The sequence below is a fragment of the Coregonus lavaretus genome (genome assembly GCF_964263955.1).
Source record: "Coregonus lavaretus genome assembly, chromosome: 26".
NCBI lineage: Eukaryota > Metazoa > Chordata > Actinopteri > Salmoniformes > Salmonidae > Coregonus > Coregonus lavaretus.
This window is the reverse complement of record NC_140013.1, coordinates 3027371-3171549: the sequence shown is the minus strand read 5'-3', so window position 1 is coordinate 3171549 and position 144179 is coordinate 3027371. Positions and strand designations below refer to the sequence as shown.

Genomic DNA, 144179 nt, shown 5'->3' with positions numbered 1-144179 from the left:
TGGCCTGGTCCGTGAGTTTTGGTGGGCGGCCCTCTTTTGGTAGGTTTGTTGTGGTGCCATATTCTTTCCATTTTTTAATAATGGATTTAATGGTGCTCCGTGGGATATTCAAAATGTCTGATATGGAGCACCATTAAATCTATTATTAAAAAATGGAAAGAATATGGCACCACAACAAACCTGCCAAGAGAGGGCCGCACACCAAAACTCACGGACCAGGCAAGGAGGGCATTAATCAGAGAGGCAACAAAGAGACCAAAGATAACACTGAAGGAGCTGCAAAGCTCCACAGCGGAGATTGGAGTATCTGTCCATAGGACCCCTTTAAGCCATACACTCCACAGAGCTTGGCTTTACGGAAGAGTGGCCAGAAAAAAACCATTGCTTTAAGAAAAACATTAGCCAAAACGCATGTGGGAGACTCCCCAAACATATGGAAGAAGGTACTCCGTTCAGATGAGACTAAAATTGCGCTTTTTGGCCAACAAGGAAAATGCTATGTCTGGCGCAAACCCAACACCTCTCATCACCCCGAGAACACCATCCCCACAATGAAGCATGGTGGTGGCAGCATCATGCTGTGGGGATGTTTTTCATCGGCAGGGACTGGGAAACTGGTCAGAATTGAAGGAATGATGATGGCACTAAATACAGGGAAATTCTTGAGGGAAACCTGTTTCAGTCTTCCAGAGATTTGATACTGGGACGGAGGTTCACCTTCCAGCACGACAATGACCCTAAGCATACTGCTAAAGCAACACTCGAGTGGTTTAAGGGGAAACATTAGTTATGCACGCTTATTTCTTGTTTGTTTCACAATAAAAACTATTTTGCATCTTCAAAGTGGTAGGCATGTTGTGTAAATGAAATTATACAAACCCCCCAAAAATCCATTTGAATTTCAGGTTGTAAGGCAGCAAAATAGGAAAAATGCCAAGGGTGGTAAATACTTACTTGAAGCTTGATGATGAGTTGATCATTTGAATCAGCTGTGTAGTGCTTAGTCAATAACAAAACTGTGCACCCCTTTGAGTCCCCAGGACTAGGACTGAGAACCACTGCTCTTCATTGGGACCTCTTCATCTGCAGACAGGCTTTCCCAGCCCACTGTATCTGAGGACAGAAAACATCACAAGAAACAGACTTCATTATACTCAAATTAGACAGCACTGAATATTATGTTACTATTATCTCTGTCCTCACTTCTAGGGACTGGAACTACACAAAAGTACCTGCCGTATCCAGAATAGCCTACTCTCTCACTTTGACAGTTGGGGCTGCTATCCTTCACCCTCCTCAATGGTTGTTAGCTAGCTACCTACAAATGCAAGATAGCTAGCTAATATGAAGTTAGATAGCTGGTGATATTTAATTCACTTAGCTAGCTATACAGTAAGTACTGTTTTTTAGCTAGCTAGCTAGCTACGTTACCAGCTCATTTGAGTTAGCCTGCACTGTAGATAGTTAGCTAATAATACATCGTTTTTTTTACATTTTTGAAATGTATTTACTTACTTGAATAGGTTCTCACAGCCATGTGGGCAATTGGAAACAGGGCAGCAAAGGTTGTTTGTCACCAGAGCAGTTTAGAGCATATTACTATTTACCTGTGAATACATTCATGAAATGGAGAATGGATTAAACTATTTACCCATTTAATAACCAGACCTTCATACAAATTGCTATGCTGAATTCTTGACGCACAATCGAACGTGCTGCTATATGATGCCAGCACAACCACAAGCGAGCCACTCTGGGCGGCCGGAGTGGCACGCAGCAATTTAACGTGTACTAATTACACGTACCGTAGTTCTGGATGGCCAGATTGCTAGCAAGAATGACAAGAAACTGCGATGTGGGGAATTGTAGGTAGGTCGTTTCATCTTGTTATTGATACCACGTCTTGCCACAAAATGTTGCCAGAAGTTTGCAAACGTGGTCCTCTGTAGCTCAGCTGGTAGAGCACGGCGCTTGTAACGCCAAGGTAGTGGGTTTAATAATGGATTTAATGGTGCTCCGTGGGATATTCAAAATGTCTGATATTTTTTTTATAACCCAACCCTGATCTGTACTTCTCCACAACTTTGTCCCTGACCTGTTTGGAGAGCTCCTTGGTCTTCATGGTGACGCTTGCTTGGTGGTGCCTCTTGCTTAGTGGTGTTGCAGACTCTGGGGCCTTTCAGAACAGGTGTATATATACTGAGATCATGTGACAGATCATGTGACACTTAGATTGCAAACAGGTGGACTTTATTTAACTAATAATGTGATTCTGAAGGTAATTGGTTGCACCAGATCTTATTTAGGGGCTTCATAGCAAAGGGGGTGAATACATATGCACTTACCACTTTTCCGTTTGGACTATTTTGTGTATGTCCATTACATGAAATCCAAATAAAAATCAATTGAAATGACAGGTTGTAATGCAACAAAATAGGAAAAACTCAAAGGGGGATGAATACTTTTGCAAGGCACTGTAAATGGAAGAATACTCTTAATGCAATGTGGATGGCTCTTAAGAGCCTTTGGTTGTGTATAGTGTAGTCTATGGTGTTGCCAGGGAACAGCACCCTCTTCGAAGAAGTAGGAGGTGAAGATCTCCCGTACACGGATTGCCTCCAATGCTGTGTTGTTGGACCCCATCCTTGAAACATCCTGCAGAGCAGCAGACCTCTCCTCTGGCACACGGCGGTGAGCTGCAGATCCCCTCCTGGTCCTCGTGTCCATCCTCATGAAGTTATGCAGGACACAGGTAGCCTTCACACGCCTGAATTCCCCTAGGAGGCAGCCCCAGATGGCCCTGGTCACCCAACCTTGCAGTGCCCTACACTGTAAATGTAGGCAATCGTTTTGAAGGAATCTCCAGTTGTAACGTATCCGTAGGAATATGGAAGATAATGTTGTCGTGGAAATCCTACACAGGGACACTCGAAGTCAATCTTAAATTAATCATTCTTTATTATCAGCACGCTGGAGAGGTTCCAACCAACTCAATGCACCAAGTACACATGTCGATCAGGAGCTCTATCGGGGCAGTCCCATTAGTTCTCTTATATACTGCAGACAAGGTATATAAGCATGATTTAGCTCATTCATCATTCATAATTAATTAAGCATTAACGTTTGCTTCATGCATGTGACAGACCAATACCTCACAAGGCTTCTTTTCTCTAATCTGAGATCTTGAAACTGAGATATCTTTTGTTCTCAAAACAAGGGTCTGGGTGTACTGCCAAATTGCAGATACTGATAGTGAGGATTCATTCAATCAGTCACATGCATGAACACAGAAATTGGTTATTAGAAAAGCACAAACATAGAACACAGAAAATGGTTATTAGAAAAGCACAAACATAAAATGTTCCATCACATTCCCTCCTCTTATCACTCAATCTGTGATAATTATCATTACATTTTAAGGTAAGCATTAGATTATAGCTTCTATCAAAAGGTTCTATACTTCTATTAAAGTAAGGGAAATCAACACATAAAACCAGATACTTCATCATTTCAAACCCTTCATTTTGGGTTATACAATCTAATTAGTATGTTAATACTATCATCATAATAAAGGTTATACTTCTATTAACGGGAGTGAATTTATCAAAAATACACACACATACACAGCATGTTAAATAATACAACTAGGCAAACTAAGAAAAAAAACACACGCTGCAGCCCATTGGGCAATTTGGGATCCCCAACTTCCAAACAGGGATTCCAACCAAGTTGCAGGCGTCCACTCTGGCTGTGGGGAATTATTCTTAGCGACAGTGGCAACGTATTCGGCAACATCAGTCATATTAGAAGAGTGATCTAGGACAAAAGTACAACATTCATCGCCAATGATTGCACAAGTGCCCCCTTGACCTGTCAAAAGATAGTCAAGAGCCTCTCTGTTTTGCAGAGCCAATTTACGCAATTCTTTTAGCATTGCCAATTTTCTCTACGTCTCTAGAGATCTCCCGAATTTGGTCTAGGGCACATGCATATTGACTTTCACAGGGAAGAGAGAGAACACACGTGGCATTTTTCCTATTTTGTTGCCTTACAACCTGGAATTAAAATGGATTTTTTTGGGGGGTTGTATCATTTGATTTACACAACATGCCTACCATTTTGAAGATGCAAAATATTTTATATTGTGAAATAAACAAGAAATAAGACAAAAAAACAAAAACCTTGAGCGTGCATAACTATTCACCCCCCCAAAGTCAATACTTTGTAGAGCCACCTTTTGCAGCAATTACAGCTGCAAGTATCTTGGGGTATGTCTCTATAAGCTTGGCACATCTAGCCACTGGCATTTTTGCCCATTCTTCAAGGCAAAACTGCTCCAGCTCCTTCAAGTTGGATGGGTTCCGCTGGTGTACAGCAATCTTTAAGTCATACCACAGATTCTCAATTGGATTGAGGTCTGGGCTTTGACTAGGCCATTCCAAGGCATTTAAATGTTTCCCCTTAAACCACTCAAGTGTTGCTTTAGCAGTATGCTTAGAGTCATTGTCCTGCTGGAATGTGAACCTCCGTCCCAGTATCAAATCTCTGGAAGACTGAAACAGGTTTCCCTCAAGAATTTCTCTGTATTTAGCGCCATCCATCATTCCTTCAATTCTGACCAGTTTCCCAGTCCCTGCCGATGGAAAAACATCCACACAGCATGATGCTGTCACGACCATGCTTCACTGTGGGGATGGTGTTCTCGGGGTGATGAGAGATGTTGGGTTTGCACCAGACATAGCGTTTTCCTTGATGGCAAAAAAGCTCAATTTTAGTCTCATTTGACGAGAGTACCTTCTTCTTCCATATGTTTGGGGAGTCTCCCACATGACTTTTGGCGAACACCAAACGTTTTTTCTTTAAGCAATGGCTTTTTTCTGGCCACTCTTCCGTAAAGCCCAACTCTGTGGAGTGTACGGCTTAAAGTGGTCCTATGGACAGATACTCCAATCTCCACTGTGAAGCTTTGCAGCTCCTTCAAGGTTATCTTTGGTCTCTTTGTTGCCTCTCTGATTAATGCCCTCCTGGCCTGGTCCGTGAGTTTTGGTGGGCGGCCCTCTTTTGGTAGGTTTGTTGTGGTGCCATATTCTTTCCATTTTTTAATAATGGATTTAATGGTGCTCCGTGGGATATTCAAAATGTCTGATATGGAGCACCATTAAATCTATTATTAAAAAATGGAAAGAATATGGCACCACAACAAACCTGCCAAGAGAGGGCCGCACACCAAAACTCACGGACCAGGCAAGGAGGGCATTAATCAGAGAGGCAACAAAGAGACCAAAGATAACACTGAAGGAGCTGCAAAGCTCCACAGCGGAGATTGGAGTATCTGTCCATAGGACCCCTTTAAGCCATACACTCCACAGAGCTTGGCTTTACGGAAGAGTGGCCAGAAAAAAACCATTGCTTTAAGAAAAACATTAGCCAAAACGCATGTGGGAGACTCCCCAAACATATGGAAGAAGGTACTCCGTTCAGATGAGACTAAAATTGCGCTTTTTGGCCAACAAGGAAAATGCTATGTCTGGCGCAAACCCAACACCTCTCATCACCCCGAGAACACCATCCCCACAATGAAGCATGGTGGTGGCAGCATCATGCTGTGGGGATGTTTTTCATCGGCAGGGACTGGGAAACTGGTCAGAATTGAAGGAATGATGATGGCACTAAATACAGGGAAATTCTTGAGGGAAACCTGTTTCAGTCTTCCAGAGATTTGATACTGGGACGGAGGTTCACCTTCCAGCACGACAATGACCCTAAGCATACTGCTAAAGCAACACTCGAGTGGTTTAAGGGGAAACATTAGTTATGCACGCTTATTTCTTGTTTGTTTCACAATAAAAACTATTTTGCATCTTCAAAGTGGTAGGCATGTTGTGTAAATGAAATTATACAAACCCCCCAAAAATCCATTTGAATTTCAGGTTGTAAGGCAGCAAAATAGGAAAAATGCCAAGGGTGGTAAATACTTACTTGAAGCTTGATGATGAGTTGATCATTTGAATCAGCTGTGTAGTGCTTAGTCAATAACAAAACTGTGCACCCCTTTGAGTCCCCATTACTAGGACTGAGAACCACTGCTCTTCATTGGGACCTCTTCATCTGCAGACAGGCTTTCCCAGCCCACTGTATCTGAGGACAGAAAACATCACAAGAAACAGACTTCATTATACTCAAATTAGACAGCACTGAATATTATGTTACTATTATCTCTGTCCTCACTTCTAGGGACTGGAACTACACAAAAGTACCTGCCGTATCCAGAATAGCCTACTCTCTCACTTTGACAGTTGGGGCTGCTATCCTTCACCCTCCTCAATGGTTGTTAGCTAGCTACCTACAAATGCAAGATAGCTAGCTAATATGAAGTTAGATAGCTGGTGATATTTAATTCACTTAGCTAGCTATACAGTAAGTACTGTTTTTTAGCTAGCTAGCTAGCTACGTTACCAGCTCATTTGAGTTAGCCTGCACTGTAGATAGTTAGCTAATAATACATCGTTTTTTTTACATTTTTGAAATGTATTTACTTACTTGAATAGGTTCTCACAGCCATGTGGGCAATTGGAAACAGGGCAGCAAAGGTTGTTTGTCACCAGAGCAGTTTAGAGCATATTACTATTTACCTGTGAATACATTCATGAAATGGAGAATGGATTAAACTATTTACCCATTTAATAACCAGACCTTCATACAAATTGCTATGCTGAATTCTTGACGCACAATCGAACGTGCTGCTATATGATGCCAGCACAACCACAAGCGAGCCACTCTGGGCGGCCGGAGTGGCACGCAGCAATTTAACGTGTACTAATTACACGTACCGTAGTTCTGGATGGCCAGATTGCTAGCAAGAATGACAAGAAACTGCGATGTGGGGAATTGTAGGTAGGTCGTTTCATCTTGTTATTGATACCACGTCTTGCCACAAAATGTTGCCAGAAGTTTGCAAACGTGGTCCTCTGTAGCTCAGCTGGTAGAGCACGGCGCTTGTAACGCCAAGGTAGTGGGTTTAATAATGGATTTAATGGTGCTCCGTGGGATATTCAAAATGTCTGATATTTTTTTTATAACCCAACCCTGATCTGTACTTCTCCACAACTTTGTCCCTGACCTGTTTGGAGAGCTCCTTGGTCTTCATGGTGACGCTTGCTTGGTGGTGCCTCTTGCTTAGTGGTGTTGCAGACTCTGGGGCCTTTCAGAACAGGTGTATATATACTGAGATCATGTGACAGATCATGTGACACTTAGATTGCAAACAGGTGGACTTTATTTAACTAATAATGTGATTCTGAAGGTAATTGGTTGCACCAGATCTTATTTAGGGGCTTCATAGCAAAGGGGGTGAATACATATGCACTTACCACTTTTCCGTTTGGACTATTTTGTGTATGTCCATTACATGAAATCCAAATAAAAATCAATTGAAATGACAGGTTGTAATGCAACAAAATAGGAAAAACTCAAAGGGGGATGAATACTTTTGCAAGGCACTGTAAATGGAAGAATACTCTTAATGCAATGTGGATGGCTCTTAAGAGCCTTTGGTTGTGTATAGTGTAGTCTATGGTGTTGCCAGGGAACAGCACCCTCTTCGAAGAAGTAGGAGGTGAAGATCTCCCGTACACGGATTGCCTCCAATGCTGTGTTGTTGGACCCCATCCTTGAAACATCCTGCAGAGCAGCAGACCTCTCCTCTGGCACACGGCGGTGAGCTGCAGATCCCCTCCTGGTCCTCGTGTCCATCCTCATGAAGTTATGCAGGACACAGGTAGCCTTCACACGCCTGAATTCCCCTAGGAGGCAGCCCCAGATGGCCCTGGTCACCCAACCTTGCAGTGCCCTACACTGTAAATGTAGGCAATCGTTTTGAAGGAATCTCCAGTTGTAACGTATCCGTAGGAATATGGAAGATAATGTTGTCGTGGAAATCCTACACAGGGACACTCGAAGTCAATCTTAAATTAATCATTCTTTATTATCAGCACGCTGGAGAGGTTCCAACCAACTCAATGCACCAAGTACACATGTCGATCAGGAGCTCTATCGGGGCAGTCCCATTAGTTCTCTTATATACTGCAGACAAGGTATATAAGCATGATTTAGCTCATTCATCATTCATAATTAATTAATCATTAACGTTTGCTTCATGCATGTGACAGACCAATACCTCACAAGGCTTCTTTTCTCTAATCTGAGATCTTGAAACTGAGATATCTTTTGTTCTCAAAACAAGGGTCTGGGTGTACTGCCAAATTGCAGATACTGATAGTGAGGATTCATTCAATCAGTCACATGCATGAACACAGAAATTGGTTATTAGAAAAGCACAAACATAGAACACAGAAAATGGTTATTAGAAAAGCACAAACATAAAATGTTCCATCACATTCCCTCCTCTTATCACTCAATCTGTGATAATTATCATTACATTTTAAGGTAAGCATTAGATTATAGCTTCTATCAAAAGGTTCTATACTTCTATTAAAGTAAGGGAAATCAACACATAAAACCAGATACTTCATCATTTCAAACCCTTCATTTTGGGTTATACAATCTAATTAGTATGTTAATACTATCATCATAATAAAGGTTATACTTCTATTAACGGGAGTGAATTTATCAAAAATACACACACATACACAGCATGTTAAATAATACAACTAGGCAAACTAAGAAAAAAAACACACGCTGCAGCCCATTGGGCAATTTGGGATCCCCAACTTCCAAACAGGGATTCCAACCAAGTTGCAGGCGTCCACTCTGGCTGTGGGGAATTATTCTTAGCGACAGTGGCAACGTATTCGGCAACATCAGTCATATTAGAAGAGTGATCTAGGACAAAAGTACAACATTCATCGCCAATGATTGCACAAGTGCCCCCTTGACCTGTCAAAAGATAGTCAAGAGCCTCTCTGTTTTGCAGAGCCAATTTACGCAATTCTTTTAGCATTGCCAATTTTCTCTACGTCTCTAGAGATCTCCCGAATTTGGTCTAGGGCACATGCATATTGACTTTCACAGGGAAGAGAGAGAACACACGTTATAACAGTTTCACACCAGCCTTGATAAGAATGAGATTGGGGTAAGGTTAGCCCAAGCTACAATCTAGTGGCTCTCCTCCCATTTTAGGGGCATAGCTCTGTCTCTAGAAGCCTCGCCTTTCACAATCATAATTAGAACTATTGATAAATTATCCAACCCAAATTTAGAATGACATTCCTTAGTGCTTCACGTTGGTTCTCTCACTAACATTTTAAAACCCTTAGCACACACCGATACTGGCAGAATGTACATTTATATTGACATACAGTATATTCACCTTATATTTCTAGCATTCATTTTTCTCATCACGGCCCCTATTTGTGATAATGACAGATTGGTATCTCAATGCATTTCTAGTCTAAAGTACTATACATTTCGCAGTGTGCAGACCTCCACAATCAACCTGATACCCCAAATAAACAATTTTGGATAAGCCTAAATTGATTACGGGCACGGTTGACCACCCCCCTCCCTCCCGGCACGTATTCTTCTGGCGTTTCAGTTCGTCCTCCCAATGGCACGTGTTCAAAGTGGATAGACCTTGATAATGTCCCGATATCTCTCACCTGAGCCGCCACTGTCCGTTACGGTCCATTATGCCTTGTCTATTTTCCTACCAGTACACCAGCAGCATGAGAGAAGTTTGGACGGGATCTCTCTCCACGCTCACTCCACATAGACTCATATCGCACTCCTGGGGGAAAGGGCATGAGAGAAAAGGCAGTTGATAGGTTTCAGGTGGTGAAGGACCATAGTGAACGCCATTGTCGTCATTACTTCAGTCGGTTAGAGGGGGTGAGGTTCACACTGTTCTCGGCCAAATTATCCCTTCCATGCAGCTAGATACCATCTGTGGTCACATTCACCATAACCTCGAGAGAGGACAGACCAGAACAACAGTTTAGTTTAGGGCATTTCTGATTCAGGAAATCCAGACAAATTATTCACTGTATGACAAATGATTACTACTACCAGTATTCTTAATACAAATGTCTGAGACAAATGTCGAAGAGAATAACAACACAGAATTGAAACAAATTTTTTTCACCAATTGGCTAATACTCCCCTATCATTTTGGTGATCTCACCGCAGAGTTACAGGGTCAGGGAGTCAAAGGGCTAATCCTTAGGGAGAAATCTCGACCATCCAGCAGACCCAATCTGGTGAGATTTGTATTGAGGCAAGACAAAAACAAACAAACAACACAACAACAACAATACACTTCTTCATATAAAACTATAGGTGGGGAAAACTTCAATCCATTTGGAGTAACTGTCTACCATTACCAACATTTATGTTTTCCTTTTACAGGCAGGCATGTGAAGAAAATAAATGTGCATATTTAGGGGCCCAGGGGACTGGTAATTCTCCCTTTGGACACATGACTCACATCATGATTCATGCGTCCTAAAAAAAAAAAAACACTGCCTATTATATCAAAATAACAAATACATTTACAATTAGAATTACAACCCTTGATGATGCCATCTTAACTTAATTGTATCCCATAAGGTACAGTGCCTTGCAAAAGTATTCATCCCCCTTGGCGTTTTTCCTATTTTGTTGCATTACAACCTGTAACTTAAATTGATTTTTATTTGGATTTCATGTAATGGACATACACAAAATAGTCCAAATTGGTGAAGTGAAATGAAAAAAATAACTTGTTTCGAATAATTCAAAAAAATAAATGAAGGAAAAGTGGTGCGTGCATATGTATTCACCCCCTTTGCTATGAAGCCCCTAAATAAGATCTGGTGCAACCAATTACCTTCAGAAGTCACATAATTAGTTAAATAAAGTCCACCTGTGTGCAATCTAAGTGTCAAATGATCTCAGTATATATACACCTGTTCTGAAAGGTCTGCAACACCACTAAGCAAGGGGCACCACCAAGCAAGCGGCACCATGAAGACCAAGGAGCTCTCCAAACAAGTCAGGAACAAAGTTGTGGAGAAGTACAGATCAGGGTTGGGTTATAAAAAAATATCCTAAACTTTGAACATCCCATGGAGCACCATTAAATCTATTATTAAAAAATGGAAAGAATATGGCACCACAACAAACCTGCCAAGAGAGGGCCGCACACCAAAACTCACGGACCAGGCAAGGAGGGCATTAATCAGAGAGGCAACAAAGAGACCAAAGATAACACTGAAGGAGCTGCAAAGCTCCACAGCGGAGATTGGAGTATCTGTCCATAGGACCCCTTTAAGCCATACACTCCACAGAGCTTGGCTTTACGGAAGAGTGTCCAGAAAAAAACCATTGCTTTAAGAAAAACATTAGCCAAAACGCATGTGGGAGACTCCCCAAACATATGGAAGAAGGTACTCCGTTCAGATGAGACTAAAATTGAGCTTTTTGGCCAACAAGGAAAATGCTATGTCTGGCGCAAACCCAACACCTCTCATCACCCCGAGAACACCATCCCCACAATGAAGCATGGTGGTGGCAGCATCATGCTGTGGGGATGTTTTTCATCGGCAGGGACTGGGAAACTGGTCAGAATTGAAGGAATGATGATGGCACTAAATACAGGGAAATTCTTGAGGGAAACCTGTTTCAGTCTTCCAGAGATTTGATACTGGGACGGAGGTTCACCTTCCAGCACGACAATGACCCTAAGCATACTGCTAAAGCAACACTCGAGTGGTTTAAGGGGAAACATTAGTTATGCACGCTTATTTCTTGTTTGTTTCACAATAAAAACTATTTTGCATCTTCAAAGTGGTAGGCATGTTGTGTAAATGAAATTATACAAACCCCCCAAAAATCCATTTGAATTTCAGGTTGTAAGGCAGCAAAATAGGAAAAATGCCAAGGGTGGTAAATACTTACTTGAAGCTTGATGATGAGTTGATCATTTGAATCAGCTGTGTAGTGCTTAGTCAATAACAAAACTGTGCACCCCTTTGAGTCCCCATTACTAGGACTGAGAACCACTGCTCTTCATTGGGACCTCTTCATCTGCAGACAGGCTTTCCCAGCCCACTGTATCTGAGGACAGAAAACATCACAAGAAACAGACTTCATTATACTCAAATTAGACAGCACTGAATATTATGTTACTATTATCTCTGTCCTCACTTCTAGGGACTGGAACTACACAAAAGTACCTGCCGTATCCAGAATAGCCTACTCTCTCACTTTGACAGTTGGGGCTGCTATCCTTCACCCTCCTCAATGGTTGTTAGCTAGCTACCTACAAATGCAAGATAGCTAGCTAATATGAAGTTAGATAGCTGGTGATATTTAATTCACTTAGCTAGCTATACAGTAAGTACTGTTTTTTAGCTAGCTAGCTAGCTACGTTACCAGCTCATTTGAGTTAGCCTGCACTGTAGATAGTTAGCTAATAATACATCGTTTTTTTTACATTTTTGAAATGTATTTACTTACTTGAATAGGTTCTCACAGCCATGTGGGCAATTGGAAACAGGGCAGCAAAGGTTGTTTGTCACCAGAGCAGTTTAGAGCATATTACTATTTACCTGTGAATACATTCATGAAATGGAGAATGGATTAAACTATTTACCCATTTAATAACCAGACCTTCATACAAATTGCTATGCTGAATTCTTGACGCACAATCGAACGTGCTGCTATATGATGCCAGCACAACCACAAGCGAGCCACTCTGGGCGGCCGGAGTGGCACGCAGCAATTTAACGTGTACTAATTACACGTACCGTAGTTCTGGATGGCCAGATTGCTAGCAAGAATGACAAGAAACTGCGATGTGGGGAATTGTAGGTAGGTCGTTTCATCTTGTTATTGATACCACGTCTTGCCACAAAATGTTGCCAGAAGTTTGCAAACGTGGTCCTCTGTAGCTCAGCTGGTAGAGCACGGCGCTTGTAACGCCAAGGTAGTGGGTTCGATCCCCGGGACCACCCATACACAAAAAAAATGTATGCACGCATGCCTGTAAGTCGCTTTGGATAAAAACGTCTGCTAAATGGTATATTATATTATATTATTATTATAATAATAGTTATTGCCACTAGTGGCAAACAGTTTACCAGAAGCCATTTCTGGTGAACACATGAGTTCCAAGATCAGTAACCGTTGATGACCAATCATGGGGATTAGAAACATCTGTTGAAGTGTCAGGGAGGAAATGGCGACTGTGCTTGAATCTGAAAGTGTGTGATAATTAATGGAAAATAGTGAAATCAAAGAATGGAACGGTCCAATAATTCATTTCTTATTGGACTGCGTTCTTTGGACAAGGAGATTCATTTGGGAAATCCATTTTGTAATATCGAGGACTGTGAAGAAAGCAATGGGAAAGGTGGATTCAATCAAGGTGACTAGAAGCGGCCTTGTTTTGGTTAATTGTGTTGATGAAGAACAGAAGAAGCGTGCACTGGATCGCAAAATTGTCCATGTCAGAAGTAACATGTATTAATCTTCGGAGCAGGGTGCCTGCCAAAGGAGTTATAGATGGTCTCGTTGGCTATAGATGATGAGTACCTTAGTCAGAAAATCCCAGAACTGGTCACTGCACGTCGCCTGACCCGTATGGTAAATGGAAGGAAGAAGAAAAGCCTGTCTATATTATTGTTGTTTGAGGAGACTACCTGAATATGTTAAGATTGGATATGTGAGGTATGCGTTGAGAGCATTTGTGTCCAAACCATTACAGTGTGGGAATTGTAAAGGATATGGTCATGTGTCAAATGTTTGCAAATGGGAGAAGTATGATATTGAAGAATCTGGGAATGGAAAATGTTGCAACTGGACTATTGCACTACAAGGACTATTGTCACTAGGAAATGTCCCACCCTCACAGGAGGCTTCTGAGCCTGTGTTGGGACCTGATTACAATTTGTTTTTTAGAGAAAAGCAGGTTGATTTAGTTTAGTTAATTTATTTCTTGATAGTTTGTATGATATTTTATTTATTTTTACCCAAATCTTTTCCTTTTTGGGATCCTTATTATCCACCGTACAGTAGGTGGCGATATGCACATCTAATGCCATTATACCAATGAAGAAGAAGAAACAACATCTGTTCGATAATGGAAACCAAACTACCTAGCTAGCTACAGTACCTACCAAAGTTGTCTGGTGAGTGTCTAACTTATTAATTAAACTTCATAATAAACTTTAACATTTTATTAGCTAAATTATGCCTAGTTAGCAATATCATGTTTTATGGGATAGAGTGAAACACATTTTGTTGATACCAGTTTCATTCTGTCAGCGCCACCTTCTCCACTGTGGTCCCGTCGATGTGGATAGGGGCGTGCTACTAGCAGCTACTAGTTTAAAGCAATGCAATAACTATTTGTTACAAAGAATGAATGTATGGGCTACTTACAGAAAACAACCCCACTATTGACCCAATGCCTGCAACCCAGCAATTGGGTCATCCAAACAACCAAAACATTTTTAGAGTGTAACTTACATCTCAAAGCAGTGCATGCAAGAAGCCTTGACCTGTCTGGTGCACACATATTTCTCTGTCCTCAGTTTGATTGAAGGCCTCAATCTGTGTTTTTTTCTTGTAACTGATTGCTTCTAGAAAGAGAGAAGGAACAACATGAACAAGATGGGCGAGCTAATCAAATCAAATTGTATTGGTCACATACACATATTTAGCAGAGGTTATTGCGGGTGTAGAGAAATGCTTGTGTTCCTAGCTCCAACAGTGGAGTAGTAGTGAACAATTAACAGGTGCTTTGATGCACCTGTACTAACCTAGCCTTCTGGATGGTAGCGGGGTAGCGGGACAGTCTACAATCCAGGGTTTCTCCAAGCAGTTTAGTCACCTCAACTTGCTCAATTTCCACATTATTCATTAAGAGATGTAGTTGAGGTTTAGGGTTTAGTGAATGATTTGACCCAAATACAATGCTTTAGTTTTGGAAATATTCAGGACTAACTTATTCCTTGCCACCCATTCCGAAACTAACTGCAACTCTTTGTTAAGTGTTGCAGTTATTTCAGTTGCTGTAGTAGCTGACGTGCATAGTGTTGAGTCATCCGCATACATAGACACACTGGCTTTACTCAAAACCAGTGGCGTATCATTAGTAAAGATTGAAAAAAGTAAGGGGCCTAGAGAGCTGCCCTGGGGAATTCCTGATTCTACCTGGATTATGTTGGATAAGCTTCCATTAAAGAACACCCTCTGTGTTCTGTTAGACAGGTAACTCTTTATCCACAATATAGCAAGGGGTGTAAAGCCATAACACATACGTTTTTCCAGCAGCAGACTATGATCAATAATGTCAAAAGCCGCACTGAAGTCTAACAAAACAGCTCCCGGAATCTTTTTTACATCAATTTCTCTCATACAATCATCAGTAATTTGTGTAAGTGCCGTGCTTGTTGAATGCCCTTCTCTATAAGCGCAATAAAATGCAAAATATTTACTTAAAAATCATACAATGTGATTTTCTGGATTTTTGTTTTAGATTCCGTCTCTCACAATGATAAAAATTACAGTAGGAAAACCTGCAAAATCAGCAGTGTATCAAATACTTGTTCTCCCCACTGTATATCCATCTAGAACACGATTATCTGTTTTGGATGTAATTTGAATGGAGTTGATGGAGAGAAAGACTGCGAGAGCGCTCGCGTTTGCACTGATTTAAAGCAATATTCATGTGATAGGCTGTTTTAGAAAAATTGTTTTTATCTTTACAATTAAAAAATAAGGTGACCCCCGAAAGCCAGATGGCGATGGGTAAATTACACGCGCATTCAGTCTTTACATTACTGCACTGCCCTACCAAGCAAAAAGGCAGTAACTGCTAATTTGGTCAAAAATGAGTTAGTCATTTTTGCTACATTAAAACATGCTTAATCATGTGGACAATTATCGTGCCTCTATTGTATTGTGTTTTGGAGAAAATGAGGGTCATGTTAGCAGTAACTGGGGTATTGTACTGTAGATTGATGAGGGGAAAAAACAATTTAATCAATTTTAGAATAAGGCTGTAACGTAACAAAATGTGGAAAAAGTCAATGGGTCTGAATACTTTCCGAATGCGCTGTAAATAACGAATGGAGGGCATGGATTTTTTAGGGGGCATTACAGCCACACAAGGGGGATGCCACCTGGAAATTTGAGGCCTGGTGAGAATATTATCAAGTGCTTGTCAAATTGTGAATGAGAGACTGATGAAGTGTGTGCATCGTGCAACTTTTTTCAAATCATCATTAGAGTCCCATCATGCAACCTTAGAATGTATTAAACATAAAAATATATAGCCCAAAGTTTGTATCACAACTAAAGTTACATAACTCTAAATTAAGCATATAGGAGGACCAGTTTCTTTGTTAACCGCTGAACACAGAATAGCCGCATGTGCGCACTTCCTTTGAAATCGTTTGGAGAAAATATCCTTTCTATTTTATTAAGCTATGTTCAATTCATACTATAAAATAAGAAAAAATAATGCCACAGAATTCTAAGCAAATCTTGTCTGCTAAATGAACTAGTGTAGCCCACAGCCATATGGCATATCCAGATCAGGGTCTAACATAAGGACAACTCAGAGTATGCTATTCTGTTCTTCCTGAATATATTATATTTTCATCATATCATGTTTCTTTAGGCCTGTCTAAAATAAATAATGGATTTATTGTGATTGTGTAGGCTATATTACATGGATTTATTAGATTTGTAAAAAGGTAGATGTTCCAAAGGTCTGCATCAGTGGATGGTAGGCTATGCGTGGAAGCCAGGAGATTCTAAATGTGTTTATGTTAATTGACGGTCAATTACCGTGAGACCGGCAGTTATTTGCTTGACAATCACCGGCTGATGAAATTTCATGACTGCCACAGCCCTAATTGTGTTTGGTTGTAAATCCAACCAAATATCAACATTTGAAGGAGATGTATATTCTGCTTGGATAGTTCCATCTGTCCCACTGACATAGTCTGGCTTTAATTCCAGTTTGTCAAAAAAAGTATTTATTCATATGTTGGATTCACGTCTCCATATCAACCAAACATCAAAGTTAAAGAATAGGACTAAATGAAATCAAACTTTATTTAAAGTGCATTCTAACGTTTTTTGGTTGAGATTGAGATGTGAATCCAACATAGCCTATCAATGTTTTATTTGTTGACAAAGTTGAATTAAAGCCAGACTAAGTCAGTGGCACAGATATCCAAGCAGTAGATACAGTGGGGAAAAAAAGTATTTAGTCAGCCACCAATTGTGCAAGTTCTCCCACTTAAAAAGATGAGAGAGGCCTGTAATTTTCATCATAGGTACACGTCAACTATGACAGACAAATTGAGAAGAAAAAAATCCAGAAAATCACATTGTAGGATTTTTAATGAATTTATTTGCAAATTATGGTGGAAAATAAGTATTTGGTCACCTACAAACAAGCAAGATTTCTGGCTCTCACAGACCTGTAACTTCTTCTTTAAGAGGCTCCTCTGTCCTCCACTCGTTACCTGTATTAATGGCACCTGTTTGAACTTGTTATCAGTATAAAAGACACCTGTCCACAACCTCAAACAGTCACACTCCAAAACTCCACTATGGCCAAGACCAAAGAGCTGTCAAAGGACACCAGAAACAAAATTATAGACCTGCACCAGGCTGGGAAGACTGAATCTGCAATAGGTAAGCAGCTTGGTTTGAAGAAATCAACTGTGGGAGCAATTATTAGGAAATGGAAGACATACAAGACCACTGATAATCTCCCTCGATCTGGGGCTCCACGCAAGATCTCACCCCGTGGGGTCAAAATGATCACAAGAACGGTGAGCAAAAATCCCAGAACCACACGGGGGGACCTAGTGAATGACCTGCAGAGAGCTGGGACCAAAGTAACAAAGCCTACCATCAGTAACACACTACGCCGCCAGGGACTCAAATCCTGCAGTGCTAGACGTGTACCCCTGCTTAAGCCAGTACATGTCCAGGCCCGTCTGAAGTTTGCCAGAGTGCATTTGGATGATCCAGAAGAGGATTGGGAGAATGTCATATGGTCAGATGAAACCAAAATATAACTTTTTGGTAAAAACTCAACTCGTCGTGTTTGGAGGACAAAGAATGCTGAGTTGCATCCAAAGAACACCATACCTACTGTGAAGCATGGGGGTGGAAACATCATGCTTTGGGGCTGTTTTTCTGCAAAGGGACCAGGACGACTGATCCGTGTAAAGGAAAGAATGAATGGGGCCATGTATCGTGAGATTTTGAGTGAAAACCTCCTTCCATCAGCAAGGGCATTGAAGATGAAACGTGGCTGGGTCTTTCAGCATGACAATGATCCCAAACACACCGCCCGGGCAACGAAGGAGTGGCTTCGTAAGAAGCATTTCAAGGTCCTGGAGTGGCCTAGCCAGTCTCCAGATCTCAACCCCATAGAAAATCTTTGGAGGGAGTTGAAAGTCCGTGTTGCCCAGCGACAGCCCCAAAACATCACTGCTCTAGAGGAGATCTGCATGGAGGAATGGGCCAAAATACCAGCAACAGTGTGTGAAAACCTTGTGAAGACTTACAGAAAACGTTTGACCTGTGTCATTGCCAACAAAGGGTATATAACAAAGTATTGAGAAACTTTTGTTATTGACCAAATACTTATTTTCCACCATTTATGCAAATAAATTCATTAAAAATTCTACAATGTGATTTTCTGGATTTTTTTCTTCTCAATTTGTCTGTCATAGTTGACGTGTACCTATGATGAAAATTACAGGCCTCTCTCATCTTTTTAAGTGGGAGAACTTGCACAATTGGTGGCTGACTAAATACTTTTTTTCCCCAATGTACATCTCCTTTAAATATTGATATTTGGTTGCATTGTCAACCAAACACAATTCAATATTACTTTAGTAATACAGTAAATAGCTTAAAGTTATCTTACAAACTAATCACATTCTACCTTAAAATTAGTAACACATCCATGGCCACATTTTGAGGTTAGTGTAACTATAAATGTCTTATGTAATCGTGTAAAGCGTGCATGTTCAAGATAGTATATGCATATGTCGTTGCAGGTCTATGGAGATCTTCACAATTGCTGTAATAATCTGGACAGAATCTCGAACGGCATTGATCACTTGCACCATGTACTTCTAATGTAATCTCAACTACAATTCAGGTCATTTGGTTCTGCTATTAGATGAAGCACAGTGATAACATAATCTGTTGTATAAATAAACAAAATATCTGACATTGTATTCCCATTTGAACTTTTCCGTGCTTTTAAATGATTGAAAGCATAGTGAACACACATTGGAAATTCAACTAACTTTTGGCTGTCTTTTTGAGTGGGTGAATATACAGTGTACAAAACATTAGGAACACCATCCTAATATTGAGTTGCACCCCCTTTTGCCCTCAGAACAGCCTCAATTCGTCAGGGCATGGACTCCACAAGGTGTCAAAAGCATTCCACAGGGATGCTGGTCAATGTTGACTCCAATGCTTTCCACAGTTGTGTCAAGTTGGTTGGATGTCCTTTGGGTGGTGGACCATTCTTGATACACACAGGAAACTGTTGAGTGTGAAAAACTCAGCAGCGTTGCAGTTCTTGACACACTCAAACCGGTGCGCCTTGTACCTACTACCATACCCCGTTCAAAGTGACTTCAATCTTTTGTCTTGCCCATTCATCCTCTGAATGGCACGTCTACACTGATTTGAAGTGGATTTAACAAGTGACATCACCTGGATTCACCTGGTCAGTGTAGCCCTATTCGCATGGGACTAGTATTGCTATAGAACATCGGTGGCGCAGCGGTCTAAGGCACTGCATCTCAATGCTTGAGACGTCACTACAGACCCCCTGGTTCGATTCCAGGCTGTATCATAACCGGCCGTGATTGGGAGTCCCATAGGGCGGCGCACAATTGGCCCAGCGTCGTCCGGGTTTGGCCGGTGTAGGCCGTCATTGTAAATAAGAATTTGTTCTTAACTGGCTTGCCTAGTTAAATAAAGGTAAAATGTAATTGTTACACCAGCATGTCAGTTTTTCCAGTGGATGATTCGGACGGGATTAGTTTTTACCAATCTGCCCCTGTAATTCATTTTTTTCCTCATTCAAAATTGACCGTTATGATGGAAGCCTGGAGGCTCTTCTAGTCGTGAAGATATTTCACGTCTAGGGATAACCTTATATTGGCCTAATGGCCTTCAGTTCGGTAAAAGTCTAAATAATGCATATCAATAAGAACCATGAACTGTAACCTATGCAGACATTTAACTAACTGACGTAATTTAATGACCAATGTTTTGACAGCCAAGCTGTCAGGGTATAAAATAAAAATTACTGACATGGCAGATTCGGACAGGAATAAAATCACAGATGTGGCGATTTGTGCTTGCGCACATAATTACATTACCTGAGCTCCCCAGTAAAACGTATCCCGTCCGAATAGGGCATATGTCATGGAAAGAGCAGGTGTTCCTAATGTTTTGTACACTCAGTGCAGGTTATAATGTCATTGATCAACGTCTCAACCAATTATCCACGTTGAAATGAAGTAGTATGCCCAGTGGGTAACAATAGGGCTCGAAATGGAATTCAGAATACTGGTCACCAATCATGCCTCTCTATGCGGCAAATACCTGGATTGTTACCAGTGCTTGTAGTGGAATGGACAAGGTGCCGGTACTACTCACTATAATTTAACTGTGCCAGTGTTCGTATTTTATAGCCAGTATTGTATAAGAGGTGCCGGTACTCAAGCAGTATATCATAAGCAGTAGAGCATGAAAAGTGCCAGTTCTCAGAAGAGACCCACTTTAAACACTGGGGGTTCATGCCAAATGGCTCAGGTCAAAGTAGTGCACTATATAGGGAATGGACTGCCATTTGGGACACAGCCTGAATGTTAACCACAAAATATGAAACACCAGCAGCGTAGTAACATTACCTCCAGAAATGACAAACCACACAACATGTTCTTGTTTAGGCAATAAAACTATGTTTATAAATAAAAATAAAAATGTTTTTCGCATGAGAAATTAAAGGTTTACAAGGTAGGAGACGTTAATACAGTAAATTATACAGAATGTTGATGTTAATGATGAAAAAGACTAACATATTGTAATGTACTGAGAGATATGGAGAAAGAGATGGGGGCAACATAAGGCTTCTCAACTTTCCTTTACTAAAATGCTGGATGTCACAAAATGTCCCTGTGTCATGCAGTGTTGGGGTGATGGGGTCAATTCAGGAAGTAAATTGAAATTCCAATTCCCATTTCTTCCTCATAGAGGAGATTTGATTTCAGTTTACTTGCTGAATTGAAATGGAATTGACTCCAACCCTGGTGTCGTGTAATATATTGGTGCAAGGTTCAGCTTGTATACTCTTCATCTTCCAGTATTGATTGCACTGATTAGTTAGAGCGTTATCTGAGATTATGATCATACAGTTGAAGTCGGAAGTTTACATACACATAGGTTGGAGTCATTAAAACTCGTTGTTCAACCACTCCACAAATTTCTTGTTAACAAACTATCGTTTTGGCAAGTCGGTTAGGACATCTACTTTGTGCATGACACAAGTAATTTTTCCAACAATTGTTTACAGACAGATTATTTCACTTATAATTCACTGTATCACAATTCTAGTGGGTCAGAAGTTTACATGCACTAAGTTGACTGTGCCTTTAAACAGCTTGGAAAATTCCAGAAAATGATGTCATGGCTTTAGAAGCTTCTGATAGGCTAATTGACATCATTTGAGTCAATTGGAGGTGTACCTGTGGATGTATTTCAAGGCCTACCTTCAAACTCAGTGCCTCTTTGCTTGACATCATGGGAAAATCAAAAGAAATCAGCCAAGACCTCAGAAAGAATATTGTAGACCTCCACAAGTCTGGTTCATCCTTGGGAGCAATTTCCAAATGCCTCAAGGTATCACGTTCATCTGTACAAACAATAGTACGCAAGTATAAACACCATGGGACCACGCAGCCGTCATAACGCTCAGGAAGGAGACGCGTTCTGTCTCCTAGAGATTAACGTACTTTGGTGCGAAAGGTGAAAATCAATCCCAGAACAACAGCAAAGGACCTTGTGAAGATGCTGGAGGAAACAGGTACAAAAGTATCTATATCCACAGTAAAACGAGTCCTATATCGACATAACCTGAAAGGCCGCTCAGCAAGGAAGAAGCCACTGCTCCAAAACCGCCATAAAAAAGCCAGACTACGGTTTGCAACTGCACATGGGGACAAAGATTGTACTTTTTGGAGAAATACAGTGAAGGAAAAAAGTATTTGATCCCCTGCTGATTTTGTACGTTTGCCCACTGACAAAGAAATTATCAGTCTATAATTTTAATGGTAGGTTTATTTGAACAGTGAGAGACAGAATAACAACAACAAAATCCAGAAAAACGCATGTCAAAAATGTTATAAATTGATTTGCATTTTAATGAGGGAAATAAGTATTTGACCCCCTCTCAATCAGAAAGATTTCTGGCTCCCAGGTGTCTTTTATACAGGTAACGAGCTGAGATTAGGAGCACACTCTTAAAGGGAGTGCTCCTAATCTCAGCTTGTTACCTGTATAAAAGACACCTGTCCACAGAAGCAATCAATCAATCAGATTCCAAACTCTCCACCACGGCCAAGACCAAAGAGCTCTCCAAGGATGGCAGGGACAAGATTGTAGACCTACACAAGGCTGGAATGGGCTACAAGACCATCGCCAAGCAGCTTGGTGAGAAGGTGACAACAGTTGGTGCGATTATTCGCAAATGGAAAAAACACAAAAGAACTGTCAATCTCCCTCGGCCTGGGGCTCCATGCAAGATCTCACCTCATAGAGTTGCAATGATCATGAGAACGGTGAGGAATCAGCCCAGAACTACACGGGAGGATCTTGTCAATGATCTCAAGGCACCTGGGACCATAGTCACCAAGAAAACAATTGGTAACACACTACGCCGTGAAGGACTGAAATCCTGCAGCGCCCACAAGGTCCCCCTGCTCAAGAAAGCACATATACAGGGCTGTCTGACGTTTGCCAATTAACATCTGAATGATTCAGAGGAGAACTGGGTGAAAGTGTTGTGGTCAGATGAGACCAAAATCGAGCTCTTTGGCATCAACTCAACTCGCCGTGTTTGGAGGAGGAGGAATGCTGCCTTTGACCCCAAGAACACCATCCCCACCGTCAAACATGGAGGTGGAAACGTTATGCTTTGGGGGTGTTTTTCTGCTAAGGGGACAGGACAACTTCACAGCATCAAAGGGACGATGACACACGGCCAAGGCACAAAGGAGTGGCTCAAGAAGAAGCACATTAAGGTCCTGGAGTGGCCTAGCCAGTCTCCAGACCTTAATCCCATAGAAAATATGTGGAGGGAGCTCAAGGTTCGAGTTGCCAAACGTCAGCCTCGAATCCTTAATGACTTGGAGAAGATCTGCAAAGAGGAGTGGAACAAAATCCCTCCTGAGATGTGTGCAAACCTGGTGGCCAACTACAAGAAACGTCTGACCTCTGTGTTTGCCAACAAGGGTTTTGCCACCAAGTACTAAGTCATGTTTTGCAGAGGGGTCAAATACGTATTTCCCTCATTAAAATGCAAATCAATTTATAACATTTTTGACATGCGTTTTTCTGGATTTTGCTATTCTGTCTCCCACTGTTCAAATAAACCTACCATTAAAATTATAGACTGATCATGTCTTTGTCAGTGGGCAAACGTACAAAATCTCTGGTCTGATGAAACAAAAATAGAACTGTTTGGCCATAATGACCATTGTTAAGTTTGGAGGAAAAAGGGGGTTGCTTGCAAGCCAAAGAATACCATCCCAACCGTGAAGCATGGGAGTGGCAGCATCATGCTGTGGGGGTGCTTTGCTGCAGGAGGGACTGGTGCACTTCACAAAATAGATGGCATCATGAGGAAGGAAAATTATGTGGATATATTGAAGCAACATCTCAAGACATCAGTCAGGAAGTTAAAGCTTGGTCGCAAATGGGTCTTCCAAATGGACAATGACCCCAAGCATACTTCCAAAGTTGTGGCAAAATGTCTTAAGGACAACAAAGTCAAGGTATTGGAGTGGCCATCACAAAGCCCTGACCTCAATCCTATAGAAAATTTGTGGGCAGAACTGAAAAAGTGTGTGCGAGCAAGGAGGCCTACAAACCTGACTCAGTTACACCAGCTACGTCAGGAGGAATGGGCCAAAATTCACCCAACTTATTGTGGAAAGCTTGTGGAAGGCTACCCGAAACGTTTGACCCAAGTTAAACAATTTAAAGGCAATGCTACCAAATACTAATTGAGTGTATGTAAACTTCTGACCCACCGGGAATGTGATGAAAGAAATAAAAGCTGAAATAAATCATTCTCTCTACTATTATTCTGACATTTCACATTCTTAAAATAAAGTGGTGATCCTAACTGACCTAAGACAGGGAATCTTTACTAGGATTAAATGTCAGGAATTGTAAACAACTGAGTTTAAATGTATTTGGCTAAGGTGTATGTAAACTTCCGACTTCAACTGTAATTAACATGGCTGCTACTGAGTGTACAGCAATGATAATAATAAGCCATTTAGCAGACGCTTTTATCCAAAGCGACTTAGTCATGTGTGCATACATTTATTACTTTTTTTGGTGTATGGGTGGGCCCGGGGATCGAACCCACTACCTTGGCGTTACAAGCGCCGTGCTCTACCAGCTGAGCTACAGAGGACCACGAGAAGTACCATTACATCTGTCAGATATGATAGACCTAACAAATGTATATCTATATGCATGGGCTTGTAGCCGACTAGTTCGCGACCTGCAGTACATATTCGCTTTGATTGGAATTTGGACAGAAACGTGATCAGTTCTCAAAATAATGTTGAAACATGTCTATCCCTCTTAATTCCTTTTCATCTATGCTCGCTACCCTTCTCCATCTCTCTCCCTGTCTACAGATAGCTTTTGAGGAGAAACTCAATATGGAAAGATACAAAAAGAACAGACAGTTTTATTTTCTATGTTTTCTTTCAGACGTTCATTTGAGTGAACATTCCGTTTCGCCCCACTGCAGCGCAGAGAAGACTCACAGAGAGAAACACCAACATCCTTAACACAGTCCTGGGACCTGGGTCATGTTCATTAGGCACCAAACTGAATAAAATAGACAAACGGAGGGACTACTTGAACATATTTCTCCAATAAGAAATGCTCATTTTCGTTTCCAGTTGCTAAACGTTTTAAAACCATTACACGACCCTGTCCACAGTATAGAATAAGAAATATATTTATATATATTTTTTTCGAATAGTAATTTAATAGGATCTCTATGGTCCACAGTCTCTCTCTCTCTCTGAGCCTCCTCCCATCTAGAATGGACTGTGTTGACTTTTAAAGAGGGGTTCCAATGGAGGGTCCACAGAGATTCAATCACAGTTGAGTGGGGATACAGGCCATGTAGAGGAAAAGGGAGAAAATGACAAAAAGAAAACATTCAATTCCAACCACATATTGACTGACTCATATACACACAAACTGATGTGGAAAATAACATATTAACAAAATAGTATATTTAATTGGGATCAAGGAGAGAGAGCTGCATAACAAATCTACTCCGATGTTCTTCACTGAAGAAAGTACAGGTGCCATAGGACTGGGGACAGACAGACAGAAGGAGAGCTATGCAGTTACACCCACGTTCCTCTCAGCACCACCTGTCTTTCTCTTAGCCTCTATCTCCTTTCCTCCTCCTCCACCACCACCTTATTTCTCTCCGTAACAGTAAGTTCTGAACAGCTGCAGTGAGGATCCGCCCTCTGGATCACCTAACGCACACATCACATGACATCGACAAAGAACTCGCTGGGGTTGCCCATGGCCATGTGGAACGATTGGCGTGAGGCGGTGAGTTCGGGGGGCACGGAGGCTAGGTCTCGGCCCGGGGTCGACCCAGGGGGGGCCGTGGTGGGGAGGGAGGGCGGGGGCTGGGCCGGCAGGCCGGGGGGTCCGTACACCAGGCTACCTCTGTGGGAGTGGGTGCTGTTGACACTTTGGGCCATGCTGTACGTGCTGTGCATGCTGTGCTCACTAGGGGGCGCCGCCACTAAGCGCTCACTGGGGGCCTTCTCCCTCCTCAGCTCCGATTCGCTGCCGCTTCCTGTCGACTTGGACTCGCCACCGCCTGCCCCCCCAGCAGCCACTTCCTTCTTACTGCCACTGCGGTTGGACCCGCTGCTACGACTCCCTGCAAAGGAGAGAGAGAGAAAGGGAGAGAGGTTGAGAGTTACAGGTTTATAGTCTCCACAGGGTATTAATGTGTGTATGTCAGTCCAGTCATTCGGTTTGCCTTTCAGTTCTGCGTGTGTCTCTCCGTTAGTTCGCGCTTATGTTTATGTGTACCGGAGCATCTTACCTTCGCTGTGCTGGCTGCCCGCACTGTCCCCCCCTCCAGGTTGGCTTCGGGGGGGCTCGTGCAGAGGGTGTGGGTTGTAGGGGTGTGGGATAGGGTACTGGTAGGGGAAGGCCAGGGGCCAGGGGGCAGCCCCAGGGTGGGGCAGGTGAGCAAGGGTGTCCTGGTCGGACGCCCCACTCGACCCTTCGTGGTCTCCCAGGGAGAGGTTAGCCATATCTGAGAGAGATGGCAGGGGAGAAAATGGGAGGAGGGGAAGGGAGAGAGTGGAGAAGACGAGAGAAAGTAGGAGATATGGCTTTAACAAATATGTTGTTAAAGAAGAAAGAGTAAAGGAGAAGTGAAGAGTCATGCGCATAAAGAAACCTATCTTGTTGAAGAGAAAGAGATAATAGGACTCACTGCCACAGAGGTCTCCGAAGATGTAGTAGCACTGCTCGGAGAAGGTGATCTTGTTGACGGTGTGCCGGATACAGCCGGCCTTCAGCAGGTTGCTGGCGTACTTCCTGGCCTCACGGCGGTCAGTGAAGCCCTCTACGTGATGGTAGAGCCAGTCCACCACGTCCGAGCCTGAGACAGAGACAGACAGACAGCCAGTTGGAGAGGGTGAGAGAGACCTTAACAATAGTCCCTATGAAAGCGAGACAATACAGACAGAAGAGAGTAAAGAGAGAAAGAATACCTATGAAGGCGGAGGGGATTGTGATCTTGAGCCACATCCTGTCTCGCACTTCCAGGCCAGACTCTGGATTGGCCATTGCTTTGGCAATTGTTGCCATGTCGCTGTGAGTGGATAGATGAAAGTAATCGAACCCTGGATGGGAAAGAAGGAAAGAGACCAACAGTCAGATAGCTGCAGTAGTGAAACAACCCAGCAGGCAAAACAGGGCAAAACTGGTTGAAATGACATCATAACAAGTTATACTGACTAAAATAGGACACGTTTTTCTACATGTCTTTTTAGAGAACAGAAAAATACATCTTTGCCTGATGGTAATCTTGACGTTGCTTCGACCAGAAAACAACCAAAATGTGGTTTTTTTCCATCAGGTATCGATGTCGTTGTGAAAATTACTTTTTCACCTGGTTGTAATCTGGTTATCTGACGTCACAACCACATTTCGACCACAAACTTTAGGTTGTCCCATGACAACTTTTGCCCGCTGGGGAGGGTGGAGAGGGAATGGGAGGGGTGACTTACGCTCAGTCTCAGGGATGGAGCTTGTGATGGAAGAGCTGGTGGAGGTGATTGTGCTCATAGAAGGGCTCATACCGTACACTGGGTACACCCCCGTCATTGCTGCAGTGTAGGACACCCAGGCAGCAGGGTCTATGGGACGGATCGGCTCACCTACACAGAGAAAGGGGTGTATCGTCTCTGTGGAACATGATCTAGCTTGAAGACTGTAAGTAATGCTAAAACACATTTACATTGATTTCTCCCCCATGAAAGCAAATGAAAGAATGTCAAATCTTAGAGGTGACAATTGATCTTCCCAAGAGGAAAAGATATCCATCTGAGGAAGTGTTTACCAAGTCATTAAGTCTAATTACATGATGTTGTGTGTGAGTACTCACTTCTCGGTAGTGTGAAGCATCCTCGAGGGTTAGGATCCCAGCACTTAGCCACAGTCAGAGTAATAGGGCTGTCAACAATTACACACAGCAGACACTCAGTTAACTCACTGTTTATAACACATACACACAAACACACCAGAAGCAATTTGTGATCCTCAGCACGTATCAGCGTGTAGGTTTCAGTGTGTGTGTGTGTGAGAGACTGCTCCTTACCCTGGCTTATGCACAATCTCCCTCAGTACTCTTACTGCATCATCGTTGCTCATGTTCTCAAAGTTGATGTCGTTCACCTGGAAAAGAGAGGGAATGAGAGATGGGGGGGGTGTAGAAAAGGGCGAGAAAGAAAGCAGGAAATCCTACCAACCAAGTCCAATTAAAGACCTCAAACCATCCTTCTTATTCTCACTTTCTTGCCACTTAAACGCCAGTGGAATAAAGTACTTAAGTAAAAATACTTTAAAGTACTACTTAAGTAGTTTTTTGGGGTATCTGTACTTTACTATTTTTTTTTGTTGTTACTTTTACTTTTACTTCACTCCTAAAGAAAACAATGTACTTTTTACTCCATACATTTTCCCTGACACCCAAAAGTACTTGTTACATTTTGAATGCTTAGCAGGACAGGAAAATGGTCCAATTCACACACTTATCAAGAGATTTTAGATTTTTTAAAAGATTTTAGTCATTTAGCAGACGCTCTTATCCAGAGCGACTTACAGTTAGTGAGTGCATACATTTTCATACTGGGACCCCGTGGGAATCGAACCCACAACCCTGGCGTTGCAAGCGCCATGCTCTACCAACTGAGCTACAAGGGGCCCCACAGAGAACATCACTCGTCATCCCTACTGCCTCTGATCTGGCGGACTCACTAAACACAAATGCTTTGTTTGTAAATTATGTCTGAGTGCTGGAGTGTACCCCTGGCTATCTATAATTTAAAAAACAAGAACATTGTGCCATCTGGTTTGCTTAATATAAGGAATTTGAAATGATTTATACTTTACTTTTGATACTTCAATATATTTTAGCAATTACATTTACTTGTGATACTTAAGTAGTATTTTACTGGGTGACTTTCAATTTTTCAATTTTACATTTTCTATTAAGGTATCTTTACTTTTACTCAAGTATGACAATTGGGTACTTTTTCCACCACTGTTAAACATACACACTCTTAACAAACACCTGCAGGAGCATGTCTCCAGGCTCGATGCGTCCGTCAGCGGCCACCGCCCCTCCCTTCATGATAGAGCCGATATAGATTCCTCCATCTCCTTTCTCATTACTCTGACCCACAATACTGATGCCCAGGAAGTTATACTTCTCTGCATGGAAGGAGGGAGGAGGAGAGGAGGAAGGAAGAGTAATGACGAGAAAGAAAGAGTGTTGAACAAAAAAAGGATACCTTCCCTACATAGTGAAGGAGAAGTCTGGCCTCTGGTCTCGTATTCACAAAACGTCTCGAAGGACTTCTGATCTACTGGTTGAATCAACATTGTTTCCACGTCATTTCAACCCCCAAAAACAATGTGATGACGTTGAAACAACGTGGAAAACTAATTGGATTTGAAAAAAGTCATCAACGTAAGGGCATTTAATCAATTTTTCACCCAACTTTTAACCTAAATCCAATGACATGGTGAAATGTTTTGTTGATTTTAGGTTGAATTCATGGAGTTGACAACTCAACCAAACGTAAATCAAAATTAGATGTTGAATTGACGTCTGTGCCCAGTGGGTGGTCTTTGAATCTTTTAAATCAATCCATAAGTCACCAAAGATGTATAAAATAACATCATATAGACATAAACGTATATACATTACACATATATAGTCAAACTGTGCTACTCACCCATATTTAAAGTGACAGTGATGATGTTCAGTGACATGGTGGAATCTGTGACGCTGCTGAAAGAGGACGACTGGACAGAAAGAGAGGGCGGAGTAGAGGAATGATTGACAGAGACAGAGGTGAGGACATGCACAAGGACCACTGAACACAAAGCAAAATGTACATCTGTGAAGTGTGTGAGCGTGTTTCTTTCTATGTGTGTGTGTGTGTGTGTGTCTTACCCTCTCCATCTGTGGCACTTTGGGTTTCCGCCGTCGCCGACGATGTCGTCTCACGAGCCTCGACAACGTGCTCTGCTCCGTGGAGTCACTGAACCTGTGGGTGATGACATCACAGCGGTGACACAACTCATTCCGGTGTCATGACACACAATGCACACTCATCTGCCAGTGGTTAAATGGCCACATGTGACTGCATCCATTTGAGCCAATCATAGATGTGGCCATTGAGCTGAAAGAGAAAAGCAACAGTCTTTTGTGGGGTTTTTCTAGAGCATATGATTTGTGGGAGCTTTAATAAGACTAGATAGCGATCACGTAGAGTGTATATGTCAAGTGGATGTGCAAGGTGGTCAAGTGTTTTATGTAATGCTGTCATTTGAGAGGACACATCTTAAGTGTCTTGGGTACATGCATGTGAGTGGTGAGTGTAAATGAATGAGTAGTCAATTCCCTCCCCACCGCTTCCCCTTGGCTCTAACCCTTCAGGGCCTATTGCAACCAACATTGGCAGCAATGAACAACCTTGAGGTGATCTCTTCGTGTTAAAGGGATGTTCCACTCAAAATACAACCCAACATTTTTCATTTATTGTGGCGGTAATTGATTTGCCACGTTTGGGGATATTTAGTCCCCTTTTGAGATAATTAAAAGCCATATTTTGTTGATTCATCAGTGTTTGTGTGTGGTGCTCACCGACTGGATGCGTCATCGTCTTCAGAGTCGAAGAAGCTTGTCATCTCCAGCTCAGAACTCATCAGCGTTGACGAGCTCTCGTAGCCCGCCAGCAACGGTCGCCGCGGCTCCCGCTCTGGACGCGTGTGACCATTCAATCTGCCACCTGAGGAGAGCAAGCGGAAGAGAGGTCAACCTGGTATTATTCAGTAGGCACCAAATGGAAGAAAACTGAATGAAATAGGAAGGGAGTACCTGGACTTGTCCAATAAGAAACGCACAAATAATTTTTTTTGGTAAGCTAAATGTTTTGCTATGGTGTGCCCTAATAAGAATATGAATAATAATCAATTAATAAAATCAATGATGTCATACAGTACATAATTACCTTTTTCACACTATGTGCCAACCCGAACCAAACTGCTGGTTCCGATATTTTCTTTTCAGCACGGTTCAACTATGGTGGTTGTGTAACCAGGCCAGCTCAGTATAGCTTGGCTTGGCTCTGCTCTAGGTTCAGAATAATTTTAATTTTATTTCTCACATCCTCTCTCTTCGCCTCCTTCTCAGTGTCAGAGTGAAGTGTACAGAGCATTGGAGGAGAAGACCTCGCCCCCCTCTGACATTTTGATAAGGAGGCGAGGAGAGAGGATGCAAGGAATCAAGGAAAAACTTTTGAGGTTCACCCATTGACCATTTTGCCTGCTGTTATTGCAGCCATAACAATCCGCCTCTCTTGATTAGATAACGAAATGCTAGGGCTACAACCCAAAAGGAGGAGGGATGGGCAAACAGGTAGGCTCCTGCCAAGAATAACATTTAAAATATTAACAACATGAACCCAAAGAGACTTCACCAATACAGAGCTCCAAAACATATGCATATAATTGCCCACCCGAACTTTGCTCCGTGGTAAAATTTAAAATGAATAAGTTGATGGGCGAGGCTCTTAGAAGAGGCAAAAATATTGCCGCATACTGTGGTCAATTCTTATTCAAACCCAGCACTTTGTATGTCATTCTCCCTGACCTCCATAAACTGTCAATTTTTTATATTATGAGTCACTAACCTATCATATAGTAAGGACACCATTCCGGCTTTCCCTGGACATGAAAACTATTTAAATAAAGAGTGGGAGCCTGGTGTGGTGTCCTATGGTACCCCGTAAGTTTTCAACACTGTACGGAGTCCGAGATGGAAAAAAAAAACCAGGAAGAACCAGGGAGAAAATATGATTTTCAGATCTTGAAAGGAACGAAGCCCTTGCAGGTTGAAGATATCCTTAAAAATAGAAAAAGGAGGGAATATAAAGGGAAGATGAAAAAATAAATGTTATTCCAAATAGGAGATAACTCATGAAAATTACAAGTTGTGCCCAGATAATTATTGACTTGGTAACAGTCAATTAATATTTTTCCCCCAATTTTTTTTTGTTTGCTTTATCCCAGAAGGAAGGTCCTGAATTCTAATTGGGGGGGACTTGGCCTCCTCTATTATTTCCCAGTATGACCAATTTCCCTAAAACAAATATGTAGTTCTGCTATTTGTAACATTGTTGTTTCAATGATGAGTCAGTCTAGTTAAATCTTTAGATGTGATAGCAAAAATGTACCATATCCCATGGTTTTAAAGATGAGATCCACCCAAAAGAATGTTCCATTGTTGTTTGATACAGTCATTTTCAATGAGCATGTGAACATTCCAACTTGTCTCGACTTTATTTTATCAGCCAGCGAACTTTCTATTGCATCGACTCAGGAATGAGGAATGAAGGCAGATGGACAGACACCAAGTCTTACCATGGTCATGAATATCTTTATCTTTCCTTCGCGGCCTCTCTCTCTCCCTGCCCCGGTCTCTCTCCCACACCCTCTCTCTCCGTAGCGACACGACCGACTCCGTCTCTGTCTCGTTGTCCAGGTTGTCCTGACTGCCAGCAGCATTAGCACTGACGGACAGGTGGGAAAAAAAGTCAAAGGAGGAGTAAAAGAGAAAATGAATTCAAAGAGAAGGGATTATATTTCACAAAGATTTGTCTCTTTTCCCTTCTTCTACACACAACTGTTTGACAGGACACACCAGCAAGTTCCAGACGGGCCTTTAAGTGTCAAGTGCTGCTATCAGAATGTCAGTGTGTTTTAATGTCAGCCTCACCAGAGCATGCCGGGAGCTAGCTACAAAGAGAACGTGAGCGCCTGTCTGTGTGTTTGTGTTTGTGCGATAAAGACCTGCCCAGCTGGCTGGTTTAATATTGACGCCGAGTTCCCATGGGGTAGGCAGAGAGAGACACAGACAGACAGATACTAGATTTGATTTGGATAAAATACAAAATGAATACAAAGAAATCACACACATACATACATACACACACACACAGTAAGTATTTAATTATACACCTCACCATAGCTAAGCCAAGGCCACTTCCACACCATAATGATCAATATAAGCACTGAGAAACATTGATTGTCTGATTAGATGGCTGGGAAGGTCGATTAGGTTTAAAGTCAATGGAGCCTGGTCACTAGCTATTAGTGTGTGTGTGTGTGTGTGTGTGTGTGTGTGGTGTGACTGTGTTTTTGTTTAACCATCCTTGTGGGTACCAGAAGTCCTCACAAGGATAGTAAAACAATGACAATTCTGACAAGTGGGGAGATTTTGCAGATCCTCAAGAGGACAAATGCTATTTTAGGCTTAGGGGTCAGGTTTAGGGTTACAATTAGGGTTAGGGTTAGGTATAGATTAGGGTTAGGGTTTGGGGTTAAGGTTAGGCTTAGATTTAGATTTAGATTTAGGGTTAGAGGTTAGGGAAAATAGGATTTTGGATGGGAATCAATTATTTGGGGGGGGGGGGGGGCAAAGACTATTTTAAGCTTAGGGGTTAGGGTTACAATTAGGGTTAGGGTAAGGGGTAAGGGGTTAGTGGTTAGGGTTAGGTTTAGGGGCTAGGGAAAATAGGATTTTCAATTTTGTATTTTACATCCAAATGAGGATAGAAGAACAACGTGTGTGAGAAAGAAAGAGCAACAGTGTAAATGGGAGAAAGACAGTGGGGTGTCACATCACCAGTCGCACAGTCTTCACAAATAGGTATATACTTCCCAGCTGTCTCTGTGGTAGGACTAAAGACCGGGATGCATCCCAAATGGCACCCTATTCCATATATAGTGCAATACTTTTGACCAGTGCCCATATAACAGTGGCCTGGCAAGAGGACAGTGGTCTCTACCTCTGGTACAGAAAATACAGGGAGAGCAGGAGTTTAGCGACCCCTGACAGTCAAAGGCATAGACTTTGGACTGTCACTAGTATATACCCATCTCTATGCCAGATGGATCAACTTGAGTCACACACGCACTCACACACACGCATGCACACACCACTTTGCAGATACTGACTGGAAAGAGGGGGGTCTTGAGTTTCCGATGCCGCCGGTCCTCTCCAAAGGGAGTGGCAGCTCTGCCTGGCTGTCTGCACACATAGAGCCCCCATCGGAACCCCCGTGAGAACCATCTGCTGACACCAACTAGGGAGAGAGAGTGTGTTATTATTACTTGTGTTTACTATGACAATGTAAGTGCTTTAACTTTCCATGTCCAAAATGTATATTGAATTGAGAGAGAGAGAAAGTGAGTGAGTGAGATAACGATAGAGAGAGAGAGGTGAAGGGGGGGGAAGACAAACCTCAAATAACACCCTATTCCTCATTATATTGCACTGCCTTTGACCAGCGTCCTATGTTTGTCATTATACTACTAACATGATCCTCTGTCTAGGGCTCTATTCAAAAGTAGATAGTTAGTAACATACAGATCGTCAATAACAAAGTCATGATTTTGGACATTAGTCTGTATGCGTAACAGTCTGTCGGAATTGTAAATGTGCTTATTGACTAGGTGGACACATGACAGACACACATACAGTCCCTCATTGACACAGACACACACACACACACACACTCCCTTGCTCTTGGCGGTGATACATATGACAGAAGAAGGCTAGAGCTAGTCTTAGAGACAAGACTAGAGCGAGGGCAAGTAACGAGGTGCTATTCTATATGTATAGAAATATACATATGGTGCATAGGAAGTAAAGATAGAGAATCGTTAAAGATGCACATGGGGTAATAAGGGAGATTACAGGGTGTGTTTGGGAATAGTATACGAAGTGAATGTGGATGTGAGAGTTGTGTGATTGTGGAAAGGACGTATTAAGATGATTGAAATGTGGATATTAAGCTGATTTTTGGATAATATTTACATTTACATTTAACGTCATTTAGCAGACACTCTTATCCAGAGCGACTTACAGTTAGTGAGTGCATACATTCTTTTTTTTATACCCCCCGTGGGAATCGAACCCACAACCCTGGCGTTGCAAACGTCATGCTCTACCAACTGAGCTACATCCCTGCCGGCCATTCCCTCCCCTACCCTGGACGACGCTGGGCCAATTGTGCGCCGCCCCATGGGTCTCCCGGTCGCGGCCGGCTACGACAGAGCCTGGATAATAATAATAACAAGAAGTCATTTAGAATAAATCAGATCAAATCAAACGTTATTTGTCACATGCGCCGAATAAAACAGGTGTATTAAAAATAATACAAAAAATACAGAGAAAACATTAAATAAAAAATAAAAATAAATAGAAGTAACACAGGCACAGGCAGTGGGGGGTACCCACCGAACCTAGCCACCCTCTCTTTTTGAGTAGCCTCCCGACAGAGCGCACAGGAGCCGGGTTAGGCGCAGGCATCCACCGCATACCCCATGCCCAGGCAGACAAGACATTTGCACCGACCACCCAATCCATCTCTGCTTCCTGCACCTCGGTCCCAGCCGATGTACGGGTAATTCCAAGCTCCTTCAAGAATGCTACACGTCTTTCCAGGGAGTTTATACGTAGTACGTGGCAATGCGCACACGGACTGAGAGACGTCTTGGCGCGACAAACTACACATACATCATGAGTATCTTTCAGAGAAGTGCTATAACCGCATTACTGGGGGCATGATCTCGACCTTAAATAAAATAAAATCTAATGTTATTTGTCACATGCGCCGAATACAACAGGTGTAGACCTTACAGTGAAATGCTTACTTACAAGCCCTTAACCAACAATGCAGTTTTAAGAAAGAATACCAAAAGAAATCACAAAAAAATACAATATAAAATAATACGAAATAAAAGTAACAAATAATTAAAGAGCAGCAGTAAAATAACAATAGCGAGGCTATATACAGGGGGTACCGGTACTGAGTCAATGTGCGGGGGCACCGGCTAGTCGAGGTAATTGGGGTAATATGTACATGTAGGTAGAGTTATTAAAGTGACTATGCATAGATAGTAAACAGAGAGTAGCAGCAGCGTAAAAGAGGGGTGGCAATGCAAATAGTCTGGGTAGCCATTTGATTAGACGTTCAGGAGTCTTATGGCTTGGGGGTAGAAACTGTTTAGAAGCCTCTTGGACCTAGACTTGGCGCTCCGGAACTGCTTGCCGTGCGGTAGCAGCGAGAACAGTCTATTACTAGGGTGGCTAGAGTCTTTGACCATTTTTAGGGGCTTCCTCTGACACCGCCTGGTATAGAGGTCCTGGATGGCAGGAAGCTTGGCCCCAGTGATGTACTGGGCCGTACGCACTACCCTCTGTAGTGCCTTGCGGTCGGAGGCCGAGCAGTTGCCATACCAGGCGGTGATGCAACCAGTCAGGATTCTCTCGATGGTGCAGCTGTAGAACCTTTTGAGAATCTGAGGACCCATGCCAAATTTTCAGGAATAGGTTTTGTCGTGCTCTCTTCACAACTGTCTTGGTGTGCTTGGACCATGTTAGTTTGTTGATGATGTGGACACCAAGGAACTTGAAGCTCTCAACCTGCTCCACTACAGCCCTGTCGATGAGAATGAGGGCGTGCTCAGTCCTCTTCTTTTTCCTGTAGTCCACAATCATCTCCTTTGTCTTGATCACGTTGAGGGAGAGGTTGTTGTCCTGGCACCACACGGCCAGGTCTCTGACCTCCTCCCTATAGGCTGTCTCATCATTGTCGGTGATCAGGCCTACCACTGTTGTGTCATCGGCAAACTTAATGATGGTGTTGGAGTCGTGCCTGGCCATGCAGTCCCAGGTTGATTGTGGAGGTCTGCACACTGCGAAATTTATAGTAATTTAAAGTAGAAATGCATTGAGATACCGATCTGTCATTAACATGCCACTCGCGACAAAAGCTCCAGCTGAAATGTCATGGCCAGAATCCATAAATGAAATTGTGTAATGAAGCATATGTGTAACTGTATGAAGCGAAGGTCTTAAGCCATGGTTTTACAAGTTGGATTGTACAACCCAGAACGAAGGGTTTGAAAGTGTCTATGGTTTTATGCATGGATTTTGTTTACTTACTACTTTGATTGTAGATTTTAGCTTTAATATGATGACTATGAATGAAAATTAGATTCACTCCCGTTAATAGAAGTATAACCTTTATTATGATTTATTATAATTATGTATTTTGATATAGAAGCTCAAATCTACTGCTTACCTTAAAATGTAATGATTATTATCACACAAGTGATAAGAGGATGGAATGTGGTGGAACATTTTATGTTTGTGCTTTTCCAATAACCAATTTCTGTGTTCATTGTTTGTGCTTTTCTAATAACCAATTTCTGTTCATGCATGTGACTGATTGAACGAATCCCCACTATCAATATCTGCAATTTGACAGTACGCCCAGACCCTTGTTTTGAGAACAAAAGATATCTCAGTTTCAAGGTCTCAGCTTAGAGAGAAGAAGCCTCGTGAGGTATTGGTCTGTCACATGCATGAACCAGTATTGGTCGGTCACATGAATGAAGCAAACATTAATGATGAATAAACTAAATCATGCAAATATAACTTGTCTGCAGTTTATAAGAGAACTAATGGGACTGCCACGGGAGAGCTCCTGATCGACATGTGTTCTTGGTGCATTGAGTTGGTTGGAACCTCTCCAGTGCGCTGATAATAAAGAATGATTCATTTAAGATTTACTTTGAGTGTCCCTGTGTAGAATTTCCACGACGCTCTTTTGGAATGTCCTTTTTTTCTCCGATTCAATCAGTTAGGCCCAGGATATTTCAGGAGTGTGGTGGAGCATCCTGTGATTCCAGTTAGCTAATCTAATCAGCTGGGGAAGTAAGGAGAACTATTCTGGTCTCTACTGCTTTGCTCTGGTCTGCTTTGGTCTGGTCTTCCTACTAAGCCTCCGCCAACATGGTGCAGGAATAAAGCACTGGGGAGCAGCTATATACTATGTGCAGGCCTTTCTTTCCTTTTTAAATATATTTTTTTCTATATATTTTATTGATGATATCAAACAAAAGCAGTTGTTCAAGTGGTAAATCCATATATAATTTTTTTCATCAACAAAGTCATAAATAATTATAACAATTAGAAACAATGTATATAGTGTAATAGAAATAAGTACAATAATCGTAATAAAAACATAAAAAGGAAGAACAAAATATATATAAACAGTTTCCACAATATAGTGCCTTCAGAAAGTATTCACACCCCTTGATTTTTTTCCACATTTTGTTGTGTTACAGCCTGAATATAAAATGGATTAAATAGAGATTTGTTTTGCCACTGGCCTACACACAATACCCATGTCAAAGTGGAATTATGTTTTTCAAAATGTCTTTGACAAGGATGGATAAACAACATTGTAGTTACTCCACAATAATAACCTAACTGACAGAGTGAAAATAAGGAAGCCTGTACAGAATAAAAATATTCCAAAACATGCATCATGTTTGCAACAAGGCACTAAAGTAATACTGCAAAAAATGTGGCAAAGAAATTAACTTTTTTTCCATATTTTCAAGCATAGTGGTGGCTGCATCATGTTATGGGTATGCTTGTAATCGTTAAGGACTGGGGAGTTTTTCAGGATAAAAGAGAAACGGAATGGAGCTAAATCCCAGAGGAAAACCTGGTTCAGTCTGCTCCTATCACCAGACACTGGGAGTTGAATTCACCTTTCAGCAGGACAATAACCTAACACACAAGGCCAAATATACACTGGAGTTGCTTACCAAGAAGACAGTGAATGTTCCTGAGTGGCCAAGTTACAGTTTTGACTTAAATCTGCTTGAAGATCTATGACAATACCTGAAAATGGTTGTCTACCAATGATCAACAACCAATTTGACAGAGCTTGAAGAATTCTGAAAATAATAAATGGGAAAATGTTGCACAATCCAGGTGTGGAAAGCTCCTAGAAACTTACCCAGAAAGACTCACAGCTGTAATCGCTGCCAAGGATGATTCCAACATGTATTGACTCAGGGGGTTGAATACTTATCTAATCAAGATATATTAGTGTTTTATTTTTCATGAATTTTATACAAATGTTAGAATTTTTCTTCCATGGCGGATTGGCCAACTGGCAAGTCTGGCAAATGCCAGATGGGCTGGACCATTTTTTAGTTGGGTGGGCTGGTCAAAATTGACACACAATTTTTTTTAAATACAGCGGGGAGAACAAGTATTTGATACACTGCCGATTTTGCAGGTTTTCCTACTTACAAAGCATGTAGAGGTCTGTCATTTTTATCATAGGTACACTTCAACTGTGAGAGGCGGAATCTAAAACAAAAATCCAGAAAATCACATTGTATGATTTTTAAGTAATTAGTTTGCATTTTATTGCATGACATAAGTATTTGATCACCTACCAACCAGTAAGAATTCCGGCTCTCACAGACCTGTTAGTTTTTCTTTAAGAAGCCCTCCTGTTCTCCACTCATTACCTGTATTAACTGCACCTGTTTGAACTCGTTACCTGTATAAAAGACACCTGTCCACACACTCAATCAAACAGACTCCAACCTCTCCACAATAGCCAAGACCAGAGAGCTGTGTAAGGTCATCAGGGATAAAATTGTAGACCTGCACAAGGCTGGGATGGGCTACAGGACAATAGGCAAGCAGCTTGGTGAGAAGGCAACAACTGTTGGCATAATTATTAGAAAATGGAAGAAGTTCAAGATGACGGTCAATCACCCTCGGTCTGGGGCTCCATGCAAGATCTCACCTCGTGGGGCATCAATGATCATGAGGAAGGTGAGGGATCAGCCCAGAACTACACGGCAGGACCTGGTCAATGACCTGAAGAGAGCTGGGACCACAGTCTCAAAGAAAACCATTAGTAACACACTACGCCGTCATGGATTAAAATCCTGCAGCGCACGCAAGGTCCCCCTGCTCAAGCCAGCGCATGTCCAGGCCCGTCTGAAGTTTGCCAATGACCATCTGGATGATCCAGAGGAGGAATGGGAGAAGGTCATGTGGTCTGATGAGACAAAAATATAGCTTTTTGGTCTAAACTCCACTCGCTGTGTTTGGAGGAAGAAGGATGAGTACAACCCCAAGAACACCATCCCAACCGTGAAGCATGGAGGTGGAAACATCATTCTTTGGGGATGCTTTTCTGCAAAGGGGACAGGACGACTGCACCGTATTGAGGGGAGGATGGATGGGGTCATGTATCGTGAGATCTTGGCCAACAACCTCCTTCCCTCAGTAAGAGCATTGAAGATGGGTCGTGGCTGGGTCTTCCAGCATGACAACGACCCAAAACACACAGCCAGGGCAACTAAGGAGTGGCTCCGTAAGAAGCATCTCAAGGTCCTGGAGTGGCCTAACCAGTCTCCAGACCTGAACCCAATAGAAAATCTTTGGAGGGAGCTGAAAGTCCGTATTGCCCAGCGACAGCCCCGAAACCTGAAGGATCTGGAGAAGGTCTGTATGGAGGAGTGGGCCAAAATCCCTGCTGCAGTGTGTGCAAACCTGGTCAAGACCTACACGAAACGTATGATCTCTGTAATTGCAAACAAAGGTTTCTGTACCAAATATTAAGTTCTGCTTTTCTGATGTATCAAACACTTACAGTGAGGGAAAAAAGTATTTGATCCCCTGCTGAATTTGTACGTTTGCCCTTTGACAAAGACATGATCAGTCTATAATTTTAATGGTAGGTTTATTTGAACAGTGAGAGACAGAATAACAACAAAGAAATCCAGAAAAACGCATGTCCAAAATTTTATACATTGATTTGCATTTTAATGAGGGAAATAAGTATTTGACCCCCTCTCAATCAGAAAGATTTCTGGCTCCCAGGTGTCTTTTATACAGGTAACGAGCTAAGATTAGGAGCACACTCTTAAAGGGAGTTCTCCTATTCTCAGTTTGTTACCTGTATAAAAGACACCTGTCCACAGAAGCAATCAATCAATCAGATTCCAAACTCTCCACCATGGCCAAGACCAAAGAGCTCTCCGAGGATGTCAGGGACAAGATTGTAGACCTACACAAGGCTGGAATGGGCTACAAGACCATCGCTAAGCAGCTTGGTGAGAAGGTGACAACAGTTGGTGGGACTATTCGCAAATGGAAGAAACACAAAAGAACTGTCAATCTCCCTCCGCCTGGGGCTCCATGCAAGATCTCACCTCGTGGAGTTGCAATGATCATGAGAACGGTGAGGAATCAGCCTAGAACTACACGGGAGGATCTTGTCAATGATCTCAAGGCAGCTGGGACCATAGTCACCAAGAAAACAATTGGTAACACACTACGCCGTGAAGGACTGAAATCCTGCAGCGCCCGCAAGGTCCCCCTGCTCAAGAAAGCACATTACAGGGCCGTCTGAAGTTTGCCAATGAACATCTGAATGATTCAGAGGAGAACTGGGTGAAAGTGTCAGATGAGACCAAAATCGAGCTCTTTGGCATCAACTCAACTCGCCGTGTTTGGAGGAGGAGAAATGCTGCCTATGACCCCAAGAACATCATCCCCACCGTCAAACATGGAGGTGGAAACATTATGCTTTGGGGGTGTTTTTCTGCTAAGGGGACAGGACAACTTCACCGCATCAAAGGGACGATGGACTCACCCAAATTTTGGGTGAGAACCTCCTTCCCTCAGCCAGGGCATTGAAAATGGGCCGTGGATGGGTATTCCAGCATGACAATAACCCAAAACACATGGCCAAGGCAACAAAGGAGTGGCTCAAGAAGAAGCACATTAAGATCCTGGAGTGGCCTAGCCAGTCTCCAGACCTTAATCCCATAGAAAATCTGTGGAGGGAGCTGAAGGTTCGAGTTGCCAAACGTCAGCCTCGAAACCTTAATGACTTGGAGAAGATCTGCAAAGAGGAGTGGAACAAAATCCCTCCTGAGATGTGTGCAAACCTGGTGGCCAACTACAAGAAACGTCTGACCTCTGTGATTGCCAACAAGGGTTTTGCCACCAAGTACTAAGTCATGTTATGCAGAGGGGTCAAATACTTATTTCCCTCATTAAAATGCAAATCAATTTATACAATTTTTGACATGCGTTTTTCTGGATTGTTTTGTTGTTATTCTGTCTCTCACTGTTCAAATAAACCTACCATAAAAATTATAGACTGATCATGTCTTTGTCAGTGGGCAAACGTACAAAATCAGCAGGGGATCAAATACTTTTTTCCCTCACTGTATATCTATAATGAGCCTTTGGTTGATCAGTGGGCAACAGCCGACCCCCCTACCAAGATGGGCTGGCCAAGTTTTTCTGATAGGCAGAGCTGAGGTCATGCAAACTCACATTCAAAGTCAAACGCGCCATCAGCAAAGAGACCTGCTCCGATTCTGTCATCAGTTAGACAGCCAGGATCATGGATCTTCAAAAAGGGAAAAGGTGTCTATAAATTTTCTACATTGTCACCTCACTCAGTACTTCCTATTTTTTGGGTGGCTAAAACCATGATTTGATCAAACAGTAAAGTGCATTATCCTCATGATTCCTGTAATGAAAGTGTCAGCCCTGCCACTGTGTCCTCGCTGGGGCATACTGCTGTGATGAGCGAGCCACTCTCCTCTCCCCCCATGCGCTGGAGAGAAAAATGTCTGATCGCATAACATTTCAAAATGCAGTTGCAGGGAATTCTGGGGTCCTATTTTGACAATATACTATAGCAACTATAGCCTAATTGTCAACCCAAAATTCATGACAATCACTGGATTAGGTTGCACATCAAAACATCTTGAATCATGCATTGCTGCTTGGACGTATTAGATTAAACAACGTATTTATTGAAAACCTCAGGAGTCTATTTATTATATTTCTTAATAAAGCACTACGAATGACTTTACAGTATAAGATGATTCCAAATCATGATTTTGGTCCGACCATACAGTGGGGAAAAAAAGTATTTAGTCAGCCACCAATTGTGCAAGTTCTCCCACTTAAAAAGATGAGAGAGGCCTGTAATTTTCATCATAGGTACACGTCAACTATGACAGACAAAATGAGAAGAAAGAAATCCAGAAAATCACATTGTAGGATTTTTAATGAATTGATTTGCAAATTATGGTGGAAAATAAGTATTTGGTCAATAACAAAAGTTTCTCAATACTTTGTTATATACCCTTTGTTGGCAATGACACAGGTCAAACGTTTTCTGTAAGTCTTCACAAGATTTTCACACACTGTTGCTGGTATTTTGGCCCATTCCTCCATGCAGATCTCCTCTAGAGCAGTGATGTTTTGGGGCTGTCGCTGGGCAACACGGACTTTCAACTCCCTCCAAAGATTTTCTATGGGGTTGAGATCTGGAGACTGGCTAGGCCACTCCAGGACCTTGAAATGCTTCTTACGAAGCCACTCCTTCGTTGCCCGGGCGGTGTGTTTGGGATCATTGTCATGCTGAAAGACCCAGCCACGTTTCATCTTCAATGCCCTTGCTGATGGAAGGAGGTTTTCACTCAAAATCTCACGATACATGGCCCCATTCATTCTTTCCTTTACACGGATCAGTCGTCCTGGTCCCTTTGCAGAAAAACAGCCCCAAAGCATGATGTTTCCACCCCCATGCTTCACAGTAGGTATGGTGTTCTTTGGATGCAACTCAGCATTCTTTGTCCTCCAAACACGACGAGTTGAGTTTTTACCAAAAAGTTCTATTTTGGTTTCATCTGACCATATGACATTCTCCCAATCCTCTTCTGGATCATCCAAATGCACTCTAGCAAACTTCAGACGGGCCTGGACATGTACTGGCTTAAGCAGGGGGACACGTCTGGCACTGCAGGATTTGAGTCCCTGGCGGCGTAGTGTGTTACTGATGGTAGGCTTTGTTACTTTGGTCCCAGCTCTCTGCAGGTCATTCACTAGGTCCCCCCGTGTGGTTCTGGGATTTTTGCTCACCGTTCTTGTGATCATTTTGACCCCACGGGGTGAGATCTTGCGTGGAGCCCCAGATCGAGGGAGATTATCAGTGGTCTTGTATGTCTTCCATTTCCTAATAATTGCTCCCACAGTTGATTTCTTCAAACCAAGCTGCTTACCTATTGCAGATTCAGTCTTCCCAGCCTGGTGCAGGTCTACAATTTTGATTCTGGTGTCCTTTGACAGCTCTTTGGTCTTGGCCATAGTGGAGTTTGGAGTGTGACTGTTTGAGGTTGTGGACAGGTGTCTTTTATACTGATAACAAGTTCAAACAGGTGCCATTAATACAGGTAACAAGTGGAGGACAGAGGAGCCTCTTAAAGAAGAAGTTACAGGTCTGTGAGAGCCAGAAATCTTGCTTGTTTGTAGGTGACCAAATACTTATTTTCCACCATAATTTGCAAATAAATTCATTAAAAATCCTACAATGTGATTTTCTGGAAAAAAATTCTCAATTTGTCTGTCATAGTTGACGTGTACCTATGATGAAAATTACAGGCCTCTCTCATCTTTTTAAGTGGGAGAACTTGCACAATTGGTGGCTGACTAAATAATGTTTTCCCCCACTGTATAATGGGCTGGTACTACCAACTGTAAAAGTTAGTGGCACCAGTGACACCAGGGGAAAATGTTAGCCTGGAGACCTGTAATAGTAATTAACACATAGAGTCAATTCATATTATTTTGTATGTACAGTTGAAGTCTGAAGTTTACATACACCTTAGCCAAATACATTTAATCTCAGTTTTTCACAATTCCTGACATTTAATCCTATGAAGAATTTCCTGTCTTAGGTCAGTTAGGATCACCACTTTATTTCAAGAATGTGAAATGTCAGAATAATAGTAGAGAGAATGATTTATTTCAGCTTTTATTTATTTCAACACATTCCCAGTGGGTCAGAAGTTTACATACACTCAATTAGTATTTGGTAGCATTGCCTTTAAATTGTTTAACTTGGGTCAAACGTTTAGGGTAGCCTTCCACAAGCTTCCCACAATAAGTTGGGTGAATTTTGGGCCATTCCTCCTGACAGAGCTGGTGTAACTGAATCAGGTTTGTAGGCCTCCTTGCTCGCACACGCTTTTTCAGCTCTGCCCACCCATTTTCTATAGGATTGAGGTCAGGGCTTTGTGATGGGCACTCCAATACCTTGACTTTGTTGTCCTTAAGCCATTTTGCCACAACTTTGGAAGTATGCTTGGGGTCATTGTCCATTTGGAAGACCCATTTGCGACCAAGCTTCAACTTCCTGACTGATGTCTTGAGATGTTGCTTCAATATATCCACATAATTTTCCTTCCTCATGATGCCATCTATTTTGTGAAGTGCACCAGTCCCTCCTGCAGCAAAGCACCCAACAGCATGATGCTGCCACCCCCGCGCTTCACGGTTGGGATGGTGTTCTTCGGCTTGCAAGGTACCCCCTTTTTCCTCCAAACATAACGATGGTCATTATGGCCAAACAGTTCTATTTTTATTTAATCAGACCAGAGGATATTTCTCCAAACAGTACAATCTTTGTCCCCATGTGCAGTTGCAAACCGTAATCTGTTTTTTTTATGGCGGTTTTGGAGCAGTGGCTTCTTCTTTGCTGAGCGGCCTCGTTTTATTGTGGATATAGATACTTTTGTACCTGTTTCCTCCAGCATCTTCACAAGGTCCTTTGCTGTTGTTCTGGGATTGATTTGCACTTTTCGCACCAAAGTACGTTCATCTCTAGGAGACAGAACGCGTCTCCTTCCTGAGCGGTATGGCGGCTGCGTGGTCCCATGGTGTTTATACTTGCGTACTATTGTTTGTACAGATGAACGTGGTACCTTCAGGTGTTTGGAAATTGCTCCCAAGGAAGAACCAGACTTGTGGAGGTCTACAATATTCTTTCTGAGGTCTTGGCTGATTTCTTTTGATTTTCCCATGATGTCAAGCAAAGAGGCACTGAGTTTGAAGGTAGGCCTTGAAATACATCCACAGGTACACCTCCAATTGACTCAAATGATGTCAATTAGCCTATCAGAAGCTTCTAAAGCCATGACATCATTTTCTGGGATTTTCCAAGCTGTTTAAAGGCACAGTCAACTTAGTGTATGTACTTCTGACCCACTGGAATTGTGATACAGTGAATTATAAGTGAAATAATCTGTCTGTAAACAATTGTTCGAAAAATTACTTGTATCATCCTAACCGACTTGCCAAAACTATAGTTTGTTAATTTGTGGAGGGTTGAAAAACAAGTTTTAATGACTCCATCCTAAGTGTATGTAATCTTCCGACTTCAACTGTATATCTGTGACAGTACGTAAGATCCACTTGCGGCCAAGTGTCAGCCTCCTGGCAGAGGCAACCAGGTTTTTGCAAAGAATATCCTGGTACTTGGCAGAGATCTCCCACTCAGATTTTTTTTTTAGGCCTATAGTGCTCTTGATTTGCTCTCCGGGCCTGCCAGGAAGGAAGAGTTTGTACCTTCAGACGCATGAAATGGTTCAAAATGGGAACACTTTGCCTACCCGGCACGCAGGGCAGCTGAATCAGGTGCACCTACCGCCAACAGCGCGAGACGAATAAAATAAATAAATTAACGCAAGGCTTTATCGTTGGGTTTTTTACAGAAATGTTTGGTGATCGACTGGGCGATCTCCAAGGCATTCCTAGTTGATCACCAAACATTTCTGTAAAAAAAAAAACAATAAAGCCTTGAGTTCCTATTTTAATTTTTTTGTTTCATGCTGTAGGTGCACCTGATTCAGTCCAGTATATGGTCGGACCCAAATCTTGATTTGGAATCGACCGGTTGGTGACCACTGCCGTTGACCTTAACAAGGGCCCCAGGACTTGTGGAAGCAAAATAGCCCCATAGTTGTCATGGGCCTCTCACTCCACCGGGTTACCACCTTAATTTTCTTCCACTCTGCTCACCACTCTCTCTACTCAGCCTAACTAGCTCCACCTGTCCCTGCTCTGCTCTGCTCTAATTACTCTGCCAGCTGCGCTGCATTACCCACTACCTCTCCCAGTATTTAAGGCCCTGTCTTTCAGCTCTCCGGTGTCAGATCGTCTGCAAAGCTCACACCCGGAACCTGTTTGCTCGCGCTTCTGGCTCACCCTGGTTTTGTGACCCCGGACCTGCCTGTTTTTTTGGATACTCTTCTGCCTCAGGAGATCCAGACCTGCTTCTGCCATTACGACTCCTGACTACTCTTCAATCCCGGTAACTCTGACCAGCCTTCTGCCTTGCTACTACGTATTTTGGATTTCCCTTGAACTGTACTGCTGCCTGGTTTCATTCCGCCCTGTTGTGTCTGTGTCTCCCCCCCCCAGGACTTCTGGACCACCCACCACCGGCTTCATAGGACGCATCGCTGCCACTGGGGGGGGCACAGACCCAGCGCATTGGACGGGATCCCTGTTACCCCTGGAGCCTTCATTCACTCCCTACTTCCCTTTTCCCTTAAGTTTAATAAACTTTCTGGTGTGACGCAATTGTGGTCCTCTGGTCGTCTGTCTGAATCGTGACAGTACGATCTGACCATTATGGACTCAGCGCACACTTTCCCCGACATGGAAACCGATGAGCATGAGCAGCAGTTCCAGCAGCAGCAACAACAACTCGCCATGATCATTCAACTCCTCACCAACCTTACCCCAGCCAGTCTGCCCACCAGCCCAGCCCCCGAGTTACCTGCCCCGGTCATTGCAGCCGCTGCTCCGGAACCCAAGATTGGAGACCCCGAGCGGTTCAACGGCGATTCAACCCAGGTCCGGCCATTCCTGACTAGCTGCCGACTTCAGTTCTCCTTGCAGCCAAGGACCTTCGCCACGGAGGGGGCTAAAGTTGGGTATGCCATCACTCACCTGACGGGCCGAGCTCGACTCTGGGGAACAGCAGAGTTCGAACGTCAAACCCCCGCATGTGCAACCTTCGACCTGTTTGCTGAGGAGATGCTGAAGGTGTTTGACCTGGATTCACCCACCGCAGAGGCGTCTCGTGAACTGTTCAGTATTCGACAAGGCAGACGTACAGTCGCAGACCATTCCATCGACTTCCGAACCCTGGCTAGACGAAGTTCTTGGAACACACCATCGTTGGTGGACGCGTTCTTCCATAGTTTGGCTGACTATATCAAGGACGAGTTGGTCTCCCATGAACTGCCTTCCACTCTTGATGAAGCCATCGCACTGACTGTCAGGATCGACAGAAGGATACAGACCCGTCGTCGTGAGAGGGGGCGCCAAGGTCCACCTACTACCGGCATTCGGAGAGATCCGACTGGGCTCCTGTCATCTACTGCCACTCACCCAGGTCAGCTTGATCAGTCTGAGCCTATGGAGATTGGGCGAGCCTCCCTCACTCCTGCAGAGCGCCAGCGCCGCTTCACCTCAAACCTCTGCCTCTATTGTGGAGGTGATGGACATCGTGTGGTAACCTGCCCTTTAAAGGGCCGAAGCTCACCGGGCATAGGGGGAGTCCGGTTGAGTTCAATGACCATCCAGTCCTCCGACCGCAAACCCCTGCTGCAAGTTCACCTCCGCCTCTCTGACTCAACTCACACCCTGGCTGCTCTGGTGGATTCTGGCGCCGAAGCCAACATAATGGACATCAAGCTGGCACGCCAACTGGGACTGGAGAACCTCCGTTTGACACCTCCTATTCCTGCCCGGGCACTGGACGGACACTTACTCGGATCGGTCACTCATGTCACGGCCCCGGTCTCGATGGGTCTGTCCGGAAACCATCAAGAAACTATCCAGTTTCACCTGCTCTCCTCTCCAGGCCAACCCCTCATCCTGGGTTACCCATGGCTCCGCCGGCACAACCCTCAGCTCGACTGGGTGACCGGGGTGATCAGGGAGTGGGGAGAGGACTGCCACCGAACCTGCCTGCTTGCTGCCGCACTACCCCCTCGGCCAGTACCTACTAACTCCGCTCCTGACCTCTCCAATGTCCCAGAATGCTACCATGGTCTCAGAGAGGTGTTTAACAAAGCAAGAGCCACATCTCTGCCCCCTCACCGACCGTACGACTGTGCCATCGACCTCCTCCCTGGAACAGCTCCTCCAAAGGGTCGTCTTTATTCGTTGTCTGCTCCTGAAAGAAAGTCCATGGAGGACTACATCAATGGCTCTCTGTCCGCAGGATTAATCCGTTCATCTTCATCTCCTGCTGGTGCTGGCTTCTTCTTTGTGGGGAAGAAGGACGGATCTCTTCGCCCCTGCATCGACTACAGGGGACTCAACGACATCACAGTGAAGAACCGTTACCCTCTGCCTCTGCTCACCTCTGCTTTTGAGTTGCTCCAGGGAGCCACTATTTTTACCAAGTTGGATCTCAGAAACGCTTACCACCTAGTGCGGATCCGGGAGGGAGATGAATGGAAGACCGCATTCAATACACCAACAGGCCACTACGAGTATCTGGTTATGCCTTTTGGCCTCACCAATGCTCCTGCTGTGTTCCAGGCTCTAGTGAATGATGTACTGCGGGACATGTTAAACAAGTTTGTCTTCGTTTACCTGGATGACATCTTAATCTACTCCAGAAACCTGTCTGAACACACCCGCCATGTCCAGCAAGTCCTTCATCGTCTTCTGGAGAATTCCCTCTACGCCAAGGCAGAGAAATGTGAGTTTCACGTCAAGACAGTGGCCTTCCTGGGGTACATAGTGGCAGAGGGAAGTATCCAAATGGATCCTGCCAAGGTATCAGCAGTCACTTCATGGCCAGTTCCGGAGAACAGAAAGAAGCTGCAACAGTTTCTGGGGTTTGCTAACTTCTATAGGAAGTTTATCCGGAACTACAGTACCGTTGCTGCCCCTCTCACTGCTCTAACCAGCACCAAGCAACCCTTCACCTGGACCCCAGCAGCCGACAAGGCCTTCAGTACCCTCAAGGTGAGGTTCACCTCCGCTCCCATCCTCCAGATGCCTGATGTGGACCGGCAATTCATTGTGGAGGTGGACGCCTCGGATGTGGGAGTTGGTGCTGTGATTTCTCAGTGGGCTGCGGAGGATAGGAAGCTCCATCCCTGTGCCTTTTTCTCACGTCGGTTGTCCCCCTCTGAGTGCAATTACGACATAGGGAACCGTGAGCTGCTGGCTGTGAAGCTTGCCTTGGAGGAGTGGCGTCACTGGCTGGAGGGGTCCACCATTCCATTTCTCGTTTGGACCGATCATAAGAACTTGGAGTACATCCGCACGGCCAAACGGTTGAACTCCAGGCAGTCCCGCTGGGCCCTGTTCTTCACCAGGTTTAGTTTCACTCTGTCATACCGGCCTGGATCACGCAACACCAAGCCAGACGCCCTCTCCCGTCAATTCCAGAAGGATGACACCCCCTCCAAGGACCCTGTGTCGATTCTGCCAAGTCCCTGCATCGTTGCAGCTCTGACCTGGGCTGTTGAGGAACAGGTGCTGGAGGCTCTCCGTAACCAGCCAGGTCCCAGCACTTGCCCAGCTGACCGCCTTTTTGTCCCCGAAGACCTGAGGTCCCAGGTCGTTCAGTGGGGACATGACTCCCGCCTAGTTTGTCACCCTGGCTCCACCCGCACTTACAACCTGCTCGCCCAGAGGTTCTGGTGGCCCTCTCTGAGGAAGGATGTACGGGAATTCGTCCAAGCCTGCCCCATCTGCAACCAACACAAGTCGTCCTGCCAGCCCCCAGCCGGATTGCTGCAGCCCCTGCCTGTGCCCAGACGTCCCTGGTCTCACATCGCCCTTGACTTTGTCACGGGGCTGCCCCCTTCAAGTGGCATGACCGTCATTCTCACCATCGTTGACCGTTTCAGCAAGATGGCACACTTCATTCCCCTCCCCAAGCTCCCAACCGCCAAGGAGACCGCCCAGGTGGTCCTGGAACACGTCTTCCGGATCCACGGACTGCCAAAGGATGTAGTTTCTGACCGTGGTCCACAATTCTCCTCCGCTTTTTGGAAGGAGTTCTGTCACCTGCTGGGAGCCACAGTCAGTCTGACTTCCGGATTCCATCCCCAATCCAATGGGCAGTCAGAGCGGGCTAATCAGGAGCTCGAGAAGGCACTGCGATGCATGACTTCACGCAACCCCCACTCCTGGTCGCAGCAATTGACATGGGTGGAGTACGCACACAATTCTCTGACCTGCTCTGCCATCGGTATGTCCCCTTTCCAATGTGTTTATGGATACCAGCCTCCTCTATTTGCCAGCCAGGAAGAGGAGGTTACTTGCCCATCTGCACTTGCTTTTGCCCGTCGATGTCGCCGCACCTGGTCACAAGCCCGAGCCACACTCCTCAGATCCGTTGCCAGCTACACTACCGGGGCCAACCGTCGGAGAATTCCTGCTCCCACCTACCATGTTGGTCAGAGGGTGTGGTTGTCATCGAAGAACCTGCCACTCAGGGTGGAGTCGCAGAAGCTGGCACCTCGGTTCATTGGCCCATTCCCTATCATAAGAGTGATTAGCCCAACTGCTGTCCGGCTCCAACTGCCTAATTCCCTGAGGGTGCACCCCACTTTCCATGTGTCTAAGATTAAGCCCATCCATGAGAGTCCGCTGGTCCCTGCTGCGCCTGGTCCTCCTCCTCCACGGCTCGTCGATGGTGGTCTGGTTTACACCGTCCGCCGCCTGCTTCGGTCCAGACGGAGGGGTAGGGGTCTCCAGTACCTCATTGACTGGGAGGGCTATGGACCTGAGGAAAGGACCTGGGTGCCAGCTAGTCGGATTGTGGATAGGACTCTCATCACCGCTTTCCACCAACGGCATCCTGATCAACCTGCAATCCGTAGGGGCCGCCCCAGAGGGGTCCCTAACCGTCCGGCCCGCTCGGCTTCCTGTCCTGTGCCTGATCCTGTCTCGGGACCTGTCCCATCTCCCGACCACGGCCCTCCGGCTTCCTCCGAGGATGAGGACGTTCACTCGGACCGTTCGGAGGAGTTCTAGCCCTCCTCCGGCTCCCCTCCTCCCGCCCGGCGTGGTGTTGCTCTTGGGACTTCTGGGGCCGTCCCTTGGGGGGGGGGTTCTGTCATGGGCCTCTCACTCCACCGGGTTACCACCTTAATTTTCTTCCACTCTGCTCACCACTCTCTCTACTCAGCCTAACTAGCTCCACCTGTCCCTGCTCTGCTCTGCTCTAATTACTCTGCCAGCTGCGCTGCATTACCCACTACCTCTCCCAGTATTTAAGGCCCTGTCTTTCAGCTCTCCGGTGTCAGATCGTCTGCAAAGCTCACACCCGGAACCTGTTTGCTCGCGCTTCTGGCTCACCCTGGTTTTGTGACCCCGGACCTGCCTGTTTTTTTGGATACTCTTCTGCCTCAGGAGATCCAGACCTGCTTCTGCCATTACGACTCCTGACTACTCTTCAATCCCGGTAACTCTGACCAGCCTTCTGCCTTGCTACTACGTATTTTGGATTTCCCTTGAACTGTACTGCTGCCTGGTTTCATTCCGCCCTGTTGTGTCTGTGTCTCCCCCCCCCAGGACTTCTGGACCACCCACCACCGGCTTCATAGGACGCATCGCTGCCACTGGGGGGGGCACAGACCCAGCGCATTGGACGGGATCCCTGTTACCCCTGGAGCCTTCATTCACTCCCTACTTCCCTTTTCCCTTAAGTTTAATAAACTTTCTGGTGTGACGCAATTGTGGTCCTCTGGTCGTCTGTCTGAATCGTGACAATAGTACCAGGTCATTTCAGCCAAAAACCTGCTTGCCACTGCCAGGAGGCTGACACTTGGCCGCAAGTGGATCTTCCAGCAAGACAATAACCCCAAGCACACATCAAAATCCATAAATAAATGGTTAATTGACCACAAAATCAACATTTTGCAATGGCAATCTCAGTCTCCGGACTTCAACCCCATTGAAAACCTGTGGTTGGAATTGAAGAGGGCAGTCCATAATCACAGATTATTATGTATGGAGGAATGGTCTAAAATCCCCCCCAATATGTTCTCCAATCTCATAAAACATTTTAGAGTTGGCGGCGTGCACAGTGATGTGGGCTGGTGTGGATAAAATGCCAGGGCAAATTTCTTGACATTGACTTTGACTGACTTTGACATTAGAGTAACACAACAAAATGTGGAAAAGGTTAAGGGGTGTGAATACTTTCTGAAAGCACTGTAGTTGCCCAACTTTCTGTTCAGATACACACCTCACATTTCACCATGCAATAAGCTTACATATCGGCATAAACAGTACTCCCTTTACACTGAGTTAAGGTGGCCCATTCAAGCCCCAAACTACAGCTTATCTGCCTCTCTAACAGCAAATGGTCCAGCATAGGCTGCCACACTTTAGTACAGATGTATAAATGTTTTCCTTTCCTCCTAGCGCCAAGTTCTTCCATAGACAAAACCTTAAAAATCTCCCGATACCACTGTGTAATCCTTTTCTTTATCTAGAGCAGTGTTTCCCAACCCTGGTCCTTGAGTACCCCCAACAGTACATATTTCTATTGTAACCCTGGACAAGCACACCTGATTCAACTAGTCAACTAATCATCAAACCCTCAATGAGCTGAATGAAGTGTGTTTGTCCAGGGCTACAATGACAATGTGTACTGTTGGGGGTACTCGAGGACCAGTGTATCTGAACAGAAAGTTGGGCAACTACAGTGCCTTCAGAAAGTATTCACAGCACTGTACTTTTTCCACATTTTGTTGTGGGGGAAACACTGATCTAGAGTACATTTCAGACCAGCTCCAGTGTTCTAAAGTTTGGGAAATGCATATCTCCCTCATATGCTTCACTGCTTCCTCTGCTTGCCTTATACAGGAAAGAGGAGAAGGGAAAAGAGAGGAGAAGGGAAGGGAGGAGAGGAAGTAGAGCGATGGGAGTGGCATCTGCACCTCTCCCTTATGGCCACCAAAAGGAGCTATTGAGGTCTAACCACACACCCAAAATACAGTGTTCAATCGTGTCCAGGGAGTTCTAGCCAGCTCAGTGGTAGTCATGACCAGAGCTCAACCAAAACCTCAGCCTGAGAGCGCTGAGTTCACCTCAGTGTCCAGGCCCTCCTAGACGCTGATCTTGCGTCAGTTTTGCATTTTTCCGACTAATGGTTAAGGTTATGATTGGTGGAGGGGAAACTGATGCTAGATCTGTATCTAGGGGAAACTTCACCCCGGGGCAGGGGAAAGGCAGAGTGAAGAAAAGAGGGAAAGAGTCAGTAGACCAGGCAAGATATACTACATAACCAAAAGTATGTGGACACCTGCTCGTCGAACATCTCTTTCCAAAATCATGGGCAGTAATATGGAGTTGGTCCACCTTTGCTGCTATAACAGCCTCCACTCTTCTGGGAAGGCTTTCCACTAGATGTTGGAACACTGCTGCGGGGACTTGCTTCCATTCAGCCACAAGAGCATTAGTGAGGTCGGGCACTGATGTTGGGCGATTAGGCCTGGCTTGCAGTCGATGTTCCAATTCATCCCAAAGGTGTTCGATGGGGTTGAGGTCAGGGCTCTGTGCAGGCCAGTCAAGTTCTTCCATACCGATCTCGACAAACCATTTCTGTACGGACCTGGCTTTGTGCACGGGGGCATTGTCATGATGAAACAGGAAAGGGCCTTCCCCAAACTGTTGCCACAAAGTTGGAAGCACAGAATCGTCTAGAATTTCATTGTATGCTGTAGCGTTAAGATTTCCCTTCACTGGAACTAAGGGGCCTAGCCTGAACCATGAAAAACAGCCCCAGACCATTATTCCTCCTCCAGCAAACAGTTGGCACTATGCAATGGGGCAGGTAGCGTTCTCCTGGCATCCACCAAACCAAGATTCGTCCATCGGACTGCCAGATGGTGAAGCGTGATTTATCACTCCAGAGAATGCGTTTACACTGCTATAGAGTCCAATGGCAGCGAGCTTTACACCACTCCAGCCGACGCTTGGCATTGCGCATGGTGATCTTAGGCTTGTGTGCGGCTGCTCGGCCATGGAAAGCCATTTCATGAAGTTCCCGACGAACAGTTCTTGTGCTGACGTTGCTTCCAGAGGCAGTTTGGAACTCGGTAGTGAGTGTTGCAACCGAGGACAGACGATTTCTACACGCTATGCGTTTCAGCACTCGGCGGTCCTGTTCTGTTGGCTTGTGTGGCCTACCATTTTGCGGCTAAGCCGTTGTTGCTCCTAGACGTTTCCACTTCACAATAACAGCACTTACAGTTGACCGGGGAAGCTCTAGCAGGGCAGAAATTTGATGAACTAACTTGTTGGAAAGGTGGCATCCTATGACTGTGCCACGTTGAAAGTCACTGAGCTCTTCAGTAAGGCCATTCTACTTCTGTTTGTCTATGGAGATTGCATGGCTGTGTGCTCGATTTTATACACCTGTCAGCAACGGGTGGGCTGAAATAGCCAAATCCACTCATTTGAAGGGGTGTCCATACTTTTGTATATATAATGTATGTTAACCAAGGTCTTTCTGCCTCTCTGGGAGAGAGAGGCACACAGACAGGCAAACGGACAGACAGACAGAGAATGAGAGATGTAGAGAAAGAGGCAGGGAGAGGGGCAGAGAGAAAATAAAAGCCTCCTGTTTCTCTCCTTAGGATTAGATGGACTTTCCACACAAGAGGCTGCTGTGCATGACTATGAATGGATTTGGATGTAGAAGTGTGCATGTGTTGGACAGAGATGAACTTGTGGAACACAGAGAATGTGTGTGTGTGAGAGTGTGAGAGTGAGTGAGTGAGTGAGTCAGACACACAACTCACAAATGAGCGAACCATCTGAAGCCAAAACAGATCCCACCAAAACCCAATTAAACAAGTCTGTTGGCTGTTGCCTAGCTAGCAAACAGTCACACACACGCACTCTGCTCCTCTCAATCAATGGTGACACACTGCTGTGAAGTGAACACATACACAGGCCTCTTCTCTACCTACTGATGACGGATGTCTGCATACAGTGGGGTCATGCAGATATACAGAGAGAGCGAGAAAGAGAGAGGGAGACAGACAGACAGACAGACAGACAGACAGAAAGATGGAGAGAGAACAAAAAACTGGACAGTGGCAGAAATGAGAGAGAGAAAGAAAGAGAGAAAGAGAAACACTGGACTGCGCTGGAATTGAGATAGGGGATAGGTGATGACGGTGATAAACATGAAGAACAGTTGCTCACCCATGACACGACTCGGCCGTTGAAACAGGGCAGTTTGGCATACTCGTCTGAGATCTCCTCTTTCACCACCCTGAGGGGAGAAAGGATAGAGTCAAAATCCACCGGGTTACACACATCACAACATTAAAGGCAACCTCAGCAACATGTGTATGTATACACTCAGTGGCCAGTTTATTAGGTACACCACCCCGTTCACGAAAATGGTTCGCTCCTACAGACTGTCACTGCTGTGGCTAGCTATATCATGCAGGCAGACAGGCATCGAGGCATTCAGTTACTGTTCGAGTGAACGATAGAATGGGAAAACGAGTGACCTAAGCAACTTTGAGCGTGGTATGATCCTCGGTGCCAGGCGCGCCGGCATCTCAGAAATGGCCGGCATCCTGGGCTTTTCACGCACGTCAGTGTATAGGGTTTACCGAGAATGGTGCGACAAACAGAAAGCTTCTAGTCAACGGCAGTCTGTGGGTGAAAACAGCTCGTTGATGTTAGAGGTCGAAGGAGAATGGTAAGAATCGTGCAAGCTAACAGGCGGTGCTGTACAATAGTACAACAGTGGTGTGCAGAACGGCATCTCGGAACGCACAACTCGTTGATCCTTGTCACGGATGGGCTATTGCCACAGATGACGCCACCGGGTTCCACCCCTATCAGCTACAATCAAGAAGAAGCGGCTCCAGTGGGCACGGAATCACCAACACTGGACAATTGAGGACTGGAAAAACATTGCCTGGTACATGACAGCGAGTTCAATTTTCTGTGCAGTCCCCAGACTACCCAGTAGAGCATCTTTGTAATGAGATGGAATGGGCTATTCGTAGCATGAATGTACCGTCGTCCAATCTGCAGCAACTGTATGATGCCATCACGTCAGCATGGTCCAACATCCCTATGCTAAGAATGCCCCGAATAATTCAGTTATGGAGGCAAAGGGAGGTCCGACCTGGTACTAGTTGGGTGTACTTAATAAACTGGCGGGTGAATGTATACAGTGGGTTCTGAAATTATTGACACCCTTGATAAAGATGAGCAAAAATGACTATAAAATTCATTATTCAAATACTGAGCTATATTGTATTCTCCAAAAATTTGGAAATTCTATAATTTTTTACTAACACAATTGCTCAGAGAAAGAGGATTTGTTTAACAAGTACTACAAATATTTTTCCTATCAAAAAGGTAGGAGTCAAAATTATCGACACCCCTATTTTCAATACCTCATCTTGTGAGGAAAATGGCACTGAGCCTTTTTCAGTACCGTTATCCTCACAAGGTGAGGTATTGAAAGGTATTGAAAACAGAACTTCCAGTTCCGGTGGCATGCATTGAAACGCGTGGCTTTCTTTTGCAAAATAACTATGAGTTAACTGATTTATTTTCAAATAATTGTCAACATATAACGCCATATTAAGGTGTGGGACGTTCACTGTATTACAAGGAACAACTAGCAGGTCTATTTCGCTTCAGCAGCTGGCATAATCTGTCCATTCACAATTCACCTGTGGGAACATGGCGGCTCTCAACACCCGACAACAGAAAAAGTTGGCCGCTACTATCAGGAAATGACCTCTGCCCTAGACTTGCAATTAAAACCGGCAAATGAATATCTTGCACTGCTCACTTCTGAAGTGGATAACTACTCAACTAAAGCGGAAAGTTTGGAGACAGTGGCCAATGTGACAGAGGAACGACTTCATGACCTGCAAACAATGCAAACTAACCCTTTACAGCCTGAGCGAAATGTTCAATTTCTTGCTGGATCATGACCAATGTTCCCTCTAATTTCTTTCGACACTGAGCAAATTTCAGGTCTGCTGAGCACAAACTTGAACATTGTGAAAATTCTGTGCAGCTTCCAGCATGCGTTTACTGTGAACACTGAGGCTGTACCCACTTTAAGTTACAGTTTTAACAGTGGCCAAGTAGGCTAGTGTGGCTATTTGATCATAATGTAGGCCTACCAGAGTGGCCTACCATCAAAAACAATGGAGAAAATGCATCCCATAACATTTTAACATGGAAATAGCTGTTCTATCATTCAACCTACAGTAGCAGCCAATGTGTGGTGTTCAATGTAGGCCTACATTCCATGAGACTTTTGAAAAAAACATGTAGGGATTGACATTAACCTGTTTATCCACTTGTCCTTCAGACAAGGAGGTGACTGAAAATGTTATGTTGTTTGACGCAAGAAACCACTTTACAAAATAAAAAGCATTATTATTCCCATACCATTATTACAGAAAATCAGACAAATGACGCTGCCCTCTGCCTATTGGATACTTAGCTTATTCAAGCCTGTCTCAAAATACAACACTGCCCCTTTAAGACAAAATAAAGCTCTTTACCTGACTGACTTTTCAAAGATGTCAAAAAATTTACACACTTTATGCTCTTGTAGGAAGCAATCACTCTCCTAAAAATGTACACATTTTATGCTCTTGTAGGAAGCAATCACTCCCCTATTGCTGACTACAAATGATCTACAGTACCAGTCAAAAGTTTGGACACACCTACTCATTCAAGGGTTTTCTTTATTTTTACTGTTTTCTACATTGTAGAATAATAGTGAAGACATCAAAACTATGAAATAACACATACGGAATCATGTAGTAAACAAAAAAAGTGTTAAACAAATCAAAAAATATTTTAAGTGGCTACTTTGAATATTTTTGGATTTGTTTAACAGTTTTTTGTTTACTACATGATTCCATATGTGTTATTTCATAGTTTGGATGTCTGGGCTACTGCACGCCCGCGCACACACACAGTGAGAAACAGCCCTTTGAAATGATATGACATACAATAGCACCCCATCAATAACATTGTAATCAGTCAAGAAATAACACCTGTGAAAATGTGTCATACAAAAATCAATGCTTTTTTTTTTTTTAAACAACTGCCATTTACACAACTTTCTAATGAAGATAAAAACCTAGAGCATATTGAGTCTTCCTTGTTTTGTAATGATTGAACATCTGAAATCATAATAGAAATACCTTTTACTGGGCCTCCCGAGTGGCTACAGACCTGGGTTCGATCCCAGGCTGTGTCACAACCGGGAGTCCCATAGGGCGGCGCACAATTGGCACAGCGTTGTCCGGGTTAGGGAAGGGTTTGGCCGCGGGGGCTTTACTTGGCTCATTGAGCTCTAGCGACTCCTTGTGGCGGGCTGGGTGCCTGCAGGCTGACTTTGGCCGTCAGTTGAACGGTTTCCTCCTCCTCCTGGCTTCCAGGTTAAGCGGGCGGGTGTTAAGGAGCGCGGTTTGATGGGTCATGTTTCGGAGGACGCGTGACTCGACATTCGCCTCTCCCGAGCCCGTTGGGGAGTTGCAGCGATGAGACAAGATCGCAAAATTGGGGAGAAAAATGGGGTAAAAAAAACTACTACTTTTTTTGTGAACAAGTTACAGCTGTTTTAGTGACCGATGGTATTTGTCTATGGAATGTTCCTTGATCAGACACTTTCTTATCTGGATAGTAGTATATTAAACAATCTGCACCAAAACTAATAACAAATAGCATTTAGTCTTACATTTGATCAGGAAAGACACACAAGTAATATAATATTAATAAAACAAGAACTTTATTGAAAGAATTAGGGGAGGGGAATACATTGTCTCATTCAAACCTGTAACCATCATAGCCATAACATTATATACAACATCCATCTCAGGGATATTGTCATCAAAATTGATCTGGCCGGGGAGCAATGCTGGGCAGCATCTTAGACCTGGAGGGGTGGGGAGGGGGACAGGCATCAGTTGGCATGGCATCAAGCATAATGTATTTCTATAACCTCCCTAAACCAGCCTGATCTTGCAAGCTCACATTCTGTTTCACTACAAGTGAAGTGAAACCAGTCTGAGCACAGTGATCAATCTATTTTATTCAACATCAATATGGAGTATAATCTTTAATATTTGTATCATGTGTTTGGACATACTGACCCATCTGCTCGTGGGATGCCTTCCTTGGGATCTCAGTCTGTTTGACAGCCAGACCTCTGATACGACCCAGCTCCTGTAGTAGAGATAGATTTATTCCTAAGGCAACACAGAGGAAATTCTTGCATAAAGTTGATAAGAGTAACTTCGGGGGCTGCCCTACACTCCTCTGTCAACTCAGTGTAGGCCACGCCAGGTTCACCCTGCACAGAAGGAACAATAGTTTATTATCTTTCAATGGGCTGCGTTCCAAATGGCACCCTATTCCCTAGAGAGGGCATCAGTGTAGGCATATTTGACAGTTACCTTTACTGGTGCCTATGTCCAAAATGAATCACACTACCTGGAGTGCCTCAACCTACAACAATGTTGGTCCCCTACTACGCATAACCGCTTGCCCTCGCATTCAGGTGCTACTCAAACAAACCACATCCTATTCTCCTTTCTATCTTTCCTGTATCAAAACCTAAGATTTCTACAGTAGTCCTCCAGTACATTTAAGTTTCACTCTTTCTGCTCGGACTATCAGCCAAATGTTAGTGTGGTCTTCCAACAGATTGTGCCATACAGTGGGGAAAAAAAGTATTTAGTCAGCCACCAATTGTGCAAGTTCTCCCACTTAAAAAGATGAGAGAGGCCTGTAATTTTCATCATAGGTACACGTCAACTATGACAGACAAAATGAGAAAAATAAATCCAGAAAATCACATTGTAGGATTTTTTATGAATTTATTTGCAAATTATGGTGGAAAATAAGTATTTGGTCAATAACAAAAGTTTCTCAATACTTTGTTATATACCCTTTGTTGGCAATGACACAGGTCAAACGTTTTCTGTAAGTCTTCACAAGGTTTTCACACACTGTTGCTGGTATTTTGGCCCATTCCTCCATGCAGATCTCCTCTAGAGCAGTGATGTTTTGGGGCTGTCGCTGGGCAACACAGACTTTCAACTCCCTCCAAAGATTTTCTATGGGGTTGAGATCTGGAGACTGGCTAGGCCACTCCAGGACCTTGAAATGCTTCTTACGAAGCCACTCCTTCGTTGCCCGGGCGGTGTGTTTGGGATCATTGTCATGCTGAAAGACCCAGCCACGTTTCATCTTCAATGCCCTTGCTGATGGAAGGAGGTTTTCACTCAAAATCTCACGATACATGGCCCCATTCATTCTTTCCTTTGCACGGATCAGTCGTCCTGGTCCCTTTGCAGAAAAACAGTCCCAAAGCATGATGTTTCCACCCCCATGCTTCACAGTAGGTATGGTGTTCTTTGGATGCAACACAGCATTCTTTGTCCTCCAAACACGACGAGTTGAGTTTTTACCAAAAAGTTATATTTTGGTTTCATCTGACATTCTCCCAATCCTCTTCTGGATCATCCAAATGCACTCTAGCAAACTTCAGACGGGCCTGGACATGTACTGGCTTAAGCAGGGGGACACGTCTGGCACTGCAGGATTTGAGTCCCTGGCGGCGTAGTGTGTTACTGATGGTAGGCTTTGTTACTTTGGTCCCAGCTCTCTGCAGGTCATTCACTAGGTCCCCCCGTGTGGTTCTGGGATTTTTGCTCACCGTTCTTGTGATCATTTTGACCCCACGGGGTGAGATCTTGCGTGGAGCCCCAGATCGAGGGAGATTATCAGTGGTCTTGTATGTCTTCCATTTCCTAATAATTGCTCCCACAGTTGATTTCTTCAAACCAAGCTGCTTACCTATTGCAGATTCAGTCTTCCCAGCCTGGTGCAGGTCTACAATTTTGTTTCTGGTGTCCTTTGACAGCTCTTTGGTCTTGGCCATAGTGGAGTTTGGAGTGTGACTGTTTGAGGTTGTGGATAGGTGTCTTTTATACTGATAACAAGTTCAAACAGGTGCCATTAATACAGGTAACGAGTGGAGGACAGAGGAGCCTCTTAAAGAAGAAGTTACAGGTCTGTGAGAGCCAGAAATCTTGCTTGTTTGTAGATGACCAAATACTTACTTTCCACCATAATTTGCAAATAAATTCATTAAAAATCCTACAATGTGATTTTCTGGATTTTTTTCCCTCCATTTGTCTGTCATAGTTGACGTGTACCTATGATGAAAATTACAGGCCTCTCTCATCTTTTTAAGTGGGAGAACTTGCACAATTGGTGGCTGACTAAATACTTTTTTCCCCACTGTATAGCCAACTCCTATGTATAGCCAACTTTTATGGTAACATGGCATGACAACTATCATACAATAGGATAAACAGATCTAGGACCAGGCTAGCCAAATGTTGATTCTTTGCCAGTCAATGTTCACCTTCCTGTGTGTGTCTGTGTGTGTTCTGTTACCCTGGCTTATCATATCGTGCTCACCTGGGCTGTGAGGGTGTGTCTTGTGAGGGTGTAATTGTCCCTCAGCCCTTTCTTCAGCCTCAGTAGCATGTTGTCCAGTCCCTGCCGGTCCTTGTCACCGTGGGGACAGCTTCTACAGTGTCCTCCTCACGAAGGTCTGTGAGCCGACAGTCCACCACACTGTCCTACAGAAAGAGAGAGCGAGAGAGAGAGAAAGAGTATTTAAAAATCATAGACCTAAAGTAATAATAATAAATACATATAGTACTAGTAAAAAGTTTGGACACACCTACTCATTCAAGGGTTTTTCTTTATTTTTTTACTATTTTCTACATTGTAGAATAATAGGAAAGACATCAAAACTATTAAATAACACACATGGAATCATGTAGTAACCAAGAAAGTGTTAAACAAATCAAAATATAGTTCATATTTGAGATTCTTCAAATAGCCACCCTTTGCCTTGATGACAGCTTTGCACACTCTTGGCATTCTCTCAACCAGCTTCATGAGGTAGTCACCTGGAATGCATTTCAATTAACAGCTGTGCCTTCTTAACAGTTAATTTATGGAATTTATTTCCTTCTTAATGCGTTTGAGCCAATCAGTTGTGTTGTGACAAGGTGGGGGGGGGGGAGGGGGGGGGTATACAGAAGATAGCCCTATTTGGTAAAAGACCAAGAACGGCTCAAATAAGCAAAGAGAAACGACAGTCCATCATTACTTTAAGACATGAAGGTCAGTCAATACGGAACATTTCAAGAACTTTGAAAGTTTCTTCAAGTGCAGTCGCAAAAACCATCAAGCGCTATGATGAAACTGGCTCTCATGAGGACCGCCACAGGAAGTGGAAGACCCAGAGTTACCTCTGCTGCAGAGGATAAGTTCATTAGTGTTACCAGCCTCAGAAATTGCAGCCCAAATAAATGCTTCACAGAGTTCAAGTCACAGACACATCTCAACATCAACTGTTCAGAGGAGACTGTGTGAATCAGTCCTTCATGGTTGAATTGCTGCAAAGAAACCACTACTAAAAGAACACGAATAAGAAGAAGAGACCTGCTTGGGCCAAGAAACACGAGCAATGGACATTAGACCGGTGGAAATGTGTCCTTTGGTCTGGAGTCCAAATTTGAGATTTTTGGTTCCAACCGCCGTGTCTTTGTGAGACGCGGTGTGGGTGAACGGATGATCTCTGCATGTGTATTTCCCACCGTAAAGCATGGAGGAGGTGGTGTTATGGTGTGGGGGTGCTTTGCTGGTGACGCTGTCTGTGATTTATTTAGAATTCAAGGCACACTTAACCAGCATGGCTACTACAGCATTCTGCAGCGATACGCCATCCCATCTGGTTTGGGCTTAGTGGGACTATCATTTGTTTTTCAACAGGACAATGACCCAACACACCTCCAGGCTGTGTAAGGGGTATTTTACCAAGAAGGAGAGTGATGGAGTATATTTTCATTTGTTTAACACTTTTATGTTTACTACATGATTCTATATGTGTTTTTTCATAGTTTTGATGTCTTCACTATTATTCTACAATGTAGAAAATAGTAAAAATAAAGAAAAACCCTTGAATGAGTAGTTGTCCTAAAACTCTTGACCGGTAATGTATATACAGTGCATTCGGAAAGTATTCATACTCCTTGACTTTTTCCACATTTTGTTACGTTACAGCCTTATTCTAAAATTGATTAAATTGTTTTTTTCCTCTCATCAATCTACACAAAATACCCCATAATGACAAAGCAAAAACTTAAATATGACATTTACATAAGTATTCAGACCCTTTACTCAGTACTTTGTTGAATGATGGATGCCACTGTGTTCTTGAGGATCTTCAATGCTGCAGAAATGTTTTGGTACCCTTCCTCAGATCTGTACCTCGACACAATCCTGTCTCGGAGCTCTACGGACAATTCCTTCGACCTCATGGCTTGGTTTTTGCTTTGACATGCACTGTCAATTATGGGACCTTATATAGACAGGTGTGTGCCTTTCCAAATCATGTCCAATTAATTGAATTTACCACAGGTGGACTCCAATCAAGTTGTAGAAACAGCTCAAGGATGATCAGTGAAAACAGGATGCACCTGAGCTCAATTTCGAGTCTCATAGCAAAGGGTCTGAATACTTATATAAATAAGGTATTTCTGTTGTTTATTTTTTATAAATTTGCAAAAATGTCAATAAACCTGTTTACGCTTTGTCATTATGATAGACTGAAGTTTGAGCATTGCTATCCATCTTTTACATGGTACCTATATTCAAAAATGATTTTTCTACAATATTCAAAGCATATTGACAGAATTACAGTCTTTATAGAATAAACATCTAATTTCACCAATTACATGTGGGAAAAACATATTTGAGTGAACATTAGCAAGCCAGCAGCAGATCAAACAGAAAGTGAATTATCTAGGGCGTTCACTCACTGCTCTAGAATGTTGAGAAAAACAGGGCAATTCAAGAGGGTGCTACAAAATGTAGTGTCAAAACGTAGTTCTTTGCCCTATGTCATTATAAATCACATAGAATTAATCATTAAATAGTTCTCTACAATATTATAACTTTAATATACTTGTACTTGACAGTGTTGATGAAATAACAACGTTCATTTGCTGTGACCGTTGCTAATTTAGAATGCTCCACTCTCTCTCTATTTTGGCGTTGGGAGGTGGTACCATTTGGAGGTGTTTCTACGGATTGGACCAATCAAAATTACATTTAACGTAACATTTTAGTTATTTAGCAGACGCTCTTATCCAGAGCGACTTAGAGTATATTTTCGTACTGGTCCCCCGTGGGAATCGAACCCACAACCCTGGCGTTGCAAGCGCCATGCTCTACCAACTGAGCCACACGGGACTTGATACCACTGTCATTTTAATCTCCAGATCCTTGCAGATTGGCTATATTGGCGACCAATCTACTTTGAGCTGCCATTTCTATTGGGATATAAAGGGAAATAATCAGAAATACACCATGGAAACAGGAACAGGTTATCTTCGGGGTCGGTGGATATTGAAAATCAGTCTGTCAGCTTTGTAAATAAATATATATTTAGTCCCTATTTTGTTTTGCATTCCAGGGATTTCATTTAGAAAAAGCCCATGTTTTCACTCACGAACTTGCAGCCACTAAGAGTTCTATTCAGTGACCACTTTTTGATCATGCCTGTTCCATTCACTCTAAACATGCTAAATTCTCAGAGTAACCTTTGAATCAAAAATGGTAGAGACACTGTTTTTCTGACGCAATTCTCTATTGAATGGACATATTTCTATAAACCTTGAATTAATTAATCCTTTTATGGGTGAACACCCTAAATTCTCTCCTCTCCTTCCCTCACCCCGGTTTTAGCTTGCAGCTATCACTGTCTAGGTTTAGGATATTTACTAGCCCATACCAGCGACAAACTAAGCTATGTTATCGACATATGGCAGTACACAAAGAAAATCTAGCTCACTTATTTTGCCAGTGTTGTATCTAAATAATATGATGCTAATTATGCTGTGAGACCAAGGAGTCCGCTTACACTGTACTTTGATTATAAAGGTTTATTTATATCACAAGATTTCAGCGTAAGTTTACAGACATCTGCAGGCATCTGGAGAACAACGACCCAAAATAATATGTTGTTCTGTCCTCCTTTGTTTTAACCGTGGTATTTATATCCTATGCCCTATGTAACATAATATGGGTGTTTTCCCATAAACCAATCCCAGGACTCCACATAACAGACTTCCTCGGCTTTAGGGTGCCCCTATAGAACTACTCCCCAGATGCTCCCTTAAGCTGAGTCAACATCCTCTAAAACCATTTGAAACCATTAGCAAAGTCATAAACTGTTTAAACACTACACCAGCTAGAAAAGAATAGCCACAAATTAATTCAGAAAGCTAGCTAGTTATAGCATTAGCTATCGCTACCTGCTGCTTCTTCAAGCAGCATTACAACCAACATTATTCAGCGCTGCAAATAGACATTTTAAACAAAATAATTTAGTCTTTCAGGTCACATTATTAATAAAACATTGTCATATCCAATTTAACAACTTTCTTACCTCAACTGATCCACCTGGTTTCCACTTTGAAGCTGTGAAAATAGCACTCGAGATCCACTCTCGTTCTAGTCATCAATTGGGGCACTGAGGCAAAGGGTGGATTTGCTCCATGACATTTCATTGAAGAAAAAAAAAAATCCCACCCATAAAGCGGGAAAAAAATATATTTGTAGCTCATGTTGTCATGTGTAAATGTCCGTTTTCAGATATAGAATTGGTGATTTGATGGCAGTGTTATTAAGGCTTTAAAGCTGCATGATGTACCTTTTTGGGTGACCCAACCAAATTCACATAGAAATGTTACTTATAGATCTGTCACTTATTGAAAGCAAGTCTAAGACGTGGTAGATCTGTTCTATGTGCGCTATTTCTATGCTTCCCGTTTTTAAGTTTTGTCTGCGTCTTTTACCTTCAGTTTTGTACAACAGCTTCAAACAGCTGAAAATACAATATTTTTTGTAACTGAAAATATATTTCACAGAGGTTTAGATGGTACATTGATTCTCTACACTACATTGCTAGTTTTTTCACAAACTGAAATTAGGCGAACTATTAGAATTTTAGCAATCAGGAAATGGCAGATCGATTTCTGCATATTGCACCTTTAAACCATCATAACTATTATTCCTAAATTTGAATGCTCTGGCTGGAAAGGGCTAAGCTAGAAGGGGAAATCAATCTCATAAAAAATAAAACAGAATCTCTTGAAAATCGTTCCCGTAAATTCATTGTGCGGGTCACAGGACTTGAAACTGGTGTACAAGCAGGCAACCCAACATCCTTCATGAGCAATATTTTCTGTGAACTGTTTGGGCAGGGTTCCATGCCGCTGATAAACATTGCGCACCGCATGGGTCCTCACCGCAAAGGATCTCTGTGTTTGATTGTACAAATCCACAGTTTTGAAGTCAAGTGGGAGGACCCTGTCCCAGCCGTAAGCACACTGTGGGCTACACTGGGAGCAGTGACATCCAAGCCAGTGCTGGACTTGGACTGAAATAAATTCCGGTACTCATTTTGGGTGCCGGTACAGTTTATATTTATATTTGCATTCACCCTATTGCTTACACCCGTCACGTTGTTCTACATCTACATAAGTGCCTAGGTAGGAGGGGTTAGGGTTTCTCCTAGACAGGGCCTAACTATACTGACCCAATAATCACATGCCCTAGAGATATCCCTTATTGCAACAGTGGTTAGGGTACTCGTCATTGGTGCTGATGGCCTGGGTTTGAGACCCGGTAGGAGTGTCACCCTACTTTCACATCCTTAACAATATATGTGTGTGTCATCATTGCTGTTTTGAATTGCATTTATCAGACATTGACTGTTTATAGGGGAATTTGTTAGAACACTTGGAAATATTATTTATGCATCTTTGTCCAGAAGAAACCCTAAACCCTCCTCCCTAGGCACTTGTGTCGATCTGAAACAATTTGATAGGTGTAAGCAATAGGGTGAATGCACTTTGAAGTAAATCTCAACTCTTGATTCAGGGGTATCATTAAAACAGGTTAATATGCCCCACCAACATACAGAAAGCCCCCTTCAATTGCTGAAATAAGTAAATAAAATCAATGATGAGAATAGTCAGATTAATTGATACCTGACAAGGACATAGTGATCCCAGGTGAGAACATGTTGAATAATAATTACTATATAAATGAACATGCACAATGTAATCATGTATGCCAAATATGTAAGTTGAAAACACTGTACGTTAAAAGCACTGTGCGTGTGAGTATCCCTAACCTTGCCAACAGACAAGGAGCTATGAATGGATCAGAGGTTCACCAATCAGGTCCTTGATTGGCTCGGCAACAGTAACAAGACATGATGTGTAAATAATTTATCTTTGGACACATACATTTTCTTGCAATGTTCCCAAGAAACGTGTCTAGAACATTAATATGTTATGTTCTGAGAACATGTTAACCACGTTCTGGGTAATTTCTATTTGGCATTAAGGGAATGGTCTCTTGGAAACATTCCTTGCACATCACAGGAACATTCCTATGAAAACGTTAGTTAATGACCTAATGAGATTCTTAAAGGAATGTTCTCTAAAGTTGCGAGAACATTTGTTGTTAGCTGGGATGTTACTTAAGATCATAGCTCCTTTAATCTCTCAATCAATCAGAGACGATTACTGCTGGCAGGTAGCACTGTCGTACATTCATTTATTTATTTTCTTCTGAGTGGCAGCCCAAAGGCACAATGTCTGAAATAATGAATTGAAAATATATGAACGGAATATTAATTTATATTAATTAAAAATATTGTACCTGTAACCCATCCCCCCACCCCCAACAAAAAAATGACAAAAAAAATAAAATGTTGGTCACAAAACTATAAAAAGGTTCAGTGCCGTTATCCTCGCAAAAGTTAGTTAAAAATTAAAGATATTGAAAACAGGGGTGACAACAATTTGACCCTAGCTTTTTGAGAAAAAAATAAACATTACTTGTTAAACAAAATCTGTTTCTCTGAGCAATTGTATTAGTATAAAGTAATTTCCCAATTTTTGGAGCATACAGTATAGCTCAGTATTTGAATTATTCATTTTATACAGTCATTTTTGCTCATCTTTATCAAGGGTGTCAATAATTTCGGACCCCACTGTACCATCAGAGTGCACCATGAGCGAAAATGTAAACAATGGAGCAAGTGCATAAATGACATTCTTACAAATTACAAGTAATTCTTGAAAAATCAATGAATACAGTATATTACATTAGTTGAAAGGACTGGAAATCTTACAGATTGTGGCTTTTAGATAACCTACTCCCTTCATGGAGGCCAGGGTAGTGTTCATTAGGGCATACAACGGCAGCTGTTTTAAAAAGATGAACAGAAAACTAAATTAAGCTGCTCTTACTGGACAATCCAACTTCCTGTTTCAGTCGTTTCCTTCTGTTCTGTGCATAATGAACATGACCCTGCTGATGAGACACAGGAATTAATCTCTTACAGGCCCAGTGCAGTCAAAAATGTGATTTTCCTGTGTTTTATATACACCGAGTGTATAAAACATTAGGATATTGAGTTGCACCCCCTTTTGCCCTCAGAACAGCCTCAATATGTCGGGGCATGGACTGTACAAGGTGCCAAAAGTATTGCACAGGGATGCTGGCCCATGTTGACTCCAATGCTTCCCACAGTTGTGTCAAGTTGGCTGGATGTCCTTTGGGTGGTGGACCATTCTTGATGCAAACGGGAAACTGTTAAGTGTGAAAAACCCAGGAGCATTGCATTTCTTGACACACTCAAACCGGTGCGCCTGGAACCTACTACCATACCCCGTTCAAAGGCACTTAAATATTTTGTCTTGCCCATTCATCCTCTGAATGGCATACATACACAATCCATGTCTCAATTGTCTCAAGGCTTAAAAATCCTTCTTTAAACCTGTCTCATCCCCTTCATCTACACTGATTGAAGTGTATTTAACAAGTGACATCAATTAGGGATCATAGCTTTCACCTGGATTCACCTGGAAAGAGCAGGTGTTCCTAATGTTTTGTACACTCAGTGAATATTTCCACACTAGAAGGTTGGAATAATGCTGCGAAATTGTGAAAATGATGATAGTGCCCTTTTAGTGTAAGAGCTTTTTGAAAAGACCGCCTGAAATTTCAGCCTGTTTTGGTGGGGTGGAGTTTTGGCCTGCCTGGTGACATTAGTTAATAGATAATAAAAGAGAGTTCCAAACTTTCCTACCAATAACAGTTTATTTTCAGTTTCCCCCTCCCCACTCAGACCACTTCCAGACAGCCCTAGCAAAATCATTGCTTGAAAAATTGCTCTTTGCTAATAAGCTATTTTTGTTTCCTTCTGACCATTTTAATTTCAAACGATCAATCACAGTAAGGTAAAGACTGTTACCCAGAAATGATTTGATATTGATATAAAAACAGCTGCATTGGACTTTAAATACCAACAATTCTGTCTGTATAATAATAGAATTATAAATACGTAGTAGAGGGAAATTGAGTATACGTGGTTGTGCAGGGCAAATAAACAAATGAAATGATAACAGCCAGATGGCAACAATACACTACCAGACTCTACAATATCACACATTTGTCTCAGCGTGTCTCTCTCTCAAACATTAACACACACCTACAAAAAGTTGCCCACGCCCCTAGCCCCTCCCCTATTGCTCCCTGAAAAGGTACTGACCCCATTATGTTGAACAGGGTTCCGTTCTAGGACCACTATTGTTTTCACCATATATTCTACCTCTTGGTGATGTCATTCGGAAACACAATGTCAACTTTCACTGCTATGTGGACGACAAACAGCTGTACACTTCGATGAAACATGGTGAAGCCCCAAAATGGACTACCCTGGAAGCCTGCGTTTCAGACATCATGAAGTGGATGGCGGCACTTTTTTTTACTTTTAAACTTAGACAAAACAGAGATGCTAGTTCTAGGTCCAAGGAAACAAAGAGATCTGCTGTTGGATCTGACAATTAATCTCGATGGTTGTACAGTCGTCTCAAATGAAACTGAAGGACTTCGGAATTACTCTGGACCCTGATCTCTCCTTTAATGAACATATCAATAATATTTCTAGGGCAGCTTTTTTCCATCTTCATAACATTGCAAAAATGTTTTTGTCCAAAAAATGAGGCAGAAAAGCTTGCTTTTGTCACTTCTAGATTAGACTACTGCAATGCTCTACTCTCCGGCTACACGGATAAAACACTAAATAAACTTAAGTTAGTGATAAACACGGCTGCTAGAATGTTGACTAGAAACCAAACATTTTATCATATTGCTCCAGTGCTGGCCTGGCTTCTTGTTAAGGCTAGAGCTGATTTCAAGGTTTTACTGCTAACCTACAAAGCATTATATGGACTTGCTCCTACCTATCTCTCCAACTTGGGGCTTTCTCCTATAGAGCTCCATTTTTATGGAATGGTCTGGCTATCCATGTGAGAGACGCAGACTCGGTCTCGACCTTTAAGTCTTTACTGAAGACTCATCTCTTCAGTAGGTCCTATGATTGAGTGTTGTCTGGCCCAGGGGTGCGAAGGTGAACGGCAAGGCACTGGAGCGACAAACCGTGCTTGCTGTCTCTGCCTGGCCGACTCCCCTCTCTCCACTGGGATTCTCTGCCTCTGACCCTATTACAGGGGCTGAGTCACTGGCTTACTAGTGCTCTACCATCCCGTTCCTAGGAGGGGTGCATCACTTGAGTGGGATGAGTCACTATACGTGATCTTCCTGGGGGGCAATGCAAATAGTCTGGGTAGCCATTTGATTAGATGTCCAGGAGTCTGATGGCTTCGGGGTAGAAGCTGTTTAGAAGCCTCTTGGACCTAGACTTGGCGCTCCGGTACCGCTTGCCGTGCGGTAGCAGAGAGAACAGTCTATGACTAGGGTGGCTGGAGTCTCTGACAATGTTTAGGTTCTTCCTCTGACACTGCCTGGTATAGAGGTCCTGGATGGCAGGAAGCTTGGCCCCAGTGATGTACTGGGCCGTACGCACTACCCTCTGTAGAGCCTTGCAGTCGGAGGCAGAGCATTTGCCATACCAGGCAGTGATGCAACCATTCAGGATCCTCTTGATGGTGCAGCTGTAGAACCTTTTGAGGATCTGAGGACCCATGCCAAATCTTTTCAGTCTCATTTACATTACATTTACGTCATTTAGCAGACGCTCTTATCCAGAGCGACTTACAAATTGGTGCATTCACCCTATAGCCAGTGGGATAACCACTTGACAATTTTTTTTTTTTTTTTTTTTTTTTTTTTTTTTTTTTGGGGGGGGGGGTAGAAGGATTACTTTATCCTATCCCAGGTATTCCTTAAAGAGGTGGGGTTTCAAATGTCTCCGGAAGGTGGTGAGTGACTCCGCTGTCCTGGCGTCGTGAGGGAGCTTGTTCCACCATTGGGGTGCCAGAGCAGCGAACAGTTTTGACTGGGCTGAGCGGGAACTATGCTTCCGCAGAGGAAGGGGAGCCAGCAGGCCAGAGGTGGATGAACGCAATGCCCTCGTTTGGGTGTAGGGACTGATCAGAGCCTGAAGGTACGGAGGTGCCGTTCCCCTCACTGCTCCATAGGCAAGCACCATGGTCTTGTAACGGATGCGAGCTTCAACTGGAAGCCAGTGGAGTGTGCGGAGGAGGGGGGTGACGTGAGAGAACTTGGGAAGGTTGAACACCAGACGGGCTGCGGCATTCTGGATGAGTTGTAGGGGTTTAATGGCACAGGCAGGGAGCCCAGCCAACAGCGAGTTGCAGTAATCCAGACGGGAGATGACAAGTGCCTGGATTAGGACCTGTGCCGCTTCCTGTGTAAGGCAGGGTCGTACTCTCCGAATGTTGTAGAGCATGAACCTGCAGGATCGGGTCACCGCCTTGATGTTAGCGGAGAACGACAGGGTGTTGTCCAGGGTCACGCCAAGGCTCTTCGCACTCTGGGAGGAGGACACAACGGAATTGTCAACCGTGATGGCGAGATCATGGAACGGGCAGTCCTTCCCCGGGAGGAAGAGCAGCTCCGTCTTGCCAGGGTTCAGCTTGAGGTGGTGATCCGTCATCCATACTGATATGTCTGCCAGACATGCAGAGATGCGATTCGCCACCTGGTTATCAGAAGGGGGAAAGGAGAAGATTAGTTGTGTATCGTCAGCGTAGCAATGATAGGAGAGGCCATGTGAGGATATGACAGAGCCAAGTGACTTGGTGTATAGGGAGAAAAGGAGAGGGCCTAGAACTGAGCCCTGGGGGACACCAGTGGTGAGAGCACGTGGTGCGGAGACAGCTTCTCGCCACGCCACTTGGTAGGAGCGACCGGTCAGGTAGGACGCAATCCAGGAGTGAGCCGCGCCGGAGATGCCCAGCTCGGAGAGGGTGGAGAGGAGGATCTGATGGTTCACAGTATCAAAGGCAGCAGACAGGTCTAGAAGGACAAGAGCAGAGGAGAGAGAGTTAGCTTTAGCAGTGCGGAGAGCCTCCGTGACACAGAGAAGAGCAGTCTCAGTTGAATGACCAGTCTCCTCAGGGGGAATATGTTTTGTCGTGCCCTCTTCACGACTGTCTTGGTGTGCTTGGACCATGTTAGTTTGTTGGTGATGTGGACACCAAGCAACTTGAAGCTCTCAACCTGCTCCACTACAGCCCCGTCGATGAGAATGGGGGTGTGCTCAGTCCTCTTCTTTTCCCTGTAGTCCACAATCATCTCCTTTGTCTTGATCACGTTGAGGGAGAGGTTGTTGTCCTGGCAACCCACGGCCAGGTCTCTGACCTCCTCCCTATAGGCTGTCTCGTCGTTGTCGGTGATCAGGCCTACCACTGTTGTGTCATCGGCAAACTTAATGATGGTGTTGGAGTCGTGCCTGGCCATGCAGGCACTATGGTGTTGAACGCTGAGCTGTAGTCAATGAACAGCATTCTCACACAGGTGTTCCTCTTGTCCAGGTGTGAAAAGGGCAGTGTGGAGCGCAATAGAGATTGCATCATCTGTGGATCTGTTGGGGCGGTATGCAAATTGGAGTGGGTCTTGGGTTTCTGGGATAAGGGTGTTGATGTGAGCTATTTGGACGTACTGCCAAATTCTCTAAAATGACGTTGAAGGCGGCTTATGGTAGAGAAGTTAATATTGAATTCTCTGGCAACAGCTCTGATGGACATTCCTGCAGTCAGCATGTTAATTGCATGCTCCCTCAGAACTTGAGACATTTGTGGCATTGTGTTGTGTGACAAAACTGCACATTTTAGAGTGTTTTTTTATTGTCCCCAGCACCAGATGCAGCTGTGTAATGATTATGCTGTTTAATCAGCTTCTTGATATGCCACACCTGTCAAGTGGATGCATTATCTTGCCAAAGGAGAAATGCTCACTAACAGGGATGTAAACACATTTGTGTGAGAGAAATAAGCTTTTTGTGCGTATGGAAACTTTCTGGGATCTTATATTTCACAATGAGTAAGAGTAAGATAAGTCACACACATTCACACCAGTAATCTGACAGGAACTCTACTGTATCACATACACACCTGGAGATGCATTCAGACACAAAGACGCTTTGAATAATGAGTTTACCATTTGTCCTAGCGGACGAAGAGATGAAGAGGCAGAGAGAAGGAAATGGAGAGAGAACAGTCTCCTGTTCCCTGTCACTGAACACAGTGTGTGTGTGTGTGTGTGTGTATACTGCAGAAACCCTGGGACTAAGTCCTTACATAGTGCACTACTTTTGAGGGCTCTAGTCAAATGTAGTGCACTATGAAAGGAATAGAGTGCGATTTGGGACGCAGCCTGTGGCAGTCCCAAGCAGTGGTGGCCGAGCCCTGCGGCTGATTTTATTAAGCACTGGAATAACAATAATAATAATAATCATCTCTCTCTGCATTTTTATCAATCTCTCCCTCTGCCTCTCACTACCATTCTCTCCCTCTGCCCGACTCTCCATCTCTCTGCCTCTATCTCTCACCGTCTCTACTTCTGTCTCCCTTTCTCTCTCTCTCTCTCTGCTTCTCTATCACTCTCTCACTATCCCTCATCTCATGCAAAGCCATGATTCAAACACGACATTTGCATATTGACCTCTGTAATAGGTAGAAAACGATGCGACTGAGTGAGGTCACACAATGACATGAAACATTGTGTTTTAATTAACTCCAAAGTGCCTCAGCAGGGTTTTCGATATGCACATGGATGCACACACAGACTGCTCCTGCTGCCTAAGTCACGCGAGGCAGGCAGATGAAATGAAATGCTTAAGAATGGATTATCCCCCCATTCATATTTTTTCTCTCACTACCCTGAGACCCCCGGGCCTGAGCAAGCTGTGATCTCATTCTCCCTCCCTCAGTTTCTCCCCCTCTATCGCTCATCTAGATTCTCCTCTCTTTCCCTCTATCTCATGCTCCCTTTATTTGACACACACTCGCTCCCTTTCTCCTATTTCCAGAATAAGAACAGCAGAACAGCAAACTGTGCCTGAGCTGTGTGTGTGTGCTCGTAAAATCGGTGTGTGCGTTAATGTGTGTGTCCATGGGATTACATGTGACTCCAAATTAACAGCAGCAGAGGTGAGGAATTGTAACTCTTCATAGTGTGGTGGTGATTGACATTGACTCGGCCTCTGAACCCACTGCCAAGCTGGGAGGTTTAGGGCCTCCATGTAGTTGTAAAAGAGGTCAGGAGCACCAGCAGCACAGGATCTACCATTGTTCTAGCACTGAGTGAGCACTAAATTAGTCCTAAATATTTCTAAAACTAAAAGCATTGTATTTGGGACAAATCATTCACTAAACCCTAAACCTCAACTAAATCTTGTAATAAATAATGTGGAAATTGAGCAAGTTGAGGTGACTAAACTGCTTGGAGTAACCCTGGATTGTAAACTGTCATGGTCAAAACATATTGATGCAACAGTAGCTAAGATGGGGAGAAGTATGTCCATAATAAAGCGTTGCTCTACCTTCTAAACAGCACTATCAAAAAGCAGGTCCTACAGGCCCTAGTTTTGTCACACCTGGACTACTGTTCAGTCATGCGGTCAGGTGCCACAAAAAAGGACTTAGGAAAATTGCAATTGGCACAGAACAGGGCAGCACGGCTGGCCCTTGGATGTACACAGAGAGCTAATATTAATATCGATCTCTCCTGGCTCAAAGTGGAGGAGAGATTGACTTCATCACTACTTGTGTTTATGAGAGGTGTTGACATGTTGGGTGCACCAAGCAGTCTGTTTGAGCTACTGGCGCACAGCTCGGTCACCCATGCATACCCTACAAGACATGCCACCAGAGGTCTCTTCACAGTCCCCAAGTCCAGAACAGACTATGGGAGGCGCACAGTACTACATAGAGCCATGACTACATGGAACTCTACTCCACATCAAGTAACTGATGCAAGTAGTAAAATTAGATTTAAAAAAACAGATTAAAAAACACCTTATGGAACAGCTGGGACTGTGAAGCAACACAAACATATGCGCAGACACATGCATACACACGATAACATACGCACTATACACACACGTACACATGGATTTTTGTACTGTAGATATGTGGTAGAGTAGTGACCTGAGGGCACACAGTGTGTTGTGAAATCTGTGAATGTATTGTAATGTTTTTTAAATTGTATGAACTGCCTTAATTTTGCTGGACCCCAAGAAGAGTTGCTGCTACCTTGGCTGCCTTGGCAAAAAAATCCAACAGCAGCACAGGCCATAGCCATCAAAACACAGACTATATTACATAAACTCTCCATGATCTTACATCAATTTTTACCTTGACTCTGCTGGGTCATTCTGTGAATGGATGTCAATGGATGACACATCAACAACCCATGGGTGATCAATATGAACACTAGCGTACTACTTAGAATTAAGTAACGTATTGGGCATGCATTCTAAGTAGTACGCTAGTATGGATATTGGATCGTAGTCCATGTTTCTCAGCCTAACCTCAACCTATTCTGCAATAAATAAAATACAATAAATAGGAAATAGATTCCTATGTCAAATTATTTTAGATTCCAAAAATATAACATTTTCACTCTTCTAACGGCAAATGGCTGCATCTTGTTATTAGGTTTTTATGAATAAGCGTGTCATCATATCCCCCATTTGCACAAAATACTTACGCCTACTTGCAATACAATACTTCAACCACTAGAAGATGTGCGTACGCATGGTCTAAAGTTTGCTTGGAGGAAAGGACATTCTCACGTCATGTTCAATTTTGCGGGAAAACTGGCGCATGCACATTTTGGGGTATATTTTGTACGTACGCGTGGTTTATAAATGACGCCCCAGGCCTTCATATTTAGATTTCCCTATGCACCCCTAGTTTTTCCCTTTAGTTAGAATGCCCGACAGTCAGTCACCCCTAACTTTCTATCCAATCAGAGACATTCTCTTTAGCCTGCTCATTGTAAGTCCAGCCTCCAGTCAGTGAATTGCGGTGAAGAGAGAGAACGTAGAGTTTGTGATTCTCCACAGAATTAATAAGAAGACAATTTGCAGCATGTTTAAGTATGTATGAGCGCTCTCGCTCTGTCTGCTATGTTCATGGTCAGTTCAACGTTTATTACGCCTTGCGGTGGTCACGTGTCCCTGCGGGCCACTTTATAGTTTACTGTCAATGTTAGCATGCTAGAACTCTATTGTGTAGCGGTGTGTAGACTGCTATTGTAATTCATGTTCTCCTTTCCTGAATTATCCTTCTGGTTAGATGTAATAGTAGCCAATTACATATACCCTTTACAGACCGACTTCATGGTATGTTGCCTGTAAAAAAAATGTATACAGTTCCATTTTTTCCACATTCTTGCCGGATAGTTCTAAGCCTTTTATATCTCCCGTGCACATGCCGTCAAGTTTAGGAGTGGGAGTAGACACGGGCCAATGTTGGTGGACGTTTATTTTAATTAATCCATTGAATATACACCATCACAAAGAAATCCCTTAATAAGTTGTTTTAGGCAGGACCTAAAAAACGTTATAAGACTAATAAAATGTATTTTCAAAAGAATAGAATGGCATATTTTGAGTATAATTATGTTACTGGTCTGTGCAGCCTATAGGCGACATGGTTGCGCCATGCACATTAAATCAATAGTTATTTTGTTCATTCAAACAGACAAGACACACTTGAACACAGTCAACACACATATTTTATAGTAAGTTAGGAATATAATGAAATATATAGTATAAAATACAAATAATATTTTTCCCACACAACTTGCGTCACGGCAACGTGCGGAACCACTGTCATATAAAAAAATATATATTTTGAAACAGAGCCCAAGGCAAGCCCATGCTTTTTAATCCACATTTAATCTCTTTCCTACCCTCACTTTTCTTTGTACGGGAGCATGCGTAGGGTCTTACATTGAGAGTATCTTCATCATGATACCATTAGAAAATAATAGCAATCTATATTTTCAAAAGCATGCGAGTCTTGTGTTCATAATTCACAACATCACAGGTTTTGGAGTTGCCTATACGCAATCGAGAAAAATAATATGCCTACACTTGATTCAGGCTACATTATAGCAGGCTAAATGTTTCTGATCAGTGATAAATGAGCAAACTAGACAAGATGATCATGAGCAGCACTCACTTAAACTTAGCTAACATTTCCACAGCCAATATCCAAAACGGAGATTCAGTGAAAGGACAAATCTGACATTGATTGATTTATCAAGAGTCCCCATGCTTGTCTCAAAGCAGCACGAAACAGTGCTGAAATAGTTGACCACACGCGGGTAGGCTAATGCTTCAAATGTATTATAACAATAGGATGATTTTGGGCATTTCAGTAAGTAACAATTTGTTGCCTTCAATTGCAATAGCCTAATTTATTCCAATATTTTTGTCCTTCAGTGATATTTATCCCACAGTAATTCTATATGGACTCCCGAGTGGTGCAGCGGTCTAAGGCACTGCATCTCAGTGCTTGAGGCTTCACTACAGACCCCCTGGTTCAATTCCAGGCTGTATCACAACCGGCCGTGATTGGGAGTCCCATAGGGCGGCGCACAATTGGCCCAGCGTCGTCCGGATTTGGCCGGTGTAGGCCGTCATTGTAAATAAGAATTTGTTCTTAACTGACTTGCCTAGTTAAATAAAATATGGATCCATCTAGTAGTGGTTAAGAAAACAGTGCATGTGGTGGGCTATGTGAAGAGGGTGAGGTGACTTGCCTCACAAAGTTTAGAACTGCCAGGAGGATAGTGGTAACGGGTGCTGCTTAGCAACGGCGGCAGGTAGCTTAGTGGTTAAGAGCGTTGTGCCAGTAACTGAAAGGTCGCTGGTTCTAATCCCCGAGCCGACTAGGTGAAAAATCTGTCGATGTTCCCTTGAGCAAGGCACTTAACCCTAATTGCTCATGTAAGTCCCAGAGCGTCTGCTAAATGACAAAAAAAAGAGCTTAAAGGCGCTACACCTAGAATTTCTCCACTATGTGAAAGCTAGGTGAATTGCAACAGACTCGTGCTTGAGCCTTTTACTTTCAGTTTTGGTCCACTAGCTTCAAACAGTTGTAAAGACGATATATTTTGTTATTGAAAATATATTTCACAGCAGTTTAGATGGTACAATGATTCCCTACACTATTCAATGCCTGTTTTCTCACATAATCTGAAATTGTGCGAACCTGAGGACTTGTGTTGTCGAGGCTTTAGCTCAGAAGGCTAACACAGTCTTCTGGCACATAGACGACTCATGGTTGACACCTGGCGGTTGATCACATCAGAAGTAACTAGAAATTAGAGCAAGGAAAATATGGGGGCATTGGGCTGTGTCACGATTCCCCACACTTCTCCTATTTTCCCTTCACCAGCTAAACTCTCCCTCTCCTCCTTGCTTTTCCTTCTCTCCATCTAACTCTCCTTCTGTGTTCCGAATCGACCCCACTCCCTAGGCACTCCTGTAGATCTGAAACAAATGGATAGGTGTCAGCAATTTTGGGGGAGATTCCACCCAAGGTGGAGCAATTACCATATTGCTTCCTAATATCCAATCCTTTCAGGGGCCTTACATATCAAGCATCTCAGAGTAGGAGTGCTGATTTAGGATCAGTTCCCCCCTGTCCTTCTAGTCGTACTCATTTTGATCTAAAAAGCTAAATTGATCCTAAATCAGCACTCCTACTTTGAGTAGCTTGATACAGACCCTGATCTACAGAAGTACAAAGGGGGTAAGGGGCATAGGGGTCGATTTGGAATTCAGACTCGCTCTGTTCCCTGCTCCTCATCTCTTCCACCAGTTCCCAATCACCCTGTTCCACCCTCCAGTCCTATCCGCCCTGCTCCAAACAGAGGGCCACAGGTTCTGGCCAGCTGCTGCTGGCCCCCGTCTTCAGCCCAGTAGGCAGGGTCGTGTTCATTACAGGATGAAATAGAAACGTTTTGCAACTGAAAGCAAAATCTCTATTTCAAGTCCCTCACATGTACATGCCTCTCCGATGGCCTCACGGGTACTATCCCACTGTTGACACCAATGTAGGGAAATTGGGGAGTAGCCCCGGCCGAGACGCAAAGCCGGGTCCAGAGACTGTCAACCCAAAACCTTAACTGTTACACCAAGAGTTCTGAACCTCTTAAGGTCACTACGGTATTATTCCCAATTTAAACAAACATCAACTTTAAAGGCTCAATGAAGCATTCATAAATCCTTTATAAAGCCTACATTGATGCTTCACAACAAAATAAAACAATAAAGTGAAGTTTGATGCTTGCTGTGATGTGTCATAATTTTTCCACCCTCTATATAGCATGACAAAGCCTTATAACAGCTTCATAAAGCCTTTAACTTCATTGCTTGTTGAAAGTGGGACCATAATTTTCAACATAAGCTATTGTTTACTAAGACTCACATGTCAACAAAAGCATAAACAATACAACCTTAGATTTCAGGTTGGATAGCATAAGGTAAAGCTTATACAGTATTTATATCATGTTATATTTCAAGAATTAACGGTTACAACATTCATTGAAATGTTCATTGAACACCAGATTGTGCCTTTTACCAATAACGTATGGCTTGGACCAGCCTAGACAAGGCTGAGATGTGTTTGCAGGCAGAACAGGGCCCATATTCATAAAGCATCTCAAAGTAGGAGTACTGATCTAGGATCAGTTTAGCCTTTTAGATCATAATGAATAAGACATGAGGGATCTGAGCCTAGATCAGCACTCCTACTCTTAGACGCTTTATGAATACAGGCCCAGACACCTAGAAAAGGGCTGGTCTACTTTAATGTTATTCTGTCTGTTATCTTTGCATGCAAATTCTCCTGACACGATTAATGTGATGTGATAAAATGCATGAGAGTGTTTAAATAGGTATCTGTGTATGTCTGTGACCCAGGCCGTTCTGGTGTGTGTGATTGAGTAAGCTAGCGTGCAGGTCGCAGGGCCGGGTAGGAGGGTAAAGGTTTAGTGCCGCTGTAATGTGATCATAAATTATACCTCACAGTGAAACACGAGGTAAGAGAAAACCAACCAGTGTCTGTAGGAATGCTGATCTAGGATCAGTTGTTTGCCTTTTAGATCATAATGAATAAGAGGGTGGACCGGATCCTAGATCAGCACATTTATTTCTGTTATCAATCAAGGTGAGACTGAACATAGACAAGGCGCAGGAAAAACAGAAAAGAGAGCTACTGGAGGAGAATCAAGAAGGGGACCAAGTGCTACGACATCCGGGAGAATGACTTGGTTTGGAAGAAGGACGAAAGGAAGGCGAGACCTGGGAAACCTCGCTGCTCTTTGGCTCTTAGCTGGGGTCACCATCCGTTAAGGTGAATGTAAAAATCTCATATAATAACTATTTGCGTTTGCACACAAAATAACCTGAAGATACCACTTTTTTGTTTTGTTTCCCTAACACTGATATTTTTGTCTTTGTCTTCCTAGGGTTACCTCGGTGGAAGCCAACAATCTTCTCCAGTTGGAGCAGTTGGACGGTCGACCACTGAAAGCCCTGACGCTCTACACTTCGGTGAAGCCTATGAGACAAAGTATGTTAAGATTTGGTTGACATTTGAGAAAGCAAGAAATTGTAGTTATGCTGAGCTTATAAAAATGTACCTCTTGAATTTACCTCTCCAAATGACTTTAGGACCATCGACTGTCTGAGCCACCCAGGAGGTATCCCATCCAACAGAGCCAGTGAGTTCAGATCAGTCTGATTCTCTGTGCTCGGAGTCGGAGGGGGACCAGCTTGAGGTAGGCTATACCTTCAAAAACGGTTGAAAAGTACATACACTACCGTTCAAAAGTTTGGGGTCACTTAGAAATATCCTTGTTTTCGAAAGAAAAGCAATTTATTTGTCCATTTAAAATAACATCAAACAGTTGACGTACCAAGCGATGATGCAGCCAGTCAAGATGTTCTCAATGGTGCAGCTGTTTAACCTTTTCAGGTTCTGAGGGCCTGTCATGCCAAATAATGTCCCCCAGCCAAAAAGTGTCCCCCAACCCCCCCCCCCCGTGTCACAATGGAATTCGATAAAATAATAAAATATTAACGTCCGTTGCTACAGTGCATTCGGAAAGTATTCAGACCCCATTGAAGGTCCCCAAGAACACAGTGGCCTCCATCATTCTTAAATGGAAGAAGTTTGGAACCACCAAGACTCTTCCTATAGCTGGCCGCCCGGACCAAACTGAGCAATCGGGGGAGAAAGGCCTTGGTCATGGAGGTGACCAAGTACCTGATGATCACGCTGAAAGAGCTCTAGAGTTCCTCTGTGGAGATGGGAGAACCTTCCAGAAGGACAACCATCTCTGCAGCACTCCACCAATCAGGCATTTATGGTGGAGTGGCCAGACGGAAGCCACTCCTCAGTAAAAGGCACATGACAGCCCGCTTGGAGTTTGCCAAAAGGCACCTAAAGACTCTCAGACAATGAGAAACAAGTTGCTCTGGTCTGATGAAACCAAGATTGAACTCTTTGGCCTGAATGCCAAGCGTCATGTCTGGAGGAAACCTAGCACCATCCTTAAGGTGAAGCATGGGGGTGGCAGCATCATGCTGTGGGAATTTCTTTCAGCGGCAGTTACTGGGAGACTAGTCAGGATCGAGGGAAAGATGAACAGAGAGATCTTTGATGAAAACCTGCTTTTATTTATGGAATATCTACATAGGCTTACAGAGGCCCATAACTCCACCTATACAAAAACATAGGCCTAGGAGGACTATACATCCTATAAGCAGGGTTCATACAGACATAGGCAAGTCAAATTCAAGGACTTTCAGGGACATCTTTCTTTTGGTGTTTTTCAGTCAGTAGAAAGGCCTCTTTAGTGTCCTACGTTTTCATAACTGTGACCTTAATTGCCTACCGTCTGTAAGCTGTTAGTGTCTTAATGACCGTTCCAAAGGTGCATGTTCATTAATTGTTTATGGTTCATTGAACAAGCATGGGAAACAGTGTTTAAAGCCTTTACAATGAAGATCTGTGAAGTTATTTGGATTTATACAAATTATATTTGAAAGACAGGCTCCTGAAAAAGGGACGTTTCTTTTTTTGCTGAGTTTATATGATATAACGACAACTTACACTGCCAAAAATGCAAGAACAGAAAAGTTGTTTTATGTCACACGAATTTGGACAGATTCGTCAAGACACCAACCATGAGAAAGGGTTAAACATAGGTTTTAAATCAACTCGTGAATTTTATTGAATATAGCTACACTATATGGCCAACAGAGTATGTGGACACCTGCTCGTCAAAGATATAATTTAAAATCATAGGCATTAATATGGAGTTGGTCCCCCCTTTTCTGCTATAACAGCCTCCACTCTTCTGGGAAGGCTTTCCACTAAATGCCGGAACATTGCTGTGGGGACTTGCTTCCATTCAGCCACAACAACATCAGTGAGGTCGGCACTGATGTTGGGTGATTAGGCCTGGCTCGTAGTCGGTGTTCCAATTCATCCCAAAGGTGTTCGATGGGGTTGAGTTCAGGGCTCTGTGCAGGCCAGTCAAGTTATTCCACACCGATCTCGACAAACCATTTCTGTATGGACCTGGCTTTGTGCACGGAGGCATTGTCATAATGAAACAAGAAAGGGCATTCCCCAAACTGTTGCCACAAAGTTGGAAGCACAGAATCATCTAGAATCTCATTGTATGCTGTAGCGTTAAGATTTCCCTTCACTGGAACTAAGGGGCCATGAAAAACAGCCCCAGACCATTATTCCTCCTCTACCAAACTTTACAGTTGGCACTATGCATTCGGGCAGGTAGCGTTCTCCTCGCATCCGCCAAACCCAGATTTGTCCGTCGGACTGCCAGATAGTGAAGCGTGATTCATCGCTCCAGAGAACACGTTTCCACTGCTCCAGAGAAAAATGGCGGCGAGCTTTACACCACTCCAGCCGACGCTTGGCATTGCGCATGGTGATCTTAAGCTTGTGTGTGGCTGCTCGGCCATGGAAACCCATTTCATGAAGCTCCCGATGAACAGTGATTGTGCTGATGTTGCTTCCAAAGGCAGTTTGGAACTCTGTAGTGAGTGTTGCAACCGAGGACATACTATTTTTACGCACAGCGCGCTTCATCACTTGGCGGTCCCATTCTGTGAGCTTGTGTGGCCTACCTCGCGGCTGAGCCGTTGTTGCTCCTAGACGTTTACACTTCACAATAAATGCACTTACAGTTGACCGGGGCAGCTCTAGCAGGGCAGAAATTTGACGAACTGACTTGTTGGAAAGGTGGCATCCTATGACGGTGCCACGTTGAAAGTCACTGAGCTCTTCAGTACGGGCTATTCTACTGCCATTGTTTGTCTATGGAGATTGCATGTCGATATGCTCGATTTTATACACCTGTCAGCAATGGGTGTGGCTGAAATAGCCGAATCCACTAATTTGAAGGGGTGTCCACATACTTTTGTAGTGTATGTTCCCCCCTTATATCTTAATGTAATGACATGAAACAAAATTGGCAGATTATTATCAATGACTTATTAACAGCTGTAACAAGTTGTCCAGCGTAGGAAATCCTCACTGGTACCCTAGTTTATAGAAAGACCCACATACACACACACTTCATGCACCCACATAACACGCACACACATGCATACTGACGCCACACACACACGCTGCTTCTAACATAACAAAATGTGGAAAAAGTCAAGGGGTCTGAATACTTTCCGAATGCACGGTCTATGTACATAACTACCTTAATTACCTCTACCCCTGCACATCGACTCGGTACTGGTACTCCCTGTATATATAGCCATGTTATCTTTTACTCGTTATTCAATGTGTATTTATTCCTCGTCACTATTATCTTTAACTCTGCATTGTTGGAAAAGGACCCGTAAGTAAGCATTTCAATGTTAGTCTATACCTGTTGTTTACGAAGCATGTAACAAATAACATTTGATTTGTATTTATTGAACTTTGCATTTCTGCTACAATTGTGTTATATGCAAAAAGCGATAGGTAGTCAGAAGAACAGCTGAAGAGTGATCCTTTTGCTTTCTCTCACCGGAAATAGTCCAAGGCCGCATAGTAACATCACATGCACACATCTGTAAGTCCTAATGAACACGCTGTACAATAATGACGTTGCTGTCAGCACAGATCACAAATGTATTTTATCGCTCTCCAACACATTCAAGCTAAACTATCTCTCACACACACACTGTAATGACGGTTGCATTTATGAGGGCAAGGAGATTTAAACCTCATTTTCTGTTGATCACAAAAAAGCCTGGCACGTCAACCTTCTCCATGGTCCCTTCCAGCCTCCATTTTCAAGAAAAAACTAAGGCAGTGGGAATGGACAATATCAAGTTCATACTCTGCCAAGCATTTTATTAGACTACTGTTAAATCAGCCTCTACAGAACACCGAACAAGAAAATCCACCAGCTCAGACACAGACAATAGCCTCAGTAAATTAAGAGTATGGGGAGAAATAGGGTTTCCACTAGATAACACAGCCACAAAGTCGAAATTCGTTAACATTAATGTAAACAAACATTTGCTTTTTGGTGTTAATTTAAGGTTAGGCATACGGTTAGCAGTGTGGTTAAGGTTAGGTTTACAATCATATTTTAAGAAAATAAATTATAGAAATGGGACGGAGTTTATGACTTTGTGGCTGTGGTAACTAGTGACGACCGAGGACTACTGTCTCGTGCGCATGTTGGAGTTGCCTTGCAAACTATTGAATCAAGGAAAATTCCAAGCACAAAGTTTCGTTATTACTTCGAAAACTTTTTACGCTCGAAAATTATTAGAACGGCCGGCCGCTCTTCTGAGAAAACGCAAAGCCGTGTGCTTTAGTAACTCACTACTAAAAGCCGTCGACTGACCCGTTGTTCCCCTCTTGCCTCACCAAAGCATAGTTAGTGTTTTTTATGGGGGGGGGGGTTACCTTGGAGACCCTCAACCCCTCCTATGTGACATAAACTGAAAAGCACCCATTTGGAACAACTCTGTGCTTCCTTAAATAATCTCAGACTTCCAACCGTACCACTGCCCCCCACCCCTCTCCTCAGTGCTGCCAATAACCGGAGTCCTCCATTTCCAAAATGGACGCTCTTGATATATGAAAGAAACTACAATTTATCACATTTGATCAGATCAGATAACATTTCTAGCATATTTAAAACACTGGTGGGAAAGCTATTTTGAGCAATGCGTAAAGGCGCCCTAAAAGTCCTAGGCTATCAAGTGACATTGACAAGAGCGAGGCAGGGCGCAGAGAATCAGTACGGGAATGTAAAATCCTATTATCTATGCAACTGTATCAATAACATGAAAGATAAACACACCACTTCTACGCCCCATATGCATATGGCAGAGCAGCAAAATAAGTTCCTTTGCACAATGGTCTTACCCGAAATCATCGTCCATAGATTTGAAGAAAAATGTATAGTTGGGTTTATTGAGGACATTTTTGAAGTCGGCAAGAGTAACCCTGTCGGCAGCGATGGGCAACTTGACCAGGTACGGAGTTTCCTGATCATCCAAATGATAGATAATTTTGGTCTCCCCCATGGCGAGCCGCTGGGGAGGGTAAGGCTGGGTACATCCAGCCCCGGGTCCGCTCTCTGCCTCCCTGGCGCTGGGGCTTCCACAGTGTCTCTTGCCTGTATCCCGGCTGTTGTCAACTCTTCGCTTTGCTGCGCTTGAGGCGGACCCCGCACGACGCCAACTGCGGACTGATGTGTCCAAATAAAATACGTTTAAAATAAAATGACATCTACAGTTACAACTTGGTTTTATTTTTGTTCTTTGCAGTCTCTCATCCCAAAATAAGGGAAGTGGGTTAATTTGCGCCTGTTAGAAGCCTAGGATTGCGCTTTATATGTCGTTGGACAGCGCTTTTCCTGCTCGTTGTAACAGCTGTCCGACGACGTGTAAGAATAGCCCCTCCTATATACTTTCCAATGAAACTCCCTCCAGAGCAGGGTTTCCCAAACTCGGTCCAAACTTTTATTTCAGCTCATGAAACCAACACTTTACATGTTGCGTTTATATTTTTGTTCAGTATATAATGTAGGCTATAAGGAAAAACGTTTTAGCCTACAAGTAATGGCCATTTGTCTGTCTGTTGTTAGATATTGTGCAATGTGTTTGGTGTCAAGGTTAGGTTGGCATTCTTCCTATCATTATAGGCCTTCAGATAGACCAGGGCCCTTTCCCGATAGCGATGGAACTTGCTTATGAGGGTTTTAAAGACACATCGTTCCAACAACGGCACAAAGATGTAACATAACATGTGTTTCCCAAAACACCACGCAGATAACGTTTGTTAAGTGTGTCATTGGAGCATGTGTCGATACTGAAAAGGATCGAAAGAAAGCCAGCGCTGCTCTCGGATCAGTTTTCTATATTAAAATCTCACCTTAACATTATAATGATTTCACAATGCTGACGACGGATCAGTTACTAGAGAGCAGTAACGGTGCGTGGGTAATATCATTGGGGAAGCCAAGCAACAAAAAAAAGCCATATTACAACATATGTGTTGTGATAATTGTGTTGTCTGCTCTATAACCCGTTAGTTCATATGCCTTGTGACCGTGATAAGGCCTAAGGCCGAGACAATAAGAAGACACAGTGGCAGAATAAATTCAACCACACCTTTGTTTCATCACAAATCCAGAGGGCAACCTCTGTCTGGTAATGTCCACAAAGCATATTGCATTTAACAAACAGTTACATTACCTACAGCATGGTCAAGCAAGTTAATGTTTCAGACATTTTCAGACTACTAAACAACTATTGATTTAGAACCACAGAGAGTTACCGCAAGTCGCAAACAAAACAGGAGCTGCCTCCACTATTCCAGTACCATTTCAACTTCAACATTTCAACATCATCAAATAACCTATGCTTAGTCTAATACAGTGTCTAAAATATACCCAAAACAATTTAGTCCAATCAATGTAAGCTAAATATGATGTGGCTGTCCATGGTTCTGATTTCTCTGTGTGTGTGTGTGTGCATGCATTCCTGCAAGTAGAGAAAACATGTTGGCTCACCCTACTTGTAGAAAAACGACAATGCCATCCTCCTCTCTTTCATGTTGACGAAACAGTCTATGACTCTGTTATACAGTACACGCTTTTATTTTTTGTTGTTCTAGGCTACCTGGCTAAAATGCTTGCTCGCTAGCCTAACTTCCTTTCATGGGCAATGTCATCTAGTTAACATTAGCCTTCTACTTCTAACTACATATTGAACTTCCATCCTCTCAGGCCAGGAGCACAATGTATGAATTTATGGTTAGATAAGAATCACCGTTAAAATCATTGGCCAGTACGGAGAATTAAGTAAAACCTCAAGTCCAAATCCCTATCTCCATCCCATGGCTAATTTAGGAAAGGGCCAAATTTAGCTAGCTAGCCACCGGAGGACAACAAATCTAGATGCAACAATTCAAGTTGTGTCTGTCAATGACGGATGCTCTCGATGCCATGTGATAGGAGTGAAGCCATATCCAAACTGGCTTCCCTTGACACTCTTTTTTGGTATGCCAGGACCATTCACAGTTGAGCTCACTCAGTTTAGCTCAACACTGATTGTCTATTATTTGATACTTTTTTAAAAGTGAGGCCAAATGCTTGCTGGCTTCGCTTGCATTCAATGCTACTGGCGGCAACAATGTCATACTCTTTTTGACCAGAAGAGCATTAGAGACAGAGGAGCTCTGTTTCGCTCGCTCGGATGCTTTCTCTGGTACGAAACATTCAGCCTCTTGCAAATCGAAGGACAGTTATGAAACACAGAGAGACGAAAGATACATTATTTTTGTAGTATCAGTGATCTGTCTATATTAGTTACTATGCTGTTACTAAGCAGTAACGTATTATGGCAGTGTTATGTTACGACACATAATAGGAAGTGCACATGGGCACTATGGGGCACGAGATGTTTTTACTAAACCACGCTAAACTGTACTCCCATCTCCTGCCTGGTAATTTTCTCCAGAACACAAATATTACAGTGGCGACGAGGTGATTAAGCTTCTTAAACGGACATTGCTTGAAGGGAAGATTGTTGCGTGAGTAATGAAACTCAATATAATTATGTAAATCGTCAGTAATTTTTTCCCGCCAGTAGAATATTGCTTATTCAAAGCACTGCTAGCAGGCACGGTGTTCGGGGGCTGCCAAGTAGCAAGCCTATTGGAGTCCAGAATAGCGACACTGCCCTCTGGTGGTTAAAGTAAGAACTGTCATTGAACACATTGAAAATAGGCGATCTCAGTGGAGAAATATTGTTACAAAAATAACATAGAAAGAAGACAAAGAAGAAACGTAACACAATGTGTACATTATTACAAATGAGTGCAGAGAATGAAGAAATTGCAGAGTTTTGCATGCACGTCTGATGAAGAAGCAGCCCCCCGAGCACTTGGCTGAGGTACCCCCTGGAGCGAGGGGCCTTGGCACGGGTCTAAATGACCCGTGCGCCCCTCTGCAAAAACATTACTGTGACAACAGTGGCCCCACGTTTGGCAAAAGGGATACTACGTCAGCCATTGCCAGAGTCCCCTGTGCCCGTAAAGGGGCCAGGCTTCATGCAGGCTATACAGTCTCACGGAAGCACAACGTATGTTGGAAGCTTGTCCATGTTTAATGCTGCCCCCTCTGTTACCCCGAATTGTTCACAGGGTTCAAGGGGTATATCACTCTCCCCAAGGTGAGAGTGATAAGTTGGGTCACTGTCCACAAGGGGGCTCATTACTGGGATTCATTGCTGATTCCTGCCTGTAGCTCACTAGTCCCTAAGAGGTGTCTAGTGATACAGCTTATTGGCTCTATAGGCGATTAAGAATGAGTCGAGGGAATGAGCAGGGTTTGACACGACCATGCTATTATCCCACATGCAGTTTCTGTGGTTCATATGAGCCCCCAAATCTTTCATTCCTGGGAATTAGATTCAATTACGAATTGCCCCTGTCTGTTACCACATAAGGGGTCAGTTTTTCAGAGCTGTCTGTCCCATTCCCAGCTAGGTTACAAGGCGCTTTGTCGCCTGTACCTATGACTGGTCAGTAGGGCAACCTCGATTATATATTTTTTCCTGTGTCTATTTTTTATGCATGCAGTCCAGGGCTGGGTGCCAGCCGATTACCGGAACGCATCTTACCACCTAAACCGAGTTAGTCTCTTGGGGGTACTGTTGTGACAACATTACCCCCAAGTGTCATGGACAATCGGGTACATCACTGGTTTGCCGGAGCCCGTGTACCCAGAGTGGGCCGGGCTTTAGGCAAACCTTGGAACACCAGGTTCCACAGTGTTGACGGGTGTTAAAAGTGTTGTCTCCCGCATTCGAGTTCAATGAAAATAGTCCCTTCTCCATGTTCGGACACACAGTTGTCAAGAGTGGTGGAAATGGAAGAAGAACCAATCTCTCCCAGTCCACAAGGTGGCATCCCGCCCCTTCAGATCGCACTTCACGGGAGTCTCGCTGTCTGCTCCGACCAATGAGGCGCATTCGCAGTATCGCCCTGGATCATGTGAACAGTGACGTAAGGGTACAAGCTACAATTCGTTGTGTGTCTGTCCCCCATGCTTCTGTAGCGTCATCACGTCGACTGTTCCCAAGGCCTCAGCGCCTGTTTTGAGGGAGGAAATATCCTCCCAGAAGCAGGCAATCCGAGTGATTCCTATGTCGAAGATTCGGGACGCCTGCTGCAGCCAGTATTCCTGGTTACGAAAAGGGACGGGGCTTTTCTATTCTAGACCTACGTGCCCTCAGCAAGCACCTCAGAGTTTACTAACTCAAAATGCTCACGAGCCGCCGGCTATTACAGCGATTGGCCGGTGGCGGCGGAGTCGAGGGGGCAAGCAGTGTTACACACATCCATGCTACTGTCCCGTATTCAGTCTCTAGGCTTCATAGGAAACCAGAAAAAAAGACTCCATCTCAGCGTATTCCATTTCTGAGTTTCGAGCTAGACTCACTCGCGTATCGTGCTTTTTCTATCCCCACGGAGGGTTCCGGCACTGCTTAGCCAAATTTTGTCTGGGTCACGCAGTGTGTTTTCGCCAGTGTCTATGCCTACTGGGGATTATGGCTTCTGTGATGGAAGTTGTTCCCATGGGGCTATTGCTGTTGTGGCCCTTCCAGTGCTGACTGCTATCCACTCACCTGGACGCATCTCGCACCCTAAGCTGGTCGCTTCGGGTGTCCCTGTCAGGCCTACGGGCCATGGTCCAGTGGTGGGACCCTCTGCTATTTTCAGGGGGATCCCATGGGCTGAGTTGTATCCCACAATTTTTTTTGGGGGGGTATAGACACTGGTGTGGAGCGTACTGCATGTCAATTACCCGAAGTATCTGGCGCTCAGAAGTTTCCCCCTGTTTTTGTTGGGCTTGTGCTGGTCAGAACCGACAATATGTAAGTGGTAGCGTGCATCAACAGATGGAGAGAGACTGTCTCTTTCCCTCCTAAACTTGGCTCGCTCCCTATTGCTGGGGAGCAGTGCACACATGCTTTCGCTTGGGCGATGTATGTCCCGGTTGCCTCAACTAGGGTGAAGATCTTCTATCTCTCAGGAGTGGAGGCTCTCCCAGGTATGGGAATTTTTCGGCGGGGCCAACATAGATCTTTACACATCGTGAGAAAACGAGTTGTGTCATCTATTTTTCTCGATGAGGTATATGAACGGACGCTCTGGCGCACCAATGGTTTGGACCCTCCTTTATGCTAGCGGTTCTGATTCAGCCCACGTTGGAAAGAGTGCATCACGAGGGTTTACCATTGATTCTTGTGGCTCCCAGTTAGTCCTGGCAGCCTTGGTTCGCGGAGATCATTAGTATTTTAGGCGGGGACCCGTGACAACTATCGTTGCGCAGGGACCAGTTATCCCAGGCGCAAGGGCATGTTTGGCAAGCGATGCCATGGATTTGGTTCCTATGGGTCTGGCCCCTAAGATGGCAAATAAGATGGCTAGCAGTTTACCTCAGAATGTTATTTCTACCATTCAGTCTGCAAGGGCGCCCTCCACGAGAGGGCTGTATGCGTATAAGTGGCAAACGTTTGAGCTCTGGTGCCAAGATAAAGACCTTGTTCCTTTTCAGTGCTCTGTGAGGGAAAGGTGTACTTCATCTCAGACCGGTCTCTAAACATATTGTGCCCACATGGGACTTGGCGCTAGTTTTGAGCCTCTGGAGTCGGTGGATCTGAAGATCCTCTCCTACAAAACCTCCATGCTCACGTTATCAATGCACCCTTCCTGTACTCAGTTCACCCCGGGCAACTCTAAGGGGACGTTGCGTCCAAATGCGGCCTTCGCCCCAGAAGTCATGGCTATGTCCTACAGGCCCTTAGCTTTTGAGCTATTTCCCTTTTCGCCTCCTCCCTTTGCTTCTGAAGAGCAACAGAGGTTACATGCCCTATGTCCGGTGCGAGCTTTACACACGTACATTGAACGGACCCGGGATGTCCGGTTATGTGACCAACTTATTGTCTGTTTTGCTAATCTAGCTCGAGGCAGGGCGCTCTCTAAGCAGCGTCTCTCCCACTGGATTGTGAAGACTGGCCTATACAGTGGCTTGCGAAAGTATTCACCCCCCTTGCCATTTTTCCTATTTTGTTGCCTTACAACCTGGAATAAAAAAAATAAAAAAAAGATTTTTGAGGGGGTTTGTATCATTTGATTTACACAACATGCCTACCACTTTGAAGATGCAAAATATTTTTTGGTGTGAAACAAACAACAAAGAAGACAAAAAAACAGAAAACTTGAGCGTGCATAACTATTCAGCCACATTTTGCAGCAATTACAGCTGCAAGTCTCTTGGGGTATGTCTCTATAAGCTTGGCACATCTAGCCACTGGGATTTTTGCCCATTCTTCAAGGCAAAACTGCTCCAACTCCTTCAAGTTGGATGGGTTCCGCTGGTGTACAGCGATCTTTAAGTCATACCACAGATTCTCAATTGGATTGAGGTGTGGGCTTTGACTAGGCCATTCCAAGACATTTAAATGTTTCCCCTTAAACCACTTGAGTGTTGCTTTAGCAGTATGCTTAGGGTCATTGTCCTGCTGGAAGGTGAACCTCCGTCCCAGTCTCAAATCTCTGCAAGACTGAAACAGGTTTCCCTCAAGAATTTCCCTGTATTTAGCGCCATCCATCATTCCTTCAATTCTGACCAGTTTCCCAGTCCCTGCCGATGAAAAACATCCCCACAGCATGATGCTGCCACCACCATGCTTCACTGTGGGGATGGGTGTTCTCGGGGTGATGAGAGGTGTTGGGTTTGCGCCAAACATAGCGTTTTCCTTGATGGCCAAAAAGCTCCATTTTAGTCTCATCTGACCAGAGTACCTTCTTCCATATGTTTGGGGAGTCACCCACATGCCTTTTGGCGAACACCAAACGTGTTTGCTTATTATTTTCTTTAAGCAATGGCTTTTTTCTGGCCACTCTTCCATAAAGCACAGTTATGTGGAGTGTACAGCTTAAAGTGGTCCTATGGACAGATACTCCAATCTCCGCTGTGGAGCTCTGCAGCTCCTTCAGGGTTATCTTTGGTCTCTTGGTTGCCTCTCTGATTAATGCCCTCCTTGCCTGGTCTGTGAGTTTTGGTGGGCGGCCCTCTCTTGGTTGGTTTGTTGTGGTGCCATATTCTTTCCATTTTTTAAATAATGGATTTAATGGTGCTACGTGGGATGTTCAAAGTTTCAGATATTTTTTTATAACCCATCTGTACTTCTCCACAACTTTGTCCCTGACCTGTTTGGAGAGCTCCTTGGACTTCATGGTGCCGCTTGCTTGGTGGTGCCCCTTACTTAGTGGTGTTGCAGACTCTGGGGCCTTTCAGAACAGGTGTATATATACTGAGATCATGTGACAGATCATGTGACACTTAAATAAAGTCCACCTGTGTGCAATCTAACTAATTATGTGACTTCTGAAGGTAATTGGTTGCACCAGATCTTATTTAGGGGCTTCATAGCAAAGGGGGTGAATACATATGCACGCACAACATTTCCATTATTTATTCTTTAGATAAATTCTTGTTTTCATTTCACTTCACCAATTTGGACTATTTTGTGTATGTCCATTACATGAAATCCAAATAAAATTCCATTTAAATGACAGGTTGTAATGCAACAAAACAGGAAAAATGCCAAGGGGGATGAATACTTTTGCAAGGCACTGTAGCAGCATATATCAGCAAGGAGCAAGGGTTACCTAGCGGCGTACACGCCCACTCCACCAGGGTTCTGGTAGTGTCTTGGTCGTTGTTTAAAGGATTGACAATAGGATATATTTGTGCTGCGGCGAGTTGGGTATCACCACAAACCTTTTTGAGGTTTTATCGCTTGGATGTCACTGCTTCCAGTATAACACAGTGTGCTTACAGCTGGGACAGGGGAAAGTTACTAGGCAGCGCACCGTGTGCACAATACCCTTACTGCCGCATCTGGCGGGGTCAGGTATGAGTGGTCTGCCATGGGCCGTTTCATTTAGTTACCGTTGGGGTCGGCTTGGGGCGATTATATTTCCCCATAGTATGTTGTACCGAAGTTGACTGACTGAAAGGGAATATAATGACAACAACTACTGTTCCCTGAAGGAGGGAAATGAGGTAAAACACCCATTTGGCCCAGCTTTGCCCGTTCTTGGGCTTGGTATATCAGGCGTGATTGTAAATTCTTCAACCGAAGTCGCAAGAGTGCGACTCCCTATAGTATGTTGTACCTCATTTCCCTCCTTCAAGGAGTGTAGTTATAGTCATAACATTCAGAATATATAATTTTCATAGTCATGGCACACTTTGTTTAAGAGCTATTGAAGATTCAGTGGGTTTTGTCCAACATCTCTCCGGACCTACTCATTGCCACAGTCATACCGTGGATCTAGTTTTGTCCCATGGAATAAATATTGTGGATCTAAATGTTTTTCCTCATAATCCTGGACTATCGGACCACCATTTTATTACGTTTGCAATTGCAACAAATAATCTGCTCAGACCCCAACCAAGGATCATCAAAAGCCGTGCTATACATTTTCGGACAACCCAAAGATTCCTAGATGCCCTTCCAGACTCCCTCCACCTACCCAAGGACATCGGAGTACAGTTAACCACCTAACTGACGATCTTAATTTAAACTTGCATAATACCCTAGATGCAGTCACACCCCTAAAAACAAAAAATATTTGTCACAAGGTATACAGAAAATACCCGAGCCCTGAAGCAAGCTTCCAAAAAATTGGAACAGAAATGGCGCTCCACAAAACTGGAAGTCTTCCGACCAGCTTGGAAAGACAGTACCGTGCAATATCGAAGAGCCCTCACTGCTGCTCGATCATCCTATTTTTCCAACCTAATTGAAGAAAATAAGAACAATCCCTACCAAAAAATTTATACTGTTGCAAAGCTAACTAAAAAGCAGCATTCATCAAGAGAGGATAGCTTTCACTTCAGCAGTGATAAATTCATGAACTTCTTCGATGAAAAGATCATGATCATTAGAAAGCAAATTACAGACTGCACTTTGAATCTGCGTATTTCTCCAAAGGTCAGTTGTCCTGAGTCTGCACAGAACTGCCAGGACCTAGGATCAATGGAGACACTCAAGTTATTAATCCTATATCTCTTGACACATTCATTAAAATAGTCATGGCCTCTAAACCGTCAAGCTGCATACTGGACCCAATTCCAACTAAACTACTGAAAAAGCAACTTCCTGTGCTTGGCCCTCCTATGTTGAACATAATAAATGGCTCCCTATCCACCGGATGTGTACCAAACTCACTAAAAGTGGCAGTAATAAAGCCTCTCTTGAAAAAGCCAAACCTTGACCCAGAAAATGTTTAAAAAAACTATCGGCCTATATCAAATCTCTCATTCCTCTCACATTTTTTTGAAAAAGCTGTTGCGCAGCAACTCACTGCCCTCCGGAAGACAAATCATGTATACGAAATGCTTCAGTCTGGTTTTAGATCCCATCATAGCACTGAGACTGTAAATGACCTTTTAATGGCATCAGACCAAGGCTCTGCATCTGGTTAAGTGCTCCTAGACCTTAGTGCTGCTTTTGACACCATCGATCACCACATTCTTTTGGAGAGATTAGAAACCCTAATTGGTCTACACAGACAAGTTCTTGCCTGGTTTAGATCGTATCTGTTGGAAAGATATCAGTTCGTCTCTGTGGATGGTTTGTCCTCTGACAAATCAATTGTAAGTTTCAGTGTTCCTCAAGGTTCCGTTTTAGGACCACTATTGTTTTCACTATATATTCTACCTCTTGGTGATGTCATTCGGAAACACAATGTCAACTTTCACCACTATGCGGACGACACACAGCTGTACATTTCGATGAAACATGGTGAAGCTCAAAAATTGCCTACCCTGGAAGCCTGCGTTTCAGACATAAGGAAGTGGATGGCGGCACATTTCTTACTTTTAAACTCGGACAAAACAGAGATGCTAGTTCTAGGTCCCAAAAAACAAAGAGATCTGCTGTTGGATCTGACAATTAATCTTGATGGTTGTACAGTCGTCTCAAATAAAACTGTGAAGGACCTCAGCGTTACTCTGGACCCTGATCTCTCTTTTGACGAACATCTCAAGAATATTTCAAGGACAGCTTTTTTCCATCTTCGTCACATTGCAAAAATCATAAACTTTTTGTCAAAAAATGATGCAGAAAAGCTAATCCAATGCTTTTGTCACTTCTAGGTTAGACTACTGCAATGCTCTACTCTCCGGCTACCCGGATAAAGCACTAAATAAACTTAAGTTAGTGCTAAACACGGCTGCTAGAATCCTGACTAGAACCAAAACATTTGATCATATTACTCCAGTGCTAGCCTCTCTACATTGGCTTCCTGTTAAGGCTAGGGCTGATTTCAAGGTTTTACTGCTAAACTACAAAGCATTACATGGGCTTGCTCCTACCTATCTCTCTGATTTGGTCCTGCCGTACATACCTACACGTACGCTACGGTCACAAGACGCAGACCTCCTTATTGTCCCTAGAATTTCTAAGCAAACAGCTGGAGGCAGGGCTTTCTCCTATAGAGCTACATTTTTATGGAATGGTCTGCCTGTCCATGTGAGAGACGCAGACTCGGTCTCGACCTTTAAGTCTTTACTGAAGACTCATCTCTTCAGTAGGTCCTATGATTGAGTGTAGTCCAGCCCAGGGGTGCAAAGGTGAATGGCAATGCACTGGAGCGACGAACTGCCCTTGCTGTCTCTGCCTGGCCGGCTCCCCTCTCTCCACTGGGATTCTCTGCCTCTGACCCTATTACGGGGGCTGAGTCACTGGCTTACTAGTGCTCTTCCATGCCGTCCCTAGGATGGGTGCGTACCTTGAGTGGGTTGAGTCACAGACGTGATCTTCCTGTCTGGTTTTGAGCCCCCTCGGGCTCGTGCGGTGGAGAGGATCTTAGTGGGCTATACTCAGCCTTGTCTCAGGGTAGTAAGTTGGTGGTCTGTTGATATCCCTCTAGTGGTGTGGGGGCTGTGCTTTGACAAAGTGGGTGGGGTTAGATCCTGCTTGGTTGGCCCTGTCCGGGGGTATCGTCGGACGGGGCCACAGTGTCCCCCAACCCACCCGTCTCAGTCTCCAGTATCTATGCTGCAATAGTCTATGTGCCGGGGGGCTAGGGTCAATCTGTTATATCTGGTGTAATTCTCCTATCTTATCTGGTGTCCTGTGTGAATTTAAGTATGCTCCCTCTAATTCTCTCTCTCTCCCTCCCCTCCCGGAAGACCTGAGCCCTAGGATCATGCCTCAGGACTACCTGGCCTGATGACTCCTGGCTGTCCCCAGTCCACCTGGGCGTGCTGCTGTTCCAGTTTCAACTGTTCTGCCTGCGGCTAGGGAACCCTGACCTGTTCACCGGACGTGCTACCTTGTCCCGGACCTGCTGTTTTTGACACTCCCCCTCTCTACCGCACCTGCTGTCTTGACATCTGAATGCTCGGCTATGAAAAGCCAACTGACATTTACTTCTGAGGTACTGACCTGTTGCACCCTCTACAACCACTGTGTTATTATTTCACCCTGCTGGTCTTCTATGAACGTTTGAACATCTTGAAGAACAATCTGGCCTTAATGGCCATGTACCCTTATAATCTCCACCCGGCACAGCCAGAAGAGGACTGGCCACCCCTCAGAGCCTGGTTCCTCTCTAGGTTTCTTCCTAGGTTCCTGCTATTCTAGGGAGTTTTTCATAGCCACCGTGCTTCTACATCTGCATTGCTTGCTGTTTGGGGTTTTAGACTGGGTTTCTGTATATCACTTTGTGACATCTGCTGATTTAAAAAGGCCTTTATAAATACATTTGATTGATTGATTGAAGATTGAAATCCGGAAGAAAATCTTAAAAATCTAAATTTCAACAAAGGTGTGGATTGTTCTCCCTCATCCCAATTCAGAATATACTATGTTTGATTCAATAGCTATTGATGGGAGAAAACTGAATATCCAATATAAAACTAAATTGTATGTATGTAATTTACACCTACAGTGAGGGAAAAAAGTATTTGATCCCCTGCTGATTTTGTATGTTTGCCCACTGACAAAGAAATGATCAGTCTATAATTTTAATGGTAAGTTTATTTGAACAGTGAGAGACAGAATAACAACAAATAAATCCAGAAAAACGCATGTCAAAAATGTTATAAATTGATTTGCATTTTAATGAGGGAAATAAGTATTTGATCCCCTCTCAATCAGAAAGATTTCTGGCTCCCAGTTGTCTTTTATACAGGTAACGAGCTGAGATTAGGAGCACACTCTTAAAGGGAGTGCTCCTAATCTCAGCTTGTTACCTGTATAAAAGACACCTGTCCACAGAAGCAATCAATCAGATTCCAAACTCTCCACCATGGCCAAGACCAAAGAGCTCTCCAAGGATGTCAGGGACAAGATTGTAGACCTACACAAGGCTGGAATTGGCTACAAGACCGTCGCCAAGCAGCTTGGTGAGAAGGTGACAACAGTTGGTGCGATTATTCACAAATGGAAGAAACACAAAATAACTGTCAATCTCCCTCGGCCTGGGGCTCCATGCAAGATCTCACCTCGTGGAGTTGCAATGATCATGAGAACGGTGAGGAATCAGCCCAGAACTACACGGGAGGATCTTGTCAATGATCTCAAGGCAGCTGGGACCATAGTCACTAATAAAACAATTGGTAACACACTACGCCGTGAAGGACTGAAATCCTGCAGCGCCCGCAAGGTCCCCCTGCTCAAGAAAGCACATATACAGGCCCGTCTGAAGTTTGCCAATGAACATCTGAATGATTCAGAGGAGAACTGGGTGAAAGTGTTGTGGTCAGATGAGACCAAAATGGAGCTCTTTGGCATCAACTCAACTCGCCGTGTTTGGAGGAGGAGGAATGCTGCCTATGACCCCAAGAACACCATCCCCACCGTCAAACATGGAGGTGGAAACATTATGCTTTGGGGGTGTTTTTCTGCTAAGGGGACAGGACAACTTCACCGCATCAAAGGGACAATGGACGGGGCCATGTACCGTCAAATCTTGGGTGAGAACCTCCTTCCCTCAGCCAGGGCATTGAAAATGGGTCGTGGATGGGTATTCCAGCATGACAATGACCCAAAACACACGACCAAGGCAACAAAGGAGTGGCTCAAGAACAGTGCTAGCTGTGCCACTAGAGATCCTGGTTCGAATCCAGGCTCTGTCGTAGCCGGCCGCGACCGGGAGACCCATGGGGCGGCGCACAATTGGCCCAGCGTCGTCCAGGTTAGGGGAGGGAATGGCCGGCAGGGATGTAGCTCAGTTGGTAGAGCATGGCGTTTGCAACGCCAGGGTTGAGGGTTCGATTCCCACGGGGGGCCAGTATGAAAAAAATAATGTATGCATTCACTAACTGTAAGTCGCTCTGGATAAGAGCGTCTGCTAAATGACTAAAATCTAAATCAAGAAGAAGCACATTAAGGTCCTGGAGTGGCCTAGCCAGTCTCCAGACCTTAATCCCATAGAAAATCTGTGGAGGGAGCTGAAGGTTCGAGTTGCCAAACGTCAGCCTCGAAACCTTAATGACTTGGAGAAGATCTGCAAAGAGGAGTGGGACAAAATCCCTCCTGAGATGTGTGCAAACCTGGTGGCCAACTACAAGAAACGTCTGACCTCTGATTGCCAACAAGGGTTTTGCCACCAAGTACTAAGTCATGTTTTGCAGAGGGGTCAAATACTTATTTCCCTCATTAAAATGCAAATCAATTTATAACATTTCTGACATGCGTTTTTCTGGATTTTTTTGTTGTTATTCTGTCTCTCACTGTTCAAATAAACCTACCATTAAAATTATAGATTGATCATTTATTTTTCAGTGGGCAAACGTACAAAATCAGCAGGGGATCAAATACTTTTTTCCCTCACTGATCACACCGACAGCGTCATTGCTTTTTGGTACACCAGAAGTACATTCATTTCCAATGGAATACTACATTTGCCTTGCAGCATTGCGTTGCAGAGGCAGTTGCAGTGCGTTCTGTGTGTTGCATATGTTGGATTTATTGAACGTATGCATCAAATTGTATGCGTAGATAGCTTGACAGAAACGGTAGCAGAAGGTGAATGTTGAACCTTTGTTGCACACATATCCAGATGATGCGGCGTACCATTTTGCGCAATGACACTGTAGGTGTGATCGAGGCGATAATGCCTCGATCAGACCGACAGCGTCATTGTATTTTGGTACACCAGAAGTATATTAATTTCCAATGGAACGCTGTGATTGCCTTGCAGCATTGCGTTGCAGAGGCAGTTCTAGTGAGTAACTGTTCTGTGTGGTCAGTGGCGACCTGTTTTGAGCCCCACGTTTAGCTAAAAAAAAAACGAGCTCCGACTGGGAAAATACGTTTTGAACGGTCATCCAACTCGGAATTCCAAGTCAGAAACTCAGGCATCTTTCTAGAGCTCCGACCTGAAGATCACTGACGTCATGAATCAACCTTGTTTTTTTTCGGAGTTCCCAGTTGTCTTGAACTCACTGAAGTCTGAGATTTCCCAGTTCCGAGTTTCCAGTTGTTTTGAACACAGCAGAAGTCATGCTGGATTGAAAGCATGGCCAATGTATTCCAACTTTTCTGGCCCATGGTATTGAATGTTTATCCAGAGAATGCCAGACTTTGATGACAAAATTTTCCCACAAGGACCGCCACTCCACTTTCCTGTTCAAGTGAGCACAGCACAACAAGGTGAGTCCAAAAATGTATTGTATGCTGCTGCATAAATGATGTAATATGCCAGGGAGATATGTATACTGTAGCTAAAAAGTAATACTAAGTGTATGTTGTGTAGTAAGCTGTTAGCAGCCCATGTGCCTCACCCTAATAATTGGGTCCCTTTCCCCCCCTCATAACTTAGCCTACTGTTCTGACTTGGTGGTGCACATGTAGCCTATAACCTGTTTTAGAGAAATGTAATGATTGAATATTGTAAGAGCTTTCATTGTCTGCTTATATGCCCCCTTTATTTAAGTGCAACTTTACTAACGATAGTTTTAGGAAACAGCTTGAAGATTTAACGATGCTCCTACGAAGGTTCTAACGATGAACTTAGCGTTAAGATGCTTTTGGGAAACTGGGCCCAAGTGCCATGCAGATGCCACCGCTAGGCCTAAAATATAAAAGCATCAGTGTGCCCTCTTGTGGACTAATCGGCCTACATCACCTGAGTTTACACTTTTTCCTTTTTACTCACAATATCACCGCAGTTTGTTTTAAAAAGCACCAGTCTAGAGGCACATGTCAATGTTGAGTGTCAAGGCTTTTTTATGACTTGTAAAACATTGGAGACAAACCTGCTAGTCTATCCCCTCTGTGTTGTACAGTAACAATACTGTACATTAAGTAAGGCATCAGAGGATAACTGAAGAATGCCAGTGCAGTCACCGTTTAACCATGTAATCTCATGTAATCATCAAAACACAAACATTCTGCCCCTCACATTGCTATGCTGAGAAGTACAGCCCGTTCACAATTCATAAATAATAATGTTGGGAGGAAACGTTTAAACAGAATGTGTACAAAATAATTGTTAACATTTCAGCCCAGCCATTCATTAATACGTCATTGACATCCCCCCCCCAAACACACACCCTCCCCTCTTTAGTCAATCACAGAATCGAAATTATCTATAGCTTTGGAAATGGCAAGAAAGCCTGAACAAGAGAAGTCCAGAAGGCTGACACTGTCACTGTTGACAAGGGTTGCTTTCAGGAGGGTGCCACGTTCGATCTCAACATAAGAAATGGCTTCTATATAGCCGACAACGAATCCCTATTCTTCAGGACAAAGAAGCATGTCTGTTCAATATATTCCCATCGGAAGGTCACGCCACCTGGGTAGGTGAATGCACGTTACATGACTGAACGCTACCCAGATGAATAGCAGAGCTCCAGTTTGAAGGCACATGTGTGGCCTTACCCTCTCCCTTCTCACCGACAACCCTACGGGAGAGGGTTTTGCACTATGGGGCTGCGTCTCAATAGTGTACAGTAGTAGGCCTACCATCCTTCCCTACTTAAGAGAGTTGATAAGTAAAAGCTAAACTGTAAAATAAGCCCAATCCATCATTGAGCCGACTGGACTTTCATTTCAGTAAATCTTCAATAATTTCAGATAAGTGCAGATGAAGGCAAGGAGACGAGGCGAGGAAGGATGTTTAGACTACTGAGACACAGCCCAGGTGTAAAGGGAAGAGAGTGAGGGGGGGAATTCCACTTCCATTCCTGGATAAGCCTTCCTGTTGCATATTCCAAATGTGGAAATAATGGATTGTAATTATTAAAGGCAAGGTTAAAGTGTGTAGTGTTGAACGGAGCATACAGAGGTTGCGTCCCAAATGCTATGGGCCCTGGGGTCCATAGTGCCATTCCTATGTAGTGCACTACTTTTGACCATAGCTCTATGGCAGCAGTTCTCAAACCTCTCCTCAGGGACCCCCAGCCGTTCGATGTATTTGATCTATTCCACGACATGTGTGCAAACAGTCAATAGATGGCTACTTCCATTCATAAAGCGCATACGCACGCGCGCACACGCACACACACACACACACACACACACACACACACACACACACACAGCATTGTCCTTCCCAGAGAGGCTTCAAAGGTTAGCTTACAAAAATCAGACTCAATATATAAATACGCATTTACACACACATAGTGTGCATATGTGTGTAACTGTGTGTGCATGTGTGTGTGCATGTGTATGAACCCACTGGTCCTTCATCACTCCCCGTCAGTCTCAGTCAAGCACGGATGATGGCTGGCTGACACTGCAGTCATTTCAAGTCTTCCAGTTCTTCACCTTTTTCAACATGCCCCCCCCCCCCCGCCCCCCCCCCCGCCCCCTCTCTCTATGTCTCTCACAGTGTATGTATGTCTCTCTTCTCTTCTCTGGGCCTCTCAGGCAGACACGTTGACGTCACGTAGTGCGATAGTACCAGTAGTGGGGGGGTCGGCAGGCCCTGGTTGGCCCCTGGGGGTGGGGCTGGGGGACGAGGGGGTGGGGTGTAGCAGGGAGGGGACAGAGGTGGTGGTGGGTAAGGCGCTGGTCTGGAACAGGATCTGCTGGAGTGTCCGTCGGAGGTTGGGGTGGAGGCGGGCCTGTGTCTGGTAGAAAACCTCGGCCGCAAAGCACTTCATCACCCCGGAACAAAGGTCCTCGTATAGTGGCACCGTGTACATCCTCGACGTCTGATAAGATAAAAATACAAGCTAAGGTTAAAATTGTTTTGCTGTGCATTACATGTTCAAAAAAATAGAAATGTGTCTTTAAAAGCTCTGCCGCAAAACAGGCCGACACGTAAGTTGGAATACATTTTTTTTAAAGACACTGGCCAGATATTATCAAATTATTCCCATGCACCTGAAAAAAGCTAACACAGATGTGCAAGTGCTTTTTTGAATTGTTAAATTAGACACACAACATACATAGCATTACACACAGTGTCATTATGGAGAATGTTAACTGCTGAGGGGAGACGCACCGTTTGATGCCATTTGGCCATTACAAACGAGTATCTGGCCTGCTACACTAGACTCATAACTTCTGCAGAGTGTGAGACACCCCTATTAATTTAAATAAAAACCTGGGTGTAAGCACGCTGGCTCCGTGAGAGCCTCACGCCGCTCTGTGCAGAATTACACTCTGGTTCTATTTTAAAGATTTTGAGGTGCAGCTCAGGCCTGAGAACAATCTTCTTGCGTTGGCCAAAAGTTACGTGTCCAGTGTAGCAGGTAAAAACCCCACTGTTTTCCTGATGCCCCAGTGTAGCTCCTATATAATGCGCAACTGAGAAATCACCACTTCCTGTCACCCATTTACACTCAAATAAATACTCAAGTGTCCACAGCCTGCCTGACGGTGTAATTTCACTGCTTCTGCTTCGACTTCCTAGAACTGGAGTGAATGGCCTGGGTTACTCGGCTGGCAGCATAAAAGCAGTGTTATAAATAAAAACAATTTTAAAGGCTATTTTTAAAGAAAAAGCTCAACTGTAAATGAAGGGCCTTCTATGTGTGTTGTTGTAATAAATGTAATAAATAAATATTACATTTTAATAAATAAATGCTACATTTAATCCAAATTAGTGTCTGAATGGAGAATAGTATAATCTAATTCAATCTTCTAGGAAACATTTGTTGAAATGTTCCCTCCATCCCCATCCTGCCATCCCTCCCCTTAAATACTAGTAGCCTAGCGGTTAAGAGCGTTGGACCCGTAACCGAAAGGTCGTTGGTTCGAATCCTCGAGATGACTAGGTGAATAATCTGTCGATGTGCCCTTGAGCAAGGCACTTAACCCTAATTGCTCCTGTAAGCCACTCTCAAGTGTCTGCTAAATGACTACTCATCATCAAGCTTTGATTATTTGAATCAGCTGTGTAGTGCTAATGCAAAAACTAAAACGTGCCCCTGGTAGGCCCCATGATTGAGTTTGGGAAACCCTGATGGAAAGTCATCGAGTTGACTTACAAATATCTAGCTGCAGATAGATCAGTCAGAGTCCCTGTATAAACACATCCTGCTTTTCTATCTTCCATGAATTAATTACAGATCTTGAATTGGTTGAATTGGAAAGTAATAGTGTGGTAACCTTGCTTTCACCTAACCAATTACTTATAGATCCGTGATTATTGTAAGTATATGAGGAAGGAAGGATGCATTGTTTAGTGATAAAAAAAAGTGATAGTTCAGTTTGTTAGCTGGTTATTTAGCAACGTCCAGAATATCCTGGCTAGCGTCTTTGTAGAATATAGCAATGCTAGTGGAAACGGATTGTATCAGTTAGTGATGCTGACCCATGTCGAAAAAGCTTTGTAACTTTATTTTTAAATCACTGTATGTCTAATAAATCACTGTTCATTTCATGAAAATAACCCCAAAAAATATATTTTGTATCTTTTATTTTCCTGAGCCTCCCTTGGCCCTTGAAATGCTCAGTCTGATCGTTAGGAAAATCTTTGAAGATATTAACGTAACAGCCCTGATTGGCTGATTGGATTGTCTAGAGCCCACCCCCTTACCGAGATGAACAGTCATTAGTCTATTATAATCAGATCACATTGTGACATCATGATGTGGGCCAAAAGTTCCATCCCAACTGAACAGGCTGGGAGCTCTTACACCGCTCTTACACAAAAATGGGTATTATCATAATGTTCACAATTTCAGAGTGTTATTTCGACCTCATAGTGTAGAAATATCATTTAAAAAACAGGAAAATCACATTGAACTGCACCGCCCCTTTGACTTTTTAAAACATTAAATTCACAGGTTGAACGCTGTAACACAGAATACAACAACTAATAAAAGTCCCATGATGGTAGTGACTGCCCATTACTACTTATCACTTATTACATTCACATTACATTATACAAATATTTCAGTTGTTGTTTATATTACATTTGTTTTATTTGATGACTTTATTATTTCATTCCAAGTCATCACCTCATCTCTATAGAGTTGTTGCCTATGCGGTCTGACAAAATCCCTATTTTAGTAGTTCTTTAAAGTAAATAAGGCATACTTTTATGACTGCTGAATACCAATACAGTACCTCGGGAAGCAACTACTCTCTATCCCTCTCGATCGTGCATTCTTCTGTCTCTTCTCTCCTTCTGCTCTCCCTTTCTGTGTCTGCCCCACACAGACCGGACAAGTAGGCGCGCAATGGATTATGGTCATTGTAGTTAATTACCTTTACTGCGCTAAAATACACTATATATACAAAAGTATGTGGACACTCCTTCAAATTAGTGGATTCGGCTATTTCAGCCACACCCTGTTGCTGACAGGTGTATAGATCGCACGTTCTTCAGTCTCTTCTTTCCTTCTCTGTGTCTGCCCCACACAGACCGGACAAGTAGGCGCAATGGATTATGGTCATTGTATTTCAGCCACACCCGTTGCTGACAGGCACAACTTTCACTATTGACGGGTGGGCCCCCAAATTCTGAAATTGCATTTTTGCCCCCCCCCCCAGGTAGCGTTCTTCTGGAGTGATGAATCACGCTTCACCATCTGACAGTCCGACGGACTAATCTGGGTTTGACGGATGCCAGGAGAACGCTACCTGCCTGAATGCATAGTGCTAACTGCAAAGCATGACAATGCCCCTGTGCACAAAGCGAGGTCCATACAGAAATGGTTTGTCGAGATCGGTGTGGAATAACTTGACTGGCCTGCACAGAGCCCTGACCTCAACTCCATCGAACACCTTTGGGATGAATTGGAACGCTGAATGCAAACCAGGCCTAATCACCCAACATCAGTGCTCTACCTCACTAATGCTATTGTGGCTGAATGGAAGCATGTCCCTGCAGCAATGTTCCAACATCTAGTGGAAAGCCTTCCCAGAAGTGTGGACTCTGTTATAGCAGCAAAGGGGGGACCAACTCCATATTAATGCCCATGATTTTGGAATGAGATGTTAGACGAGCAGGTGTCTACATACTTTTGGTAATGTAGTGTATGTAGAACATTGGCCTGTTGGAAACTACAACTCCCTACTACATCGCACAGTTCGGGATTTGTTCTGATTTCTCTCTAGAGAAACTACACATTGAGCTCACAGAAAAAAACAGAACGAAATTGAACTCAAATAATTGAACCGACGTCAGTCAATTTGTAAAAAAATAAAATAATAATAATTTAAAAATAGTTAACCGCTCAGCAGTAGTATTTGAACAGGGCCATAGTGACTCTACCTGCATCCCAAATGGCACCCTATTCCCTATATATACACACTACATAGGGAATAGGGTGCCATTTGGGACGTGCCCTCTCCGTCTGGTTCAGTCACCACTCACGTGTTTGTGCAGGAAGCCGCGGATGCGGGGCAGGTCAGGGTAGAAGCTGTTCCGCACCACGATCTGCAGCCAGCGGATCCGCACCTCGGCGTTCATCTCATCCAGCTGGGCCGAGTAGCAGCGTGACAACTGACCCATAACCTCTGACACACACACAACATCCCATCACTCTCTGGGGTAGCTTGATTTATGCAACATTTTCCCTGGTACAACGGAACCAATGGAATAGTCCCAAAAACACAGAAATACACGGCGCTCATGTATTTTATGCAAGGGCCCGTATTCATAAAGTGTCTCAGAGTAGGAGTGCTGATCAAGGATCAGGTCCCCCCGTCCATGTACAGTGAGGGAAAAAAAGTATTTGATCCCCTGCTGATTTTGTACATTTGCCCACTGACAAAGAATGATCAGTCTATAATTTGAATGGTAGGTTTATTTGAGAGACAGAATAACAACAACAAAATCCAGAAAAACGCATTTCAAAAATGTTATAAATTGATTTGCATTTTAATGAGGGAAATAAGTATTTGACCCCCTCTCAATCAGAAAGACTTCTGGCTCCCAGGTGTCTTTTATACAGGTAACGAGCTGACATTAAGAGCACACTCTTTAAGGGAGTGCTCCTAATCTCAGTTTGTTACCGGTATATAAGACACCTGTCCACAGAAGCAATCAATCAGATTCCAAACTCTCCACCATGGCCAAGACCAAAGAGCTCTCCAAGGATGTCAGGGACAAGATTGTAGACCTACACAAGGCTGGAATGGGCTACAAGACCATCGCCAAGCAGCTTGGTGAGAAGGTGACAAAATCTGTGGAGGGAGCTGAAGGTTTGAGTTGCCAAACGTCAGCCTCGAAACCTTAATGACTTGGAGAAGATCTGCAAAGAGGAGTGGGACAAAATCCCTCCTGAGATGTGTGCAAACCTGGTGGCCAACTACAAGAAACGTCTGACCTCTGATTGCCAACAAGGGTTTTGCCACCAAGTACTAAGTCATGTTTTGCAGTGGGGTCAAATATTTATTTCCCTCATTAAAATGCAAATCAATCTATAACATTTTTGACGTGCGTTTTTCTGGATTTTGTTGTTGTTATTCTATCGTACAAAATCAGCAGGGGATCAAATACTTTTTTCCCCTCATTGTACGTCTTACTTATTATTATCTGAAGGGAAAAACTGATCCTAAATCAGCACTCCTACAGTAAGACGCTTTATACATACGGCTCATGGTCTGGTACCTACCGTGTGAGAGGGGCGAGCGGTCCAGCAGTCGGTCCAGGAAGAGAACAGTCTGGAAGGTGCTCCAAGAGGAGAGGTTAAAGTTTGCGATGGCCTCAGGGTCTGGGGGTTCGCTGGCCCACAGGTCACACAGACTCTGGACGGGACCGGTCAGAACCCCACCAGCCGAGAGGTCCGGTTCACACAGGGGGGGGCCACAACCGTTCAGCCACCGCTCAAACTCCAACCCTGAGAGGGAGAAATAGAGCGAGGAACAAGTATATACCTCTTCAGTTCTGTGGGTTCACACAAAAACAGACAACAATTCGACAATGCTATCCAGCACTTGAACAAGTTTGGTGGGCGTATATGTCCTTTTCCCATGAACTGGTAATGTGAGTGACGGACTCACCCTCTCTCTGGGCCACACAGCTCTCCTTTAGTTCCGGGAAGAAGCCCAGGAAGAAATCGAGCAGGTCCTGGGCCACAACACTGCTGAACTTAAACTGTTCTATGTAGGCCTGAGAGAACATGACACAGTTTCAAGTGATGTGGTGTGTCTCTGTGCGTGTGTGTGTGTGTTCACGCGCTCTCTTACCCTCAGGAAGCTGTCGAAGCGCTTGACATTGCCACAGAGTTGAGAGAGGTACGAGACGAAGCAAAAGCCTTTTTCGTAAGTGAACAAGTTCATCAGACTACTGGGATTAATACCTAAGGGTAGAAAAAAACAGATGAGGGAGAGAGAATGAAAGATAATAAAACAGTAACAGTAGTCCTCATTTAAAAAAATATGTTTTTATTTGTGAAGCTAAATTACACCGACTGTTTGTGTGTGTGCGTGCGTGTCTGAGTGAGTCTTTCATCCATACCTGGCTCAAATTTGACCTGCAGCTTGCTGACAGGGTTGTTGTCTCCTAGGAGACGCATCTGTCTGTGCAGGGCGTCTAGACGGAACACAGTCTCCAGACAGGTGAAGGCCTCACCTGGGGAAACACAGGGACGGGGGATTAGCTGTAGGCATTTTGGTTTGTTTGTGTTTGTAGTGATGCGCCTCTGTACTTAGGTGTGTCTGTGTATGCTATATATACACACCATGTGCCTCTGTGCCTAGATGTGTGTGTGTGTGAGCGTGCGTATACACACCGTAGGCCTCGGTAGTGATGCGTCTCTGTGCGTAGGTGGCCAGTCCCTCGCTCAGCCACATCTCTTCCCAGGTGGCGTTGGTGACCGCGTTGCCGAACCAGCCGTGGGCGATCTCATGGATGACGTCGATCAGCAGGAACTCCCGGCTCTCCAGGATGGAGGAGATGATGAAGGTGAGGCAGGGGTTCTCCATGGCCACGATGGGGAACGACGGAGGCAGGAACACTATGTCGTACCTGTGTGTGACCAGCGTGGCGGAATGATACGATGGTTGTCATGTGGTCAATTCAGGGCTGCTTCCCAAATTACACCATATTCCCTATATTATGCAATAGTTTTGATGTCAAAAGAAATGCACTATATAAGGAATAGGGTGAAAGTAGTGCACTATATAGGGAATATTGTGCCATTTGGGACGCACCCCAGGAAGTGCATTGAAATTCAATTAAAGAATCGTACAATTCTCATTAGGAAGTAACATCACTTTTTAAATGTATGACATGACATGAAATGTACCTCCTCAATTTTTTATTTTTTATAGTCATTTTTTAGCAGACGCTCTTATCCAGAGTGACTTACAGTTAGTGAGTGCATACAGTTTTCATACTTAAATTTCAATTTCAATTGACTGACTGGTACAGTGTTCTGGTTTGTTCTCTTTTATAGCACGTTTTTGTATGGTTTCAGTTCCATCTTTCCTCTCCCTAGCATGTGGTCCTCTGTAGCTCAGCTGGTAGAGCACGGCGCTTGTAACGCCAAGGTAGTGGGTTCGATCCCCGGGACCACCCATACACAAAAAAATAAAAATGTATGCACGCATGACTGTAAGTCGCTTTGGATAAAAGCGTCTGCTAAATGGCATATTATTATTATTATTATTAAAAGCCCTGTATAGTTAACAATTCATGTAAACTGTAGATATGCAGAATTTTTTTCTGTAACTGCGAACACTGTACAATTTAAATCTGAAGACTGTCTAGCCATGTGAATTTGGCAAGTAAGTGTATTTTGGGGAGTCTGTGTGTTCTGTCTGTAATCTATATTATTAATTGGTATGGCTAGCTAACCAAACCAACTCCACCAAATACTACAGAGGCCGTGGACAAACACAGACACTCCAACTCACCCAGGCCTAAGGGACAGAGTATCTGAAGTTTGTGTGTGTGTGTGTGTGTGTGTGTGTGTGTGTGTGTGTGTGTGTGTGTGTGTGTATGCATAAGTGTGTCACGAAACCTTGACCTGTACCCTCATGCATTGTTCTATATTTGATGTTGAGATTCTTGTGTCATGCAACAAATAACTGTATTGCTCTAACCTTCCCCACACATAGGGTCCGAAAAGGTCCTCGGCCACGTTCAGCCAGCGCTCCACGCTACCTCCTAGCTTGCTCACAGCACAGGTCAGTATACACGGCTCTGCCCACACCCGGCTCCTGCCAGAGGAAGAGAGCAGGGTTGTATTAATTAGTGCAAACCATTGCAAAAAAAATTCTTATTGGACAAGTTCGGGTAGGTCCCTCCCCGTTTCGGATCGTTTGCTTCCATTTGGTGAAACGTTTCCACTATAGATAGATAATAGAAATTACATGTTATTTGGGTGATTCCATGCCAGCCCACTCTGGAAATGTAATGTACTTGTAGAGTTTATCGTTTTAAACAATATGTCTAAAAATGAACAAAATCCAAAAGGGTAGTTTTGATATATTCATATTAATATTTTTTTATGTTGAATACATTTATGTGAAAACTTTCAGAATCTAGACATACTTCATACTTTAGAGCACACTATAAGGAGTATAATGACACCAATATCTTGTCTGTATCATGTACGGTTGTCTGTATTATGCACTATTACAGACTACAAAGGGAAGCACAGCCGCGAGCTGCCCAGTGACACAAGCCTACCAGACGAGCTAAATCACTTCTATGCTCGCTTCGAGGCAAGCAACACTGAAGCATGCATGAGCATCAGCTGTTCCGGATGACTATGTGATCACGCTCTCCGTAGCCGATGTGAGTAAGACTTTTAAACAGTTCAACGTTTACAAGGCCGCAGGGCCAGACGGATTACCAGGACTTGTACTCCGAGCATGTGCTGACCAACTGGCAAGTGTCTTCACTGACCAACATGTTTCAAGCAGACCACCATAGTCCCTGTGCCCAATAACACTAAGATAACCTGCCTAAATGACTACCGACCTGTAGCACTCACGTCTGTAGCCATGAAGTGCTTTGAAAGGCTGGTCATGGCTCACATCAACACCATTATCCCAGAAACCCTAGACCCACTCCAATTTGCATACTGCCCCAACAGATCCACAGATGATGCAATCTCTATTGCACTCCACACTGCCCTTTCCCACCTGGATAAGAGGAACACCTACGTGAGAATGCTATTCATTGACTACAGCTCAGCGTTCAACACCATAGTGCCCTCAAAGCTCATCACTAAGCTAAGGACGCTGGGACTAAACACCTCCTTCTGCAACTGGATCCTGGACTTCCTGACGGGCGCCCCCAGGTGGTAAGGGTAGGTAACAACACATCTGCCACGCTGATCCTCAACACGGGGGCCCTTCAGGGGTGCAGTCCCCTCCTGTACTCCCTGTTCACCCATGACTACATGGCCAGGCACTACTCCAACACCATCATTAAGTTTGCCGATGACACAACAGTGGTAGGCCTGATCACCGACAACGATGAGACAGCCTATAAGGAGGTCAGAGACCTGGCCGTGTGGTGCCAGGATAACAACCTCTCCCTCAACGTGATCAAGACAAAGGAGATGATTGTGGACTACAGGGGGGGAAAAAGAGGACTGAGCACGCCCCCATTCTCATCGACAGGGCTGTAGTGGAACAGGTTGAGAGCTTCAAGTTCCTTGGTGTCCACATCACCAACAAACTATCATGTTCCAAACACACCAAGACAGTCGTGAAGAGGGCACGACAAAGCCTATTCCCCCTCAGCAGACTGAAAAGATTTGGCATGGGTCCTCAGATCCTCAAAAAGTTATACAGCTGCACCATCGAGAGCATCCTGACTGGTTGCATCACTGCCTGGTATGGCAACTGCTGTAAGGCACTACAGAGGGTAGTGCGTACGGCCCAGTACATCACTGGGGCCAAGCTTCCTGCCATCCAGGACCTCTATACCAGGCGGTGTCAGAGGAAGGCCCTAAAAATTGTCAAAGACTCCAGCCACCCTAGTCATAGACTGTTCTCTCTGCTACCGCATGGCAAGCGGTACCGGATCTCCAAGTCTAGGTCCAAAAGCCTTCTTAACAGCTTCTACCCACAAGCCATAAGACTCCTGAACAGCTAATCATGGCTACCCGGACCCCCCACCCCACCCCACCCCACCCCCTCTTTTATGCTGCTGCTACTCTGTTTATTATTTATGCATAGTCACTTTAACTCTATCCACATGTACATATTACCTCAATTACCTCGACTAACCGGTGCCCCTGCACATTGACTCTGTACCGGTACCCCCTGTATATAGCCTCCCTACTGTTATTTTATTTTACTGCTGCTCTTTAATTATTTGCTATTTTCTATTTTTTACTTTACACTTTTTTTTGATTTCTTAAAAAAACATTGCATTGTTGGTTAAGGTAAGTAAGCATTTCACTGTAAGGTCTACACCTGTTGTATTCGGCGCATGTGGCAAATAAAATGTGATTTGATCATAGGGTCTTACAGAAGGCATGTATAGTTCTAAAAGGAGCTTAAAATGGCCACTTTCATCATGATTTTCTCAAAAATGGTTTGTGATACAAATGTAAAAAGCATATTGAACATTCTTCCTCCCATTTAAGTTTTTATGTCAGAATTGCCAGAACAATCTGAGATACCAAAAATATTTCCCGTCCACGCTGGCGTGGAATCGCCCCATTGCATGTGAAAATCTCATGTGATGCTGCTGATTAGGTCACTAGGGCAAATATGTGAAGGTCTGGACATTGACACATGCAGAAGCATAGGATCAGTACAGGGGCGTCAAACTCAAGTCCTGGAGTGCCGCAGTATCAGCTGGATGTTCTTTCCTTTATATTGGTGTCCGACTTAGACCTAGGAAACAATGGTGTGTGGACTTCCTCGCTAATCAATGACTTAATTGATCAATTAAAAGGTAAGGGAGGAACGACAACCAACAGTAACTGCAGCCCTCAAGGACTGGAGTTTGACACATTCATGACAAAGGAATCACAATAATATCTCTAATAAAGTATATTTCTCCTGAAGTCTACACTCCTCATTCACTACCTCCCACAAATCTTAAAGCTTTGGATTGGTGGAGGCATTGGTTAGTGGGAGTTTCCACCATATATGCCAGTCATTTCCTTTCAAATCAGTGTGTAAGAGAAGTGAACAAGTGTACACTTTGGGAGGAAGAAGAGATAATTGGGAAACACTGTAGCTTTCAAATTAATGTATTGGACCTAGGTCAGGTCACTCCCACTGACCTGGGGCCGATGTCAACATGCTGCAGGTCCCCTGCCACCAGGGCCACCAGGTAGGCTGGGACGGGGTACTCCATGGAGAACTGGAACACCCTGTCCTGCTTGGAGTAGGCACTACGGGAGGCACTCATCAACACCGTCACACCCTCCGGCACCTGCGCGCACACACAGACAGGCATGGACACACACAGACATGTACGTTCACACATGCACACCAACACAAAAAGATGATGAAACTAATTTTGATGCTCTTGGTGACAAAGGGAGATTATGTCAAAGCAGGAGTTTCACAGGAAAAGGAGTGCTAACGAGACTACAGAAGGGAAAGTGAGATGTAGATTGTGAAAAGCAGAGTGAGATTAACAGTGAGATTAAAGAAACAGTGGTGTAATTCTATAAAAGCCATTTTATTTAGACAAAACAGATTAAAATGGAGAGAAACCAAGACAGACAGAGAGAGCGAGAGCAAATAAACCAGATTAAGATTATAATAAAGTGAGATTAACGGGGTGGAAGGGAGATTATAACAAGAGATTAGGTTTGAGAATTAAAACGCCAAGTGAGATTTACAGTATTTTTATTTATTTAATGAACTTTTACTTATTCAGGGAAACCCATTAGACCAGTGTCTCATTTACAATGGTGCCCTGAGGACAACAATACAACAAATTCAAAATGATCAGCAAAAATTTAATAAACTACAAATTACAGAATCAACACTACAGCTTCAAACACCACAAATACAATTATTTGCATTCAATCAAAAAAAGTGGGGTGAATAAGTGTGAAAAATGGAGAGAGAGAGAGAGAGAGAGAGAGACAGGCAGACAAAGACAGAAAGAGAGAGAACAGAGCAATGCGAAGCTGATATCACTGAGCCAGGGTTTTCTTCCCAGTGATGTAGTGGTAAAAAAAAAGGTGATTGACCACCCCAGTGGCCCACCCACAAATTCTTAGATCTGATAGGTCATCTCTGAATATATTTATAATTTTGACCAAGATGTACACCGACAGCAAGACTCATCTCACCGGAGAAAGCATCAGAGCGAGCGAAACAGTGCCCCTCCGTCTTAGTATGTTTAGTCCATGTATCTGATGATGTCAGATAAAAGGACTACATGTTTGCCTTGCGAATTCAAGGAAATTATGAAACACAGAGAGACACAAATAACAAATAATTGTATACGTTAGTTTATATTTTTATTCTTAATTTTTGGAGAAGCCTGGCTTCCCTTGGCATTCATTAATACACACCACTTTGTAGGCTGAATTTCATTACACTTATGGTACTTGTAATAGATGTCCCTTTCCATTCAAATGGTGGGTGCACAGTGCACTGTTCGGATGCTGGACTTATTTTGGAGTAGATGAACATGCGCAGGTAATCTACTTAACCTACTTTTTGAAGTGACAATCAGATGAAAACATAATGACTGGTTGTGTTCATGACACATTCAAAGGTAATACATTTTGACAGTTAAATTGCAGGTTTTTACTATAAAGCCCATAAAGGAGGTCCCATTAAAAATATAATTAGCACTTTGGACAGCACTTTCAAGTGAATTTACTGCTGTGTGCTAATACCCTTATATAAAATCCTGACCTTGAATGCAAACACTGTAAGAAGACTTGATTTAGAATTGATTTATGGTTTATTTGAACAGGGGAACGTACCAAACGTAAGCTGAAGCATTTAACGCATTGAACCACTATAATTATATTGAAAAAATCCACCTTGCATCGATTAAGGTTCAACATTTTATGGCCCCCTAAACTGGGTCAGTGCCCCACCTTGGCCAACCCATTCAAAATGTTCTGGACACGCCACTGCACTACACCACTGTTTCTTCCATAGGCACAAAACAAGAGAACACATTGAAATGACACAAGGTATTACTTGAACAAACAAAATACTTTTTGTTTTTTTCCCCCCACTTTTATGCCTATTGTATGTAACGCCTTGTTTAATTCCCGGTATGACCGACCCTGGACGCGGACCCTTTGTAGTAGTTCAGGTCTTAGGGACAGGGAGGGTGAATGACGTCATGACACCGTGGGCTAGCAAACACACCCTCGCTTTCTCACATCTGTTAGTGAAACGGACGTCAGTGTGCTGCTAACAGTATAGCTTCCTCCACTGTCCCTGTTCCCATTCCGGGCTCAAACCAGTGATCCTCTGCTTGCAAACACACGTGACCGCCCTCCGTGACAACTTACCAACCATTTGAGCTATCGAATTCGCCATGGCGGATGCTATTGGTGCTATTTCTGAGTGTTTAACCCCTTTTCTGTTCAGTTTTTTAGGGGATTTGAATCTGGATTGGCTATCCCCGAGCTCAGATCAATTTAAGAGTATATGTATTGATATTTATCGGACTCAATTGATCTCAAAACCCACACGGCTAAATGTGAAAAACCCTGTTAACTTTTCATTGATTGATTTAATTCTTACTAATAACCCCCATAAATATTTGTCTAGTGGAGTATTTTAATATAATCTCAGTGATCATTGTCCCATAGTATATATTAGAGATACGAAACAGCAAAATACTAATCCTTGTTTAATTAAGAAGAGACATTTTAAAAAGTGTTCTGCTCAAGGGTTTTTACATGTTCTACTCTGATTTAGCCACTGTCTCCTGTATTCCTGACCCTGAGTTGGCTCTAGAAAATGTATCCTCCATATTTATTCCTCTGGCAGAAAAACATGCCCCTTTTAAACAATTCAGGACAACTGACTCTGTAGTGGACTGGCAATCTTTCAGACAATTGAGAAACAGATGTACCATCTCGATTAACAATGCTAAATCAAGCTACTTTTTAAGCTCTATCTTTGGTGATCCTTCTACATTTTGGAAAACGCACTGAAGCGTACAAATTCCTCTTCTTACCTGCCTAAGCAAGTTCTGTCTGACTCTGGATCATAACTGAGAAGAATGGGATAAGTTGAGCTTTTAATCATCATTTTATCTCTGCAGGCTTTCTATTTGAGAGAAACGGTGGTGTAGTTGTCCCTGGTCAGTCAATCGACTGCTCTACCCTCTGCCAGCCTCTAGCTGACTCGACGGTTAACCTGTCAACTTCTAGTAAATCTTTGTTTTCATTTCAACAATTTACTATCTGTGATGTGCTAGATGCCTTGCTTAAGATTGATGTAAAAAAAAATCCACTGGAGCTGATATGCTTGATCCATTTTTGCTGCAGCTCTCTGCCCCCCTGATTGCTGAATCATTAACCCATATTTTTTACCTGACAATTATATCTGGTACTATCCCCAAGGTTTGGAAGGCGGCCCATGTACTCCCCCTTCAAAGGTGCTGACCCTTGTGACCTAAATAATTATCGGCCTATTTCTAAAATTTCTTGTCCAGCTAAAATATTAGAATCTTTGATTAATTCTCAGCTAAGATCTTTCTTATCTTTGAAATGTATTCTAAATGAACATCAGCTGGGTTTTAGACCAGGTCGTAGCACTATCTCTGTTGCATCCCTAGTTATAAATGATGTGGTTAACTGTATGGATTAAAGGCAACATTGTGCTGGCCTTTGACTTGTCAAAGGCTTTTGATACTGTTGATCCCTCACTGCTAATTCAGAGGCTTTCCGCAACTGGCCTAGAACAGGCTGCATGTAACTGGTTTAAAAATTACTTGACGATAGAACTCAATGTATATCTACTTATGGTGTTAAATCAGGTTTCCTGGATATTACGAAAGGTGTCCCCCAGGGGTCGTTTCTGGGTCCTGTACTTTTTACTGTTTAACATTAACAATATCAACTTGTCTGTAAAAAAATATGTACCTGCACTTGTATGCCAATGATACTGTTGTGTATACTATTGCCCCCACGGTTGACCAGGCTCTATCTGAACTACAGTCTGTCTTCGTTGTATTACAGAAAACAATTATTTACCAGATATTAGTATTGAACGCAGGTAAAACTAAGTATATGTTGTTCTCTAGAGCGCATAAAAATAAGTCTGATGATTTAAGCACATGTACTTTGGATGGTGTCCATATTGATCGTGTCCGTGCTTACAAATATCTGGGCATCTGGATAGATGAAAAGCTGTCTTTTAAAAAGCATATTGATGAGTTAGTTAATAAGCTGAGAATAAAAATGGGCTTCTTCTATAGAAATAGGACCTGCCTCTCGCTAAATAATAGAAAGCAGATTATTGAGTCGACGTTCCTATAGGTCCTAGACTATGGCGACTTAATCTATATGAACGCAGCTGCTACTTCATTAAAGCCGTTAGATGCAGTTTACCGTAGCGCAATGCGCTTTATTATGGGTATCAGTTTTAGTACTCATCACTGCATTCTCTACCAGAAAGTTGGTTGGATCTCTTTGATGTCACGTAAGTTGATACATTGCTATGTTTTCATTTATAAAGCCCTTTTACAAAAACTCCCACTGTAGCTAACATCATTACTAAACTTTAGACATACAAGTTACCACACCCGGTCTCAGGGATGGCTAACTCTGGAAATTCCTTTGGTCTCTACTGAGTTAGGTAAATCAGCTTTTAGTTTTCGTGCACCTTACTTGTGGAACAATCTTCAAAATGTCCTTAAATTTGATATTCTGGTGCCTCTAGGGCAATTCAGAAAGCTGATTGAGGATCTTATTACTGATGAATGTGTTTGTTTTTTATGACAGTGTTTTTCTTTCTTTCTGCTTGCATTTTGTATATATATTTTGATGTGTGTATTTTCAGTCATTTATGTAATTCAGGGCTCATCTGTAAAAGAGACCTTGGTCTCAGTATGATTCCCTGAGAAGGTTAAATAAAAATAAACATTTGCTACATCAACACGACGCAGGTTTGAGAGGCGACTTGCCCTGATGGTAACGGTGTAGGCGCTCAACAGCTGATGTGTATTACATTAACATTTTAAAACACCGATTTATGTTATGTCAATATCAAAACAATAGGGTCAGGTTTCTCTGGAAACCGGCACTAGAGGTGTGACATGGACACTCACCCTGACAGTAGCGGTGTAGGTGCTCTTGACAGCGGGTGTGTCGAAGCAGGGGAAGAAGGAGCGGTTGCAGACAGAGTGGCCCTGAGTGAAGACTAGCGGGCGCGTCTGACCACACGTCAGCTCTGCGTCCAGCCACCAGATCTAGAGGGCCCAGGAACCAATCAGAAACATCAATTTGTTCAACTTAAAGTGATAGTTCACTCTCAAAGTTTGGTCGAACGTCGAGACATGTCCACATCCCAAGCTTTGTGTATTTCCAGCTATATACCGAAAATATAGACACCGGATTAAATTAGTAAATTAGACTACAAGCCTATCTTTCCATTTCATTTGGCATATAGCTCAATGCAACGGATGCCGTGCGACATGGACATGTATCAACATTAGACCACTTCTGATGACTGAAAATGCGTGACAGACTGATTTTAGAGTAAACTGTCCTTTAAAGATACATTGCAGACAACATAAAGAAAATAGTAAATTATGGGTTCCAGGCTGACTACATTGCAGACGCATGCCAGATCTCACAATCCTCGATAGGTGTTTAACATGATAGACATGGCACACAACCATTCAGGGGTGAAGGCAAGGGTGGGCCTGGCTGTTTCCCCACTCATTCACAACAAACAAACCTCCTGCACGTTGAGTTCAATAACTACAGACAGATGTATGGTGAGATGCTGGAGGAAGCATCGAACAGGTCAGTAGCCTACCGAGTAATATGAGAAGAATGCAATTGCTGAATTTATGTAGAGATTCTAAACTAAATGTTGTGATAACTTTCAAATGTAGTAACAGGTCCATGTAGAATAAACAACCCTTTACATAATACCATTGAAGCAGTGTTCTGCTAATGTAACAATGTGCACCTTTCATATTTCATTGTCATTCCCAGCCGATAGTTACTGTGCCTATCGGCATTTTGTCTGGTGATAATGGGGCTACCTTGGCAAACATGTCAGTGGTCATACAGTATCTTCCTGTGTGGTGTCTCGTATACAACAGGAGTTCCCTGATATCAATCAATTCAATAATAAAAAAAGACAATGCAAGTAAAAGTTGTGTCTAGTAAAAATTTCTCTGAATGGACAATCTCCATTCAGAGACATAAAGATCAAGCCCGTCTGGACTTCATCAAATCATCTCCATGTGCTGGCTCCATACATGTTTCTGTGAACACATACACACATAGTCACTGTTCTATTACCAATGGCAGTTAGGGATAGGTGATATCTGACACATAAACATATACTATGTTGAAGTTTGAACAGGTCAGACTAAACCTACCTAATTCTGTTCTCCCCATTGAGGTGAGGTCTTTGCCAGAGCCCCATTGATCAAATCAAATCAAATGTTATTGGTCACATGCGCCGAATACAACAGGTGCAGACATTACAGTGAAATGCTTACTTACAGCCCTTAACCAACAGTGCATAAAAATAAAACAACAACAAAAAAAGTGTTGAGAAAAAAAAGAGCAGAAGTAAAATAAAATAACAGTAGGGAGGCTATATATACAGGGGGGTACCGGTGCAGAGTCAATGTGCGGGGGCACCGGCTAGTTGAGGTAGTTGAAGTAATATGTACATGTGGGTAGAGTTAAAGTGACTATGCATAAATAATTAACAGAGTAGCAGCAGCGTAAAAAGGATGGGGTGGGGGGGCAGTGCAAATAGTCCGGGTAGCCATGATTAGCTGTTCAGGAGTCTTATGGCTTGGGGGTAGAAGCTGTTGAGAAGTCTTTTGGACCTAGACTTGGCACTCCGGTACCGCTTGCCGTGCGGTAGCAGAGAGAACAGTCTATGACTAGGGTGGCTGGAGTCTTTGACAATTTTGAGGGCCTTCCTCTGACACCGCCTGGTATAGAGGTCCTGGATGGCAGGAAGCTTGGCCCCAGTGATGTACTGGGCCGTACGCACTACCCTCTGATGGGCATAGATGCGAAGATCAGCTCCTGATCCCTCAAAGACACTGGTCGGTCACACACAAACACACAGAGCACTGATTACATTATATAAATGGTGGTTATGAGTGGCCTGATGGAACCAACCTGATCGCTGCGTTCACCTTTCTATTACATGTGACGTGAAATAGAATGGTGAACACAGCGATCAGACTGGTTCCACCAGGCTAGGTTATGTCCTGGACATAATATGTGCACTTGGTCTAACAGAAAAACAGGGTCAAAGATTATCATCGTCCCTCAATTAATAACATAGCTTAAGAAATAACGTAATCGCGTTTGGAAGCTATTTCTATACTTCACAGATGTAGACTGACTGGCTCCAGATTGGATTAGATTGAGGCCGGTGACGCCCTTACACTATGCAACCAATGTGGCCATGGGTTGGTTTGAGTTTGTTGCTGCTATTTAGTACACTGTTGTAGTTAGACATGAGTTAGCTAGTACCACCATAGCTGCAGCCAATATATATTTGTGCCCTAGACATGGGTTGCACCTTGGAGGCTAATGTGACTGTTTTCTCTAAATTATACTAATTTAGAGTGGCATGGAAATACGATGACATTGCTAAAGTAGGCAAATCATTAGCAGGAAACAACTTTGCCATATTATGATGTCGTCATATTTACTTTAGAGAGATGGCAAATGTTGCCATTACTGTTACTAGCTAGCAAAGTCAGTCAAAAATAGCTAGCAATGCTAATGTTCTGGCGACATCACAATCATAACATAAGGTTTTCCTTTCTTTCTTTTTTTTTTTTTTTTACTTTGTTTGAAATGTTGTTGTGTTTCCAAGCCAAATCAGAGTTGTATTAAGGTAGGCTAACATTAGCCAGCTAGCTAGCTAGTTTTACTGAACAAAAATATAAAACGCAACATGCAATGATTTCAATGATTTGACTGAGTTACAGTTCATATAAGGAAAACAGTCAATTGAAATAAATTCATTAGGCCCTAATCTATGGATTTCACATGACTGGGCAGGGGCGCAGCCATGGGTGGGCCTGGGAGGGCATAGGCCCACCCACTTCGGAGCCAGGCCCATTCACTGAGGAGCCAGGCCCAGCCAATCAGAATGAGTTTTATTACAGACAGAAATACTCATCAGGTGTCTGGGTGGCTGGTCTCAGACGATCCCGCAGGTGAAGAAGCCGGATATGGAGGTCCTTGGCTGGCGTGGTTACACGTGGTCTGCGGTTGTGAAGCCGGTTTCCCTAAAACGATGTTGGAGGTGGCTTATGGTAGAGAAATTAACATTCAATTCTCTTGCAACAGCTCTGGTGGACATTCATGCAGTCATTACGCCAATTGCACGCTCCCTCAAAACTTGAGACATCTGTGGCATTGTGTTGTGTGACAAATCTGCACATTTTAGAGTGGCCTTTTATTGTCCCCAGCAATAGATGTAATGATCATGCTGTTTAATCAGCTTCTTGATATGCCACACCTGTCAGGTGGATGGATAATCTTGGCAAAGGAGAAATCTTCACTAACAGGGATGTAAACAACTTTGTGCACAAAATGTAGGATTTTTGTGCATATGGAAAAATTCTGGGATCTTTTATTTCAGCTCATGAAACATGGGACCAACACTTACATTGTTGCGATTATATTTTTGTTCAGTATAGATAGCTAGCTAGTTAGGTAGCTAGGTAGCTAGCTAACGTCAGCTATGCTAGCTATGATAGTGATAATGATTATCAAAATATGCATAACCAGATACATAACCAGCAGTCTATGGTCTAGCTACCGGTATACTCACTTTTCAGTCTCAAATGGCCGTGATCCTTTGATTTGAACGGTTTGGGGGCGATGAAACAACGGAGCCCCATTAAATGAGGGGGTTCATTTATCTGGCCGGTGATTGCATTCATTTTGCAACTGGGCTGCCTCCAGGGCGTGAGCCAGGAGCCCCGCTCTGGCCGACGGTGAAGTCAGCTCAAAACAAATGTGACGTAATCAAGCACGTGGAGTGATGACTAGGATTCTGTGTTTTCACATGCAATTGTGAATGCCTTCCCAATGAAAACTAGTATGAAAATTCAAACATTTATTTGATTCTGAACGATGCACCTAGCTGACTTGTTGACAACATGACCGAGCAGCGCAGATTAGCCTACTGTTTGATTTGAGAATGGCGCTCCTCCCCTCCCCACTTTCGCCCGATGACGTGACGGGCCATTGCTTGGTTCAACCCGGGCCAGCGTAATAGAACTCCCTCAATGAAGGGAAGCGAAGTGGGCGGAGGGGCGATTTGCACGTGGAGCTTGGCAAAAGGGGGCATGATTTGTTGACATAATTGTAATCCAAACCCAACCTTAATTTACTTGTTGTGACGCACTGAGGTTTCAAACTCTGTTTTAGACGAGACTGCCTTGATGTCAATTTTGGCGTTAGAATAAATGTTTGACTGTGCATATTTTGTTTTTTACCCTAGCAATACATACAGCTGAATTATTTTTTTTATCGACTCATTATCAAGCTTTGATTATTGGAATCGGCTGTGTAGCGCTAGGATAAAAAAAATAAAAAACGTGCACCCCTTGGCGTCCCCAGGATAGAGTTTGGGAAACACTGGTATAGGGGCTGACGGTCGATATGGAAATCATAATTTGACCCCTATGAAAAAGAATTTAACCTCCCATGACCTATGTGACAGGCTTTGCATGGGGAAACTCCATTGATCCCATGCCAGACTGACAGCTGTAATAACATACAGTATGTTCCTTTTGCAGGTAGCCTACACAGCACAGAACTTAGAATATTAAGGATAGGGTAATGGGCCTCCAGTCTAAGAGGTGAAATTATGCCTCGTTCATAAAATGTCGGAAACTCGCCCACTCAGACTTAAAATGAACGCAAGATATTTGCAGAGAGCTTCCTATTGGTTGATTCTGATACTTCCCAAGTGGGAAACTTGGGTATCATGACAGACTAATAATAAATTAATACATGTTTTTTTTTAATGGCCTCTTTTTAGGTATGAATTTAGATTTAGATTAAATTGTTCTGTCATGTTATTAATCAACAATGGGCACATGCAAATGTGTTTATAATTAGGCTAACCAACATCAATGTTTTGCCAGCTACCCCAGCTGTCACCAATGTTAGGCAGGTCAAACCCGTTTTGGTGATTTCTGGTATATCATCAAAATAAATCAAATCACAGCTAGTTTCTGGACTCATTCTGCAGTTTTTACCATTGGAAATTAATGTTAAAAGTTCAATTAATGTTCCTAAACCTTAAGTTGTAAATGATGCTGTCACTGCTTCCTGTTGACAAGACATTTTGATAAATAGCCCAATGTCAAAACACAGTTTTAACGTGTCCAAATCAATAACCAATATGCAGAAATCGTTTGTGATAAAACTAACACAGCTCAAAAACCAGACGGAATCTGGGAATAATGTGTACATCACTGGTTAGAGGACAAATTGTAGAAGACACCTAGCCACATTTTGAAGTGTTGCATTTTGATTCAAGTGGGTCGCCAACGTGGTAAGTGTAACGCAATTTGTTTTTTGTTAATCACGTCCATGGATATCACATTGAAATCAATAGAACTGGAGGCAAAAGTTTGGGGTGTATGCACCACCGGCGGGCCACCCATTATGTGTATAATAAATAAATAAATAAATATATATATATATATATATTATATATATTAAATAATTCATGGATTATGTTTTAAATGCTCATAAAAGTACAGTTTCAATATAAATTATATTGTTCAAAACAAGTTGTTCAGTTACTTACTACTCTGCCAGCAGCAGCTCCGCTTCCGTTGGTGCATAGGCTGTGCGAACATTGCTTGGATTGTTTTGCCAGCTATTTGCTATGAGGGGGAACTGCCCCAATGAAATCCCAGGATTTCATAGCATAAATTACAACAGCACAAAGTAAATGGACCACCCTGGGGCACTTAAATGTGAGTCCGTTCAGTCAGAACTTCTGGGCCTGCTCTAGTCTCCCTCCCAATGAGTCTCGCGCGCCAGACGGCTTACGTTCACACGCAAGACTAGATCTGCTCTATCAGGTACAGATGGCGCTAAAGCAAAAAGTGAATTGTAATTAACTTGTAAATAAATAAATCAGAACAGTAATGGAGCCTGGGACCTGATAAACCGGACAACTGTAGTCCGTGGTCCTCTGTAGCTCAGCTGGTAGAGCACGGCGCTTGTAACGCCAAGGTAGTGGGTTCGATCCCCGGGACCACCCATACACAAAAATGTATGCACGCATGACTGTAAGTCGCTTTGGATAAAAGCGTCTGCTAAATGGCATATTATTATTATATTATTACAACTACAGTGCATTTGGAAAGTATTCAGACCCCTTAACTTTTTCCACATTTTGTTACGTTACAGCCTTATTATAAAATTGATTAAATTGTTTTTCTCCCCCTCATCAATCTACACACAATACCCCATAATGACAAAGCAAAAACAGGTTTTTCGAAATGTATGCAAATGTGTTAAAAATAAAAAACAGAAATATCACATTTAAAATAAGTATTCAGACCCTTTACTCAGTACTTTGTTGAAGCACCTTTGGCAGCGATTACAGCCTCAAGTCTTCTTGGGTATGACGCTACAAGCTTGGCACACCTGTCTTTGGGGAATTTCTCCCATTCTTCTCTGCAGATCCTCTCAAGCTCTGTCAGGTTGGATGGGGAGCGTCGCTGAACAGCTATTTTCAGGTCTCTCCAGAGATGTTCGATCAGGTTCAAGTCCAGGCTCTGGCTCGGCCACTCAAGGACATTCAGAGACTTGTCGCGAAGCCACTCCTGTGTTGTCTTGGCTGTGTGCTAAGGTTTGTTGTCCTGTTGGAATGTGAACCATCGCCCCAGTCTGAGGTCCTGAATGCTCTGGAGCAGGTTTTCATCAAGGATCTCTCTGTACTTTGTGCCGTTCATCTTCCCCTCGATCCTGACTAGTCTCCCAGTCCCTGCCGCTGAAAAACATCACCACAGCATGATGCAGCCACCACCATGCTTCACCGTAGGGATGGTGCCAGGTTTCCTCCAGACATGACGCTTGGCATTCAGGCCAAAGAGTTCAATCTTGGTTTCATCAGACCAGAGAATCTTGTTTCTCTTGGTCTGAGACTCCTTTAGGAGCCTTTTGGCAAACTCCAAGTGGATTGTCATGTGCCTTTTACTGTGGAGTGGCTTCCGTCTGGCCACTCTACCATAAAGGCCTGATTGGTGGGGTGCTGCAGAGATGGTTGTCCTTCTGTAAGGTTCTCCCATCTCCACAGAAGAACTCTAGAGCTCTGTCAGAGTGACCATCGGGTTCTTGGTCACCTCCCTGACCAAGGCCCTTCTCCCCAGATTGCTCAGTTTGGCCGGGCTGCCAGCTCTAGGAAGAGTCTTGGTGGTTCCAAACTTCTTCCATTTAAGAATTATGAAAGCCACTGTGTTCTTGGGGACCTTCAATGTTGCAGAAATGTTTTGGTACCCTTCCCCAGATATTCTACATCACTAGTTAGAAGAGAATTTGTTGAAGACAGTCATCTACATTCTAGAATGTTGGATGGAGTTTCTGGGAGGCTACCGAAACGGGGCAGAAACAAATCAGTTGCTTTGTTATTTAACTTCAACAAATCACCACCCAGCATAGGATATCAACACTGATAAGGGTTGGCTGTTATTTAAGTGATAGTTTGACTCTTAAAATCGGTGTATTGGTGTGCGGCTATCGGCTTTTATACAGAGAGCGCCACAAATGTTCTGTGCCATTTCCAGCTTAAAAATTATAATGCCGTTCTAAGTCCTGCGACATACAGGTACGTATAACAAAATCAACAGTACCAAACCAAATATATGAATCTGTTTAAAGCAATCAATTTAATGTATTTGTGATGACTATAAACTTTTATATCAACATCACCAATATGAAGCAAAATTCCACAAAATGTTATGTGGTAAAAATGCGAGCTTGTGTAATGTCGTAACACAAACTGTCCACATTGGGCAAATTGGCGTAATATAAAATAATATATGACAATGAAGCACAGTACATTTTTACAACTACATCTATTGCTTACTTAGTAAGCCTTACTACTTTAACAATGGAGAGTTTAAAAATGCTCCTAAGCTCAATTTAACTGTGCAGTAGCCTGAACCTTTAAAGTGACCTTACCGCTGGACCGTCTGTCGTGGTGTAGCGAACGGTGATCTGGAAAGCCCGATGCAGCCGTATCACAGAGGCTGGGAGGCTGATATTCAGCGAGGATCCATAGTCTGTGAATGGGTCTACCCGGTACGTGAGCGACGGGGAAATGTCCTGGGCACCGGTGGTGCCAGGCACCTTGCAGTCTATGGAATGAATTAGCAAGGATGGGTGAGTGTCCAAAACCAAAGTCTGCACTCCTGGTTGGATAGCCACCAGTTCCAGGACTTGCCACCCAGTGATCTCCTTTACGGCAAAGTTGAGGCGGAGGTCGAGATGGAAGTGGCGAAGCTTGAAGCAGTGGAAGTTGGACGCAGAGGCGATGTCGACAAGGCGACACTGACCCAGACCTTGGCCGCCTTCACACGACTTGCTAGGCACTGTGAGCACTTTGCGGCAGCAACACAGTGTCGGGCGCTGGAATTGGGCCATTATAACTTCCAGGGAGGGATAAATGAAAGCGCAACAACAACCGTTGTTGAAGCGAATAAAATTGCCAAATTAGCTAGCTAATAGCTAATGAGTTAGCTGTCGACATGCTAGTTTGTTACTTTGTAGAAAGGACCTTAGTTTGGGCAACTACTTCCAGAGTGGCATTACGAAGAAAACACCATAGAAAAAAATTGTTATAGAAAAAGGACTACATCAAAACAAAAACAATCTACGTAAAATCCATCGGGACCGAAGTTGAACGAGTTCTGCATTTCCAAGTCTTCCGCAAAAAGAGAAGATTCTGGGCGTGTGTTCGACAAAACTTGTGAGAAACCATGTAGCGCGCGAATAAATAAAAAGAAAAGGGTGAACATACAGAAGAGGGGAAAAGTTGAAATGAAAGGAAATTGTACTATGTGACTCCCGTAGAAAACAGGAAGTAAAAAAAACAGGGAGGAAATCTTTTTGAGACAGGAAAGTTTTAGAGCTGTAGAATGTAGGGAGGGAGGGCGCGCTACAGAGACGAGAGCCGACTCAACAAGATAGCCTATACATAGCCTATAGCAACATGTAGCCTAATTAGCCTTAGCATCCGCTCTAACTCAACGTTAACAAAACGCATATATATTTCTGTAGCCTTCTTCCACGGAGCGAATAGTAATTGAATGTAAAACAAATTGGCCTTGCACAAGTGACATGCATGATACAGGAAACTGCGTGAAACTGTTACATCTTTCACACTCATGGCAGAGAAAGGTAGGCAGCCATACTGTAAATGTGATACTTTGTATCAATGGGTAATCTTTTGCATAGCCGGAAGCCACCATCCCCTGAGAGTAGTTACAATGTATAACCTTTATTCGTAATTGTTTCCTCGTTGCCCTGGAGACGTTGTTGGTGTCCTTGGCTTGCGGTTTGCAGAGGGTAATCGGGGGGAGGGGTGTTCCCGACCCGAATTTTACAGGAGGACGATGGAGGGGAAGCCGCTGGTGTGATGCCGCCGTGCGCATGATGACAAACATGCAGTGGCTCCGTGTGAACCCGATGATGTCCCAGTTTCTCCACAATCCACATTAAAGCCCATGTTAGAACATTTTAAAGCCAAACAACATATGACGGTTGTTGTATCGGCATTGATACTGTAGCTGTGATGAAATGTTAGCTAAAATGTCACATGGACCCTATCGATAAATTACACTGAACAAAAATATAAACGCAACATGTAAAGTGAGTTGAAATAAAATATCCCAGAAATGTTCCATATGCACAAAACGCTTATTTATCTCAAATTTTGTGCTCAATTTTTTTTGCATCCCTGTTAGTGAGCATTTCTAATTTGCCAAGATCCATCCACCGACAGGTGTGGCATCTCAAAAAACTGATTAAACAGCATGATCATTACACAGGTGTACCTTGTGCCGGGGACAATAAAAAGCCACTCTTAAGCAGTTTTGTCACACAACAAAATGCCACAGATGTCTCAAGTTTTGAGGGAGTGTGCAATTGGCATGCTGACTGCAGGAATGTCCACCAGAGTTGTTGCCAGATAATTTAATATTAATCTGTCTACCATAAGATGCCTCCAATGTCATTTTAGAGAATTTGGCAGTATGTCCAACCGGCCTCACAACCGCAGACCATGTGTAACCACAATTTTGCAATCACATTTATTATTTTGGATTTGTGTGCCCACTAGTGCAAATATATTAGTCCTGTTGTAGCCTGCTAATGGGAATAAACTACACTACAGGCTTAAATCATTTTAAAGGATCATTCAGAATGACTTGTGTCTTTCCCATGATTGAATTTAGGCAGTTGCGATTTTAGCATGTAAATCTTGGTGGGGCAAGCATTTTTGGTATATTTTTTAATGCATGCCAGCAAAGCCACAACACAACACAAAACACTAAACTATACATTAATTGCACTCAAACGGTGCCCACAAACTGTTAGGGCCTACATAAAGCTGTCCTAACAGCAGAGTCCCAACAGCAGTCCCAACACCTTACCACTGCTACAGCTGGCTATCAGCGGAGCCTTGTCTGGCAGTGAAACAGTTCATTCAGCCTCATTTACTGCCTTTAAAAAAAAGCATCGCTGATATGGCTGACTTGCTTAAACAAATGTGGTTTCTACTGACAATTGAGATGTACAAACTACGGCATAAGGGGACGACGAGAGGATAAGAGCCAATCCGTAATTTCAATTAAGACATTCATGAGCGAGCTAGGATGGACGTAGTCAATATAACTATTTGTTCAGCACTTTTGAAATGTACAGTGACAGAATTCAGAACATGGGCCGTTCTTACAGTATTCTCCCTGTACACCAAGTCAGAACCGTAGGATAAATAAAGGGGCCATATAAGCAGACAATAAAAGCTCTTACAATATTCGATGATTACATTTCTCTAAAACAGGCTATAGGCTACATGTTCCAAGTCAGAACAGTAGGTGAAATTAAGAGGGGGGAAAAGGGACCCAATTATTAGGGTGAGGCACATAGGCTGCTAACAGCTTACTACACAACATACACTTAGTATTACTTTCTTAGCTACAGTATAAATATATCCCTGACATATTGGTCTAAGGCACTGCATAGCAGTGCTAACTGTGCCACTAGAGACCCTGGTTCGAATCCAGGCTCTGTCGCAGCCGGCCGCGACCGGGAGACTCATGGGCGGCGCACAATTGGCCCAGCGTTGTCCAGGGTAGGGGAGGGAATGGCCGGCAGGGATGTAGCTCTGTTGATAGAGCATTGCGTTTGCAACGCCAGGGTTGTGGGTTCGATTCCCACGGGGGGCCAGTATAAAAAAATAAAAAAAATAAAAAAATATAAATAAAAAATATTCACTAACTGTAAGTCGCTCTGGATAAGAGCGTCTGCTAAATGACGTAAATGTAAATGTAATATTACATCATTTATGCAGCAGCATACAATACATTTTTGGACTCACCTTGTTGTGCTGTGCTCACTTGAACAGGAAGGTGGCGCGGTGGTCCTCTGTGGGAAATTTTGTCATCAAAGTCTGGCATTCTCTGGATTTATGGTGCTTTCAAGACAACTGGGAACTCTGAAAAAAACAAGGTTGAATCATGATGACGTCAGTGATCTTCAGGTCGGAGCTCTTGAAAGAGGCCCGATTTCCCGACTTGCAATTCCGAGTTGGATTAACTCGTTTTTTTCAGAGTTCTCAGTTGTCTTGAACTCACTGAAGTCAGATTTTCCAGTTCTGAGTTTACAGTTGTTTTGAGCGCGGCAGAAGTCATTCTGGATTGACAGCATGGCCAATGTTAAATGTTTATCCTTTTAAGCTTGGAAAAGAGATCCTTAAACCCAGACTTGGAACCACAAACCCACTCCACTGAATAGCAGGCTAGTGATTGCTTTGCAATGCTTGCAGTTAGCCACTAATTCCTTCCAAACCACTCATTGTTGAATTTGCGGTTTCCAACTTGTTGTGTAATGTTTATGTCCAATGGCCAATGAGCACCGATACGTTTGATCTATTATTTATCTTCATATGACAAGGATTAAAAAGCATTTGCCAGTAGATTGTTGACTTGACTCATGATGATGACTGCTAGCTTGCTAGCTAAGATTTTGAAAGTATGATGTTGACATGATATGTCCAATCAAAGCTACTGTAGATATAACGTGATTTTATCTGTGGCCAATGACCTTGAGCCTTCTTGGATGGGCACTTCTAATGTAACTATATGGCAGCACCCAAGGGGCTTGAATTGTGGTGGTGACGTAGTGTCGCCATGAGTGACAGAACACTGAGCCAATCACGGTGAAACTAGAGAACATTACTCAATCACGGCGCAACTAGAGAACATTACCAACCCCTACACTCCGTATTTTCCGCTGGCTGCCCCACCACCACAGAAAGCACTGAGCTAGGCTGAAACACCTGCATTTTGGAGCTGCCTTACTCAAGAAAGCAAAAAAGAGACCAAGTTTGTAACTCAATTATAATTTTTGATTTTTTAAAAATTGTTTGCAAACTGATATGTGACACGTATTAATGTCAAAATAACATGCAAAACAGGCAATCCCAAAAAATTACGGGTTGCCACTGGGCCTAGGGCTATTTTAAATGCTTCTCACTGACACCTGCAATCAGCCATTTCATATTTGCCTTGCGCACGCTGCGCGCTTCCCGACTGTATGCTATGAGCTTGTGATATACTATATGATTGCGATGTAACCCATTAGATCCCAGGAATCTTCTTTTGCATTTAACCATTCTGATAAGCCAGTAGACAATATAACCAACAAATCAAGTTTATATATATATACACAGTACCGGTCAAAAGTTTTAGAACACCTACACATTCAAGGGTTTTTCTTTATATTTACTATTTTCTACATTGTAGAATAATAGTTAAGACATCAAAACTATGAAACAACACATATGGAATCATGTAGTAACCAAAAAAGTGTTAAACAAATCAAAATATATTTAATATTTGAGATTCTTCAAATAGCCACCCTTTGCCTTGATGACAGCTTTACTCACGCTTGGCATTCTCTCAACCAGCTTCATGATGTAGTCACCTGGAATGCATTTCAATTAACAGGTGTGCCTTCTTAAAAGTTAATTTGTAGAATTTCTTTCCTTCTTAATGCGTTTGAGCCAATCAGTTGTGTTGTGACAAGGTAGGGGGGGTATACAGAAGATAGCCCTATTTGGTAAAAGACCAAGTCCATATTATGGCAAGAACAGCTCAAATAAGCAAAGAGAAACGACAGTCCATCATTACTTTAAGACATGAAGGTCAGTCAATACGGAACATTTCAAGAACTTTCAAAGTTTCTAAAAGTGCTGTCGCAAAAACCATCAAGCACTATGATGAAACTGGCTCTCATGAGGACCGCCACAGGAATGGAAGACCCAGAGTTACCTCTGCTGCAGAGGATAAGTTCATTAGAGTTACCAGCCTCAGAAATTGCAGCCCAAATAAATGCTTCACAGAGTTCAAGTAACAGACATCTCAACCTCCACTGTTCAGAGGAGACTGCTTGAATCAGGCCCTCATGGTCGAATTGCTGCAAAGAAACCACCACTAAAGGATACCAATAATAAGAAGAGACTTCCTTGGGCCAAGAAACACAAGCAATGGACATTAGACCGGTGTAAATATGTCCATTGGTCTGGAGTTCAAATTTGAGATTTTTTGTTCAAACCGCTGTGTCTTTGTGAGACGCGGTGTGGGTGAACGGATGATCTCTGCATGTGTGGTTCCCACCGTAAAGCATGGAGGAGGAGGTGTTATGGTAGGGGTGCTTTGCTGGTGACACTGTGATTTATTTAAAATTCATTCTGCAGCGATACACCATCCCATCTGGTTTGGCCTTAGTGGGACTATCATTTGTTTTTCAACAGGACAATAACCAAACACATCTCCAGGCTGTGTAAGGGCTATTTTACCAAGAAGGAGAGTGATGGAGTGCTGCATCAGATGACCTGGCCTCCACAATCCCCCGATCTCAACCAAATTGGGATGGTTTGGGATGAGTCGGACCGCAGAGTGAAGCAAAAGCAGCTAACAAGTGCTCAGCAAGACTGTTGGAAAAGCATTCCAAGTGAAGCTGGTTGAGAGAATACTAAGAGCGTGCAAAGCTGTCATCAAGGCGAAGTAGTCCTGTGTAGCTCAGTTTGTAGAGCATGGCGTTTGCAACGCCAGGGTTGTGTGTTCGATTCCCACGGGGGGCCAGTATGAAAAAAAAAATGTATGCACTAACTGTAAGTCGCTCTGGATAAAAGCGTCTGCCAAATGACTAAAATGTAAAGTGTGGCTATTTTAAGAATCTCAAATATATTTTGATTTGTTTAACACTTTTTTGGTTACTACAGTATTCCATGTGTTATTTCATAGTTTTGATGTCTTCACTATTATTCTAAAATGTATCAAATAGTAAAAATAAAGAAAAACCCTTGAATGAGTACGTGTTCTAAAACCTTTGACCGGTAGTGTATATATATATTTTTTAAACCCCCTGATTGGGTGGGCCAGTATTCAATCTGGCAGGGCCTAGCTTCGCCTCTGACTGTATATAATGTGTAGATCTTATGTTCTCCCTTCGTCAATCATAGCCTACCATCCCTCTCCCACATCCCCCTTTTTTCACTTTCATCGCCTAGATCTGTTTGTGTTTAAGTTAGTATTGCCAATTTTAATATTCAATTATAAGTTGTACTCCAAATTCAGCATGTTGCTGCCACTTGTAATTTTTTTAGATATATTCTCCCTTTCTCCCTCACCCATCAACAACACAGACAAAGAACACAAACAGGTAAACTTTAAATAGTTTTATTGATAGAATATTTTAAAGCGATCCCTTTCCACTTCATCCTACCCTGTTAACAAGGCATTAATGAAGTCATGCTAAGGCTATAAAAAGTAATAGAAATGACCGAACGACACACACATTCTGCAAGGCTTGCCGAGGTTATTCGTAATTGCAGTATTTGAGCATCACCTCAACCCTGCAAAGACAGGATACAGAGGTTCCCTACTACACCCAGTGCAGGTGTTTTATAATCTGTTGGTTCTGGTCCAAACAGTGTCAATGAGTGGACTGACAACACACATTTACACACACACATAACAAAGATTCACTGGGTCAGGGCAAAGAGAATGCAATCTTGTTTAAATCACAGGCATCTTTTTCGTTGCCATAATAATAATTTATGTAGACAGTCGCAGGACCTCCCCTCCCCACCAGCAGATGGCACTGGCGAGCCGCTGTAACTTCACCATCAGTGCAAAGGGGCTGTATTGTACATACAGTCAGTAGAAAATAAAGCATATTTTACCACTGTAAATATATGTATATATGAATTCTATAAAACAGACCAGTTATGCTATGAATATAGCTACATGTAAAGCTTTATTTGTTATATATTACTAACGACAGTACAGTATCAGTGGTTCCCTGACCATTCCAGCTGAAATGGTTTCTGAGCAAGCATCTCCTCAGGGCAGCTCTTGCCTTATACCAAGGATATGATGCAACCGTAGAATTCTAATTCCATGGTCCGATGCTGCACCCCTCCACAGGCCGAGCGGTAAGCTCAGGGTGGGTACGCAGAGGAGGAGGGTGAGACCACGGAGGGAGAGGTCGGATGGCTGGAGCCTTGTGGGAGCGTCCTCCCCTCTCCTCATCTCCAGGGCATGTCTGCGCCTCCTGTACCCATTTTAGCCTTTCACAGAGATCTTGTTCTCTACGGCAGCCAGCATGGAACAGAATCGAGAGTTCTCATTGGCCAGCAGGTTGGACGGCTCGTCAAAGTCCACCACCTAAATGAAATGGAGGATGGGGAAAACAAAACAAGGCTTTAGGGATTCCTTGGAGCATAGATGTGAGGGAGTATCACTACATAAATGTTGATTTAGTAAGACCTAAAAGCCTTCCAAGCCAATTAGCCAGTTGTAGAGACAGGAAATGTGAATGTATGTAACCTCACGTTCCGTCTCTGTATGACCGACCCGAGATGCAAACCCTTGTTTAAAACAACTTTGTGACCACAAAGCAGCTTCCTGCCCTACTAAAACCATGCTTAGGTTGAGCTACAGGGCAACACAGCTTCAGGACTCACTAGCTAGCTAGTTCTGCTACACATATAGTACTAATCTCTCGTAAAAGGCAAGTGAGTGTACAGTAGATGAGCTTGTGTTGTGTGTACCTGTCCCTGGTTGAGTACCATGATGCGGTCACAGTTGAGTACGGTGTGCAGCCGGTGGGCTATGGTCAGGGTGGTGCAGTCTTGAAAGGCATTGCGGATTGTCTCCTGGATCAGAGAATCCGTCTCCGAGTCCATTTATTTAAAAGGGGCTATATGGAACTTTGTCTCTGGGGGTGCTCTTGAGCCAAAAGGGGTGCCCTAAATGGACAGAAGATACATAAATTACCTCACTGTACTGAAAGGGTAAAGCCTCCCCACACTCATGAACAAAGGCATATTGTTTGCCTAGAACTAAGGCTGTGAGATACATTGATTAATATGACATCATATATGAACAATAGAGGCAACATTCAAGCGAACAACAATTATAAACTAAACTTCCATAGCACATATTTAACGAGACTGATCTGAGGGGTTTGGTGGAGCATGTTTTCCAGTACAGATCTAGGATCAGCTTCCCCTCACCCCATACTAACCTTTAACTACTCCCCAGAGTCAGATTAACTCATGGACACCATTTTTATGTCTCTGCATCCAGTATGAAGCAGGGATGGAACCAAGTCACAATTTTGCAAGTCCTAAGCAAGTCTCAAGTCTTCACCTTCAAGTCTTCACCTTCAAGTCTCGATTCATGGGCGGCGCACAATTGGCCCAGCGTCGTCCAGGGTAGGGGAGGGAATGGCCGGCAGGGATGTAGCTCAGTTGATAGAGCATGGCGTTTGCAACGCCAGGGTTGTGGGTTCGATCCCCACGGGGGGCCAGTATAAAAAAATATATATATGTATTCACTAACTGTAAGTCGCTCTGGATAAGAGCGTCTGCTAAATGACTAAAATGTAAATGTAAGTCCCAAGTAATAATGGGCAAGTCTCAAGTACAGTTCCACACCTCAGGTCGAGTCAAGTCACAAGTCCCTAATTTTGAGTTTCAAGTCCAGTCAAGTGTTTTATGCCAATTTCAATGGAATTTTTTATTTCCTGTTTTTCTTACACTCCATAATAAACTTGAGTCAAAGATCATGTTAGAAATGTTTTTTTGGGGTATTACTATTACTGATAGAAAAGGCCATTCAAATGGCACCAATGACAATACTTTTAGTCTTAAGGTTTCAACAAAAAAACACAATCCAAAAAGTTTTGTTTTTGCATGACTATACAATAAAAACAAGTGCAACCTTCAGAGTAGCCATTGTATATCTTCTACAGTGGCTTGCGAAAGTATTGACCCCCCTTGGCATTTTTCGTATTCTGTTGCCTTACAACCTGGAATTAAAATGGATTTTTGGGGGGTTTGTATCATTTGATTTACACAACATGCCTACCACTTTGAAGATGCAAAATATTTTTTATTGTGAAACAAACAAGAAATAAGACAAAAAAAAAGAAAACTTGAGCGTGCATAACTATTCACCCCCCCCAAAGTCAATACTTTGTAGAGACATATTTTGCAGCAATTACAGCTGCAAGTCTCTTGGGGTATGTCTCTATAAGCTTGGCACATCTAGCCACTGGGATCTTTGCCTATTCTCCAAGGCAAAACTGCTCCAGCTCCTTCAAGTTGGATGGGTTCCGCTGGTGTACAGCAATCTTTAAGTCATACCACAGATTCTCAATTGGATTGAGGTGTGGGCTTTGACTAGGCCATTCCAAGATATTTAAATGTTTCTTCTTAAACCACTCAGGTGTTGCTTTAGCAGTATGCTTAGGGTCATTGTCCTGCTGGAAGGTGAACCTCCGTCCCAGTCTCAAATCTCTGCAAGACTGAAACAGGTTTTCCTCAAGAATTTCCCTGTATTTAGCGCCATCCATCATTCCTTCAATTCTGACCAGTTTCCCAGTCCCTGCCGATGAAAAACATCCGCACAGCATGATGCTGCCACCACCATGCTTCACTGTGGGGATGGTGTTCTCGGGGGGTGATGAGAGGTGTTGGGTTTGCGCCAGACATAGCGTTTTCCTTGATGGCCAAAAAGCTCAATTTAAGTCTCATCTGACCAGAGTACCTTCTTCCATATGTTTGGGGAGTCTCCCACATGCCTTTTGGCGAACACCAAACGTGTTTGCTTATTTTGTGCTTTAAGCGATGGCTTTTTTCTGGCCACTCTTCCGTAAAGCCCAGCTCTGTGGAGTGTACGGCTTAAAGTGGTCCTATGGACAGATACTCTAATCTCCGCTGTGGAGCTTTGCAGCTCCTTCAGGGTTATCTTTGGTCTCTTTGTTGCCTCTGATTAATGCCCTCCTTGCCTGGTCCGTGAGGTTTGGTGGGCGGCCCTCTCTTGGCAGGTTTGTTGTGGTGCCATATTCTTTCAATGTTTTAATAATGGATTTAAATGGTGCTCCGTGGGATGTTCAAAGTTTCTGATATTTTTTTATGACCCAACCCTGATCTGTACTTCTCCACAACTTTGTCCCTGTCCTGTTTGGAGAGCTCCTTGGTCTTCATGGTGCTGCTTGCTTGGTGGTGACCCTTGCTTAGTGGTGTTGCAGACTCTGGGGCCTTTCAGAACAGGTGTATATATACTGAGATCATGTGACACTTAAATAAAGTCCACCTGTGTGAAATCTAACTAATTATGTGAGTTCTGAAGGTAATTGGTTGCACCAGATCTTATTTAGGGGCTTCATAGCAAAGGGGGTGAATACATATGCACGCACCACTTTTCCGTTATTTGATTTTTGTAATTGTTTGAAACACGTAATTTATTTCATTTCACTTCACCAATTTGGACTATTTTGTGTATGTCCATTACATGAAATCCAAATAAAAATCAATTTAAATGACAGGTTGTAATGCAACAAAATAGGAAAAACACCAAGGGGGATGAATACTTTTGCAAGGCAATGTAAGTACGTTTATGCTACATTATCATTAATTTCCTCTCTCTCTTACAATGCATTGCTTTTGCAAAATATCAAATTGGCCAAGAGTCTATCACCCATTTGTGAGCGATGGGGCCGCAGTATGGTTGAACACACGCTCCACAGGAGCACCTGAAGCAAGCACTGTCAAGACCCTCATCGCCACTCGGAACAGTGAAATAATTGTGTTTCTTTTGATAGCCCAGAGGTTGTTCTGTCCTTCGCAAATGTCAAGGTAGTGGCTGAACTGAGATGCTGGAGTGCCACACACTTCTCTCCTTTGTCTTTAGCAATATGCTGAAAACATCCCTGACTCCTCTCCCAGAAAACAGTCCTCCTCCTCAGTTGTGGTTGGATCCACAGGTTGCCCAGTCTCTGAAGCCTCTTGCAGAATTAAATCTGATGAAAAAACAAAAAAAAGAAACAAAAAGGTTAGTCTTACTATTATTATTAGTTTACTATTTACATTAAAATGCTGTATAAATTAAATGAATTAGGCTAAGTATTAATTATATTGGTAAACTTTGAATATTTTTATGATAAAAACATACACACCTTTCACCATTTCAGTCACCTTCTCCTTAAGTCCATCATCCACCAGAACATGTCGTTCCAGCCACATCAGTGTGAAGGATGGCTCTAGCACAGCTGCTTTAAATAGACATGGTCTGAGAAGGGTGTCATCTTGACTTTGATGAAGATTCTAAGAAATCTCCTGTTCAGTGATGCTTGGAGACTTCTGACCAGGCCAGTAAGGTAGCTCGCTTGTGGTTTCTGCGTCTCCAGATGATGGTGTAGGGAAAGAATGCAAGGAACCATCGCACGGATTGTGACAACTTCTCTCCTTCGGTAATATCTGTGGCTTCTGCAAAAGGCTGAAGAAAGTCACCCAACTCTTTCAGTAGTTTCCATTTCCATTTTACATTTACGTCATTTAGCAGGCGCTCTTATCCAGAGCGACATACAGTTAGTGAGTACATATATTTTCATACACTCTCAATGAAAATATTAATTCCTTATGCTCCTCCTCTTCCAGCAATCCACAACTTCACGTAGTCGCAATGGAGCACTGCTCTCACCTGCCTCAGTGTGGCGTTCCAGCATGTGTTCACTACAGCAGGAATTCCCCTCACTCCAAACTCACCCTCAAACGCCTCTTTAAAAGTGGTGCTAGTGTGGAGCAATGAGCTAATTGCTAAAGCTGGAGACACTTATCTCCCTCACTAACTTTAAGCATCAGTTGTCAGAGCAGCTTACCGATCACTGCACCTGTACACAGCCCATCTGTAATTAGCCCACCCAATTACCTCATTCCCATATTGTTATTTACATTGTTATTTATTTTGCTCATTTGCACCCCAGTATCTCTATTCACACATCATCTTCTGCACATCTAACACTCCAGTGTTAATACTAAATTGTAATTGTTTTGCACTATGGCCTATTTATTGCCTTACCTCCATAACTTACTACATTTGCACACACTGTATATAGATTTTCTATTGTGTTATTGACTGTACGTTTTGTTTATTCCATATGTAACTCTGTGTTGTTGTTGTTTTTATCGCACTGCTTTGCTTTATCTTGGCCAGGTCGCAGTTGTAAATGAGAACTTGTTCTCAACTGGCTTACCTGGTTAAATAAAAGGTTAAATAAAAATAAAATAAAAAATAATCTTAGACACTTTGGAATGAGCTGGACTGACAACTTTAGTCTCCTTCAACCCATCCCCCACCACTAGTTGCAATGTATGTGCAAATCACTTTATTTTTTATTTAACTAGGCAAGTCAGTTAAGAACAAATTCTTATTTACAATGACGGCCTACCCTGGCCAAATCCGGACGAAGCTGGGCCAATTGTGCGCCGCCCTATGGGCCTCCCAATCACGGCTGGATTGTGATACAGCCTGGAATCGAACCAGGTTCTGTAGTGACGCCTCAAGCACTGAGATGCAGTGCCTTAGACCGCTGCGCCACTCGGGAGCTCTTTAAACGTTGTTGATGACAATTTTTACCCAAAGTAGTGTCGATGGTCTCCTGTTCTTCAACTTCCAGGTTATTCCATATGTCTGAATCATCTAGGTGATGATCATCATGGACAGCCTCTTCACTTGGGAAGCACACTGTGAACGCCTTTTTTATGTTAGCTGCATTGTCACAATGTAATCTAGCTTTTGTTTGATCCCGTACTCCTCACAGATGCCTGCAAACTGCTCGCATATTCGCTCCCGTGTGTGATCCTCTAAAACGATTACACGCCAGCACATTGGACTTCATTCTCCATTTCAATCCAGTGAGCGGTGACCCCAAGGAATCCTCTCATCTTTCTGTCAGACCATATGTCTACCGTGACAAAGACGTGGTCAGCTTGTGTCATCTGGTCTTTGAGTTTTGTCTGCCTGTCGGCAACCAGGTTGTCAATCTTGGAGGTTATGGCTCTGTGGCAGACTGGGTGTATTTGCTATCAACCGCTGACAAAAAGTGACTAAAGCTTGTGTTCAATGATGGACAGGGGCATGTTGCAATCCACAATCAGGTCTGACATTATGGAATTGGTGATAGCTTTTTGCTGTGGATGGTTTGTGTTGTACAGAAGTTGGAAATGTGAGGTTGCTGAGGGTCACTGCTGATCATCTCACTCTTCTGGTATTCAAAGCTATAAAATAAGTTTAAAACAAAAACAAATTGCAACATTTTGTTATATGATGGAGATTATAAAATCTCCACCACCATATTTTTTTGTTGAATTCATGAATGAGCATATTTAAGAAACCTGATATTATTCAGTAGGTAATTGTCTATGTATTTAGATAAACTTCTATTTAAAAATGTTTTATAGTATGCCTACAGGTAAAAAAACAAAGTGCTATTTTAGATTCTTAACTCAATTTCAAATCACACATTAGGAATGTAACCAAAATAGCTTTTTACCACCTGAGGAACATTGACAAGGTGCGGCCGTTTCTCTCTCAGGCTGATACAGAGAGACTCATCCATGCTTTTATTACAAGCAGGCTTGACTACTTTAATGCTCTCCTGTCTGGTCTAGCCAAGAAAGCCATTGGTCAACTGCAAAACATACAGAATGCTGCAGCAAAGGTACTGACCAAGACCAGATGGCGAGCACACTTTACATTGGTTTTAAGGTCTCTGCACAGGCTGCCTGTGAGTTTTAGAATACATTTTAAGATTATTCTATTGGTTTTTAAATAAATCCACGATTCTGCACCCCAATACGTCAGACATGCTTTTAAGTTATGTACCCAGTAGGTTCCTCAGGTCCTCTAGCACTGGCCTTTTAACTATCCCAAAGCCTAGGACCAAGAGGCATGGAGAGGCAGCCTTTAGTTATTATGCCCCCAGCCTCTGGAATCGCCTGCCAGAGAACATGAGCGGGGCCGAAACTGTGGACATATTTAAAAGAGATCTTAAAACGCATCTTTTTAGCTTTGCTTTTCCTTAGGGTCGTTCAGTTTTAGTCATTATTTTGTTTTTTTAATCTTATGTTTGTTGTGTAGTAAATATTTCAGCTTTTATTTTCATTGTTTTTTATTTGTTTTTTCCTGCGAAGCACATTGCGTTGTGTGGTGGAAAAATCATGACATAAGCTTATGAATTGTTTAACCCTGGCTATAGGATTGTGTGTATTGGTTGCTATAATGTAATACATATTTTCTACATGACATGTTTTATAACTAGTTCGCTTTGTGCTCACATGAGGAGGACGTTTCAGTGTGTGTGTGTGTGTGTTAGCAGACAATACCCAAGAGAGAACCTTGAGCTTCTTGGGTGAACGCCCAGAAATAGCCTCTGAGAACTTAATCAGGAGCAGGTGTCTTGATACACATTCTCTTTCGTACCCAAACCTCCTCCCTTGTGCTGAGGATGAATCGTGTTTATGTGAGTTGTGTGTATCCTAGTATAAAAGGTGCTTGGGGACAGCCCCCTGGTAGAGCTTCTGACCGACCTGTGCAGAGGTTGTTGTAAACTCTCCGCTGGCGTGAATCTTAATACAGTTAATTGACTAAATTTACTTAATGAGTACTTGATGGTAATTTCCATTAAAGTTGCATTCCATGTCTGAAATGTGCTGTATAAATAAAGGTTGATTTGATTTGATAAATAGGGATGTTAAAAACAAAATTCTAAACTTGCTGTCCACTTCGGACACAAATGATAGGGGGGACCTATTGCAAGCTAATAAGTTTGAGAACATTACCCCCCCCCCCCGCCCACTGGATGCGCATTGTGATCTGTTGAGGTTGGTTGGCTAATAACAGAAGGTGCTGCAATAGGAGAGGTGGTGAGAGGATGAATGGAAGGTGATGCCATTTTGGGATGGGGAAATCTAAACAAGTTTCCAGAGTCTCTTGAGTCATACAGCTCAAGTTAAGTCACGAGTCATAGATGCTCAAGTCGAAGTCGAGTCGCAAGTGCTTTTTCTTTTCGCCAAGTCAAGTTTCAAGTCTCAAAATTTGCGACTCGATTAGTACTTGAGTCCAAGTCACGTGACTCAACATCTCTGGTATGAAGGAAGTTACTTAGTTTTGCAACCCAATGCTAATTAGCATTAGCGCTAGCAATGCTAGCTGTACCCGAAGACTTCTAGTCTTTGAGCTAAGCTAGTTAGCATTGGCTCGTGAAACTACCTCCAACTTCCTTCATACTGGATGCAGAGAAATAAAAATGGTATCCACATCATCTGACTCTGGGAAAGTACTGTAGATAAAGGGCTTCATTGCCAAAATCCCAAACTATCCCTTTAACCATTAGTGGGGAAAATGTGAAACTGACCCAAGATCAGTGTCTAGAGGGAACTTCACCCTACACCTCGACATCTCACCTGTCCAGGAACTTGTGGCCCCTGTTGTAGGCGTGGACGGTGGAGAGGCCCTGGATGCTGGAGGTGATGTGCGAGATGAAGGGCGACTGGGTGACGTTGTCCAGGCGCTTGAGCTCGCGGATGAACACGCGCGACACCATGTGGAGCATGGTGAAGAGCAGCACCAGGGGGCCCACGGCCACTAGAAACCAGGGGAAGATGCTGCCGATCACACCCAGGCAAAAGAAGACCAGGATGACGTTCTGGATGAACATCTCTGCCTGGAACGGCAGCCGCGTGTCCACTGGGAGGGAGGAAGAGGGGGGAGAGAGAGAGAAGGAGAGAGAGAAAAGACAAGAAGACAGATGGTTCAGTGACTATTACTTATTCCACTTGTGTAATCACCAAAAACGCTCAACTTCATTACTATCGTTACTGTTACAAAGTCATTAGGAAATTGCTCTGTAAGGAACAATGCATTCATATACATTGTTGTTACAGTACTTAGTGTAATGCACAAGTACAAAAGCAGCTTCATGTTAAAATAATAGTTTGGGATTTTGGCAACGAAGACCTTAATCTACTTCCCCAGAGTCAGATGATCTCATGGATACCATTTGTATGTCTCCGCGTGCAGTTTGAAGGAAGTTGCCAATTAGCGTTAGTGCAATTGCTAACTAGCATTAACGCAATGACTGGACGTTCCTGTAGACCCCCTGTATATAGCCTCCCTACTGTTAT

At 43.4% G+C, this 144179-nt stretch overlaps 3 protein-coding genes and 1 long non-coding RNA gene across 7 annotated transcripts; all 4 read right to left on the bottom strand.

The window, feature by feature from the left end:
- Positions 1-23984: 23984 nt before the first annotated feature.
- Positions 23985-87230, bottom strand: LOC311101834 (segment polarity protein dishevelled homolog DVL-3-like). Of its 2 annotated transcripts, XM_084143046.1 has the most exons (16): positions 71269-72137; positions 69271-69334; positions 56057-56126; positions 34108-34235; positions 32512-32660; positions 30734-30878; positions 30041-30134; positions 29820-29889; positions 29153-29292; positions 28178-28254; positions 27965-28032; positions 27588-27737; positions 27069-27200; positions 26789-26956; positions 26390-26605; positions 23985-26221 (listed from the first exon to the last, which is right to left on the bottom strand). In XM_084143046.1, the coding sequence occupies exons 1-16, from the start codon at positions 71306-71308 to the stop codon at positions 25815-25817; spliced, it is 2118 nt and encodes a 705-aa protein (XP_083999172.1). In that variant the 5' UTR covers positions 71309-72137; the 3' UTR covers positions 23985-25814. The 2 variants fall into 2 exon arrangements, with proteins under 2 accessions (XP_083999172.1, XP_083999171.1); XM_084143045.1 differs by lacking the exons at positions 69271-69334; positions 71269-72137 and adding an exon at positions 86728-87230.
- Positions 59621-62445, bottom strand: LOC311101835. The gene is made up of 3 exons (XR_014609954.1): positions 62345-62445; positions 60007-60079; positions 59621-59789 (listed from the first exon to the last, which is right to left on the bottom strand). It is a non-coding gene; the product is annotated as an uncharacterized lncRNA (long non-coding RNA).
- Positions 87231-103721: 16491 nt separating the features above from the next.
- Positions 103722-128503, bottom strand: LOC311102138 (aminopeptidase RNPEPL1-like). The gene is made up of 11 exons (XM_084143370.1): positions 127601-128503; positions 119494-119634; positions 114509-114660; positions 111357-111473; positions 110042-110277; positions 109768-109881; positions 109497-109609; positions 109311-109419; positions 108923-109147; positions 107680-107822; positions 103722-104062 (listed from the first exon to the last, which is right to left on the bottom strand). The coding sequence occupies exons 1-11, from the start codon at positions 128060-128062 to the stop codon at positions 103772-103774; spliced, it is 2103 nt and encodes a 700-aa protein (XP_083999496.1). The 5' UTR covers positions 128063-128503; the 3' UTR covers positions 103722-103771.
- A 5863-nt stretch (positions 128504-134366) lies between these two features.
- Positions 134367-143729, bottom strand: LOC311101267 (ATP-binding cassette sub-family C member 5-like). Of its 3 annotated transcripts, XM_084142395.1 has the most exons (5): positions 143460-143729; positions 139172-139481; positions 136235-139015; positions 135759-135956; positions 134367-135372 (listed from the first exon to the last, which is right to left on the bottom strand). In XM_084142395.1, exons 1-2 carry the CDS (start codon positions 143711-143713, stop codon positions 139256-139258), a joined length of 480 nt encoding a protein of 159 aa, XP_083998521.1. In that variant the 5' UTR covers positions 143714-143729; the 3' UTR covers positions 134367-135372; positions 135759-135956; positions 136235-139015; positions 139172-139255. The 3 variants fall into 3 exon arrangements, with proteins under 3 accessions (XP_083998521.1, XP_083998523.1, XP_083998522.1); XM_084142397.1 differs by lacking the exon at positions 143460-143729 and having other exon boundaries at positions 139172-139816; XM_084142396.1 differs by lacking the exons at positions 136235-139015; positions 139172-139481.
- Positions 143730-144179: the final 450 nt, after the last annotated feature.

Excerpts from the sequence above, each read along its gene's own strand:
- LOC311101834 (XM_084143045.1), bottom strand. The coding sequence starts at position 86,888 with ATGGGGGAGACCAAAATTATCTATCATTTGGATGATCAGGAAACTCCG. Across the intron at positions 56,127-86,727 it reads TCTATGGACGATGATTTCGG|GGTGGTGAAAGAGGAGATCT; the intron begins GTAAGACCATTG and ends TTCTCCCCTCAG. Across the intron at positions 26,222-26,389 it reads GGGCAGCCAGCACAGCGAAG|GGAGTCGTAGCAGCGGGTCC; the intron begins GTAAGATGCTCC and ends TCTCCTTTGCAG.
- LOC311102138 (XM_084143370.1), bottom strand. The coding sequence starts at position 128,062 with ATGGCCCAATTCCAGCGCCCGACACTGTGTTGCTGCCGCAAAGTGCTC. Across the intron at positions 109,610-109,767 it reads GCAGGTCAAATTTGAGCCAG|GTATTAATCCCAGTAGTCTG; the intron begins GTATGGATGAAA and ends TTCTACCCTTAG. Across the intron at positions 104,063-107,679 it reads GCGGCTTCCTGCACAAACAC|ACGTCGAGGATGTACACGGT; the intron begins GTGAGTGGTGAC and ends TTATCTTATCAG.
- LOC311101267 (XM_084142395.1), bottom strand. The coding sequence starts at position 143,713 with ATGTTCATCCAGAACGTCATCCTGGTCTTCTTTTGCCTGGGTGTGATC. Across the intron at positions 139,482-143,459 it reads GGCCACAAGTTCCTGGACAG|AAGCCACAGATATTACCGAA; the intron begins GTGAGATGTCGA and ends AGCCTTTTGCAG.